We start from the raw sequence: 123,710 nt of genomic DNA, 5'->3' as shown, positions 1-123,710 counted from the left end.
TGTTGATTAATCCTTCCCCAATAAGTATAAAAATCCCCAGTAACCATCACGGACTGGCACTTTGAGCAGTGATGTCATGAGATATGATTTAGTCTTAAAGTCTAGAAACCTGGGCTCAAATCCTAGCCCTGAGACCTTAGCTGCGTGATCATGATCCCCACTCCCTCCCTCCACACAGACACAGTTGAGGGTAAGGACTATCTTATTTAAAAAGTTAAAGTTATTTTATTCCTATTACATGTAAAAACAATTTTTAAAATTTTTTCCTTAATTTTGAGTTCCAAATTTCCTCTTTCCTTATTGAGAAAGCAAGCAGTTTTACATAGGTTATACATGTGCAGACATACAAAACATTTCCATATTATTCCATCAGAAGACAAAGCTCCCCCCCACCAGAAAAAAAATAAAGTAAAAAAGGTATGCTTCAATCTACATTCAGACTCCATCAGTTCTTTCTCTGGAGATGGATAGCATTTTTTAATCAAAAGACTTTAGGAAATTATCTTGGATCATATTAAGAATAATTATGTCATTTACATCATCATTGTGCAACATTGTTACTATGTTCAATTTTCTCCTGGTTCTGCTCATTTAACTTAGCATCAGTTTGTGTAAGTTCAGATTTTTCAGAAATCATCCTGCTCATCATTTCTTATAACACAATAGTATTCCATCATAATCCTATACCTCAACATGTTCAGCCATTTCCCAGTTGATGGAAATCTTTTCAGTTTCCATGTGGAGACTGTCTTTTGCCTTTCTTTGTTTCCCCAGGACTTGTAAGGGATTGTTAAGAACCTCTGAAGTAATGATGGTCAGGTCTCCACATTTCCTACCACATCTAATACTTTCTAACTCAACCTCTTAATAATGTTTAAATAATGTTTTTATAGTTAGGAACTGTTTTGTATGCATTTCTATGCATGATTTCCTTTGATCTCCTGGTAAAGTCAGTACTGCAAATGACATCTACATTTTATAGGGGAAAATATCCATTCTTTATTTTAGAGAAATGAGGTAATTTGCCCAAACAACACTGTATTGTTCCTGCTAACGCCATTCTGTCCACATCCTTGGTCAGCTCATAGCCCTTAACCTTCAAAACCCAACTCAAAATACTTCCAAGGAAACACCTGACATAATTTCTTTACCTATGGTGTGGCCTCTTAATTGTACCACATTATTTTTCAGATAGGCAGTTAGATGTCACAGTGGACTTGGAGTGAGGAAGACCTGAGATCAAAACGTGCCTCAAACCTTTAGTAACTGGGCGACCCTGGGCAAGTCACAACCTCTCTCAGAGTCAATTCCCATATATGTAAAACTTCACAGATTTAAGAAATTTTAAATATGCGTAAAGTTCTTTGCAAACCTTAAAATGCTGTTTAAATGTTACTCATTTTTGCAAAGATGTTTTCCCAAAGACATTAAGCTGGGAGATAGTTTCTTCTTTTCTATGTCATCCCAGTGCCCTAATCCCTTGCCAAATGCCTAAAAGAGATTCTTTCTTACACAGTCTCATGATTTTCTCCAGCTTTATTCAGCAACACATAAATAGGAATGAAGGAGGCAGATGATGGGAGTAATCCAAAGTTAGGATTTAGCAAGGCATAAGGGGGCAAGAGTCTTTGGGTGTAGAAGATAACATAGAGGAATATCAACAAGGAGAATGTTAGTCGTTGCAGGGGTGATAGCCTGGGGGAAAAAATTGAGAGGTCAGGGGAGTAGAATGAGAATGAGGAGCAGGATTAGGTATAATAAGGTATAGGGGAAATGGCTTGATAAAAGGTTATTATCAGATAAAAGAAAGAGTTCAAGAAAGCTAAAGTAGAACACTCTTGGTAGTGAAATCACCATCTCTGTGTATAGCTGAGAGAAAGTGTAGGAGTATACCAGTCATGGGAATTATGTGGATTAAGGGACGGGAAGTTAGGGTATTTGAGGAAGCATCAGATATGTATGTTGAAGTCCTCTAATAGCAGGGCAAGAGTTTGGGTGGGAAGAAAGACTGAAGCCAGGCACTGAACTCATTGAGGAAGGAAGGAGTATGTCCTGGGTGGTCAATAGAAAATGACCATCAGGATCTAGATTGGGTGACACATTTGAATAGCTCAAACCCTAAAAGAGAGATTGCTGAATGCTGCTGGTAGAGGAAGAGTCTGGAAACTTCACTGCAGTGCAAGGAGTATTCTGATTCCCCCTGACCTCCATGGCCAGCAAGTTGGGAGCATGAGTTAAAAATGCGACGGGTGCATCAGGAGGGAGCCAGGTCCCAGTGAAAGATGGAGGGAACAAGAAAAAAGGTTCAGGATGAAAGCTGGCATATTTGTTATATAATAAGCATTCCAGAGAGCACAAAGGAAAGGACAGATCTGGAAAGGGTAGGGGAATATATGTGTGGAGGGAGTGAGGGGGAAATGGGTAAGGTTGAAGAGGATGGAATTAAGGGATTGAGTAGCTGGAATGAAAAATGAGAAATATAGTGAAAGCTATGGCTACTTTACCCAAGGGGAGTGGGAAGAAGGATTGGTTGGTTGGTGGTTGTCCTTCATTCTCGAAGAGGACCAAAATGACATCATTATGCTAGAGTTAAGTTACATTGTGTCTGACTATGGCCGATCAAACCAATGTGAGCTTGGAATGTTCTACCACAGGTCAGACACAAATGGTTAATGTGAACATTTGGGGTGGATACTTTAAATTTGTGCATCTCTGGTTTCTTTTGAGGTACTTCAGTTCTGCTTTGCTCATAGAGCACAGTATCTTCTCTGGTGAGGGTACACTGTGCTGGGTGGTCCTGTTCCAGTGTCTTCCAAGTCACACAGTCAATTCCAAAGTTCTTAAGAAAGATCTTGAAAGTGTCCTTGTATCACTTTTTCTGACCACCATGTGAGTGCTTGCCCTACATGAGTTCTTCATAAAATAGTCTTTTTGGCAAAAGTACATTTTGCATTTGAACAACATGGCTAGCCCATGCACTGCACTCTCTGAAGCAGAGTTTGAATGCTTCGCAGTTTAGTTCAAGAAAGAAATAGGAATATTGAAGGAATATTGGACTTTGAAGTTAGACCTGGGTTTTAATCTCAGCAGAGAACATGAGTCTTAGTTTCCTCATCAATGAAATGGAGTTAGTAATGCTTGTATTATTTATCTCACAGGGTTGCTGTGAAAAATAGCGTTTTGTAAAACAAAACAAAAAACTGTAGAAATGTGAGTTGTGATGAGAAAAGCATGGTGGGTGGGGAACCTGTGGCCTTGAAGCCTCATGTGGCCCTCTAGGTCCTCAAGTGGAGCCCTTTGACGGAATCCAAACTTCACAGAACAAATCCCCTTCATAAAAAGATTTGTTCTGTCAAATTTGGACCGCACCCAAGGACCTGCATAGCCTTGAGGTTCTAGGAAGGTATTGGTTTGAGAGTCTGAAGACTTGGATGCCTGCTAATAATAGCTAACGGCTCTGCAGTTTATAAAGTATTTTATACGTGCTTTCTCAATTGAGTCTCCCAACAGCTCTCTGAGTTAGGTTGCTGTCATTATCTCCACTTTACAGATGAGGAATCTGAGACTGAATCCGAAGCAATATTTGAATTCAGGTCTTCTGGACTCCCAGATTAAGCACTATGGCACCACCTAGTGGCAAGACTTGGAGTGCACATCACTTAACCTCTGAGTCCCAGTTTCTTCACCTATAAAATGGGGATAATAAAGCATGTATCATCTACCACATAGGGAAAGCTATATAAATTCCAAGTCAGTCCAGATTACAGATGAATTGTTGGAGGGTCTTGAGAGGCTTCTAATTTATCTTTCTGTGTTCTGGCCAAGATACAGTTAAAATATTTCTGACAGATGTGAACTGAACACCCCCCGCCCCTTTTTTATAAAGAGGATGTTTCCCTTCTACATATTGTTTGAGATAGTCATTTCTAATGTTTCCTGGTCCTCCCTGTCAGGTCCTATCTGAAAGATGCCTTAAAGGTCTTGGAAGAACACTGGACTGGTAATTGGCTTCTAATGCTCCTAATCCTTGCTTTACCATGAATTTAGATCATAGTTAAGGGGGCTTAGACATAGATGGTCCAGTTGGTATTCAGTTGTATGTTGCTTCTCTTTCCCTTCTGCCATTAGACTGGGAGTTTCTTGAGAACAGGGGCTGGTTTTTTGTTTTTGCCTTTTATTGTATCTTTAGCTTTTAGCTTAATGCCTGGCCTTTAATAAATCCTTGTCTACTTGATCAGATGAACTTTGAAGATCTCCTGTCTCCCTTGATGGTCTCATCAGCTTTTGTGGGTTTGATTATCATATCTCCAAATGCTTCCTAGATCCATATATCCAGCCCTAACCTCTCTCCTGCACTTCACTACCTTTTGGATGTCTAAATTGATGATCATGTCCAACATATCCAAAATAGAATTCATTCTTTCCTCATCACTTTAACCCTTTCCCTTTCCAAACATCCCAGCTTCTTTTATTGTTTGTTTGATTTGAAGGCGTTGGAGTTTAAGTGACTTGCCCAGGGTCACACAGCTAGTAAGTATCTGAGGTTGGCTTTGAACTCAGGTCCTCTTGACTCCAGGGCTAACTCTCTATCTACTGCACCTAGCTGCCCTCCCATTCATGATCATTTCCTCACTCTTACATACCCCACACAGTCTGATCAGTTGCCAAATGTTATCATTTTTACCTTTGCAACATTTCTTGTATGTATCCCCTTCTCCCTACTCTACCTCTGACCTTCATCACCTCTAGCCTGGACTATTGAAATAGCCTCCTATCTTGTCTCCCTACCTCCAGTCTCTCCCCACTACCATCTGGCTTCCACTCAGTGGCCAAAGTATAGGTCTAAGTCTGTCAATCTTCCTTCCTCCTTCCCTCAATAAACTCCAATCTCTCCCTATGACCTCTAGGATCAAATACAAAATCCTCTGTTTGGCATTTGAAGTTCTTTATAACCTGGCACCTTCCTACTTGTCCAGTCTTCATATTTCCATCCATGAACCCTGCCATCTGGAGACACTGGGCCATTCCTCGTACCTGCAAGGCTCTCCACCAATCCTAACCTTCATCTCTTAGATCTCTAGTTTCCTTTGAGACTCCTGCCTTTTGCCAAAGTCTCCTCCAGCTGGTAGAGCCTTTTTCATCTTTGTGGATATCTTGTATATACCCAGCTATTTTCATGCTGTGTCCCTTAAATAGACCATGAGCTCCCTGAGGGTAAAGACTTTTTTTTGCCATTCTCTACTCTTGCCTTAATAAATGCTTTTTGATTGACTGATTGATGGACTGATTCCAACCTTAAAACTTAGGATGTTTCACTTTGTTTTTGTAAACAAGGGTGAGATAATCTCTTCCCATTCCCATAAAGGAGCCTTTGAAGTATCCATTCTTTGCTACATTTGGAAGTATGCATTCCTGGCATTGATCAGGAACAAATCTTTTAAGTCACAAGGGCCATCAACCCACACTGGAAAAAAACAACTTGCCTGGTTAAAGAACTATTTAAAGCTTGGCTTCCAAAGGCAAACTGAGTGCTAAACTTGGATTATTATAAGCATCTTAATTTTGTGTTTTGGGAAGACTTCAACAATTTCCCACTGTGTGTGTGTGTATGTGTGTGTGTGTGTGTGTGTGTGTGTGTGTGTGTGTGCTTTTTGTGAGCAGTAGTTAATTTTGAAATACGGCTGCTGCTTTGGTAGAACTGTGAGCAGCCTGTGGTATGTTACATCTGTCCTTGATATTTCAAATATTTGGCCCAGCTTAATGGAGAACTCTTTTTTTCCCCACAAACTTTGAGTCATGTATTAAATGCTAGCCTGGGATTAAGCTCTGGAATATGTGGGAAAACAAATATGCCTTCAACTATATTTAAACTTCACCAGTAGATACAAATAAGAGTCCAGAGGCAGTTACAGAATCCCTGAATGTCCCAGCGGTAAATTTAGAATCTGGGTTCAGATCCAATCTCTGCCACGTACTACCTATGTGACCTTGGAAAAGTCATATTCGCTGGGCCTCTGTTTCCTCATCTGTAAAATGAAGGGGTTGGCCTCCATGGTCCTTTCAGCTTTAGATTTACCAGCCTAGAATGTGATTGTTTCAGGGAACCTCAAATACATTTAGTTCTCTGCATATTTAGGGGGGCTTTGTTTCCTTTCTTTTTTTTTAATGGAAGAGAAAACTAAGATCCAAGAGACCAGATTGCCCAAGGTCACACCTCTAATAAACTGTGGAACTGGAACCCACATCCTATTACTTTAAGTACAATGCTTTCAGATTCCCAGAATAGTAAGAAAACCCAGAATTCATCTAGTCCAATTTGCCTGCACCGGAACACCAATCTCCTCTAGTCATCTTTTGCAAATGATAGTCATCCAGCATCTGGCCCCTTAGGGATGGGGAATCCACCATCTCTGGAAGCAACTCATTCTACTTTGGACTCTATCTAATTATTAGGAAGTTATTGGGTTTTCCTTACATGGAGTCAGATCTGACTGTTATGTTCATTCACTGCTGCTCTATCTACCCTCAGAAAACATGCTGAATACGTCTGATTTTTCTCCATGGTAGCCCTTCAGTTATTTGAAGGGGATAGCTATTCTCCTTCTTCCCCACCAAGTCTCTTCTTCAGACTAAATATCTCTTACCTGCTCCTCAAATGGCATGTTCTCCATCACCTTCACTACCTTGGCTACCCACTTAGACAAACTCCGGTGTATCAGCTCATCCCTCCTCAGATGTAGCATCCTAAACAAAGGGCCACACTCCCAATACCTTGACAGACAATCAAAACCATCTCTTCTCTTGTTTTGGACCTTACACTTCTCTTAATGCAAGTTAGGACACGGTATCAGAGGATGGAGCTGGAAGGGACTTTGGAGACCATCTAGTCTAATCCCAGAGTGTTGGAACTAGAGCCACTATAATCCTGAGTTCAAATCCAGTCTCAGATACTTAATAGCTGTGTGACCCTGGGGAAGACATTTAACCTCTCCTTATCATCAGTTTCTTCATCTGTCAAATGGGTATAATAATAGCCCCTACTTCCCGGACTTGTTGTGAAGATCAAATGAAGTAATATTTCTTAAAGCACTTTGCAAATCTTAAGATATTGATTAAATGTGAGCTCTCATTGTCTCCCCATTTACTTAGGAGAAAGCTGAGATCCAAGGGCATTACCCAGGTAGTCATCCCAGGCAGCACTTGAACCTCAGTCCTCTCATTTCAGAGTCAGTTCTCATCATAACACATCCCTTAACAAGTTAGCTTCTTTCTCTACCATGTCAATTTTAACTTCTTTGCAGCTAGGGGCTTACTAAAACTTCCAGATCTGTTTGATTTTCACTTCACATTCAGTCTCCCCATATTGAAACCTTCCTTGTAGCAAAGAAAAATAGCTAATCAAAGACAATTGATGTGAATGCACGATTCTCCATCCTGTAGTTCCCCTGACCCCCTACCTTTACCAAGTGGAAGGATATGTATTTCATTACCCGTTCCCTTGAACCAAATTTAGTCATTATAATTAACCAAAGTTCAGCTGCACTTTAACTTTGGTTTTGCTTACATCCTTTAATTACTCTATATATTGTATTCCTGGGTCTCCTTACTTTCCTCTACATTGATTCATATCATCAGATTTTACCTGTGTTTCTCTAAATTCTTCATATTCTTCCTTTCTCACACAGTAGCCAGCAGCATCTCATTTCATTCTATTTATTCAACCCTTTCCAATCAATGGACACATATTTTGCTTCTGAATTTTTTCTACTTCAGAAAATTGCTGCTATGCCTATTTTGGTATATATGGGGGATTTCTGTCTGTGGTACCTTCCAGGTCTCTTTCATGTGAACTATTATCTAGATGTGCTTCTAAAATCCTATATTTACTAATGTTATTTTTTAAAATTCAGTCATCTTATTAGCCCCATTATGCTAGCCTTCTAAGATCTTTTAAAAACCTGTCTTCCCTACATGTTAGCCATGTCTCTCACTGGAACATTTGCAAATATTATAAGTATGTATTTATTTTTCTAATTTTATTTTTATTCTGAATTTCATGAATGACCAAAAAGAGAACATTTCCAAATTCAAAGTAGAAGAGGAGGATTATATGCAAAATAATTAATTCATTATATTCATTTCAAAGCTCTCCTGTTTATCGGTGTTTCCTTCTGAAATTCCTTCAGTTGTCTTCTGTGCATTTTTTAAAAAAATATGTATTTATGCCTTCAAGTCATTGATAGTAATGTTAAAGAGCAAAGGACCAAGGATGTGCTAACCTAGGGATCTCCCTTCAAAGTAATATTAATTACTTCCTAGAATGATTCGCTTTTGAGTCTAATCCTTCAACATCTGTGAATTCATCTAATTGTGCAATCACTTGGCCCAGATCTCTATCTTGTCTGCTAGGATATTATGAGAAACTTTTATCAAATACCTTGCTGTCAGATCCCATGTCTTCCTGACTTTTAAAGTTTATTTCTCTATCCGCTACCCCAACATTGTCTCTTTATTCCACCCCTCTCATGTTACAGATGAGGAAATGGAAAGCATCAACGAATCAATCAATAAACATTTATTAAGCACCAGTACTATGTGCCAGGCATTGTGTTAAGTGTGAGGGATAAAAAATGAGGCAAAAGACAGTCCCTACACTCAAGGAGCTTGAAATCTAACGGAGCGAAGATGAATTGCCAAAGATTACAGAGTCAGTGAGCGCTAAGACAAACCCAGAGCCCCTGACTTCTAGTCCCAATGACTTTTATTAAAAATTTTGTTGCTACTTTAAAAAAATACCATGATAATTTCTGGATGCACTATTCCCCTTTCTTGGCTCTTCCATCATCCTTTATGATTCCCCTATAGCAAATAACAAAACTAACAGTTAAGCAAAGCCACCCAGCACTGACCCTTTGTGACCGTAGACTCTATACCAATTGTCTACCTTAAGCCAGCCCCATCTCCTCCCTTGCAGGACTCACTTAAGGAAGAGGGTGTGTTTCCTTGTCTCTTATTATAATGAGTCAGAATTCAGCGTCCTTTCACTGTTCTTTCCATCTGCTTTATTATAGTCATCGTATTATTTCCTGGTTCTGCTTTATTTCACTCTTTTTATGTTCACATAATAGCATTTTTTAGAAAACCATTCCCAAGTGGATCAGCACCCACCTTGCTGCTACCACAAAAAGTACCCCTATGCATATGCTGATTTATATGAGATCCTTCTTTCAATCTTTGGCCTACATGCCCAATATATATGCATATGTATACTGAGCTAAAGTCAGTACTTTTAATACTGTACTATACTGTCAGAAAAGTAACATCATGTATGGGAATGCTGAAAAGTTATTTTGGGATTGGGAATCAGGATTCCTGAGTTCACATTTTGGCTCCAGGGTGATTACCTTTCTTTGATCTTAGGCAACTAACAACCTATTTGGCCGATGTCTCTGAGCTTATCTCCTCATTTATTTGTAACTGGGGATTGTGCAAAGCTGAGCTTCTGGATTCCTGATGACTAGATATGCTAGCTCAGCATTTAGGTACTCTAGGAATGATGAAGCCCCTACCTGCTGTCAGCCACACAATCCCTTTATTAGCCACTGAGCAGGAAGAACCAACGACTAAGAGGAATTTTAAAGGCAGTGACCAGCCATTCTCTTCCTCCTGGCTACAGAGTACATGAATATCCACTGAGTGTCTCGCTATTGGGATGAGTGTCCTTTCCCTATCCCATTAACATTTTTTAAAAACTTCAATTCACAGAATAAAACAAGCATTTCCAAAGCATAGTTCAATAAAAAAGATGATTGATTGCATGAAACTGCAAATCTGCTATGTGGAACTTACTAGCCCCTCCAAATACACAGAAAAGTTATTACATAAATCTCTTTTTTTCCTTTTTTCTTCCCTTCCCTCCTCCTTGCCCTAGAGATGACTACTATCACACACAAATAGGTATATGTGTGTGTGTATGTGTGTGTGTGTATATATATATACACACACACACATACACACACATATATGTGTATATAGGTAAATGTATATATATGTATTGCGTAAGCATATGTATATATGTATGTATGTATATGTAAAATTTTTCTATACACACTTCTATTCTTCAGTTCTTTCTCCAAATGCAAATAGCATCTTTCTTCATAAGACCTTTATTTTTAATTTGTATACTTGCAATAGTCAAAATGACTTAGTCACTCCAAGTCACTCTTAAGACAATGTTGCTGTTACTGTATATAGTGTTTTCTTGGCTCTGCTCGCTTTGCTCTTCAGCGTTTCATGCAAGTCCATCCATGTCTTTCTAAGATCGTTGAACTCATCGTTTTCTCAAAGCACACTAGTATTCTATCACAACCATACACCACCACTTGTTCAGCCATTCTCCAGTTGAGGAGGCCTGCAATTTCCACTTCTTTGCCATCACAAAGAGAGCTGCTATAAACATCTCATTCACATTCAAAGTTATAATTACTGTTTGTGAATTTCCTTCCAATTCTCTATCCCAACATCATGACTATTGCTCCCAAAAGGCAACCAAAGCAGAGAACCTCCACTATGCAAATGTAAGCCTGGGCCTCGGGCTACCTTTTCAACTCTGTGCTTCCTTTCCTGAATAGGTGACTGAATACTGATCTCAAGATGGATGTGTACAGGTTTGGAGATGACCTTCTGAATTTGAGAGGTCCAGTGCATCAGGGGAAGTGACTGGTAGCATCAGAGAAGACAGCTACCACAAGAGGAAGGCCCTAAGCCCTGATACGGTTGACTTGAAGAAATGGACTTTGAAGGAACAGTGTCAAGCTGAGGGGAAACATAAGTTCAACAGTCCTACAATGAGCATTGTGCGTTATTGATGTCTAAGTCTCAGCCTCTTTGGAGAGTTTGACAGTAGTTATAAGTTAAGTTCCTGAATCCTCTTTTTAAATCTTTTTGTCAGTAAGCAATTGTAAGTGTTTCTTGTTTAGCATTTCTTTGATATGTAAGAAATAAATACCTGTCATACTTGATTCATACTGAACCTCCATTTTGTCTCACTTTGGGGAGACTCTAAATGTGAACTAAAACCTAAGCCTTGAGCAGTTTTCCTCCAGAGAGACAAATGGTGTGGGGAAAAGGGTGTGATTCTTCTCACCAGCAACTGGGTCCAGAATAGATGGACCTCTCAGAGGAGAGGAAAACGATAGAGTACCATTAGACCCAGCAGTGGGTTCTTATTGTTAGATGCTAAACAGGGACGAGAATATATGCAATACATATCTGACAGTTAGTGTGAAGAAACTCCCTATAAATGCAAATTTTATCATAGATCATCATAAGTACTGCCTTTTTTATTTTGTTCTCCCTTTCATACACCATATTCACATGTTCAAGGATTTTGTAAAGGGTTTCAACTGATTTTTATAGATAGGATACAATGGTAGGCAAAACATTGCGATCTTAAAATTCTATAAATCACTTGGACACCCCAACTAGATTTTAAACTCCTTGAGGGCAGGGACTGAGCTTTGGAATTCTTTTCAATCTCCCACAGCACCTAATATAGTGCTAGGCATTTAGGAGGTGCTAATTTATTGGCTGATGACTCTGAAGCATTATTGAAAGCATGAACCTTCAGCCTAACACCAGATCTACAACTATATCTGATAGTCTATTAAGCCTGAAATAAAGGGAAGCCTCAAACTACTGATGTATCTTCTTAATACATTCTTGTTGATGCATTGGCTTGTAAATTCTCAGGGACCTTTTTTTTTTGGCCTCTCAGGTATGCAATATGCCAGTTTGATCCTATTTGTTTTAGAAACTTGGCAGAGAATCAGCAGACAAATTGATTACATAGAGGCTTCAATGGGATCTTGTGATTAAAGATGGTTCAGGATATCAGACCTAGAAGGAATTTTATTGATCATTTACTCCAGAACCCTATGATAATGAAGCAGTAGAAGTGCCTTGTTCAAATTCACTGAGAAAATTAATGGAAGAACTGGAAGGAGAACCAAAGGTTATTTCTTCCCAGAGTTTTTGTTTAAGAAGAAGATGTTTAGAGAGTCCATGACTTCAGCCCAATGCCCACATGTAAAATGATAGAATTTTAGGTCCAGTCAGCTGGATGGAGAAGTTATTTTGGGGAAAAGAAACTGCTCAACTTTCCTCCAATCTCATTAATTCAATTAACAAACACATTCAAAATTTACTTCAAGGCATCTTGATATAGTGGAAAGTTCCACTGGAACTTTCTATTGTCAAGAGAATACTAGACTAGAGTCAAGAGAAAAATGTGCTCAAATCACTCCTCTGCCATTAGCTAGTTTGTGACCTTGGACAAGTAATTGGACAACCTCTCTCTACTATGATGAATGTAAACCTCAAGAGACAGAGTTTCTGGGTAATTAATAATCAATTTATTAATTAATCTAACTAGTCATTAATAAATTGATAGTTAGTGGTTTCTTTCTGTAACCAAAGCCACCAAGGCAGATCGTGAAACGCCTTAAACCCCTTCTGAAAGGGAAACTCCCCAGACAAGTAAAACTTGACCCAGTGAGGAAGTGGGCTAAAAGTCTTCAGCATCGCCTGGTGAGAAGTGACTTGATCATCAGACTCAACAGCCTTCAGGCATCTGGGCAAGGGGAAATCATCTCCATTTGGACTTCTCTAGCTAGTTTTTTCCTTCATAAGCTGAATTGCCTTAAATTCTAATGAAGGGAACCAAGGACAGAGGGTTGCTCTTCCAGCAAAGGCTTGCCAGACTGGATTCTATTTATACTCCCAGCAGAAATTTGGTCTTCCAGTTGGATGGGGTCTTGCCCAACTAACAAGCATGTTCCTTGAGGGCTAGAAACAGATCTTATCACTCAGCCAAGCCCTTCAGAGGCACGGACCTTTTCAGGAGATAGGTTTTTAACAGAAATAAGAGGGGAAAGGGTGGATCACAAATTAATTATTAGTTATTACTCTCACAACGTCAGTTTTCTTTTCTGTAAAGTAGAGAAAATAATGTCCATAATACTTATTTCACAGGGTTCAGATGAAGTATTATAGGTAAATTGTTTTGTATCCCTGTCACTTAGCACAGTGCCATACATGTAAATCCTTGTTGAGTTGCTGCTAGAAACAGAATAGAAAAATAGACATGACATAGACCCTGACCTCTAGGAGTTCTCAACTAATAGGGAGGATGACAAGGGAACAAATAACTGTTGACCAAGGAGAAGTGAGAAAACACAAAGGAGAGAAACAAAGTGCTCCGAGAAACTTGAGAAGGAAAAGGTCATTTTCACCCTGGGGGAGAAAATGGTGAAAGAAGGATTCTTAGAGGAGGTGACATCCCCACTCCCAGCTGCCTCATTTCCTGTTATCGTTAGCTCTTAGTTATCCAGGCCAGTAGAGAAGAGCTTGGATAAGTTATCCTTTAAGTCTGAATTTTAAAACTGACCTTCTAACTGATCTTCCTCTTGCTAAAACACCATATCATGAACGCCACTCCCTTCATTGGCTTCCCCAGTGGCTACAAAATCCAAGCTTCTTAGTCTGGAATTCCAGACCCTCAACTGTCTACTCCCAACATGTTTTTTTCAGGTTTATCTCTTTTATTGTCCTATACAAATTCTCCCTCCAGCGAAACTGAACTATTCACTGTCCTGTGAGCTCCACAAATATTCCCATTTCTACCTCTGTTCCCCCAGGATGAAGATACTCTTAATTGGACATTGAGTTGTAACAAACATTTATTAAATCCAAGGTGTTGGAGATACAAAAATAAAAAAACTCAGTTCCTGCCCTCAAGGTGCTTCCATTCTCTTAGGGTAAAGAAGGGATATCAGTGGAGGACGGAAATACAACATCCATACAGGTAAGTACAATATAAGGCACAGAGAGACAGGCACAAAAAGAACCAGTGAATGTGTCCTAGGACAATAATGAGGGATACAAATTAAAGCCATTCTGAGGCTGTACCTTATTATACCCATTAGATTGTGAAAGATGATCAAAAGAAAAGAAAGGAAAACTACAGCTGTTGGACAGGCTGAGGAAAGACAAGCATTGTTGATGCAACTGTAAACTGACCCAACCACTCTGGAAGACCATTTGGAACTACACCCCAAAAGTCACTAACCTGAGCACACTGCATTGTTGTGATACTGCTACCAGGAGTATACCCCCAAGGAGGTCAAAGGTAGAGAAAAAGGACCCCTCTTTTCAAAAACATGCAAAATAGCATTTTTTTTTTATAATAGCAAAGAACCAGAAATAAAAGGTTATTCCAGTCCAGTATATGAATGTAATGGAATGATTAATTATGAAATGACAAAAGGAATGGATTCAAAGAAAAGTGAGAAGACTTGTTTGAATGGATGTTGAATGAACTGAACTGAACAGAACCAGACAATCAAATTATCCCATGAGTACAGGAATGTAAAGGAAAGCAACTTTGAAGGACTTGGGAACCCTGATGGATGCAATGTCTGATCACAATCCCAGAAAGCCAGTGATGAGCATGCTTTCCACCCCTTGGCAGAGAGATAGTGGACTAGAGATAGAGAACGGAGACATCCATTTTTCAGAAATGATCGAGATATGGATTTGTTTTGCTTGATCACGCTTTCTTGTTACAACAGAGGGCTTTTATATGAGGGGAGGGGAAGCAAAATTGTCAGGAGGGAAGTGGATAGGTAATGACAGTGATGCAAAAAAAAGAAGAGCATCAATGAAACAAAAAATAGGAGAGCAAAAGGAAGTTCAGAAGAGGACATAGAAAAGCAGGGCAAGGTTGGGCTGTCATTTAAATTTAATATATACTTTTTAAAAAGCTGTCCATAAAAAAAATTTGTGGTTTCATATACAGTCCCCTTCTGTTTTTTGTATATAAAATATTCATGTTCATTGATGTTAAGTTCACAATTTTAAAATAGTTAAATGGTCTAGGACCATTTAATATACTATAATATAGTAGGACCATTTAATATAGGACTCATTTAATATGAGGAGTGGAAGAACATTTTCAGGTTATTAAGGAAGGTGTTGTGCTTTATAGGATATAAGGACCTGAGCTAAGCCTTGAAGGAAGAAAAAATACTTTAAATACTTAAAAACAGATGAAGAGAGAGGGCACGCCAGCACAGAGTCTCCAGGTTAGTAGCTTGGTTTGGTTGGAGCATAGCCTTCATGAGGGGAATCATACTGGGGTCCACTTCTCTGATTATCTGAGTCACATTCATTCTTTAGTGTCCAGCTCAAGTCTCCTATCTTCCTAGGAAGCTTCTCTGGATCATTCTAGCCCACCATGAGCTTTCTTTCTTCTAAACTTCTGCAGGTCACTCATTGGTCACTCCACATATGCCACCTAGATTTCCTATTTTTACTCACAAAGTCATAGGACTCCTCCAGAGTGTCTATAGTACAAAGTACTATAGTACAAAAGCAGATTGGCTGGTTTTGTTCTAAGTCATAAGAAAGTGATAGAATGTCAAACTGGGAAATCTCAGCAAATTATTTTAGTGACAGTTTCCAGGGTATATTCAAGTGAAGAGATTATAGTGAATTTATCACTATATACTCTGTATATACACACACTTATGTATATATGTGTGTGTATACATAGTATATAAGTATGACTATATTAAATGTTTTACTTAACATTTAGATAGCATTTTGAAGCAATGTCCTTCTTCGGTCCTGGGAGTCAGGGAAGGAATATATTGTCCCCATTTTAAAGAAAGATGAACTGAGATTCAAAGAAAACAAGAACTTGTCCCTGATCACATGTATAGTCAATAGAAGAGCTGGGCCTCAAACCTAGGCTACCTTACTCTATCTGTATTCCATGAGATTATAAGGTCCTTGAGAGCAAAGACAGTTCTTTGTATCCCAGGACCTTAGGCATAATAATTTTCACATGTTCTTTTGTTGTGCAGTTGCTTTTCAGTTGTGTCTGAATCTTTGTGACCCATTTAGGTTTTCTTGGCAAAGGTCCTGGAGTGCTTCACTATTTCCTTCTCCAGCTCATTTTATAGAGGAGGAAACTGAGGCAGACAGGGTGAAGTGACTTGCCCAGGGTCACACAGCTGATAAGTATCTGAGGCCTGATTTGAACTCAGGAAAATGAGTCTTCCTGACTCCAGGTCCAGTGCTCTATGCACTGTAACACCTAACTGGCCCTATTTGCACATAGTAGATCCTCAGTATGAGAGGTTAAGAATGTTGAAGAAGATAGAAAATGGTTCTGGAGTTAGAGTTTCACCCCTGACCCTCATAGCTATGTGACCATGAACATGTCATGAAACTACCTTCTGCCTCAGTTTCCTTTTTCCTAAAATGAGGATAAGAATCTCAGTACAAGCAGTGTGGGATAGTGGACAGAGAGTCAGCCTCAAAGTCAGGGTTCAAGTTCTGCCTCTGACATAGTAACTGTATGACCCTGGTCAATAGTATAGGCCAATGCCAAGCTCAAATAGAAGAATAAGCCACAAAGTGAACACAAGGATCACTGTGGACCATATATTGACTTAGAAAATAGCATGTTACATTATATATGTCTTATTGTATCTTATTTAGTTAGTTAAATATTTCCCAGTTATAGTTTAATCTGGTTCAGACTAGATGTTAATCACTGTTTGACACCTCTGATCCAGGCAGCTTTCTAAGACTTTTTGAGAGAAGGTGTCAACCTGCATCAATAGAGAGAATTTCATCACCTTTGTGTGCTTTGCATTTTAGGCTAGAGCTGGCCAGAAACAATTTTATCCATTTAAATTAAACTAATCCAAAACATGGGCAGTTAGGTGATGCAGTGGATAGAACTCTGGGCCTGGAGCCAGGAAAATCCAAGTTCAAATCTGTCCTCAAATTACCTGGATGACTCTGGACATGTCACTTAACTCTATTTGCCTCAGTTTCCTCATCTGTAAAATGAGCTAGAGAAGGAAATGGCAAACTGCTCCAGTATCTCTGCCAAGAAAACCTCAAAGGGGGTCACAAAGGGTTGGACACAATTGAAAAATGACTGAACAATAACAAATTCTGTACATTTCAAAAGAGAGAGAGGGAGGGAGAGTGGAAATGAAAGAGAGAGAGGGAGGGAAGAAGGGGGGAGAGAAAGAGAGGGAAAGAGAGAGAGGGAGAGAGGGGAGAGAGACAGAGAGGGGGGGGAAGAGAGAGGGAAAGAGAGATAGAGAAGGGGAAAAGAGGGAGGAGAGGGAGGAAGGCAAAAGAGTTTGAGGGAGAGACAGAGAGGGCACAGTTTCCATAGGCCTTTGAAAAAGTCATTTTGGAATGGCAGCTTATAATATTCCTAAACAATAGACAAAAGTCCCCAGTCAAGATTAGCAAGAGATCAGAATTCCCAGAACAACAGTAACTCAAAATGTCAGTGTGCCCTGAAGTGCATTGCCTTATACCAAAAGCTCTGTCTTTCCTTTTGACCGCTACTTCTAAGGACTCTGCCTTATGCCTGATCAAAGGTAAGTTCAATAGATACTTGCATTCACTGAAGGAATCAAAGCTTTATTCTTTCTAAGGGGAAGACTAGGCAGCTAGACAACGTGGAGAGAGCGCTGTCTTTGTCAAGAAAACCCCAAATGGGCTCATGAAGAGTCGGACGCAGCAGAAACAACTGAACATCATCAAAATTATTTTAGAATATGAAGCCTAAAGGGGTAAAGGGTGGTGTGTGTGTGTGTGTGTGTGTGTGTGTGTGTGTGTGTTTGTGTGTGCAGGGGTCCCTGATGCTCCACACTTGGGAATTCCCTCTATCCATGAAATCACAAGTCCAGGCCCTAATCCCAAATGCCTGTAGTACCTGCCTTATAGATTTGCTATGAAGCTCAACTGAAATACTATCTATAGTGCTTTTTGTAAACTTGGAAGTGCTTTATAAAAACCAGCTAAATGTACATATGTGTAATAACCCAAGTCCCAAAGTCCATTGATATGGGACTCCGTCCACACTAGAAACTTTGGATTTTTCCCCAAGTGAGGTCTAGGAGCTCTTCCATTGGGAGTGAGGTAATAGCTCAACCACGAGAGAGTCCCATATCTTACCCAAGGGGAAAATTCCTTGAAATGTCTAGTGTATAGCAAGTTGTGGACAGGGATATAATGGAGACTGCCAGTTCCTCTTATGTCAACTTCTTTCCAGGGTCTTATTCTCCTCTCGGCAGCATCCTAAGTGGGTTTTGGCATCTTCCATCTTCTCTTCCAAAGCTGGAAGCCAGAAGCACCCAAAGTGCAGATCTTGAAGAGATTCAAGAGACTGGAGCTTCTTTTCTTTGACTCTCATCAGCTCCTAATATTGGCACCAACAACTAATGATGCCACAAAGCATTGATCTCTACCAAAAGAGAATCCCATACTAATGAGCTTTGGAGCTCAGTTTACCTATGTTTGCTGCTGCTGATAGCTCCAGTTTATCTAGCATTTTTTAATTAAATCTGTTGCCTGCACAAGCTCATTTTACAGATGAGAAAACAGAGTCAGAAAAATTTTCACTTGCCCAAGGTCATACAGCCAGTAATTGTAATGTTTAAATACTTCAAGGATATGTGGGTCCTCCTCCCACTGAGACAGATTACAACTGCTCTATGACTTGGAAGATCATCCTTAAGAGCTGCTGCAGCCAAAACTTTCATCACCCAACGGCCAGACTGATGACGACCCTTTCTGAACTTCACTAGCTTGGTCCTGGGACAACAAAATGTGCAGTCCAGATCTGGGTCAATTCAAAGCCTTCCAAATAAAATACAACCATGTCCCTAACTAATCATTGATTAAGTGTTTGTTGTTGTTCAGTCATATCCAACTCTTCAAGACCCTGTGGACCATAGCACACCATATTGTCCCTGGAGTTTTCTTGGCAAAGACACCAGTTTGCCATTTCCTTCTGCAGTAGATTAAAGCAAATAGAGGTTAAGAAACTTGTCCAGGGTCACCCAACTATAGTAAGCGTTTGAAGCCAGATTTGAACTCAGTTTTTCTTGACTCCAGGTCCAACATTCTATCCAGTGAACCACCTAGCTACACTATTAAGGGTTTACTATGTGCCAAATATTTGTACTTGTATCCCTAGCTTGGCATTGTGCTAAGCACAGGGAATACATATAAGGAAAAAGAAAGATGATCCCAGCCCTCAAGGAGCTAATGTTCTAATGGGGAAAGACAATACACAAAAGGGAACCAAAAAGCCAGAAGGTGGGGAAAAGGCATTCAAGGTGGGGCATGTGATCAAAGAATGGAAAGGCCAAAGTAGGGCTGGGATGGGAATGAAGATTGTCTGGTCTGGGCACTTCCCCCAAAGGAGACCCCAGGGGCAGCTCACTATTGGGAGAAAAGGGCAGGCATGGCAGAGAAATGTTCCAGGGTGGGACAGCAGCAAAAAGGCCATGATGTCAAAGACTGGAAAGTCAGAAGCAGACCCTAGAGTGGAATGAAGGTTGTTTGGTCTGTGTGTCTCCCCAAAATGAAAGCCCCAGGAAGAACTCACCCAGGAGAGAAGAAAACTGCTATGGTACATGGATACTGTCTTGGAAGTAGTGTCCGGTCACTCACTATGTGTCAGGCATTGGGGATAAAAGTATGAAACAAGCCCCCACAAGGAGCTTATACTCTAATGGCAGGAGACAAGTACCTGTGAAAATTCAGAGAGCATAAATGTAAAGATACTAAGTAAAAATAGACAAAGTAGTTAAATACAAAATGAAAAGGAGGGCATTAGCAGATGGGAGGACCTGGAAAGGTATTTGCCAACGATCTTACAGGAAGATCCTCAGCTGCATCTTCAAGGTGTGGAGGGAAGGGGAGGAGTCAGTTCTAGGGATGTGGGAAGGCCACTGCAAAGAGTATGTATTTCATCCTAAACCAATAAGAAGCCACTAGAGTTGATTGAGTAGGGGAGTCAGATGGTTGGATCTCTATTTAAGGCAGCCATGTGGAGGATGGACTGGAGAGGGGAAAGACTTGAAGCAGAGACACCAATTAGAAGGCTGTTACAGTGATCTAGAAAAGAAATTATGAGGGCCTGGACCAAGGTGTTGGCTGTTTAAGGAGGAACAGGTAGGTTGTGAGGGATGCCGTGAAGGTAGAAATAGCAAGATCTGGTAACTAACTGGATATATTGGGTGAGGGAGAGTGAAGATTCCAGGATAATGACAAGGTTGTAGACCTGGGTGACTGCCAAGATAGTGGTGCTGTCAACAGAGACAGGAACATTGAGAAGAACATTTAGCACAGTGTCTTCCACATAGTTGTGAATGGAATTTGTTGAATTTCTAGCTTAAATCTGCCCAAGGTGACGTAGCCTTCAAGAACCCAGGTGAGATTCTACATCACCATAAAGAATGAGAGGATGTATTTCAGTGGGGAAATAATGACTCACATTTCTTTTGTGCTTTAGGGCTTACAAAAGACTTTCCTTGTAATAACCCTGTAAGGTAAGTCATCCAAACCACATAATATAGGCAGAGTGTTTTACAAAACTTAATGGGACTATATAAATGCAGGGTAGGAAACTCTCCCTAACAGTACAAGCTCTGGCACCTGTCTACCAGTCCTAGAATATTCATTTCATTAATAAGAGAACTGAGACTCAAGTTAGGTGACACAGCTCCAGCGTTAGAGAACCTGAGTTCAAATCTCATTTCTCATGTTTGTGACCTGTGTGACCTTGGGTAAATTACTTAATTCTGTGAACCTCAGTTTCCTCATCTGTAAAATTAAGAGATCAGCTTTGAGGGCCCTTCCAGCTCCACATCTGTGCTCCTGTGACTACATGTTCAGTTTTCTTTCCACTCCACCATGTCTGGCAGAGGTCTCCTGGCTCCAGATATAATGAATATTCTCTGTACCACAGGCAATTAGGTGGTGCAGCTTAGAGCACTGGGCCTGGAGTCAGGAGGATCTGAATTCAAATCTGGTCTCAGACACTTATTGGCTGTGTGACCCTGGGCAAGTTACTTACCCCTGTTTGCCTCAGTTTCCTCATCTGTAAAATGAGCTCGAAAAGGAAATGGCAAATTACTTCAGTATCTTTGCCAAGAAAACCCCAAATGGCATCATGAAGAATCTGAAACTGAACAACAGCTACTCTCTCCTACATCCCCATGACTAGTATGAGCACAACTATGAATGAAACCTACTGAAAATCCCCAAATTTCATCATGACCAAACTTTTAATCAGTTTTCCCTATAATTCTTTGGATGATGAGAGCATTTACATAGCACTTTGAGATTTGCAAAGCACTTCACAAATATGATCTTGTTTCATCCTCAAATCCACTCTGGAAGATAGGTGCTATTCTTACTATGATCATTGTACAGATAAGGAATCTGAGACAGACAGAAGTTAAATTACTTGTCTAGGATCACATGGCTAATAAATGTTTCTGAGGCTGGAACTGAACTCATTTTTAGCTAATTCCAGTATTTTATCCATATCCTTTTCCTTTTCTTTGTAAGTAAAAAAAAGTCCAAAGGTAGTCTACCAGATATGGTGAAGAAAAACGGAACCTGAATTAAAGAGATAATCAGAGCTTGAATCATCAAGAGCTGGCTCTAACCCAAGTGAGCAAGAGACTATGAATTTAACACAGAATGGCGGGATTCCCATAGGGATGGCTGTGGTAAAAAAAAAAGTCTGTTGAATATGTCCTTAGTCATAAGAAAGTGAAAGAAAGTCCAACTGGAAAATCCCAACTGATGAGTTGGGTTTTTTTTTGGTGGCAATTTCCAGCGTATTTCCAAGGGAGGAGATGGAAAGGGCACATTCTTTCTTAAGGTACAACTAGCTATAATCACTGTTCAGCTTTGCCTTGGAATTTGACCGAGAACCAGAGGCCCTTCTCCTCAGTAGGTCATGTGGAAACACCGGGAGAGGAAGTCAGGCCAGGCATTTTTGTTAAGTGGCAGCTCTTTCAAACCCTGAAGTGGATTTGTATTTATTCCAGCCTGATTGCCTTGGCTTTTGTTTGGTATCCTTACAAGAGGGATATTTTTGAAATACAAGTTGTTAGAAATCAAGGTTTTCAGTATCTGAACATTAACATCAATAGGAATGTTCATTTTCCGAGTTTCCTTGTTGTAGTTATTTGTCACTTGTGCTTAAAGTCCCTATTAAATTACTCTAAATTGTACTTCAGTGTTTCAGCACAGCCATCTTTTGCATGAGTGCTCGGCAGTCGTCAATAAACATATGCCAGGATCTGTGCCAAGGGCTAGAGATACAAATGTGGCCCCAATCCTAGTGTAGGCTTATTGACGGTGTTATTGTTACACCTAGCTGACTTTGCTTTGATCCTCATTCTTATTATTTTTGATTGATTACTGTGTAGTGTAGATGTGCATGGACTTCTGAAATGTGCATGCATTATGTATCTTGTTTATAGTTGGGCATGCTGTCACTGTGGTATTCTCCCAGGCCATGTTCTGTATGATGCTACATCTATGGCATGTATTTGTTTTTGTGTTATTTTTTAATTTTAAAAGTTTTTATTGATATTTTCTGTTTCTTATCTCACTATAGTATAGCATGTATCCTCTCCTTCCTGGAAAGTCATCCCATGTGACAAATAGTATTTTTTAGAGAGGAAAAAGAAAAAAAAGTCAGCATATCTGATAGATATGTTGAAAAAGTATAAAAATGTGTGCAGTATGTAATACCTGTAGATCTCCCACTTCCACAAAGGGATAGATGGGAATGTCTTCTCATATGTCTTCATTTGAGTTTCACTTGATTTTTATAATATGTATACAAATTTACTTTTGATTTTTTTGGTGTGCTGTTTTTTGATTTGCATTGCTGTCGTTGGTATATACTATTTTCTTTGCTCTGCTTACTTTACTCTGCACCTGTTCACATAAATCTTCCTGTGATTCTCTGTTATTCATTACACCCATCATTTCTTATAGCACAGTAATATTCCATTATATTCACGTACCACAATTTCTTTAGCCATTCTTCAACTGATGGGCATCTATTTTGTTTCCAATCTTTGATTATCACAAAAAGTGCTGCTACAAATATTTTAGAGTATATGGAGAGTTTTTCTTATTAGTGACTTCCTTGGGGTATAAGCTCAGTAATGGAGTTTCTGGTAAAAGGGTATGGACATTTTAATCACTTTATTTGCAGATTTCCAAAATGGTTGTGCTACTTCATTCTTCCGACAGTGTACAGTGTCTATCTTCCAATAACCCCTCTAACATCGACTGTTTCCATTTTTGTATTTTTTTTTTGCCCATTTGTAGGGCATGAGGTGAAACATGAGAGTTGTTTTGATTTACATTTCTTTTATTATTAATGATTTGGAACATTTAAAAAATGTGATTACAAATACTTTTTAGTTCTTTTGAGTACTGTTTATTCATATTCATTGACCATTTATCTATTGGGGAATGGCTATTAGTTTTACACACACACATACACACTCACACACACACATGACTTATTTAGTTTGGATACCAAGCCCTTATCAGAGAAATATGATACAAGATTCTATTGCATTTGACTACTTCCCTTTTTATCCTAGATGCATTAATATTGTTTGTACAGAAGCTTTCCAGTTTCAGGTTCCCTCTTCTGCTATAGACAAAGTATTAAGTTTCTTCAGTTACATTAATCTTTTTTGAGGTGGACCTATTCCCACTCATCATGGGGAGTGGAGAAAATGTCTAGTCTGCCATCTTGTTGCTCATGTGAGCTGGTACTGTACTGTCAGTATGCATTTGTTTTATTTCAGTTTCAATAGTAGCAAAGATTGGTTATTTGGGATGCCAGAAAATCATCCTTGTTGTTTTTAATTGATGCTTATGTTTATACCATATATTTACAGGTTTGAGACTTGCTCCATCTGATCTTTGCAAGGGACTATGAAGAGTTTCAGCCCAGGAGAATTGTAACCCCAGTCCCAAAGCCTATTGGTATGAGACTGCTTATTGGTGGAGAAAAGTGTTCTGCACCCGCATGAGAGGTGGTACAGAATTAGCAAGAGTGAGAGAGAAGGGACCTTTTCACTTTTTTTTTCAAACTTCTAATCTCTTCAGGTCTCTCAAAGTCTCTTTGGGTTCTGTAGTCACTTTGAGTACTTCTGACTTCCAACTTCAAAAGAGAATATGAATGATGCCAACCCCACTTCAGGTTGCTGAAAGGAAAAGACTCTGGGAAGAAACTGACAAGATTCTCTGTCATGTCCCTATCCCCAACTTGCTACACTAGGGACTTTGAGGACTCCTCTCTGTCTCTGTCTCTGTCTGTGTGTGTGTCTCTCTCTCAGCTCTCAATGGGAGAGCTCCTTCATTCTGTATCATCTGGTATACATTCTCTGATTTATGTTTTACTATCAAATTGGATAAATGGGTTTCTTTGCTAAGGGTTATGTGTATTCATTGTTGAATTGGTATTTGGTGTGAAGGGAGTCAAGTCTTGAATGTAAAGCTTAGGGTCCTGCTTTTCCTAATAATGAAACAGTGATCAGAATTTAGCTTAAACCTGAAAATCATATTCCCTGGACTAACAATATTTAAGGTATCAGATAGTTATAATTCTAGCCCTCTCTCTGAGGAGATCAGAGTCCAAGTCTGACCCCAACCTCCTGCTTTTCCACCTGACAGGAATGTAAAGTCTCCCTCAAACAAGGCGGGTAGGAGAGGGAAAGGAAAGGCTGAAGATGTCTCTTTTGCCTGCTTCTAAACCATATAATGACACTCTGATGCTATATGTGAGGAGATACCTCCTCAATACACAAATAAGAAAAAGTCCCCTGGGTGTTTACAATCTAATACTAGAGTCAACTAAAACTCCTCTATGCTTCTTGTCCATGTCCTTCTTTAAGACTTCTATAAATCCTTCAGGAAAGATTTTCCCAGCACAGTGGGGAACCTTCGTCTGGCTATTTTTCTATTTCATGGATATCGATGCATCACGCCAGCTGTCCATTACCCTTCCCTTACATGACTGGCCTGCCTCCTGATTCTTCTCTTACACCACTTCTCAAGCACCTGTAGGTCATTGCTGATAATGAGTGGGCTCCAGCCTTCTGATTGCAGCTACGGTCTACTCATTGCCCTTTGCTACCCTGATTCTTCTGTCACCATAATGTTGTGTGTTTTTCAGCCATATAGAAAAAATGTTGTTAAGGCAAGTAGATGGAGGTTGGTGGCACAGTGGATGGAGTGGTAGAGCTGGAGTCAAGGAGACTTAAGTTCAAATCCAGCCTCATACTAGCTGCATGATCCTAAGCAAGTTACTTGACTTTTGTCTGTCTCAGTTTCCTCAGCTGAAAATAGGAATAATAATAGTACCTCCCAGGGTTGTTATGAGAATCAAATGAGACAGCATTTGTAAAGTGCTTAGCCCCGTACATGTAGCAGACATTTAATAAATGCTTGTTTCCTTTTTTCCCCAAGGAGATGGGATCTTTCAACTTTATATTGAAAAATATTCCTGCTACTTATTTCATACCTTAAATTTTCTGTTCATCATTATCTATATTTATTTAGAGAATAATAATTTTAATTTATATTTTCTGTAACACTAAAATTTATATTTTAAAAACTCTTTTTTTACTACCACCTTGTGACTTGGATAGCACAAGTATTATAATTCCTATTTCACAAATAAGGAAAATGAAACTCCAAGGATTAAGGAACTTGCCCAAAGACACCCTTACAGATAAGAATAGAACTGGGCTTTGAATCCAGCTCCAAGTACGATGCTCCTTTTCTGAGTGGCCATGCTACCCATACTACTTCTCAAGCAGGAATAACTGACTTGTCCTCCCTGCCGTTTCCCAGAATAGTAGGATTGTCAGAGCTAGAGCTAGAAATTAATTTAAACTTTATCCCAACCCTCTTATTTTACAGATAAAGAAACTGAAACCCAAAGAAGGAAAGGTTGAAAAAGAGCAATAGCATAGATGAGATTGGAACTCAGGTTCTTTTGACTCCAAATCCACTTCCTCTTATACCACACCATCTTCAGAGAAGTTAAATCCATTGACTGAATTTTTATGGTTGTTGTTGCTCAGTCATTTTTGATCATGTATGACTTTGTGACTCCATTTGGACTTTTCTTAGCAAAGATCCTGGAATGATTTGCCATGTTCTTCCCTAGCTCATTTTACAATTGAGGAAACTGAGGCAAACAGGATGAAGTGACTTGCCAATGACTTGTCACACAGCTAGTAAGTGTCAAAGGCCAGATCTGAACTCATAAAGATGAGTCTTCCTGATTCCAAGCCCATTGCTCTATCCTTTGTGCCACCAAACTCTCCTTTGACTGAATTAGTAATATATGAGAAGTTTCAATATAGGAACATAGTTTTAAGAGCCTTTTTTATATAAATTAATTTATTTTTAGTTTTCAACATTCACTTCCATAAATTTTAAATTTTCTTTCCCTCACCAAGACAGAATGTAATCCTACATAGGCTCTACATACGGTTGGTAGTTGTTCTTGGTTCTCGAAGAGGACCAAAATGACATCACCATGATGAAGTGAAGTTTCAGTGTGTCTAACTATGGCTGATCAGACTAACACGAGCTTGGAATGCTCTACCACAGATTGGGCACAGATCGTCTGTGTGAATATTTGGGGTAGATACTCCAAATTTGTACATCCTATGTTTCCTTTGTGCTGTCTCAATTCTGCTTTACTCATAGAGCACAGCACCTTTTCTAATGTGGGCACACCATGCTGAGTGGCCCTGTGCCAATGTCTCCCATGTCCCACAATCAAACCCAAAGTTCTTGAGAGACACCTTGACACTGTCCTTGTATCACTTCTTTTGACTACCATGTGATCGCCTGCTCCATGTGAGTCCTCCAAAAAATAGTCTTTTTGGCAAACATACATTTTGCATTCAAACAATGTGTCCATCCCATTGGAGTTGTGCTTTCTGAAGCATAGTCTGAATGCTTGACAGTTTAGTTCGAGCAAGGACTTCAGTGTCTGGTACCTTATCCTGCCAGGTGATCCTCAGAATCTTCCTAAGACAGTGAAAATGGAAATGATTCAGTTTCCTGGCACAGCATTGGTAGACTGTCCATGTTTCACAAGCAGACAGCATTGAGGTCAGCACAGCAGCTCTGTAGACTTCAGTTTGGTAGTCAGTCTAATACCTCTTCTCTCCCAAACTTTTCTTTGGAGCCTCCCAAAGACTGAACCAGCTCTGGCAATGCGTGTGTCAACCTCATTATCAATGTGTACAGCCCTGGAAAGTACACTATCAAAGTAAGTGAACTTATCCACAGCATTCAAAACTTCTCCATTTGCTGTAACTGTTGATTCCATGTATGGATGGTGTAGTGGTGGCTGATGAAGCATCTATGTTTTCTTGATGTTAATTGTTAGGCCAAAATTAGCACAGGCAGCAGAGAATTGATCCATACTTTGTGGCATCTCAGCTTCAGAGGCTGCATTGAGTGCACAATCATCTGCAAACAGAAATCATGCACCAATACTCTCTCCACTTTGGTCTTGGCCTGCAGCCTTTTCAAACTGAAGAATTTACCATAAGTACAGCAGTTGACCATGATGCCGTATTCATCCTCATTGGAAACATTTGACAACATGGCCGAAAACATCATGCTAAAAAGCTTGGGAGCAAGCATACAGCCCTGTTTCAGTTCATTGGTGACTGGGAAGGCATGAGAGCATTGTCCACTATCCAGAACACAAGCAAACATGCCATCATGAAACTGACAAACTTCTCTGGGCAACCAAATTTTGACATAATTTTCCACAAACCATCATGACTAACATTGTTAAAGGCTTTGGTCAGATCTACAAATATTGTATACAGACCTCTGTTCTGCTCCTGGCATTTCTCCTGAAGTTGTTGGGCACCAAACACCATATCGACTGTCCTCAGCCCTTTCTGAAGCCACACTGGCTCTCAGGTAGATGATCATCTTCCAGGTGAAAGATGATCCTATTAAAGAGGACTCTAGCAAGAATTTTGCCAGCAATGACTAAAAGAGAGACCCCCCTGTGATTGTCACAGGACAATCTATTCCCTTTACCTTTATAGAGATGGACAATGGAGGCAGCCTTGTATTCCTGAGGGATAACCACCTCTTGCCATATAACTTGCCATATTCAGTCAACTTTTATATGAGCAATGGCCCCCCTACCTTGTAAATCTCAGCTGAAATAGAATCAGCACCAGGTGCTTTGCCACTTGAAAGAAGCCTAATGGCCCTCAAAACCTCTTCTTCAGTTGAAAGTTCTGCTAAGGAGGGATTGATTTCAACCTGACGTAAATGGTCAATGGCCTCAGCATTGACTGATGATGGTCTTGGAACCTGTGGAGAACACTATGGAAGTGTTCGGCCCATCTCTCCAGGATCATGTCCTTATCACCAATCAATGTGGCTCCATCAGCACTGAGTAGTTGTGATGCACCATAGCTTTTTGACCTATAGATAGCTTTTAGGGAATCATAAAAATACTTTAGATTATTAATATCAGCATAAAACTGAATTTCATCTGCCTTCTTACTGAGCCAGGAATCCTGCATCTCTCTAAGCTTTCCTTGTACTTTGCTTTTGATGGAATTAAATGCTGCCTTCTTAGAGGTGGATGGACTATCCTGCTGGTAAATCCTGTGAAGTTCTCATTTTTTATTTAGCAGCTTCTGAATTTCCCCATCATTTTCATCAAACCAGTGTTGGTTTTTGCAAGTGTTCTGACCCAGATGAGCAAATGCAGTGCTGTACACCATATCTCTGAATGCTGCCCATTCCTTTTCTGCTCTACTGTTGCCAAATGTGTGTTGGCTCATCTTTCCCTCCAAGTCAACAACAAACTGCTTGTGCTCAGAGAAGAGCTCTAATTTGTTGACATGAATTCTTCTGGTAGTCATTTTGCCTTGGGGGCAGCGCTTTTGATGAATGCAAATATTTAGCTTGGAAAGGATAAGTCTGTGATCAGTCCAGCACTCTGCACCACACATTCCCTTTGTTACTCTCAGATCTTGTCTTTCTCTTCTCCTTACAATCACATAGTCTGTTAGATGCTTTACATATACATTTTTATTAAACATATTTTCACATTAGTCATATTGTATAGAAGAATTAGAAGAAATGGAAGGAACCATGAACAAAACAAAAAAAGAGAGCAAATAGTATGCCTTCATCTGCATTCAGACTCCATATTCTTTTCTCTGGATGTGGATGGCATTTTCCATCATGAGTCTTTTGAAATTGTTTTAGGTCCTTGCATTACTAAGAAGAGCTAAATCTATCAAAGCCAGTTATTACACATTGTGGCTGCTACTTTGTACAATGTTCTCCTGGTTCTGCTCATTTCACTGAGCATCAGTTCATATAAGTTTTTCCAGGTTTTTCTGAAGTCCACCTGTTCATCATTTCTTATAACACAATAGTATTCCATTACATTCATATACAACAACTTGTTCAGCTATTCCCCAATTGATTGGCATCCCCTTGATTTCCAGTTTTTGACCACCACAAAGAGAGCTGCTATAAATATTTTTGTACATGTGGGACCCTTTCCCATTTTTATGATCTCTTTGGGATATAGTCCTAGAAGTGATATTGCTGGGTCAAAGGGTATGCACATTTTTGTAGCCCTTTGGGCATAGTTCCAAATTGTTCTCCATAATAGTTGGATTAGCTCACAGCTCCACTAACAATGAATTAGTATTCCAATTCTCCCACATCTTCCCCAACATTTATCATCTTCCTGTTTTGTCATGTTAGACAATCTCATAGGTGTGATGGGGTACCTCAGAGTTGTTTTGATTTGCATTTCTCTAATCAATAGTGATTCAGAGCATTTTTTCATATGACCATAGATAGCTTTAATTTCTTCCTCTGAAAACTGCCTGTTCATATCCTTTGACCATTTATCAGTTGGGGAATGACTTCTATTCTTATAAATTTGACTCATTTCTCTATTTATTTTAGAAGTAAGGCCTTTATCAGAAACACTTTATAAAAATTCTTTCCCAGTTTTCTGCTTCCCTCTTAATCTTGGCTGCATTGGCTTTGTTTGTGCAAAACCTTTTCAATTTAACATAATCAAAATGATCCATTTTACATTTCATAATGTTCTCTGTCTCTTATTTGGTCATAAATTTCTCCATTCTCCATAAATCTGACAGATAAACTATTCTTTGCTCTCCCAATTTGCTTATGGTATCAGCTTTTATGTCTAAATTGTGTACCCATTTGGACTTTATTTTGGTATACAGTATAAGATGTTGGTCTATGCCCAGTTTCCATCATACTATTTTTCAATTTGCCCTGCAGTTTTTGTCAAATAGTGAGTTCCAGAAACTAGGGTCTTTGGGTTTATCAAACAATAGATTACTATAGTCATTGCCTATGGTGTCTTGTATACTTAACATATTCCACTGATCCATTGCTTTATTTCTTAGCCAGTACCAAGTAGTTTTGACGATTGATGCTTTATAATACAATTTAGTATCTGGTATGGCTAGGCCACTTTCCCTAGCATTTCTTTTCATTAATTTGCTTCACATTCTGAAACTTTTGCTCTTCCAGATGAATTTTGTTATTCTTTTTTCTAGCTCTATAAAATAATTCTTGGTAGTTTCATTAGTATAGCACTGAATAAGTAAATTAATTTAGGTGGAATTGTCATTTTTATTATATTAGCTTGGCCTACCCACAAGTAACTGATGTTTTTCCAATTATTTAAATCTGATTTTATTTGTGTGAAAGGTGTTTTGTAATTGTATTCATATAGTTCCTGGGTTTGTTTTGACAGGTAGATTCCCAAATATTTTATAATGTCTACAGTAGTTTTAAATGGAATTTCTCTTTCTATCTCTTGCTGTTGAGTTTTGTTAGTAATACACAGAAATGCTAATGATTTATGTGGGTCCAAAAGCCTCTTAATAGAACAGTCTACTAAGATATTTTCTCCCTCAAATAATTGATCATTCACTCCTTCAACAACGGCATGGTAGAGTGTGTAGATGGCTTTGTCACTGTAAAGAACTCTAGAGTTATAAAACACTTGCAATGTTAAGTCTCTGAAAGCTGGATGCATAGATAGAATAAAATTATTTTAGAGGCAGTATGGTAGAGTAGTGGAAATCACACTGGATTTGGAGTTGGGGGATATTTGGGTTCTAGGGCAAGCCTGAATCAAAAAATGAATCAAGGAGTTTAGATTAAAGGTGAAAAATCCTTGAATGAACTGGATTGGATGAGAAAACTTAGTCACCTGCCATAGGCCATTTACAAAGTAGGATACCACCACAGAAACAAAATTATTTAAACATCAAACACTTATAAGCTGTGTGACAAGGCAAGACATCTCAACTCTCTAAATCTTCTATTTTTTCATCTTCAAAATGGGGCTAGTAATCTGCGCATTAGGTACCTTGCAAGAGTATTGTGAAAAAGCATAAAGAGGTATTTAGAACTAGAAAGGATCTTTGAAACCTTGCATAACCTTTTCATTTTACACAGATAACAAGTGAGGCACGATATTTGCCTAAGATCCCAGAGCACTTTAGCGGCAGAGCAGAAACTTTAAGCCAAACTCCAGATTGTCCTTTATGTTGTGCCACATTGGTACTCACTCTCTCAAGTTATAGAGATACTTAATAAATATTCCAGGTCTGAGTCTTTCACCATAGGCTAATTCACACCTATCAAGACTATGGACTTACTCTCCCAACCCATGTGTGTACTAGCAATTTAGTTTCCCACAGCTAGGCTAATTACATATCCTTCTCAGGGTGCCAGGGGTACCTCTTGGAGGTCAGGGAGTATCTTTCTAATGCTGTAGCTCAGAAGCCCCTACCATTATACTCTTCCCACCATGATTATCAGTTGACCATCATTTAGTCAGTCAAACTTGAGTAGTTTTTAGAAAGGGGTATGCGCTAAGTAGTATAGTAAGAACGTTTGGTACAAAGAATCACCCTCCCCTCCACAGTGGGTTCAAGTTTAGAGTTGTAAGGCCTTTTCTCCCCTTTATGGAGTACTCAAGAAGAAATAGGACTCCTTGTAGAGTTGTGACTGTATCTACTCTGTCCTTGGTTCCTAACACAAATCCTGCTGCCTGCCTATTAGGGAGAAGGAGCAGGCATAGTAATAGGCTGATGATGGGAATAGAGGAAAGCCAAAATCCACCAGTCTTCAAAGCTTGCAAAAGTCTCCTCTGGCCAAGGGGTGGAGGTAGAAGATTAAGGCCAAGATTGATATTTTTCCCTTTCCTCCAAGGGAATCCTTCTTAGGGCATATGAGTGGAATGTCCTCTCCTCATTCCCCTCTGAATCACATCTGAATAATACTAGATGCTTAAATCATTTCAGTTCTGAATTGATATTCTATTTTATATATGATCTCCCGCTTCCTCTAAGCATGCTTATGTTTCCCCAACCAATCTAGTTAATTCAAGGACTTTTCACAAAATCTAGTCTTTGATTGGTTGAGACTTGTTGATTGAATGAAATAATATTTGTAAAGTACTTAGGACAGTGGCTGGAACAAAACAGTCACTATATAAATGTTTATTCCCTCTGCCCTCTTGTCCTCACATTGTTAAGATAACAGGGCATCTTATTCCTTTGAGTGAGTGGGGTGACTTTATTGACTTATTCATTCAACTCCACCCTAACATATCAATTACAATTTAACATGAAAGGTATGTACTATTTCAGCTCAGGATATTGCCTGCGGTTGGGGACCTGCCTAGAAAATACAGCCATTTAAAATCTGAAAGATTGTGGATTTCTGTGAGTTAAAAAAAAGGATTCATGAGTCTCCTCTCTCTGCCCCCAGAAATAGACTTGTTAAAGGTAAAGATGGAAAGGACCCATGAGTCCTGAGTTACTTTTTTTTTTAAACCAATTCTTGTATATGCCTCCTTATCTCCTCTGATACTGCCAACCCCTTCTGCAGAACCTCATCACCTCAAACCTGGATTATTGTAATAGCTCTGATTGGTCTCCCTGCCATAGCCAACCCATCCTCTAATTAGCTGTCAGAGTGATCTCCCCAAAGCCCAGGTTTGACTGCATCACCTCCTTACTCAGTAAATTCCACTGGTTCCCTTTCACCTCCAGGAACAAATATAAAACCTTCTATTTGGCATTCAAAGCCCTTTATTACATGCCTCTCCCTCTTTACCTCTCCAGTCTTCTAGTTTTTTTCACCGCTCCCTCCTCCCATATTTATCTATCCCATGTTCTCTGCAGTCTGGCCTCCTTACCATTCCTTGCTCTAGACACTTTGTCCCCAGTTTCCAGGCTTTCCAGCCTTCACTGACGTCTCAGCTAAAGTCCCTCCTTCTGCAAGAAGCATTTCCAAATCCCCCTTAATTCTAGTGCCTTCTCCCTGTTGATTATTTTCAATTTATCCTGTACATACTGTATGTTTGTACATAGTTGTTTGCATGTTGGGTTATTTGAATGTTCTTTGTTTCTGTATTTTTTATGGGGTCTTGTGAGGACTTTGCATCTTAATATATTTCCTCTATTGGTTGGTTGAAACAAAAGTTGTCCCATTACCTGATATTCATATTGTATATTGAGTACCTTTCTGGGAAAAAGAAATTAGCTCTTTTTGATTACTTTGATTTATTTTTAGTTTGATTATAGGATTAGGCTCTCTTCTCTAGGAACAGGTAGCCCTAAACTAAACCAGACTAACATAGATAATCTCTAAAGTCTAGGTTGCCTATAGATTTAGATTGAGAAGACATCATTTGGTAGCAGATAATTTAGAAGAATAAAATAATCATAAGATTATAAGGTTTTTCAAAAGGCTAAGTTGCCCTTTCTAGCAGAAAGGGGTGTTGACTAAAGGTTGAGCAGAAGGTGGGGTTGACCAGCGGCCAAGTTCCTCTTTCTGGCAGCTAGAGAAAGGTTAGCCAGAAGTTAAGACCCTTTTTATTTTTCTTTAGCTAGAATCTAAGTTGAGTCATGGATTCTGCTAAGGAAGATGGGGGTGACTGCTAATCACTGACTACAAATTCCTCTTTCCCAGTATACTTTCTGGTTACCTGGAGGAAAGAATTTCTGGCATAGGATTCACAAAGTCTGGGAGAATCTAACTAGTCAGGTGACCTGCCTTATCCAACTGAATTATGTTCAAAACAAGTTTCTATAATTTTTTCCAATCCCTCTTTCTTGTTGTAAAAATCATATCTGTAAATCACTCCTAGTCTCTGACCTCTGAGGAGTCAGGTGACCTGGTTTGATATGCAAGATTAAATTTGATATGCTGATTAAATCATAAGTAGCTTGGTAATTTTGTCCTCTGTTTCCTTTTTTTTTTTCAGATAATTTTAACATATGGAGCTTTGGAATGGTGGTGGTGGATAGAGCCCTTTTACTCACCTTTGAGGAAATCTAACTACAAGTTATACCTAAGCTTTGTTCAGATAAACCTGATATTTTACTCTTGAATGGGGTCATTTAAACAAAAATAGAACCAGACACTCTTGAGATCAGTCCCCAGAATTGGAATGGGGTCTGTGCAAGTCCAGAGTCCTTTGAATCACACTAATGTACAAGTTAATATATAAGCATCTATCACAACAGAATTACAAATAAGACCCTGATTAATGTTCTTAATTAGCCTTGACTGAATGTTTAGGGAGAGATGACAAAACAATTTCAGATCTTCTGGGGAGTTTCTGTACCTGGAATTTGCCTGTAATAAATTCTCCATGGAGTTTTTAAAAAAAATCAATAAACATTTATTGAGCACCAATCTAACAGCACTATATCAGCCATCTCCCCAAATTCAGTTCAATCCAACAAACACGTATTAGGTACCTTCTGTGTGCAAAAGCACTCTGTTTACTAGGCACTGGGGAGAACAGGACCCAAAGGAAACATGTAACTGTTTTTTAAAAAATATTAATTTTATTTATTTTCAGTGTTCTACAATCACTACCATATAACTTAGATTATTTTTTCCCTTCCCTCCCCCTCCCAACTCTCTCCCTCCCCAAGACGGCATACAATTTTATATAAGTTCTATACATACATTCCTATTAAATACATTTTCACTACAGTCATGTTGTGTAGAAGAAATGTTCTTGCTTTTAAGGAACATATAGTATATCTGGGTGGGGATGAGAGGAAGAGGTAGAAAGTTGACTATATATACAAATAGGTGTATACAAGAAACCTTGAGGAAGAAGAGGATACTAACAATTGGGGTGATCACAGAAGGCTTCATGGAGGTGTTGCCTGAGCTGAGCCCTGAGAAGACAAGGCTTCTGGAAGGAGTGCATTCAGAGCATGGAGGACAGCTTATGCTAATGCATGGAGGTGGAAGATGGAATGATGATGTCTGGGAAAAGTCCATTGTTTAGGGGAGGATTGTGAAATAAGGCAGGAAAGGTAGGTATCAGTCAGGTTTTGCATGGGCTTTATGGTTTATGTCTTTGGCAATGAGGGGACAGAGGAGATTTTATTTTATTTTTTTAGCAGGTGACACATCTTAGAAAGATTATTTTTGGCAGCTGTTTGGAGGTTGAATTGGCAAACAGAGAGACTGGAAACTAGAATATCAGTTAGAAGTCTATTGCAATTGCAGAGGTGAGAGGCAATGAGGCCCTAAATTAGGATAGTGGCAGAAATTGGGAATTTTATAGGAGTGACAAGTTTAGTGGGCAGAAGATCATGTTTTGGACACATTGAGTTTGAGGTGCCTATGTGATTTCCAGGAGGAAAAAAGTAACAGGCAATTGCTTTTGCATGACTAGAGTTAGATTTGTAGCTCTGGGAATTATCCATGTACAGGCAAGACTTGAACTTGTGGGAGCTAATGAGATCTATGAGGAAAAGTGCTTAAAGAAAGAAGAGAGAAGGAACAGGGACAGAACCTTGGCAGGCACCCATAGTCAGGGGGTCTCGGAGATGGATGAAGATCCTGTGAAAGAAAAACAAGAAGGAACAAGTTGACCTTCAAAAACCTGGGTTACTCTCATGAATATTTTCCTGAAGAGTTTGAGTATAGCGTCATTTGTTTCATAGTAATACTAGCTGTGCCATAAGAAATAATGAATATGAGAAATTCAGAGTGTTGGGGGAAAATATGAAGAATATACTCTGGGTTTTAGGCATAGGTAAGTCACAAACAATTTTTTAAACTGATTATTCTTCTAAATTGAAGCAATCCAAGAATTTCTGAAACACATACATACATACATACATACATATATATATTATATATATATATGTGTATGAAGAGAGACAGAGAGAGAAAGATGCCTAAACCAGTGGTCTCCTCATCTCCTCAGATGCCTCTAACATTAAACATTTTTTAGTAGGATCAAATGAGATAATATCTGTGAAGCACTTACCATGGTGCCTGGCACATAACAGACACTATATATATATATATATGTTAGCTATTATTATTGTTATTAATATGAACATTTATAAGAATAAAGAAAAAATGCCACAATATGATAAAAAAACATCAGCTTTGGGTTAAGACTCTGCTTCATCTAACTGAACAATAGTCATTAGATGTTTTTCAAGAATCACCTTCTAAAATCACATATCCATCTTCAGAATGAGAAAAGAGGGTCCTGCCCTTGGGTGGAACCCAATTCTCATCCTTTCAGGGGATGGGGAGGGCAAAGATCTTAACTAAACAAGAATTTCTTGTTTGACGTTTGCTTACCACCCTTAACCCCATTTCCCAGGGCCTTAGCTTTCATTCTTGACCTTTTACATTCTTTCCTAACAGAAGACTTAGGCCTAAGGGAAAGCAGGAATAGTCCAGAAAAGGACTTTAGACTTGAGAAATATTTATTTCTTAATATTTTCATTTGAATTGAAAGGGAGATTTTGAATAAGCTTTCATAAGAGAATCATGAGAAGACTTCTATGAATAGAAGCAGAGTGAGAAAAGTAAGTAGAACCAGAAATAAAAATATGTAATCACGACAATAACAAGAAGGAAAACAGTGCTAAGAGACAATCAAGCTAATTAACCCTAATGATGAAGCTCAGTTGCAGAGAACTGATGAAATACACCTCTCTTTTCTCAGGGGACAGGGTAGAGAACTAACAGATGTAAAATGTTGTATAGAACATGCTGAGTTGTGTCCCCAGGTTTTTCTTAAATATTTTTCCTTCTTAGAAGAAGGCAGGGCTAATGGAAGAAATAGTTCAAAGGGAAATTACTATGAAAGAAAAACAAAAAGCATCAGAAAAAAAGGAAAATATTAATGGCTCACCTCCATGCAATACTTTTTAAAAGCACTTTCCTCACAACAAACCTGTGAGATGATATTGGGGATTAATCTAAAATCTTGCACTTGGGCTCAAATATCAGCTTGCATTAGAACAAGATAGGGAAGACATTCAGTACAATTCAACAAGCACTTACTATATTCTAGGCACTGGGGGCACAAAAATAAAAATGAAAGCATCCTTCTCCTCAGAGAGCTTACATTAAAATTGACTGATTAGCCACACGTTTGAAAAAGATCTGGGACTGAGATGGAGCTAATAAGAAGAGGTACAGGGAGCTACCTCACCTCACCAAACTCCTTTGAACATATCTAGAAAACACATCAGAGCAAATCCTTATAACAAAATCCAAGAAAAAAGTCACAGTGAGCCATTTTTCCAGCCCAAGTCAGCACAGGGAGACAGAAAGAGGGGTTTATTGACACTGGGTCAGGATCTCTCCAGAAGCATTCCAGGGAAGGGAGAGGCTGTGTACTGGGGCAAGAGAGGTACCTGACCCAGCACAAAGGGGCTTAATCTTGTGTACAGTTCAGGACCAGAGAGAAATGACAATTAGTCTCCTACTTCCCAGTTCTGAGTCACAGATCCAGGGTGGAATGAGGAGGGGACCTGAGCCTAGGGGTGATGATCCAGGGTAAAGTGTGGTTTCCAGTTGTAGGCTGGGTACCAGGCAAGTAGGAAGTTTAGATGTAAACAGTAGTTCCAGTCTGCAGGCCAGTTTGAAGCCTGCAGCTAAATAACCAGAGTCAAAACCCAGAGCAAAGGGAAGCCTACAGTTCTGACACTGAACCAGCGAGCTTTCCAGCTGGCTGAGAGTTGGGGAGTCCAGAAGCAATAGTGTACTGAAACTCCAAAGAGAGTGAGCCAACAATCTTGTTGCTTAGACCCAAACCCACAAAACTTTCAGAGCTCAGACCAGAAGGGCCAGTGATCTGTCCTGCATCAGACCACTTTGAAAGCACTGAAAACTTATGGATCCATACATTAGATTCTGGATTAACACAAAACTTCAAGAAGGCAAAATCAGGACCAGATCAGACATTTCCTCAAGAAGTGCTGAGACTGGTCTTAACCAAAAAACCAAAACAAATAAATAACAACAAAAAATGACGTCAGGGAGTAGGGTGGAAGAATGATTCAACCTCCCCTCCAAAAAAAAATCTCACCATAAAAAACTATGAGATGTTCAAGACCCACACCACCAAGAGTATGACTGTAAGCAAAGTCTTAAAGAAAAACGAAGCTTGGGCACAAGCTCAGCTAGAATTCCTAGAAGAACTAAAGCCCAGAGAGGCTGTGACTTGCCCCAAGTCAAACAGCTGCTATAAACCAACCCAGGTTTTTCCATCTCCAGTCGTCCTGATGCATATCGGGCCACTGGATCCAGATGGCTCAGGAGATGAAAGTGAGGTTGGTGACCTTGTACAGCCCCCCCTCACTGCAAGTCAAAGTCAACTGCAAGTCATGTCATCATCTTGACGTCATGGTCCTCTTCCAGAACGAAGGACAAACACAACAACAGCAACTGTTGCCACTAATCTCCTGAACCAATTATGAATTCTCCTACTTGCACCTCTCCTACCACCCCAAAAGGAGATGATTTATTCTCAGGGAGGAAGTTCTGTAATTCCTCAAGTCAAATTCCCTCAAACCATGGCAAGCTGCCTTTGCTCTCAGGGGGCAGACCCTGACTCAGTCCACAAATATTACTTTAGCAAGAATTTAATAGTTATACAGTGCTCTAAGGTTTGCAAAGCACTTTATAAAAATGATCAGATTTTATCCTCACAACAACCCTGCAAGGTAGGTACCTTTACAATCCAAGTTCTACAGAGGACGAAACTGAGGGAGAGAGAACTGAAGTGACTTGTCCAAGGTCACACGGAGGATGAGATGGATACAGTGTCACGGAAACCAGGACCATGAAGTTGGACAGGCTTGGAATGGTGCAGGACAGAAGGCTATGGTCCATGGGGCAGGGGAGCAGGAGGCAGACACGACGGAACACTGGTCCCCCCGGGGGGCGGGGGGCTTTTCCTCAGCTCCCTCCCCTTTTGTCCCCTCTACCCCGGGCTATCCTCGGCTTCTGCCGCGAGCTTCAGCCCCTTCCCCTCTCCGGCTGAACTGGGGCTCAGGCCGCCTTCATCCCCTCCTCTCTAGGTAGGGCTCCGCCCCTTCTGCTCCCCGCAGTCCCCTGCCCTCCCGTGCCCTCGGCGTAGGGCGGGGAAGGGTCCGGGCGCCCCCTCGCTTTCCCCTCACCCCCGCCCCCGGGCTCGCGCTCGGGGTGGGCGGGGCCCAGGTCTGGCGGTGGGGGCGGGGCGGCCGCGGCAGGTGAGCGGGCGGGGGAGGGAGGGGCCCAGCGGCGGCCGCGGAGCAGCGGACGCCCCCTCCCCCTTCCCGCCCGCCCCTCCCTCCTCCTCCCGCCCCGCCCGCCCCTCCCTCCCTTTCCGCCGCCGAGAGGAGGCGGCGCCCGAGCGCCAGGAGCCCCGGGAGCCCGAGGAGGCGGCAACGGCGGCTGCGGCCTCGCGGCATCGGCTCCGGCTCCCTCCGCCCAGGCCGGGCCGGGCCGGGCCCGCGATGCAGCCGGCGCGGGCCCGCTGAGGGAGGCCCGCCGCCCGGGGAGCCAGCATGCGGAGCGGCGAGGAGCTGGACGGCTTCGAGGGCGAGGCCTCGAGCACCTCCATGATCTCGGGGGCCAGCAGCCCCTACCAGCCCACCACGGAGCCCGTGAGCCAGCGCCGCGGGCTGGGCGGCCTCCGCTGCCACCCCGACTACCTGCGCCGCGCCCCGGGTCGCCTCAAGCTGGCCCAAGTGGTAGGTGCCGCGCCGGGGGGGCCGGGAGACCCTCGCAGCCATCCCCACCCCGGGAGACCCCCCCCCCGCCATCCCCACCCCCGGGAGACACCCCCCCCGCCATCCCCACCCCGGGAGACCCCCCCCCCCCGCCATCCCCACCCCCGGGAGACCCCCCCCCCGCCATCCCCACCCCCGGGAGACCCCCCCCCCCGCCATCCCCACCCCGGGAGACCCCCCCCCCGCCATCCCCACCCCCGGGAGACCCCCCCCCCGCCATCCCCACCCCCGGGAGACCCCCCCCCCGCCATCCCCACCCCCGGGAGACCCCCCCCGCCATCCCCACCCCCGGGAGACCCCCCCCCCCGCCATCCCCACCCCGGGAGACCCCCCCCCCGCCATCCCCACCCCGGGAGATCCCCCCCCCGCCATCCCCACCCCGGGAGACCCCCCCCTGCCATCCCCACCCCGGGAGACCCCCCCCCCCGCCATCCCCATCCCGGGACCCCCAGAGCCAGCTCTGCGCTGGGACCCCCGAGACCCCCCCACCACAGCCTGCACTGCTCCAGGTACTCTCCCCCACCCAAGAGGATCCCCCAGCCAGCCCTTCCCCCAAGCCAAGGGATTCCCCTCCCCCAGCCCTGCACAAGTCAAGGGGTCCCCTCAACCCTGAAGATATCCCTGCCTGAGGCGAAGGGTCCCCCTCCCAGCGCTGTCCGGGCCAAAGTTCCCCTCCCCTGCTCCCTCAGCCAGCCAGGGGTTCTCCCCACGCGAGGGTATCACCCCCTTGCCCCTGCTAGGGCTCCCCATTCTGGTCAAACGGTGTTCTCTCCCTCTAGTTTCTCTTCCTCTCCTCGGCAGACCCCTAGAGTAGGGTCTCCCCTCTTCGCCGCAGACTAGGGCTCCTTGGCTTGTGGTCTTCCCCTCCAAAGCCACTGGGTCTTCTTTCTTCAGGTTACTTCCCGAGCTGCTGTGCTGTACTTGGCTCTCCCCTTTCCAACCCCGCCCCTCCCCAGCCCCCATGGGCCCCATTTTCCTTCCATTCTCCCTCAGGTACTGGTTCCTGCCTCTTGCCCATTCCCAGTGCCCATCCCCTGGTGTCACAAATAAGGAAATGGAGACTCAGCCCGGTAAAGTGACCGGTCCAAAGCCACCCTGTGACTCGTTGGGGGTCCTGACTTTTCCGTGTTGTGGTATCTTCTTTAGTCCTAGTACCTGTGAATTTTCGTTTGGGCAAGCCCCTGAGAAGACTGCTGGTGGTGCCTTTTGTACTTTCTTCTTCACATCTGGGTCCATGCAGGGCACACCCAGTCCTCTTCGTCCTCCTCCTCCCAGTGGGCACCAGTCCCACCCTGCCTTCTTTAGGCCTGTTCTGTTCTTTTCTTTTTCACAAGGAGTTTCAAAACAACCTGAAGTGGAGTAGCTAGCTACAAAGCCCCAGTGGAGTGCACCCTTCTCCTCTCCGCTTGGTTGGCAGGTCTGTTCTGCCTCATGGTCCCACCACTGATACTGCTCTTACTGACAGGAGGGATCAGTTTTCAGCTGCGTTTTAAGCCCTCTTCCTTCCCACTCATTAACAGTCTCCAGGGTCAGACTCCAAGTCAGTCTGTGAAGTAAACACCCAGTAAAGGAAGCTTATTTTTCTTCAAGTCTCCTCCTAGGCACAAACATATCTTTCTTTGCTGCCTTGTTTCTTCCTCAGTTCTGTTTTTTCTTCCATTTCCCTGTATCCCAAGCCCTGCCTGTTTTCCTTTCCCAGGGCCAGTTTCTAACTGGCTCATGGACTGTCCAAATCCTATACTTGATCAAGTTCTACCTTCTATTCCTGGAAGCCTTTCCAACCCATAACAACACTTCTCTTACCTTGAATTTCTATACCCTTGAATTGTTCAGTTGTTCTGTGCATTTACTAGAAAGGTAGCTGTGGTGTAATGGAAAGAGCCCTGAATTTGGCATCTAGTGTGAATCCTGGTTCTGTTGCTTACCTGTGTAGCCTTAGTCTAGACATGCCCTTCTCTGTGCCTCAGTTTCCTCATCTGTAAAACGAGAGGACTAGGGATCTCTAAAATTCTCTTCCCCCCCAATCTTGTGACAGTAATGGCTGTTTGTGGTAGTAACAAAGAATCTGTTTTCAGTATAGGATACTTAACGATATACCTAGCATTTTGGTTTTTCTAAGTGTTGAGAGCTCCTTGTGCTTTAGAGACGACACAGACATCCCTTGGGAATAATACAATTTGTCAACACCTTTAAATAAAGATCTCAGGATTCTAGATAGCACACTTACAGAGTAAGGGTTATCTCCTCTGTGTGAAAAAAATGCATTCTCCTGAGTCCTGCAGAAATGTTTGAAAGGTTTTAAAAGAAAGAAAATGGGGCTGCCTTTGAATTTAGGATAGACTTTATCTGGGAAAGGTTAAAATGTTTACCAAGATATATTAGGTCTCTTTGCTGGGTATCATTGATGAGCTTGGATTGGGAAGAGGGAAGGACAATAGAGATGCGTTTTTTTTTTTTTAAAGACTTAAATTAGTATTGGTTGTGTGAGTACAAGTTAATAAAGTAACCCAGCACTTGGGTCACTTAGACAGTTGGAATACAGGACCAACGTTAAATGACTTGAATTATTTGCCCCATGAATTTTTGCAAATAAATAAGACTGCAACTGGAAAACTTGAATTGGCCATCTTAAATAACTTTTAAAATGATGCTTATCATCACCTTATTCCTGAGTTCTTTAGCAGTAATAAATTTTTAAAATTTACCAGGAATTGAAGCTAATAGTATTTATTATTTCCTTTTGATAAAGTAATATTGGATCATGTCAGTAGGTATGTCAGAGACGTATTTTATTTGGGCCCCAGAGAATCACACCCTTTGACTGTAACTTTATAGTTATTTGTTTCATCTCTGGAGTGGGGACACAGGGAAGTATGGGTGATAGGATGAAAGGGACAAATTAGGTTTAGAGAACTCAGATTTCACTCGACAAATTCAGTTTAGCAAACAACTGTTGTATAGTGACAACATAGACTTTGGAGTAAGAAAACCTGGGTTTGAATCTTGGCTCTGTCTGACTTTTGTCATGTTACTCTCCTTTTCTGGGCCTAACCTCTCTCCTACCTACAAAGAAGAGACTGAACTAGATACTGCCCCTAGTTCCTTCTGTCTCTAAGTCCTGTGCCTGCCATGGATACTGAAATGCTTATTCTCTGCAAGATACTTTGCTGTGCCCTGGGCATCCTACCTGGTTTGCTTTTTACTTTGGACAATTCAATTAACTGCTCTGGGACCTCAGTTTTATCTTTTGTTAGTTGCGAGGGACTGGATTAGATAACCTCTAAATGTTTGATCCTATGAATATAAAGAAGGAAAACAGTTCTTTTACGCCAGCAGTTTATCTTCTTGGGGGCATAAAAGGATAGGGTTTTAGGTTCCCCCACCCCGCAAAGATTACTCATAGGTTCTAAAAAGAAAAGGTAACATTGTTGGTTAAAGTTAGGGTAAGCAATGGTTAAGTGGCACTATAGACAGAGTGCTGGACCTGTAGTAGGAGGGCCTACGTACAAATCCAGCTTTAGATATTCACTTCTGTGACGAAAGGCAAGTCATTTAACCTCTGCCAGCCTCTGGTTCCTTATCTGGAAAATGGAAATAATTGTAGCATCTACATCCTGGGGTTGTTTAATAAGCTAATTTGTAAAGCACTCTACAACCCTTAAGCAATATAGAAAGGCTGTTATTGTTATGTATTTATAATAAAGATTAAAATCTAAGTTAAAAAGAAAGTTCTAGAAAAAACTGTGAGGCCAGATAGAAGAAAGATGACTTGAAGCTGAGTGATATGGGAAGACTTTATGGAGGAGGTGGTATTCAAGCTAGACCTGGAGGAGACTAAATTGGGTGGGGAGTCAATGGCAGATGTAGGAGATGGGATAGTTGGGAGAGGCAGAAGAGGACAGAGTGGAGAAAATTATTAATAGGTTTGCTGGGGATGAAAGTGTGAAGGGGAATAGTTAGTGATGAGGCTGAAAAGGAAAGTGAGGTGGAAGCCAAATTGTGGAGAACCTTGAATGCTTTTGGAAAAACAAACCCCACATAAAAATAGTTAAAACTCCATCCCGTTATCCCCAAAGAGTAATGATAACTCTTCTTTGTATAGTTTTCTGACTTTTTTAGAGAAGTCTTATAAATTGGTGAAAACAAGCCATTCACTCTCTTCACATCATATTTTTCATATTGGTAGCCTCATCAGTCCTTCTTAGCTGCTGAAGAAAACTGATCTGTGATGTTGGTATCTAACAGTCACATTGCCAAAATACCAACAAACACACATTTGAGGGTTAAGGGCAAAACCAAGAAACCAAGAAGTGCATTTTGGACCGAAGAGGACTGGAAGGAAAGAGGAAACAGATTTATTTTGTGGACCCCCAGAAACTAGGGAGAAAACTATAAAGGATAGCAAGATTTGGCTGAATGAGAGAGAGAAAGAGAGATATTGATTGATTGATTGATTTCTATCAGTTGGTGGTCTGTGCACTTGGAGTGTACTGGCTTCTTCAGCCGAGAGAGAGAACCTTGCCATCAATTCCTATTCCAGGTTCCTCACTGGAAGGTGTGGATGACCCCTGGTGGGGGAATGTCCTAGAGGGGAGATGCATTGCAGTCAAAGGTTAGATTAGATGCCCTTTGAGGTCCCTTACAAATCTAAGGCTGTTGCACTGCCAAGCTTGATGGTAGGCAGGATGCGCCTCAGCCCCCCAGCTTTGGAAAGGGTTTTAGAATGCTCTACTGTTGGGAATCTTTCCATTTTAGCTCTATAAGAGACAGTGAAACAATTCTTATCCCCATTTACCCAGGTACTGGGGTTACAAGCAAATACAGTTGTACTGTAGAGATACAACATGGCCACAGCTAAGTAAAGGTAGAGTAATTGGAAAACAAAAGCAAAAGAGATAGTTATTGGTATGTGTGAGGGGGGGGAATCCTTGCACAACTGTTACTGAAAGTTGCTATGAAGAGGGAAATATTTTAGGCATGGGGGAGGGGCTGCCCATGCACAGGTTTGGATGCCTGACTGGAGCATAGGATGTAATGTGTAATGTCAGCTCGAGCAAACAGGCATTGGTTAAGGGCCCACTATGTGTCAGGCACTGTGCTAAACACTGGGAATATGAAGAAAGGCAAAAACCAGTCTCCTGCCAAGGAACTCACAGTCTAAGGGGGGGGGGGGGCGTAATATACAGGGTGTCCCAAAAGTCATAGTACGGTTTTAAGTTATTACAAATATGAGATTCCTGCAAAGACACATAAGATAATTTCAGAGTGACAGCACTAGAATAAAGGGGCATAGGGAGAAGCTTCTTGCAGAAGGTGATTTAAGCTGAGACTTGACCGAGTCCAGGGAAGCCAGGCTTGCTAGCATGGGGGCCCTGCCAGTGAAAGTAGAGTCTTGATATGTATGAGGGACCTCCAGGGAGGCCAGGGGAGTGAGGAGTAAGAAGACTGGAAAGGTAGGAGGGGCAGGTTTTGAGGTCCAGAGCCAAAAAGATTTTCTGTTTGATCCTTGAGGCAATGGGGAGCCACAAGAGTTTATTGCATGAGGATGTGGGTGGTGACAAGGTCACACTTGCCCTTTAGAAAGATAACCTTGCTAGCTGAATAAGGGAGGGACTGGAAGAGGAAGAGCCTTGAAGATAGTGATGTATTGTTAGCTGGATTGTGCCTAATGAGGAGCTGGCATTTGGTATTTTAACTGAGGGCCACCAAGAGGAAGCCAGGGAGGCTTTTGAAGCAGAGGAGGGAGATTGAGGATGTACTTGATGGTATTAAGCATTTAAGTTTGGATTTTGGTATTCATGTACTTTCCAGTGTTAGATCTGCACAAGTTGCCCTAGATGACTTGCTTAGGAGGCATCTTTTTATGTTTGGAGGGGGAGAGAGATTACTGGCTTCGCCTGGCATTATACACAGTAAATATTGGATAAAAAATGGGGAATGTGGTCATTGAAATTGTGCAGTGACTAGTTTGCAAAGAGATTGTCACACTCATCTCTAGGCGATCTCTTCTGTTAAATTTATTGAGATGAATGTGTGTTGAGTTCTGTACATCAAAGGGGCAGAATGCATGAAATCAGGAAGATCTGAGTTCAAATTCAGCCTTGGACACTTAATAGCCATATGGCTGGGCAAGATACTTAACTGCTATCTGCTTCAGAGTCTTCATCTGTTGGGAGGATAAAATACTTTAAAGCATTTTGTACATGCAACTTAAAACTATAGAAATGCTGGCTACTATAACTACACTGTACTAGAAAATAAAATAATTAGCATTTGTATAGCATTTTAACATTTGGAAGGAACTTATAAGAACTTTTTGAATATAGTTATACTATTTGTATTTATCCTCACTTTACAGATTAGGAAACTGAGGCTCAGTGAAATTAAATGCTTGCCCAGGGTTGCACAATGAATAAATGTCAGACTCATAGCTAAACTAGATCTTGCTGACTACCAAGTCCAGAGATTTTTCCAGTATAGTGTTTTGCTTCTCTGAAAAAAAGATAGTCATTCACCTCAAGGATATTAGTAGATATGCCCACAAATAATTACAATGCAAGTCTAAATGCATAGGCAAGGCTCAGCCAGAGTGGCCCAAAGTGGGTGAGGATGACAGTGGGCATGTGCAAGGGTGAGAAGGCATGGCTTCATGGGGAAGGTGGCCCCTGAATTGAACCTTGAAGGATGGAGAAGGATTTCAGCAAGCTGAGATTGGGGTTTGGGAGGAGGTTGGTTGTGTGTGTGGAATTCCTTCCAGCCAAGGAACACACAGAGGGAGGAAAGGGCAGGATAAGACTGAGAGACAGGCAGAGAGAGTGTGATGTGGGAGAAGTAAATGTAGTTTGGAATTGGATGAAGACTCTAAATCGAGGCTTAGGGGTTTGGACTGTTGTGTAGACTGGGGGAGCCATGGAAAGTTTCTGAGCAGGACATGGTGGAAACAGAACTGTTGCATTAGATAGATTGCTCGGTGAGGCTCCAAAGAATGGATTGGAAAGCCCAGGAGCAGAGACTGTAAAGCTGCATTTCTGGCTATTTCAGTTTCCTCTTCTGATATCCGAGGACCCTCTCAGCTCTATGTTTTATTAAGTAGGTAGGGCAGTGATCATTCTCTTCATTTTGCAAAGGAAGAAACTAAGGGAAAGAACTGGTGCAAGTTATCCAGATCACATAATCAATCGAGCAGTGTAACTCCACTGAGAGCATCATGGTGCCACAGAATGGAGGTGGAATTCAAGGATCTGGCTTCAGATCCTGACTTTGCCCCAACTGGACCTTTGATAACTTACTTGGCCTCTTTAGACCTCAGTTTCCTCATTTGTAAAATGAAGAGGTTGGGTTAGATGGTGTTGAAGGTCAATTCCAACTCTGAATTTGTTGTTGTTCAGTCATTTTCAGTCATGTCCAGCTCTTTGGGCCCCATTTGGAGTTTTCTTGGCAAAGATATGGGAGTGGTTTGCCATTTCCTTCTTCAGCTAATTTTACAGATGAGGAAACTGAGGCAAACAGGAAGTGACTTGTCCAGGGTCACACAGCTAGTAAGTGTCTGAGGCCAGATTTGAACTCAGGAAGGTAAGTCTTCATGACTCCAGGTCCAGCATTCTATCCACTGCACCTCCTTACTGCTCCACTCTAAATTTATGATCCTATACCAATCAATCAGTGAGTAAACCAGTCATTTATTAAAAACCCTGCTTTGTGCTAGACACCTAGGGAACTGTCTCAAGTAAATTTAATAAAGGTAGACTGAGTGCAGACTCCAAGCAAGATCAGTTTATGAGTAGTGACATGTATAACTGTTGACAAAATGGGTCAGACTGGCAGCCTCAGTAAAGTCAGAGATCTCAGTGAGAAGGGAGAAATGACTTTGGCATATAGGAAACGAGTTGGTCTTGGTAGTCATGGAAAACTACAATTGGCTAAACTAAGAAAAGTGAGCTGGCATTCAGGTGAAGCTAATCACATCCCTCTCTGACAAGTAAGGAATGTTAATTGTTTTTTGGGATTCATCTACATCTTAGAATCTTTGCTAGGAAATCAGTATTGTCAGACTTTCTGTCCCCTTGGAAGAGATATCCTCCCCATTGTAAAAATACAGATGACATATCTTTTGGGATAGCACCAGGTTAACTTGTTGGCACTTAAAGATAACAAGCAGATGTCCCAGAGATTACCAGTATAAGAGATGACAACTTTTAAAAAATTATTATACTTTTAAACTAATTCAGAGGGAAAGCTGAATTCTTGAGTTTAACTCAAAGACATAGATAGGTGACATTAGTCAGATACTAACTTAGTTATAAAAATTTATACAGCATAAAATAAATTAAATTGTAAAATCAATATAGTAAAAACTAGAGGTAATATGAATTTTGATCTTTTCAGAATCCAGATACTAAAGTGGGACAGTCCTTGCCCCAGGGAGTTTATATTTTAATAGGGGTGTACAGAATGTCCACCTGTAAGTACAGGTTGTTTACACACACACACACACACACACACACACACACACACACACACACACACCTCTCTCTAGGAGTAGAAGGAAGGGGACAGATTTGAGAAATGTTGAGGAGGTGAGATTAACAAGACTTCGCAATTTTTCCAAATGGAACTAAAGGAGCATGAAGAGTTGAGGATGGTTTCTAGATTGTGGACTTCAGTGACACTAGAAGAATAGTGGTGACCTTGACAGAAATAGGGATATTAAAAGAAGGGATGAGTGTAGGAGGATATGTGATGAGTTCTGTTTTGGACATGTTTAGTTTAAGATGCCTAGGAAACACTTACATGGAAATGTCCAGAGACAATTGGAACCCAGGAGAGAGAAAAGGGCTGTATCTGGAGTCTGAGGAGTCCTGTACATAGAGATGATAGTTAAATCCATAGGAATTGATGAGATCAGCAAGAAAGAAGGTGTAAAAGGAGCAGAAGAGAAGGACCCAGGTGAGAGTTCTGGGGCAAATCCACATAGAGGGACAGAATATGGATGATAAACTCACAGGGGAAACGCTGTCTCCATTTTTGAGAAGTTTATAATTGGGTGAGGCAAACTATAGACAGATGGAACAGTTAGAAAACAGCATATGTATAAGTACAAAAGAATTTGGTGTCATTCAGGGAATAATACCTTGGAGGAGGTTAGATTTGTGCTGAATCTTAAATGAAAGTAGTAGAAGTGAGTAGATGGAAAGTTAGGGGGTGGACACTTCAGATAGAAACAGCGTATGTTGAGGCACTGAGGTAGGAATTAAAATATTCTCTGTGAGGAGCACAGTACTGCGGTTGGGGGTGGGGAAGAATACTCAGGGATTTGGGTCTAGACTTATGTCTTGCCATTGGACTGAGGACTGTGGAGAAGAGAGTGAGACTGGTGACTTGGCACAGGTTGGCCTTACTTAAAATCAATTCATAATATCATTGGTCCTCTTGAATAATGAAAAAGCATTTATTATTCCTTATTATTTCACTGAACTGTTTTTTCCAAAATACTGATGTCTTAATTGCTCAATCCAGTGACCTTTTCTCAATCTTTCCTCCTTGACCTCTTTGCAGTCTTTGGCATGGTTGATCACTCATCCTTGATACTCTCTTCTTTTTATGTTTTGGGGATACCACTCTTTCCTGATTGTCCTTCTTATCTCTCCAATCACTCCTCAGTCACCTTTGCTGGATCCTTCTCTAGATCATGCCCTCTAAACATAGGTGTCCCTCAGGGTTCTGTCCTGGACCCTCTTTTCTCCCTCTATACTCCTTCAATTGGTTATCTTATGGATTTAATTACCATCTCTATGCTGTTGTTTCTCAAATCTATCTTTCCTGCCCCAAATTATGTGCTGACTTCACTCTCACATCTCTAGTTGTCTTTCAGACATCTGGAATTGGATGTCCAGTAGACATCTTAAACTCAATGTGACCAAAATGGAGCTCATCTTTCCTTCACCCCCTACCTTCCCTAACACTGTAGGGGAGAACAGCATCCTTCCAGTCCCTCAGACTCACAACGTAGGAGGCATCCTCTATTCCTCTCTATCTCTCACACCCCTCCTGCAACATTTCTCACTCCCCCTTCTCTCCTCTGACACTGCCACCTCTCTAGTGCGCCATTCTATCACCTCTGCCTGCCTCAAGTCTCTCCCCCATTCTAAAACCTTCTCCTTTCAGCCACTAAAGTGATTTTTGTAAAACACCTGTCTGATCATGTCACCACCACCCTGCCCTTCCCCCTACTCAATAAACTCCAGTGGCTTCCTATTGCTGCCAGGAACAAATACAAATTTCCCTGTTTGGTATTCAAAGCTCTTCATAACCTAGCTGCTTCCTACCTTTCCAGTCTTCTTAGACCTTACTCCCCAACACATGCTCTTTGATGCAGTGACATTGGCCCTCCCACCTCCCCTCTCCCCCCCTCTCCCCTGCCCTGGCTGTTCCATGAACATCCTTTGTTCCATTTCATCCTTTGACTCTGGGAATTTACTCTGGCTGTCTCCCATACCTGAAACATTCTCCTTCCTCTAATCTCAACCACTGGCCTTCTTGGCTTCCTTTAAGTCCCAACTGAAATCCAACTTTTACAGGAAGTTTTCTTCAAACTCAGTCACAGTGCCTTCCCTCTTTTAATTATTTCCTACTTGTCCCATGTATAGCCAGATTTGTGTGTGTTTTGTGTACATGTTGTCTCCTCACTTAGATTGTAAACTCCTTGAGGTCAGGAACTGCCTTGTGCCTCTTTTTGTATTCCCAGCACTTATCATAGGGTCTGGCACATAGTAGGCCATTAATAAATATTTATTGAAGTTATTAAGCTCTTATTATGTGCCAAGGTCTATGCTGCATATAAACAGAAAATTGAGACAATCTCTGCTTTCTTATATTCCAATAGGGAGAATTCATTCATATAGGAGGGTTCAGCTTCAGGGCCGATGACAAGGTTTGTTGGTCCTTAGGGGGAGCAAGATTGGGGATCAGGGATGGCCTGGGGCCTTGAAGGAAGAGTAGAGCTGTCCCAAACTGCCTTGGGAGGCAGTGAGTTTCTCATTGTAGCTAAGTGATCTCTTGTCATTGATGTTGAAGCAGAGACTGGATAATCACTTGTTAGGGATGTTATAGATGCAATTTTGTAGTTTTTTCCAACTCTGATATCCGCATGTCTTAGAAATGCATCATTTTGGGGGGATATGATACACAGTCATGAAGTGGATAAATAAAAAAATAAGGCAATAGTGATTAAGTGCCAAAAACAGTGGTACAGACAGTAAATTCAGTAAAGAATTAGTGAGACGTGTGTGGGATGACAAACAGATTGGTCTGCTTGAAACAGGGGCTGTCTTGTGGGAGTGAGAGCTGAGTTTGGAAAGGGAGGAGAAAGCAGTTGATTGAGTGTCTTGAATGTAAAGCCAAGGGTACTGTATTTGATATGACGGTGGCGAATAGGCAGTCTGGGGGGGAAGGGAAAAACCAAGTTATTACTGAAGAGTAACTTTCTCAGACTCTTCCTATGGACCCTAGTTACGTTTATGGTCCTGACGCTTAATTCATTAAGTGCCTACTATGTGCAAGGCACCGCACTAGGCATATGAAAATAAAATCCCTCAAGGAATTTGCATTCTCTTGGGGGAAGACAGTATGTAAACAAGTAAGCAAAACCCAAAGGGACTTTGGGAGGGAAATCTCTAGGCTGAGTGTGGGAAGGTGCTCCAGACCAGCTGAGCCTTGAGGGAAGCTGGGGGATTCTAAGAAATAGAGAGTCCTTTAGGGGGAGAGAGAGACAACCATTAGAGGGACAACTGGTTAGCCAAGATAACTTTTTATAACTTTCTAAATGAGATGGTGAAGCCACTTCTTGAGACTTGGGCTCCAGCTTTACCATTCTTCCTTGTTACTCATTCCCTTCCCACTCCTGTCCTGTGCCTCTCCCCCACCTCCCTAATCCTGCTATGTGAAACGTACTTTTAGTTGTTTTAAGATGAAAACTTGAAACCTTTTGTTCTAAGACTTTCTAATTGTTGGTGAGAAATTCATGATGTCTGTGAAGAAATGGCTGGATCATTACTGATTATCCAGGAACATTTCTAGTGACTCCAATTGGGGTACAGTGGATAATCAAGAAATACTACTTTTGGATGAGAAGATTCATTTAATATTTAATCTAAAAATATGTCTTTGAAAGGGTCACTGATCATGATTCATAGCATCGATGAAGGGATACTTCATGGCTTCTCCATGTTAACACTTCTGATTGTGGAATGCTTCTTCCCTTTCTCACATGCCTTGGTGTCTTCTCTTCTGCATTGTTAGTTCTCTGCATTGGTCTCTGCCTCCATCTGACACTAGTTCTTCCCCTCCTGGGCTTAGAGGCATCTATATGTATGCACAGGGCTCTCAGGAGATTTGAAGTTGTGCCTTCATGGAGCCTTTCTGCTTTCTATATCAGATCTCTTGGAATGGTTGTGGCTCATTTTAAAGGCTCAGCCTAAAGGGACAGCACCAGTGTTTGAACTTCATCAGCTACGTATTATCAACTCATTGGTCTTCGTTGCTTCTGAGAAACTCTGAAATTGGGAATTTAAGTCAATACCACAGCAAAGAACCAGGTGGACTCAGTAACAGCGATACAAGCGTGTTCATCCTTTGTCAGAGAATTCACACTTGGTCATACTTTGAGCTCAAAGAGGACCTTTCCTAGCTCCTAGGACATGCATAGGCATGTCTGCTGGACCCAGTGAGCCAATCTTGGCAGTAACACAGAGTTTACTTTCCCCACCTTGTTTGTCTCAATTACTTGAGTTACCTATGATTTTGGTTCTTTGTAAACTCGAAAGAATTTTCCTCACAACCAGGAACAAATATAAAGCCCTTTATAACCTAGTCTCCAATCCCCCCTTCCCCTCCCCCTGTTTCCAATCTTCTTAACATTCCCCCCCCAACCCCCACACCTCTATCCAGTGATGCTGGCCTCCTTGCTGACCCTCCATCTCCAGACTCTGGGTATTTTCACTGGCTGTCCCCATTCCTGGAATGCTTTCACTTCCCAGCCCTGTCTCCCCTGATTTCCTTGGCTTCCTTCAAGTCCCATCTAAAATTCCACATCAGGAAGCTGATCCCCTTAAATCCTAGTGTCTTCCCTCTGTTGATTGTTTCCACTTAGCCTGTCTATTGTTTCTTTGTAAACAGTTGTTTGCATGTTGTCTTCCTTCAGACTGTGATCTACTTGAGAGGAGAGACTGTTTAGCTTTTTTCTGTTTGTATCCCTGTAATGTAGCACATATAGTAACCACATAATAAATGTTTTTTATTCACTTACTCACTCATTCATTTATCTTGCCATGCTACTTTTCCTTGATTTTCATTTGGAGGAAAACAGGCCATTCTTGGACAGTAATGTCATAAGGTACAGCTGACAGAGCCTGAGTGAATCCTTAGGTCCAGGTGAGGCTGCCCCAGTAAGACAGACTGGGGCCCAGTCTTCAGGCTACCTTCTATAGGCTTAGAGGGCAACACTAGTTATTTGACTTATTATGCAAGGACCAACCCCAACCCCTCCCTCCTCTCTGCTGCTAGCTGGGGCTGGAGGGCTCTGCCATGCAGAGCCTTTTCCTCTCATTCTCCCAAACTATAAACCCTGTCTGTGGAGCTGCAGGACACTCCTCCTTTACACCACCCAGCACGGCCTTTACTTACACCAGGGTCTTGGTTTTTGGTGCTGTTTCCCAGTTCTCCAGCAGCTTTGGGTTCCCCAGCAACTGACCCAGCTTGCATAATGATGAGCTGGCCTCCTTGCCTTTCTGCTTAACCCACTGTGACCGGAATCACTGATGTTGATTGGATAGCTTTCTGTGAACTCCTTTTGGTCACCTGAAACAATGCTCAGTAGTTACAAACCTCTTTGTGCACTTGTCAGTGATGTTTTGGAGGAGAAAACTTACTGAGTCCAGAGTCATAAACCCTGGGTTCCAGTTCCATCTCCCATATTTATGAGCCATCATGTAACTTCTCCATTTTCTTCTCAGAGGAAGATTATCTTACTTCCTAATACCTGTTTCATAGGTCCTGTGTGAAGAAAGCACTTTAAACATCATGAGCTGTTATTATGCCTCAGAAGGAATAGTTTTGTGTATTTTAAATGTATTTTAAATTAATGTATTTAATTTAATTTAAAACGTATTTTAAATTAAATTTATAATTGACCAAAGGTTCTTAGAGATTAAAATGAAAGAGTGCCTTTTGTTTGTATGCCCTTTACAATACCAGGCTTCTTAAAATACTGGGCACTCCAGTGGGCAGTATAAAACTGAAATTATTATTGGCCACATGATTTCAGTTTTGATGCAACAACTTTCCAGATCACTGAATAGAGAGTCTCAGACTACCTATTATAAATTTCTTATTTCTTGTTTGTTTTGGCACTAGAAATTTATTTTATAACTTTATCATGGCTGTAATCATTTTAGGCTGGGAGTGGTAATATATTTTAGACCAAGGCATTCCTAATACAAACCAGAACAACAAACTGAAAACAATTTCTTAATTTTAGTTTCTAAAAATAATTTTGCCCATTTTGAAGTAGGGAACCTTGTAATGAATTTGTGGCCAAAGAACTCTAGGACTTTGTAAACATTTCCTTGGTGATATGCAGCAAGTAAACAGTCATGTTTTTATAGACAGATACAGTTAAACTGCTACAGATCTGTTGGAGTTGCACAGGCTTAAATTAAAAGCTTTTCATCCTATTAAGTTTAATTTAGTTTTTGTCATTAAATCACTTATCAAGCAATTTATTGTATGGGATCTGCCATGGCACAGTGCAGAAAATTAGATTTCTTTTCTTTGAGGAGTTCACAATCATGGAATGAAATAACCATGGTGGAGGTGGGGGTGGGGAAGGAATATGACTTAGAGCCAGGAGGGTCCTTAGAGATCTTCTAGCCTAATGAGGAGGAAACTGTACCAGAGAGGGGAGTAATTTACTTAAGCTCTGCAGGAATTTCACCAGTTTTTTTCTACCCAGCATATTTCTTCTCTAGTCAAGCCCACTCACTTCTTCAAAGCCCCTTATTTCATGCCTTCCCTCACCCTCCTCAATACCCTGGTTACTTTGCTATTCTGTAGATCTAGGCAAAGAGGCTTATTTTTTCTTACACCTTCCCTCTTGCCTCTTCTTCCTAAGTTTGTCTTCGCCAAATTCCATGCACTTTGTTCTATCACAGTAAACCATCATAGATCAAGGGTTATAGAACTTCAGAACTGGACGGGCCGTAGACATGATCATATCCAACCTCTTGTGGGCATCCTAGAGAAAGGGGATTTATTTACTAATAAGTGGTAAAGCTAGGCCTGGTCTCCTGACTCCTGGTCCTCTGTACTGGCCCCTTCCAGCTCTCTCTGGACACTCCAATTTATCAAAATTATCCCTAAACTGTGATACCTAGACCTGAACACAATACTGCAGATGAGGTCTGACTGGGATATGATCCAGAAGGACCATTACCTCCATCCATGTTCCTGTGGGAGCCAGACCTCTTAAAGCAACCCAAGATCCCATGAGATTTTTTGGGTATCCAGATCACACTGTGGCACACATTCTTAACTGTGCTTGCAGTCCACTAAACTCTGTTCCTATTGAACAAGTCTTCCCCTATCCAGTCCTTGTGACACTGGGTTTTGAACACAGTTGTAAGCCTTCAAATTCATCCCTGTTCAATTGCATCTTATTAGATTTAGCCCTGTGCTCTAGTGAAGGTCATTTTAGATCCTGATTACCATCCCACTGTATTAGCTGTCCCTCCCAGGCTTGTGTCATCCTCAGACTTGATGAACATAACATCTATGCCTTTTTCCCAGTCATTGATAACAAAGTTAATTATTGGCACAGAGCCAAGCAAAATCTTAAGTACGCTCCATGGGAACCCTCCTTCAGGGTTTATTTTGAACTATTAACAACTACTTCTTGATTTGGGCCATTCAACTAGTTCCAGATCCATCTAACTACATTACTTTCTAGTCTGAATCTGGTTATCTTCTCTTTAAGAATGATATACTTCATTAAATGTAGGTAAACTGTATTTGCTACATTCTTCTAATCTACTAGTTTAATTAGCCCTGCATAAGACTAGTTTGGCATGACCCTATTCTCTTTATTTTTAATTTTTTTTTTGTTATTCAGTACTTTACATACATCCTTAAGTTTCCATACACATAGAAGAACAGATAGAGAGGATTGTAGAAGAAACCAGGAATCTCTATTATATACAGTTTGCGTTTAAAAAAAGTTCACCATGTTAATTTCAAAGTTGCACACATCTTCCTCAAATAAGAAACAAACAAAAATTCTCACCATGAACAGAGGTAAGTGAATCTATACATTGGTCTTTGAAAATGTATATCTCAGCTGACCTGAATCCCTCACACTTCTGTTAGATGATGAGTGACATGCTTAACCATTGGTCCGTTAAAGGAGTGGCTGGTCATTGCACTGGTCAGAGTTTTCCTAAGTATTTCAAAGTTGTTTTCCTTTACAGCAGTGAAATTATTGTGGAAATTGTTCTTCTGGTTCTATGCACTTCACTTTGCATCAGTTCATATGAATCTTCTCAGATTCCTCTGATCTCTCTCTCATTGTTTCTTATGGAGCAGTGATAGTCAGTTACGTTCATATGCCATAATTTGCTCAGCCATTGCTCAATTGATAGATGACATGGAAAAAATATTATTATGAATATTTTTGTGCATAAAGGTCCTGCCCTATAAGCATAATAATGATATTACTGAATGGAAAGCTACACACAGTTTAATAACTTTTTGCATACTAGACCAATTTGCAACTCCACTGTCAGTATATTTATGTGTCTTTCAACCTACAGCCCTTCTTAGGATTTTAATCATCCTTTTCAATTTTGTGAGTATCAACCTCAGAGTACTTTTAGTTAATTAGAACATTTTTTCATATGGCTGTTGATAGTTTAGATTTCTTACTTTGAGAACTACCTGTTATAGCCTCTAGTCATTTATCTATGGGGGAATGGCCATAATTCATAGATAAATGTATACATACAGCCTTATATATTGACTGTCAGATCTCAGAGAAACTTAATATAAAAATTTTTTCCTTAGTTAACTGTTTCCCTTCTAATTTTAAGTGCATTAATTTTGTTTGTGAAAAAGCTTTTCCATTTTAGATAATAAAATTTTTATCTTTTATCTTCTTTAATCTTCTGTATCTCTTCTTTGATCACAAGTTCTTCTCCTGTCAATAGCTGCAAAAACTACCTTCTTCTTTGCTCTTCTAATTTATTTATATCATTTACAGCAACATCATATATCCATTTGAAGCTCTTGGGGGCCATATTGTATGATATGTTAGTATAAACTGATTTCTTTTGCCAGACTGTTTCCCAATATTTCTAGTAATGTGTCTTTGCTCTAGTAGTTGTCTTTATGTTTATCAAATATTATGCTATTTTTAAAAATTAAATTTTATTTTATTTTTGGATATTCTCCTTCCTTTCCCCCATTGAGAAAATGAAAAACAAAACTCCTGTCACAAACAGGTGTGGTCAAATAAAACAAATTCCTGCATTGGCTATATTGAAAAAAAAACAATAAAACCTCAAACTGTACTGGGTTCACCTCTTCTTTATCAGGAGGTCAGTAGCATGTTCCATCTTGTGTTCTCTGGCATTGTGGTGGGTTATAGTGATGATCGGAGTTCCTGTCTTTTCTAAGTCTGTCTTTATGGTATTAAAGTTATTGTATAGATTGTTCTCCTGGTTCTGCTCATTTTAATCATCAAATCCTACAACTCTTTCCATGTTTTAGGCTACTATAGTAATTTCTTCCTATATGTTGTTTATCTTATCCATGAGACAGCTGGCACAGTGAACAGAAGTCTAGGCTCAGAGTCCAGAAGGTTGGCATTCTCTCAGATTCTTAGCTATATGACCTAGGCAAGTCATTTGACTTTTCAGTTGTAGTGTCCTCATCTGTAAAATGAGATATCTAGAGTCATTTCCATCTCCAAATCTATCTGTAAACTTATAATCTGTTCTGCTGATTATTCTGCTTTTCTATCTTGTAACTAGCTCCAAATGGTTTTGAGGATTACTGCTTTGTAATATAGTTTGAGATCTGGTACTACTAGGCTCCCTTCCCTCTTTTTTCTTCCCACTGTTTCCGTTGAGATTCTTGATCCTTATTTTCTTCTGATTTTATTTTTCTCTAGTGTTTTAAAGTAATCCTCTGTTAGTTTGATTGATGTGGCACTGACTAAATTAATTTAGGTGTTATTGTGATTTTCATTTTATTGTTATAGGACAATCATGAGAAATTACTATATTTCCATTTATTAGGTCTGTATATTTCTGTAATGAGTGCTTTGTAGTTGTATTCATATAATTACTGTGTCAGCTCCCCAATATTTTATATATTCTTAGTTATTTTGAATAGAATTTCTCTATCTCTTCTTGCTGAGTTTTGTTGGCAATAAAGAGGAAAAATTGCTGATTTATTTAATATCCTATTACTTTGCTGAAGTTGTTTCAACTAATTTATTTAAATATCTAATGTTCTCCATTTAATTTGCAAAAAGTGATAATTTTGTTTCTTCTTTGCCTATGCATATTTTCCCAATTCCTTTTTTCTTATTTCTCTAGCTAGCATTTCTAAAACTGGATCAAATATTAGTGATGATAATGGACACCCTTACTTTACCCTTGATTTTATTAGGAGGATCTTTTCTAGCACTTCTCCATTACACATAATATTGGCTTTAGGTTTTAGCTAGATGGCATTTAACATGCTAAGGAAAGGTCAATTTGTAACTATTTTTTCAGTGTTTTTAATAGAAATGGGTTGTATCTTGTTGGAAGATTTTTCAGCATCTATTGGTAGATTCATGTGATTTTTATTATTAATATAGTCATATAAATGTTTGTAGTTGGTGATTATTTTGTTAAATATGTTTGAGGTTTCACCGTTTCTTGATTGATTCATGCTGATTCTTTGTAATTGTAGCTTCCTTTTTAAGATTTTCACTTCATGGCACTTCAGTGATCTGTCTAAAATTTTGCCTGGATTACTGGCTTCTAGTTTGTAGACTGTTTTCTTGCCTCTTTTGAAAATCAGGACAACATTTACTCTTTCCCATCCTTTGATATTTCCGTTGTCCACATCTTTTGAGTTATCACTGACAGTGTTTTTTACCAATCACATCTGCCAGTTCTTAAGAGCATACAAGGCTGTGTGTGCATTTAATCCAGGTGATAGGAGCTCATCTAGGGCAAATAAGTTCTCTTACTGTGCCCTGTCTTATCCTGGTTACCAGTCCCATGCGTAGCCATTTTTCTTCTGACATTTTTAGTGCAAAGGTCGTTATCTACGGAAGAAAAAACAAAAGCAGCCTAGGGATTGTATAACATCTCTGTGTTCTCAGGGATCATAGTCCTCTCCCTGCTAAGCGGCTGTCCTTTCCCTTCTTTGTTCCTTCTCTTTTTTCAGATGTAGTTTTAAAAAACTTTTTGCCCTTCCTTTCTCTTGCCAGCCTTAAATCATTCTTAGCCCTGCTTGGCTTAAGATTCTGATGCTTTTTACAATGTCCTGTGACACTCATAGTCATCTTCTCTTACTTCCCTATGCTTCCATTGTCCATACATATCTTTTACAAATCCAAGTTGGTTGATGGGTTTCCTGTGCATCCACATCGATCTCTTTAGACAAATCCTTTATTATTTTTTCCCTAGAACTATTTTCTTTTGTGTCTTCAGAATTTCTTCCTTTGTTTCCTATCTTTCCTGTGCTGACTTTCCTTTAAGAATTTGAGAACATGGTATCCTGACTATCTTCGTTCCAAACCCTTTGAAATATCTGCTTTCCCCCAGTCTAGGATTCATGCCAGACCATGTGCAGCTTTCTAGTTCTCATCACAAACTCTAGGAGGGAATGGCGATCATTGCCTGCCAGCAACCTGTGCCGATTACCTAGTCAGGTAGAATTCAGATGCAGTAGAGGATTTCCCCTTGTTGGCTCCTCTGCTTTTTGAAGGATGAAGTTATTATTAAGTAAGGATGTTGTTACTTTCTCTGTTTCCAGATTCCTCATTTAGTTCTTCTTTTTAGAAATCCAGGGAGTCCATTGTATAATGTTGGCAAGATCATTTCTCTTTCGGTTGATTTCCACACAAATGCTTCCCATCATGCTGCCCACCTCTGCTTTCTGGATTTGTTCACATAAATATACTTTTAAAATAAACAGTCCTACTCCACCTACACCCTTTTACCCATTGTATTTCTTTCTAACGAATTATACCCATCTAAAGCTATATTTCAGTCATGAGTTTCGTCGCACAAAGGCAAAGCCTCAATGCTACTTAAATTTGCTTCCATACTTAGACCTTTAGTTCCTCTTGCCTAAACTTTGGGCATTTGTGGGGAAACATTTGAAGCCATGGGTTTTGCTATTGGCTCCTTTCTTAGATACTGTCTCCTGTAAACTTGTGGGTATCTCTCTCAACTGTTATAATTCTTCTCACTTAGGGGGAGGTAACATCCATTCAGTGAATAGGCATGTTTCAAAAGTAGTCAGGGGATGGCCCCTTTAATGAGGCAAAGAAAAATAATTAAATCAAGCTGGGAGGGAAACAGCAACAGTTACCATTGAAAATCACTCTTAAGCCAGGAGGGTCCAGAAAACAGTCTTTAAGTGGAGCTTGGACGGGGGCCTAGAGCTGTATAATCTATTGGCTTCAGAGTGCAGTAGGTTTAAGGTTTTGGGAATGGAATGGAAAGGGAAGGGAAGGAAAGGAATCTCTCCAATAAACCCCAAGTTGACTAGGCATCCTCTGGCCATCCAAAGTTACCTTCCTTTGGATAGGAGAAGGAAGGGGAGGGGGAGAGAGACAGGAAAGGAGGAGCTGAGTTACCCAACCAGCTGGGTTCCCATTCAGGCAGCTACGTCTACTCACATATTGTTGTGTTCATCCTTTGTTCCCGAAGAAGACCATGCCATCAGAGAAACGATGAAGCATGAAGTGTTACCTCACCTGAGGACCTGAATAGGCATTGTCCCTAAAGGGGCCAACGTCTCTCATTGCATCCTGGGCCATCTCCAGTCATCCTGATGAATATCTGGTCACTGGATCCAGATGGCCCAGAGGAGAAAGTGAGGCTGGTGACCTGCACAGCCCTCCCTCACTCAAAACAAAGTCAAGTGCAAGTCTTGTCATCATTTCACTGATGGCATGGTCTTCTTTGGCAATGAAGGATGAACACCACCACCACCACCACCACAACAATATTTCTTCTACTTCTCTGGTGTTTAGCTTGATGGACAATTTTCTCCCTGCTCCTTCATTTAAAAATTTATAACATTTGATTGGATTGGCAAAATGCCTAGTAAGTAAGTACAGTCTTACCAGCTTTTGTTAGGTGTACCCCACCCTGTGGCTGGGAATCTGCCCCCTTATGTTTCATGCCATAGTCCAGAAGTCCAAATCCCATTCTCAGACATCCTCTTGTTAGGTGTTCACTTTCCATATTAATTTTTCTCCTCTACATACTTTGCTTTCAGTGGTCATTAGGAAACACAATCTGTGCCCCTTTGGTTTAATTTTTTTTTTTTGACCAAGGCTTTATATAACATTTGACAAGTTTTTTAGGTTCCTTCTGGCTTTCTCATTTTTGCCCACATGATTCACCAAAAGTGTATAGTACTCATTGGTTTTGATATGTCTTGGGAGGTTTTCCGTTATGTCTTGACTTTTTACTCCTGGAAGACAATAAACAGCCTCTTTATTTATTTGAGATAAACAATTGCCTGCTTCTCTTTTCACATATCTTCTATTCAAATATCTTTTAAATATATCCTCTTTCAAGAAATCTTCTTGTTTCCCTTTAGTTCAGGAATTCTTAACTTTTCTGTGCATCTTTTGTGTGCACTTTGGCAATCTGGTGAAGCCTGTGAATCCCTTCTCAGAATAATGTTTTTACTACACAAAATAAAATACACAGGATTACCAAGGATACAATTAAATTGAAATACAGTTGCTGAAATATACACATGTGTGCATGTGTGTGTTTTTCAAGTCCTTGGACCCCTGTTTAAGAAACTGTGATAGAATGTAAGCTCTGTAAGGGTATGGACTATTCTACTTTCATATTTTATATTTTTATATTTTATACTTAATATTATATATTTTATATTTTACTTTTATATTTAAATCCCGAACATCATATGTGGTATATTGTAGGCACTTAATACTTGTTGTTTGATTAATTCTTGCCTATATGGAAGTAACTTCTAATCCCAAGTTTGACAAAGAAGCCTCTTGTTTCAAGTTTCTGCCCTCAGGGAACTTTTATTATAACAGTAATTTACATCTGGCATTTTAAGGTTTTAGAAGTGCTTTCTTTAAAACACCCTTTTAAGATTGATAATTTTAATATTATTAACCTTTTTTTTTTTTTTAAAATAGATGAGGGAACAGGCTTACATGGTAGAATGACTTTCAGCAAGCAGGTGACATAGCTGGTAAGCATCAGAGTCAGGATTCAGACCTGGGTTTTCTGAGTCTTAAAAGTCCAATGATCTTTCTATTAATATCTAAAATCCACTGCCTTTTAAACCTTTTATGACCTGGCCATTTATGATCCAGGATCACTAGCCTTGCTGTTCCTTGCATACAACACTCCATTTGGACTCTGAGAAGTTTTTCTGACTCCTCCCCATGCTTGAAACACTGGCTCTCAACTGTACCTGCTTGCTTTCCTCAAGCCTTAGCTAAAGTCCTTTCTGCAAGAAACCTTTCCCTATCTGCTTTAACCTTAGTGCCTACCCCAAATTTACTTACATTGTCTTATAGTTCTTTGCATATTGTCTTCCCCATTAGACTATGAGCTCCTTGAGAACAGGGACTGTTTTTTTGCCTTTCTTAGTATCTCCAGTGCTTAGTACTGTGTCTGGCATAGGGTAGATGTTTAATAACTGCTAGTTGACTGATAATCTTGCCTATAGTATTTTAGTTTTAAATATCCCTTTATATTTATTATCCTATATAGTTGCTTTTTCCATATTGGCTTAGAGAATCACAGAATTTCAGCTGAAAGGGACTTCAGAAACTATCTAGTCCTACTGACACCTGAAAAGAAATCTCCACTTTAAAACACTTGGTAAAAGGTCAGTCATCTGACTTCTGCTGGAAGACCAAAGTGAAGAGAGCCTTTGGAGGCAGGCTGTTCTACCTTTGGAGAGCTCTGATTATAAACAAGTTTTTTCTGACATGCAGCTTTAATTTGCCTCTTTCCAACTTCCTTCCATTGCTCCTACCTAGTTCTGTCTTCTGGGGCTGAGTAGAACAGGTCTAACCCCTCTTGACTATGACAGCCTTTCAGAAACTTGAAGACAGCAGCATATTCCCCTTGAGCATCCCAGAGCTCCCAACTGATCCTCCTAAAACATAGACTCAAATTCCTTCACAATCCTTCTTACCTTCCTCTGGACATTCTCCCACTTATGTTATTGTTAAACTGTGGAGACCAGAGCTAAATAAACACAGGATTCCAGATAGGGTCTGACCAGGTCTGACGTGCGGTGGGACCATCTTTTTCTTTGTCCTAGACATGATGACTCTTAATGCAACCCAAGTTTTCATGAGCTTTTTTGTCCATTATCAGAGTAAATCCATTGAGCTTGTGGTCCATAAAAAACCCCCAGATCTATTCCTGACAGCTGCCTAATCATGCCTTCCCTATCTTACCCTTGGGAAGTCGAATTTTTGAACCTAAAGGTATTCCTGTTGAATTACATATTATTCAGTTCAGACCAATATTCTTGACTAATCTTGGTGAAGCCATGATGGCTCTCTGTGGTCACTGCCTTTTCTAAGTGTTCAGACACCCCTTTCATTCTACCATTTCTATAACAATTCTAAAATTTCAGCAAGATTCTAACATCTAGCTCATTGGCTTTTCGTTTGTAGGCTATATTCTTTCCTCCTGTTTTGAAAATAGGTTCATTTGCCTTTCTCCTTTCTTCTTCTTTTTTTTGTCTTGAGCTTTCTTTCTCATTTCACAGAGTTTTTCAGATCTGACTGATAATGATTTGGCAGTTACATTCAAGAGTTCTTTCAGTGTTGGAGGAATTCTTTTGGGCCTAGTGACTTGAATTCATCAAGAACAGCTGGATACTTTCTTACTGTCCTTATTTGTGATGAGCCTCAACTTCCTTTTAGCCATTTTTATTCTATCGTTTCCAACCCATTCTCTTCAGAAGAAAAGACAGAATCAAAATCTAAGTCTAACATTTCTGCCTTTCCTCTGCTATTACTTATCATTATCCTGTCTGTTCTGAGCAGTGATCCTGTCATTTTCATCCTTTTCTCTTATATAGATGAAAAGAAACAACTCCTGTAACCTCTTTCCTTCTTTTTTTCTTTTCTTTCCAGCCTTAGCTCATTCTGAACTTTAAGACCTTTTACAATTCATCTTTTTCCTGCCTTTCTTTACTTCCATCTTCCATAGATAGCTTAAAAACAATCAAAGTTGGTCATCCAGCTTTCTGTATCCACATAGGTCTATTCAGATAGCTGCCATTATTCTGCATTGAAATCCTAAGCAATTTTGAAATTGTAGTCCTCGGTAGTGATGAGTCATTCAAAATTTTTCTCAACCTTCTCCCCCTCAATTTTTTAAAAGACTTTGGATATATTTAAAGGAGTATGTGGAATGGGCAGAAGGATTTTGTGTATTTTGGAGGAGACAGAAAGCTGTACTCTGCAAGTTTCAGTATATCCTGGCTCTGAAAAAATCCAGCATTGCATGAGCTGCCTTCACATACTTAACTTGGTTGTTTTTTACTGGAATATATTTTGCTTTTAGAATCTCAGTTATAGATGGCCAGAACCTTGGAATACCTTAGAACATAGAATTTAAACCATAGAATCATGAAATATTAGAACTGGAGGAAACCTAAAAGATTACCTGGTTCCAGCCTCCTTTTTATAGAGATGAGGAAATTGAGGCCTACAAAAGTGAAGTGACCGTACTGTCCAAAGTAACACAGAGTCAGGACTAGAAACTAGACCTCTACCCAGCCATTGTTCTTTTTACATCATCTTGCCATCTCCCCTTCCCCTGCAACTCTCTTTGTAAATTCCCTATTATGTTGGAGGTTCCTGCCCTCCCAGTCACGAGATGGAAGCAGTGGCAAGTAAAAGAAGATGAAACCCAGTTGGCATCCTGAATCCCTCATTCTATCTCATCCTCCACATCTAACGAGTAATCAGGGCTGTCCTTTCTTCCTTTGTCACATCTCCCATGTGTCCCCTTCTCTCCTGACATTGCAGTTGTCCTGGAGCAGGCCCTTAGCACCTTATACTTCGACATTGTAATGGCTGCTAGTTGGTCTCCCTGCCTCAAGTTTCTCTCCATTCTAACCCAACCCCCACTCAGCTGTCAGATTAATCTTCCTAAAAGGTGATCTCTTTTCTCTTATTCAGTGAACTCCAGTGACATCCTAGTACCTCCATGATCAATATACAGTCTTCTGGCTTTCAAAGCCCTTCATAAGCTGACTCTTTCCTACCTTTCCAGTCTTCTCCACATGCTTAGTGATCCACTGGCCTCCTAACTGTTTCTTGAACAGAGCACTCCATATCTGAACTACAAGGATTTTTGCGATTATTCCCCATATTCATAGCACTGATCCTTTTCATGTCTACCCCTCACTTTTCTTGCTTCCTTTAAGTCTCAGCTAAAGTCCACCTTCTACAAGAAGCCTGTCCAAATCCTCCTTAATCTTGGTGCCTTCCCTCTGAGATTACCCCCCAATTTAAGCTGTACATACCTTGTTTGTATATAGTTAATTGCTTATTGTCTCCTCCATTAGACTGTGAGCTCCTTTAGAGCAGGGACTATTTTTCCACCTTTTTTATGTCTGCGCAGTGTCTGGCAATAATAAGAACTTAATACGTAGTAGTTGACTCTTTAGGGAAGTTATGCTATAGCATTAAGACAAGAATAAACATTGGCAAAGAGGAAGCAGAATCATCACCTTTTGCCGATAACATGGTGTGATGGTTTACATAGAAAAGCCTAGAGTCAACTAAAAACGCATTCAAACAGTTAACAACTCCAGCAAAGCTGTAGGATATAAGATAAATTCATATAAATCATTAGCATTTCTGTATATAACAAAAAATATCCAAGAAGAGATAGAGAAATTGCATGTAAGGGTTCCTACAGAAAGCATAGAACATTTAGTAGTCTGCCTGCTCACACACACACGCGCAAGAGCTACATGAACAACAATTACAAAACGCTGTTCGCACCAATATGACAGATCTGAACTATTGGATATGTAGTGATTGCTCATGGTTAAGTCAGATCAGGGCAGCGGCATGAGTGCCAGGCCTACGTGTGACCCTGAGCAAGTCACTTTGCCCTGTTTGCCTCAGTTTTCTTATCTATAAAATTACTTGGAGAAGGAAATGTCAAATCACTGTAGTATCTTTGCCAAGAAAACCCCAAATGGGGTCATAGAGTCAGACACAGCTAAAAAATGGACCGAATAATAAGTCAGGCCAATGTAATAAAGATGATAATATTACCTAAGTTAATTTACTTATTTAGTTCTATACTAATCAAACTTACAAAGGATTACTTTATAGAACTAGAATAAAAATAAGAAAATTCATCTGGAGGAACAAGAGATCAAGAATCTCAAGGAAATAAATGAAAAAAGTGGAAAAGAAGGAGGCCTCGAAGTATTAGATTTCAAACTATACTACAAGGCAATAGTCATGAAAGAGGGTATTGGTTAAGAAACAGAGGTTAATCAGTGCAGCAGATTAGATTAGGCGTGCTATACACAGAAGCAAGTGAGCACAGAAGCCAAGTGTATGGTAAACCCCCAAGTCCCAGCTACTGAGGCAAGAACTCACTATTTGACAAAAATGGTTGGGAAAATTGTAAAGCATCCTGTCAGAAACAAGGTATAAACCAATATCTCATACTGTAGATGAGACAAGGCCCAACTGGGTACATGACACAAATTAGAGGAGCAAATAAGAAAATCCCTGTCAGATCTGTGGGAGAGAAGAGATTAGAACCAAATACGACGTTGAGAGGAGCATAGAAGGTAAAATGGATAATTTTGATTATCAGCATTAAAACAGTTTTGTTAAAATAAAACCATTGCAGCTAAAATTAGAAAAGAAGCAGGTAGATGGAAAACCCTTTGCAGCAAGTTTCTCTGATAAAGGTCTCATTTCTAATACACATTGAAAACTGTTGCAAATTTATAAGAATAAGAGTAATTTCCCAATTGATAAATGGTGAAATGATATGAGTAAGCAGTCTTCAGAAGAAGAAATCTAAGCTATCAATAGCCATATGAATAACAATGCTCTAAGTCACTAATAATTAGAGGAATACAAATTAAAACAACTTTGAGATGCCAATTCACACCCATCAGATTGGCAAAGTTGACAAAAAAGACGGAAAATGACAAATACTGGAACATCTGTGGGGAGACAGGTACAATAATGCATCATTGGTAGAATTTTGAAGTAGTAGAACCATTCTGAATAGTATTTGGAACAATGACCAAAAAAAACCATATTGATCTGAATATCCTTTGATGCAGCAATACCATTACTGTGTATATACCCCAGAGAGATAAAATAAGAAAAGGAGCTATCTGTACAAAAATATTTATAGCAGGGGTATGTCTGTGTGGGGGGAGGGGCAAAGAATTAGAAATGGAGAGAGTTCCCATCAATTGGGAAATGGCTGAACAAATTATGATATATAAATAAGATAGAATACAATTATGCTGTAAGAAATGATGAAGAAGATGACCTGGGATAACTTACTTGAACACATGTCTAGTGAAATGAGCAGAGCCAGAAGAACAATTCATACTGTTACAGCAATATATTATAAAGTCAAACAACCTTGAAAGACTGAGGAACTTTGGTTAGTGAACCAACTATGATTCTAGATACCTCAAATGGAAATATGCTACCCACCTCTTTATAGAGAAGAGGTGATGATTTCAGAGGAGAGATTGAGACATATTTTTTTTGGAAATGGCTAATGCAGGCATTTATTTTATGTGACTATATCTGTAACAGGAGGTTTGGTTTTTGGTTTGTTTTTTTTGCTTTCTTAGTTGGGGGCTGGTAGTGATGGGAGAGAGAGAATGTGGATCTGAAAATAAAATTTAATTACAAAAAACCTTAAATATTAGCTGCTATTATTATTTAGTGTTCATAGAACCAGAAAATTCAATGAAAATGTTTTCTCTGTACTGTTTTATGTTTATAATGCTGATCCCAAGGGCATACTGTATGAAAATGCTTTCCTTATTGTCTTTTTTGTTAACATAATATAACCTCTCTTGAGCTTATATAATGTTTCATTGATTATGTTCCATGAAGAAAAGTTAGATAATGTAAGACTAATAAAAAAGACTGATTTAGAGAATGTGGTGTTAGTAGAAAGTTCCTAGCTTAGAGGAAAGAGACCTGAATATAAATTCTGACTTTGGCACTTACAAGTTATGTGACTGACTGCACATCATTCCGCCTCTGTGAGCCTAACTTTTTCTCATTTGTGAAACAGGTACAATAACTTTTGAACTATAGTAGGTAGTTGTAAAGTGTTATGTAAACTTTAAAATACTATGGAAATGTGAATTATATTCAGTTTGGTTTTAATGATGAAAAGTATTTTATTTTAGTCTGCTTTTTAAAAAAAATAGTATTCTTGGTGTTATGTGATAAATTTTAGCTAACTCAGATGTCCTGTTAGAGTATCATATTCCCCTCTACTATTCTTTTGAAAAATTTAATATGATTTTGTTTCTGCTAACACAAATCCCTGTTCTTTTCCTCCCTTCCCACTCCTGTAATGCAGGACCTTTCTTTCCCCTTTGCTCCCCCAAATCCTTGTAGCCAATATCCTTCGTCAAGCAAAATCATAACCATATTGGCCCTGTCCAAAAAGTGCATATCCCAGTGTGTACCCTAAGTCTGTTCATGTTTCTGATAGGAGATTGGTTACATATTTCATCATCAGTTATCTGGGACTGTGATTTGTTACTGTGTTTTTAAGGGTTCTTAAATCTTTCAGAGTTGATTGTTTTTACAACATTATTGTTGTCCTAGTTCTTCTGATTCTGTTTACTTCACTCTGCATGAGTTCATTCAAGTCTTCCTAGGTTTTTCTGAAACCATCTTTCATCTTTTCTTACAGAACAACAGTGTTCTCTTACAAGCATCAGTCATAATTTATTCAACCATTGCTCAATTGATAGGCAAACCCCTAATTTCCATTTCTTTACCACCACAAGAAAGAATTTCTATGAATATTTTTCTACAAATGGGTTATTTTAATCTTTCTTTGATCTCTTTGAGACGTAGGCCTAATAGTACCATTGCTGAGTCAAGGGGTAGGCACAGTTTAGTAGCTTTTGGGCATAGTTCTGTTTGGGATGGCTCAGGTCCCTACATAAATCAATTACTCAGAGGCCTCTCAAAGTGATGACAGAAAAGAGATTTATTTGATTCTCGAGAAGCGGGGCTAACCTGTAGGAATAGGAAAGCCGAAGACGAAGAAAGGGGCAGTGATTTATATATAGACCCTAACGCAAGTTCCCCGCCCCCCCCGACCATTATTCTCATTAGCTGAGAATATGATCTTACATTCTAGACAACGAAATCTAACCAATCCCTTTTGAAATGAAGACATTGAAGAATTAGGTAAACTTTATCCAGTCATTGAGACCCTAATGTACTACACAGTTTTATATTCTTATATGGAATTATTCTGTTCTAAAAATGTAGTAACCTTGAGCCTTTAGGCCTTACCTCGCCCCGGGGAGAATTACAATCTGAGAAGTCTTCACTAAACCTATCCCACTCAGTTCCAAATAGTTTCCAGCATCATTTGGCCAGTTCACAGCTTTCTCACCAGCCCATAAGTATACCTGTTTTCCTGTAATCCCCTCAACTAAATTACTGGAGAAATTTCTGTTAATGTGTAATATTATTTTCACTTTGCTTTCTTTATCTCATTGTTAATGAGTTATTCTAAGCACAGCTGGCTTGTGGGCACCTTCCTTTTGAAGCTGGTACAACAGCTTCTTTACAACTTGGGTTAGAGTTTTAAGTCTCATAAAAGATATGTTAAACAGCTATTGAACCAACTTCAAAAGAAAGTTAAAAATAAAAGCTATTGGCCCTCTCCTTCCTGAAAGCCTGTCTCCTTACTTCAGTGGTACTGTTCCATTTTGGGGCCCTAAGCAAAAATGTCCCCAAGTGCCTTTTTACCCTTGGTTAATTACAGAATAAACAGAAGGAACCACCCATTAGCTGGGTAATTGTAGAGGCATCTGGAGCGGTAGTTGAGCTTACTTTCATCAGAACTAACATAGCTTTCAGAAAATAAGAGTCTTTTTGTTCAGCATAAGAAGCATATTCTTAATTTTTTTTCATTTATGATAAAAACTCATAGTAATAAGAGTGTTAAGGTTTGTAAAGTGCTTACAAGTATTATCTCATTTGATCCTCACAACAACCTTGGGAGATAGGTGCTATTATACTCAGTTTACAAATGAGGAAACTGAGGGAGGCAGGTTAAATGGCTTGTTCAGTGTCACATAGCTAGTATCTGAGGCTAAATTTGAATTCAGGTCCTTCTGACTCCAGGCCCAGTGTTCTATCAGTAACAGCTAAGTATTGTAGCATTAGTATAGTAGTTCTTGTTTCAAGTGTTATAATGAAGAGAGTTGTATTTTCTTTTAATTAACATAGACCTCTCACTGATACATTTATTGTGTATTAATAGTTATCCATATTTCACTGCCTAAAGAGCACTGGAAAGATTCATGTTAGGTATAAGTAGGCTACATTTAATTACTGATGATGACTTTTGGGAGAAGTAGTATAAAAGGTAGCCCCAAGGGTATATATGGCTGGAGATGGAGATAGGCTGGTCATGTAGTAAAATGAGGATAATGTATTCTGCCCTACTACTTGATTCAAGAATTAGAAGGCTGGATCCTCTGCGGTGGATTTTCAGAAAGACATGGACAAAACTGAATAGGATGAGAAGGTGTGTGTGAAAAGGGGTTGTTAATTATATCAATTAAAGTATAGTTTGAAAAGGTATCTTTAATTCCAACTAGACTATAAGCTCTGTGAGAGCAGGAACTATCTTGTCAGAACCTAGCCTAGTAGAGTTCAGAAAAGTGTTGTCCATACAGTGAATACTTAATGATTATTTACCTGTTTGAATTCTTGAACAACTGGACAGTGTGGACTTTAAAGGAGAAAATCATTGTGCAATGCAAAGACCTCTGAGATTAAGTATGCTTGATTTGAATGTCAAGGGATTGTCTTACATTTTATTTCAGCAATTCAGTTCAATAGCTATATATTAAGTTTTATCTATGTTACAAAGCACAGCGCCAGGTGCTAGGGATACCAAGACAAGGATGAAACATCTATCATCATGGAGCTTACATTCTACCGAGGGAGATGCAAAATGTGTGCAAGAAGTAAATAGAAAGGAATGTCAAACCAGAGAAGATGTTACCAACTCGGAGAGAGGAGTGGAGGTGACGTTACCAGAACTTCATCAATGTTGTGATAAGGCATTAGTAGGAAAAAACTGTTGGCCCTGGCAAAGACAGGATAGTGTATGAGTTTAAGGGGTTCTTTTTATACGTGGTTTATATTTATTAGCCAATTACATTTTAAGTTATTCTGCTCAAAATCCAGGGAGAGCAGCTTTCTAGTCGTAACTAACACTCTCTCTCTGTGTCTCGGTGTCTCTGTGTCTCTCTCCTTTATTCTGCCAATGAAGTAATTGAGATCTAGACGTAAACAACAATTGAGAGTCTCACAATAAGTTTTTTGAGAGTTGCTTTGGGCTTTGTTACGGGCTTGTATGCCTATTCTTGAGGAACCACTCTCTTGAATCTTTGAACCTATTTTTCAATTCAAAATATATTGTGAAAGGGAATTGTGATTTTCATATTAATCAATATAATAGGTATAATATTAACAATGCTGCGAACATTGTTTAGAAGAAAAACTTATTTCATGTATCTGAGACATAATATATACATATATATTTAAAGAAGGAAAGAAAAGAAATATATTGCAAGTAATTTTATATACTTTGCAGGATCTGAACTCAAGTTGTATTTTTATTGTGATAGAAGAATCAGTTTTGGAGGATGAAGGGGGAAGAAATTTGATATGATTTTTCTTTGGCTCCATTAAAATGTATTTTTTGTCTCTGACAATTTGAAAAGAAGTTTAGAGAAAATCCAGTAGTTGATGTTTCCATAGCTCTTTAGATGTTATTTATATGGCTTTCCAAAGAACTTTCCTTACAAATTTTATTGTTGTTCAGTTGTTTTTCAGTCATGTCAGACTCTTTGTGATCCTGTTTAGGGTTTTCTTGGCAAAAAATATTGGAGTGGTTTGCCACTTCTCTGGCTTATTTTACAGATGAGGAAACTGAGGCAAATAAGGCTAAATGACTTGCCCAAGGTCACCCAGCTAGTAAGTGTCTGAGGCTGGATTAGAACTCATGAAGATGAGTCTTCCTGATTCCAGGCCCAGCACTTTATCTGCTGCACTACTTTGCTGTCCCCCTTCTTCATACTAACCCCCTGATTTAGAGAGTCTGGTTCCTGGCTTTCAAAGAAGTAAACTGAGGCTTAGGGAAGTTACATGTCTAGAATCACACAGCTATCAAGTGTGGGGCTTGAAGTTGTGAACCCAGATTCCTGACTGCAAGGGATTCAAGTCCAGATTTTGCCATCAAGACTAGGGGTCACATCCTTGTTCTGAACTTGCTATGTGACCCTGGGCAAATCATTTCACTTCTCAGCCTGTTTACTGATAGGTGAAATGGAGAGAACACTTAGCTAACAATATTCCTGTAACATGGTAAATGCTTTATAAACTCTTGTACATATGTATTATTCACAGTAGTAATAATTATCATTATTACATCTGACTTGAACATCTATTAATTGAAGCTGGGAATTTAACTTGAGTCTTCTGACTTTGAATTCAGTGTTCTTTTTCCTAAAAATATGCACATCTACCTTACTTTCCAATATATTGACTTTTTTATCTATACTTTTCCTTCTTGTAGAAATCTCTTTTCCCATGATCTCTTTTCTCTCTCAGCTATTAGCTTCTCTGGCACTTTCCCCCCAGTTCAGTCCAGTTTTACCCCCTCCTCACAACCCTGTTTTCTCAAAATTGTAACCTGTAACTGCTTTCCTTTCACCATGTCCTAGAGTGGTCTGGCTTCTTTATAGACAAATTCTCTTTTCAAACTTTTCCTTGAGCTTCTTCTACTTCCTTGACTTACCAGAAAGCTGATTTTCCACAGAGGACATCCCATTCCCTGAACAGGCCTTCTACTCCCCTTGATTCAGGGAGTAAAAGGTTAGTTAGCTTTAGTGTTCTGTAGGGCCTCTTGTAGACCTTTGAATTGTCATCATTATTGTTACTTTGTTTGCTTTTTAAAAACTTTTATTTATAATTTTTCACATAGTAGCCACCAAACAAACACCCAAAGAAACCCTTCTACAATGTCTTTTTCTGTGTGTGTGAGTGAATTGGGGTTAAGTGATTTTCTGTAAGATAGATAAACAGAGCACTCAGGAAGCCTGCTAGCACAGGTTCACTCTTGATCTGGTTAGACGGGAAAGACACTAAGAAGTGGTTAATAATCTCACTTTATTCTAGTCTAGTTTTCTCATAAGAGGATTGCTGATAATGAGAGCACAAACTCCTACAGCATTCCCTAATCACCCTTCTGTAAGGGGAACAGCTACTCCTAAGTCTCGATGGGGTTAATTGAGACAGAAACAACTTGTGCTTCCTCTAAATCTCCTCCAACCTCAGTGGGGGCTAATTGAGGCAAACACAGATTCCCTGCCCCTCAGCCTTGATGGGGCCCCATCAAGGCACGCACAGCATTCCAGCTTGTGCATTCATCCATAAGGTTCCCCCCAAGCCTCAATGGGGGCCAGTTGAGGCACACACAGCATCTGTGCATTCAACCCTAAGGTTCCCCATTCACTGACTAGTAACCACCTGCCTTTTAGGACGTCAGACAAAGAAGGCACACTGCCAGCAATAACCTCACAACTTTACATCACCCATCCCTGTGTCTCACTGTGCAGTTGCAGTGGATGTCTATGTTATTTACCATTATATAATGCTGTTAAGTGTGGTGGAGACATTTTGAACCATAATTGTAGGAACTCATATCTAATACCTGGGAACAGGAGATTGCTATGGCTATGGATCCTGGGAAACTAAACTGTAAGAAATAATAACAAAAATTCACTTTATACACACTAAAATCCACCTTACTTACCCTGAAATTCACCTTACATACACTTGCCCAGGGTCAAACAGCTAGTAAGTGTGTGAGGCTGTATTTGAACTCAGGTTCCCTTGACTTCAGGGCCAGTAAGTCTTAAAATTTTTTTTTCATAACGTAGTCGTCCTTGTCTATATTGTTCTGGTTCTGCATCTCTAACCGTGGCTTCTTGAAGGCTGTGCCAGTGGAGCCCATATTCTGCTTCCAGAGATCATTCCTCCTTTAGAAGGAAATAATTACTTCTTGAAATTCTACTCTGTTTCATTCCAATTAAGCAGGAAGACAGAAGTGACCTCTAGTTATAGAAATGCTGTCATTGGGAAACTACAAAACATATTTTAGAGTAACAACTTCATAAATGTTAGAGCTGTGAGGACCCTAAATGAACTCTTATTTTTTCCAGCCCCCTTCATTTTACAGATGTGAAAATAGAGGGGGGGGTAGGAATAAGTTGCTAAGATAAACAGTATTAGAACCCAGGACTCCTGGTCTCAAGCTCTTTCCACTTCCCCACACTAATCAATCATTTATATTAATATTTCATTAAAAATAAGCTACAAATCAAACTGAAAAGACCTTGTGAATAGGCTCAGGGATCGACTGTACAGTAATCATTGGAGGACCCCCTAATTTAATTTGGAAAAAATCAACTGTATATGGGCCACTTTGTTTTTGTTCAGTCTTTTCAGTCACAGTTCGATTCTTTGTGACCCCATTTGGGATTTTTTTGGCAAACATACTGGAGTAGTTTGCTATTTCCTTCTCTAGCTCATTTTACAGATGGAGGACCTGAATGAGGCAGTTTTAAATGACTTGCCCAGTCACCCAGCTAAATCTGAGGTCAGATTTGAACTCAGGAAGATGAGTCTTCCTGCCTTTAGGCCAGGCGCTCTATCCAACTGCGCCACCTAGCTGCCCATGTTGGTCACTGGGGGGAATATTTTTCAGCCATAGCAACTCACAAAGACCATCTCTATCAGTGGAAGGCAATGCCCATAGCGTTGAAATCGGGGCTATTTAGAGTACTTGGAAAATGTATACTTTGCAAGGAGTGAAAAATACTAAGGAAGTTTTATTTATGGAGATTGAACCCTGCAAAATGAAAAGGGTTGGGGGCAGCAATACCAGAATATCAACAGTATGGCTAAATGTCTTCAGATGGATGTGGTTGAAGGCAGCTGGTTTCCTGTATGTTCTATGCATGTATTGTTTGTTCTTTAGGACTAATTTAAACAGTCTGGGTATGCAGCCATTTGGGGAGGGTGGCATTTATACTCAGATTCTGTGGGCATTCTTCCTGGCAGGGAAAATGCTGACCACTTTGTGGTTTTCATAGGATCTTAGGACTTAGAGCTGCAAAGCTCTCATTTTACACATGAGGAAACAGCAGCCCTGAGAGGGGATGACTTTGCAGAGGTCACAAAGGTGGTGGACCTCAAATCCACCTCCTTTCCCTTCCAATCCATTGTTCTGTCCCTACATATAGAAATCAGCTACAATTCTCTCATTAAATTACATGAAGAACATTTTCTGTAGGGCTTCTTATTAAAAAAATAAAAAAGCTTTTTTACTGCAATCTTTTGTTCTTATGTTGTCTTCATTGATAACTGTATCTTCTCCCCACCTCCTAGAATTCTAGTCTCTTTCAAAATTTAGTTCCTGTGCCACCTTATAGCAGGGGAGACTCTGGATTCACCCAGTTGCTAGTGCCCTTTCCTCAAATTACTTTATATTTATTTTGTTACCCTTATGGCAGAGAAGTTTTAAAAAATAACAGTTCGGCAAAACTAACATATCAACCAAATTTTATATTATATACAATGTTTCACATCCAAAGCCTATCACTCATGCAAAGAAAGATGTATTTTCTCATTTTCTCTTTGATACCAAACTTGCTCATGATGGTTATAGTGTTCTTTTTTTTTTTTGTAGTGCTTTTAAGTCTTTCTCTCTCTCCTTCTCAATTTTACTGTTTCTGTTGAGGGTGGCACCATCCTCCCAGCCACCAAGATTTGCAGCTTTGGTGACATCCTTGACTGTCCTTAACATCCTCCCTTCTCACTTCTGATAAGTAGGTTTTGTCAACTCTACTTCCACAATATCTTGCATCCTTCCCCTCACACAGGCTCTCTTCACTTTTTCCCTGGACTATTTCAGGAACCTTCTAATTGGTCTCTGCTTCCAGTCTCTCTGCTCTCTCAGCCATATTCTATCATGCTCTGTTTAAGAAACTTCTTACCTCCAGATAAAACTCAGTCTCCTTTGTTTAGCTTTTAGAAAAACCTTTGCAATATGGCCTGTCTTCTTTTCCAGGATTTTTGCACATTAGTCTGTTTCACATGCTCTATATTTCATCCAAAGTGCCCTATTTTCTGTTCCCCATACACAACCTTCCACTTCCATGCCTTTGCATAGGCTGTCCTCCATGCCTGGAATTTGCTTCCTCCTTAGCAGTGCTTGACTCTTTCACAGCTTAACTCTAACAAGTGCCACCTTCTACAAAGGGACTATCCTGATTCTTCCAGCTGGTAGTACATTTCTCCTCCCTGATATTATTTCATATACATATACACACAATATGTATATTTAGTATTTAATTTTCTATGTACATGCTATTCTCCCCCAATAGAATGTAATATCTTTGAGGATAGGGACTTATTTCATTTTTGTTTTTGAATTGGTACCTAGCACAGTGTCTGGAACACAGTAGGCACTTACTAAATGTTTATTGAATTGTTTTGAATGGATAGGGAATTCTTTTTTAAAAAATTTAATTTAAAATTTTCAATAAGCAAATATTTGCCTTCTTTCCCTCTCCCCGTTCCCCCACTGAGAATGAAAGAACAAAATCCATGTAACCAGCATGTGTAATCAAAAAACCCCAAATTTCACATTGTCCTTGTCCATGAAAAATCTGATGCATGTGTACACGTGCATGTGTGTGTGTGTATTCTCTCATTTTGTACTTGAGTCTTTCATCTTTCTATCAGGAATGTAGGTAGCATGTTTATTCATTGTCTTCTGAAATCATGGTTGGTAATTTAACAGGGTTCCTAAGTCTTTCCGAGTAGTTTGTATCATGTTATTGTCATTGCACAATTTGTTTTCATAGTATAATTAATTCTCCTGGTTCTGTTTACTTCACTTCAGATCAATTCATGCAGATTTTTCTCTGAAACCATCCTCTTTATCATTTCTTGCAGCATAATAGTATTCCATCAGATACTTACATACCATTAACTTGTTTAGCCATTCCCCAGTGGTTGGGTACCTCCCTCACTCCATTCCTATTCTTTGCCACCTTAAAAAGAACTTTAAATATTTTTGTATATCCTTACTTTGAGTTTGTTTTTGTTAGGACTCATCCCTTATCTACCCTTCCTTTAATCTCCCTTTCTCTCTTATTTACTTCTTGAGTGAAGTAGGATTTATTTTCCACTTTATCTATTGAATGACCACATATCTATGTGTGTGTATATGCATGCTTGTTCAAGTTCTTGGATATCAAAAAATGATCCTGTTTTCTCTGATTGTTAAGGCATCATGTCTAGCCTTTGGAAAGTAACTTCTGAGTTACTGAGAGCAGAATTTATGGTAAAGATGCAAGTGTTGCCAAGACAGAATTGAAATTTAAGTCATTTGCATAGCCATAGGGCAGATCCCAGCTCCACTAAGTACTACTTTTACTTATTTTGGGGTTTAGGGAATTCTGAAATAGAAAAAAATATTTACAGGATCAAAAGTAGCTTGAAAAATCTGATGGAATCACAGCTGGGCCATGGCACAAGCAAACCTAAGACCAAGAAAGGCTGACAGCTGTATAACGTGGCAGTGACCAGAGCCGTCCTCAACCAAAAACAAGGGTTTGCTTAGAAAATTCTTGAACAAAATATTAGAAGTCTAAATGATTAAAGCTAGAAGAAACCATAGAGATTATCTGATCTGCTCTTCTCATTTTGCATCTGGGGATACTGAGGCCCCATGGGAATTGATAGACCCAGAGTCATAATGACTAGTTAGTTAGCTCTCATGGGCTCAGTTATCATCTCTGAGCAGGTGTCTCTAATACATATAATACACCCCACATCCTAATCTAATCTCTTGTGAACTTTAGTCTCATATTACCAATTGCCTACTAGATCTCTCCACCTAAATGTTCCATTGTAATTAGGGCACCTTGGTGGTGCAGTAGATAGAGCAGGAGTCAGGAGGACCTGAGTTCAAATGTCACCTCAGACACTTGGCACTCACTAGCTGTGTGACCTTGGGCAAGTCACTTAACCCCAATTGCCTCATCCTGGGTCATCTCCAGTCATCCTGATGAATATCTGGTCACTGGATTCAGATGGCTCTGGAGGAGAAGTGAGGCTGGTGACCTGCACAGCCCTCCCTCACTCAAAAAAGACAAAGGCAAGTGCAAGTCATGTCATCATTTTCCTGATGGCATGGTCTTCTTCCTCAACGAAGGACGAACACACACACACACACACGCGCGCACACACACACACACACACACACACACCTCCATTGTAATTGCAAACCGTTCACAACCAAAAATAGAAATTATATTTTCCCCTAAACCCATGCCTTCTCCAAATTTCCTTCTTTCTTTCTTTCCTTTTGTACCATCATCTTTGTAGTCTCTCAAGCTGGCAGTTTTGGAGGCTCTTGATTCTTCTTTCTCCCTCAGTACTATATCCAACTTATGCCTAAGTACATTGTGAACTCTACTAATTCTATGTACATGACATCTTTGGCATCCATTCTCTTTTCCTCCTCTTGCACCACTCCTACCTCTTAGTTCACACCATCATCACACATACCATCACTGGACTATTGAAATGGTCTTCTCTTTGGTCCCCTTTTTCCAGTCATTTCCCTCTCTCCAATCCATTGTCCACATAGCACAGAACAGTCCATCCCTCTTCCCACTCTGCCCCTTTTTGCTGGCTGTTTCTCATGTCTGGAATGCCCTTGTTCCCTGTCTCCACTTCCTGCCTTCATCGGCTTTCTTAAACACAGCTCAGATCCTACCTTCTGCAGGAGACTTTTACTGTTTTCTCTTTCTCTGCAGCACATTTCATTTACACTGTCTGTCTCTTAGATGTCTAGTTGTTTGCATGTTGTCTCCTGCAATATGAGCTCCTTAAGGTTGGGGGCCATATTTTTACCCTTCTTTGGAATCCCTAGCACTTAGCCTCAGCACTGGCACATAGTAAGCATGTAATAAATGCTTGTTGGCTCAGTGACGGTTGCTAAATTGATATTTAAAACACAGGTCTCACCATTCCTCTACTATCATTCCACCCCACCCTACCCCTGTTGCCTTTAGGATAAAATATAAAACCTGAATCAGCCTTGGATTTAAAGTTCTCTAAAATCTGCCACCCACCTACCTTTCTGGTCTTATTTCATCTCACTTCCCTAGATACACTTCCATTTTTTTCAAACTGACCAGCTAGTTGTTACTTGAATTTGACATTCCATCTCCTACCTCTGCATCTCTGTGGAGAGCATTGGTTTTCCATGTATAGAGTGCAGTGCTTTCCTTATCTCTGCCTTATAAAAATCCCTCTCTGTCTTTGCAGTACAGCTCAGGGGCCACCTCCTACTTAGAAAGCCTTTTCTGATGCCCCTGGTTGTTCTTTCTAGCCTCCTCTTGAAAGTACTTTGTATTTAATTTATTTCTACTCATCTAGATTCATAGATGTAGCATGACATAGTATAAAGGAAACTGAACTTGGAATCAAGAACACCGGGGTTCACATCCCCCTCTCCCCCCACATTTTGCCTGTATGTATGACCTTGAGGTTGTCACTTACACTTTCTGGCCTCAGTTTCCTTATCTGTAGGATAAGACTTCATGACCTCTGGGGTCCCTGGTAGCTCTAAGTCTATGACCTTTTATTGTATTTCTGCAGTAGAATATAAGATTCCTGAGGGCAGGGGCTATTTCATTTTGCCTTTGTATAGTGCTTTACATGTAAATTTATATGGCAAAATCAGGACTAGAGCCCGGGTCTTCTGATTCCTGGGTGTCAGTATGGTGGGGAAAATGGGACACATCAGGGTGTAGTGGTGGAAGAGAACACAGGTGTCAACTTGTGTGACTCTTGGGAAATTCTCCTCTGATGCTCCCATGGTACTGGGGCCACAGGAGCAGCTGGGTGGAGTCATAGACAGATTGCAACAGCACATCTGACAGGCTATCTCAGGCAGTCAGTCTGTAAGAAAGGGACTGTCAGACCATCCTGTAAGTGGTTTGGAGTTAGAGTGAGTGGTGTCATTGCTAGGCAGAGGGTCTGGTTGAGGCTGGAGAAGCAATGCAGCAAGACAGCCTGCAGGACTGAGGCCTGGGCCTTTCTCCCCTGGTATCTTTATTGTGAGGATTGAACACATTCTTTGATGTCTTTGGTTAATAGTTGACTTTTCTGTCTTTCCAGAGTCTGATCCCCTTCATGCTAGAATTGTAGATTTAATGGACAATGAAGCTATGTACAGATCCAGCCTAGTGCTGCTTATCTGAAGTATACTGGCTTCCTATCCTCAGAGGACTGCCCAGGAGCAGGCAGCAGGAAGTAACATTAGGCTTCTGTTCTGTCCATTATATGAGCCTACTTGGGTCCCCCTCAGAATGAGGGTGGCAGAGTACTGAAAAGAGGGACACAATGTTTAACATTTCCAGGTACTGTTGATAAATGTGGAAATTGCTCAGGATTCCTTTATTTCTGCTTCTTGGCCCTTATTCCTTCCTTTTTTTGAGTGTTTCAGTGCTATTGACTCCCAAACTGTTGAATTTAATTATATCTACCCTTTTTTCCTTTTCCTTGCCAGGTTTTATCTCAGTCTCAACTCTCTTAGACCTTAACGTGATCTGCTTTCAGGAATAGGACATTTTTCTTTTAACTCTGTGGCAGTAGTTACATTTCTAGCCCTACCCCTATTTGGCAAAAAGAAAACAAAGAAAAGATTACATAGGAAACCATTGACTACTGGTAAATAATTTACCTGTACAATCTTCTCTGTAAGCACAGGAATAAAAAGGTAACTAATCACACTGTTTAAGTGGAAGAGGCTAATTTCTAGCTTCAGCAGAAAGTAGTAGTTTGAATTGACCTCCTCTACCCAATATCCTCTTTAGAAAGAGACTTCATGTTACGGGAATTATAAATAGCGCAATGAATTCATAATTGACAATTCTTTTAAGTATCATAGGAGCTTCACTGGAGTCCTTGCCATGGTATAGAAATGATGATGATTTTCGAAGACTTTGTCCACAGAGGGCAAGGTCCAGCTGGAACAGCTTCACCGTCAGGACTAGGGGCACATTGTTTGACTTTGATCCAAGGATCACTTTATTACCAATGATGGTGGCTAGAGGGTGATGATGTTTTCCCCTCAGACAGTCATTAAGGCCATCTGCTGAACTGAAGAACTGTTATAGGGATTTGACAGTTTACAGTGTTGTACTTATAGTAACCTTGTCAGGTCTGGAGTACAAATAGCTCCTTGTTATAGAGAAGGAAATGGAGGTTGAAATGAAGGAAATGATTTGTCCAAGAGCACCCAGCTAACAAATAGTAAAATTTGGAATTAATCCTTGGGTTTCCAACTCGAGTCCAGCATGTTGTCCATAACACCAGTTATGGGTCAGAAGTCATGTAGTAAGATTGAGTTATTTGGGTTCACATGGTCTGTCAGATGCTTTGTAGATCACATTTCCCTGATCTTTAGGAATTTACCTTTGGTAAATTACCTATGGTACAACATACATAGAATAGACATAAACAGGTCACAGATATGAACTTTCCTAGTCTACGCAATTTAGGAAAGGTCTTATACAATAGGAGCATGTATATATCTATGTTGATATAGATATAAGTATGTGAATATTTTATCTTCTAGCTCCTAGCTTTCAGCAGTTCAAAAGCCTCTAATAAAACATGGTACTAAATTGGCATTGCTTTTCACTTAGGAAAGCATCTAAACTCTACACTTTTTTCCAAATCCATGAATTTGTTGGGGTGAGTACTCCCTTTGCCAGTGCAGCTCTTAATTCCTTTTTGTGTGTGTGTGTGTGTGTGTTTGTGTGTGTATGCTTGTATATAAATATGTATTCACACATCTCATTGATACCCCAGGTTCTTGGAGCTATTTTAGTTACTATATAATATGGTGTAATAAAAGGAACTTTGACTTTGTAATCAGAAGACATAGAGTTGAATGTCACTGTGTGACCTTGACTTTTGAGTCTCTTTGCTTGTATTGTAATAACTACTGTTTACCCCTACAGCCTTCTATGTCAGTCAAAAAACATTTATTTTTTAAAATAAAATTTCATTGACATCTTTTGGTTTTTTGCATCACAAAAATTTCTCCTAGCATCTCTCCTTCCCTTGCCCTTCCTAGTGGGTCATCCCATATAACAAAGAACATTTTTTAAGGAAAAGCAGGGAGGGAAAAGACCCAGCAATATCAATCAGTACATGGGAAAAATATTGATTGGTATTGCTGATTTTTGATTGAAAATTTATGCAGTGTTCCCATGGACTTCCCACGTTTGTAAAGAGATGAGGTGGAAATATCTTCTAGCATCTCTTCTTTGGGACTATGGTTTTGATGGGCATTAATTTCAAGCATTTATGAAGCACTCACTGTGCTAAGACCACTGTGTCACTGTAGCATTGGGGATACAAAGAAAAGCAAATATTTATGGATATTTCCCCTCCCCAGCCATAAAACCTTTTCTGGTAACAGAACTATCAATGAAATCTAACCAACAAATAGTGTTTCTGACAGTATATTAAGCATTTGGCATCCTCGAGTCTCCCCCATATTGATTATTGTATTTAATTGGCATGTAACTGCCTTTTACCATCATTTTCATTTATGTTATTTGAGTCATTGTATATATTGTTCCCTTGGTTTTGTTTTCTTCACTCTGTGTCAGTTCAGGTGTTTTCCCCCAAGTCCATTAATTGAAGGATAAGGAAACTGTCCACAGAGCCTAATTTATCCAAAATCAAACAAATAGTAACTGACAAAGTTAAGATTCAAACCTATATCTTCTGGGTCCAGATTTAATTTTCTTTCTTCTGTAGTTTCCAAGGCTTGGGTTTGAATATTGGCTCTGCTCCTTCTACTTTAGGTGACGTTGGGCAAGTCCCGGCTCCACTTTGGGAACCAGTTTTTTCTTTTGTGAAGGGGCTGGGGGTGGGGTGGAGTTTGAACTTTATGATTTCTGATGTCTGTTCCTGCTTTTAGTTCTATTAAGCGCAGACTTCATCGGTCATATTAATCCTACCTGTATCTGAGCAAGAATTCCCTCCACAGCAGCCCTGTTATGGTGTGCTTAAAGATTCCCCATGGCAGAGATGAGGGATCTACTACCTCCTAAGTCAGCTCATCCTAGTTTTAGACAGCTCTCATTGTTAGGAAATGGATGTTAATGATGGATGAAGATTGCTGCTTTTATCGAAAAACCCTGGACTGTCATCATCATCTCCCTCCCACTGGTGCTTGAGGAGCCTGCCCTGGGGTTTCAGAGGCTCCGATTTCCTACTGCCTTCTCTTGTAGCTTCAGTGCCCTCTTAACTCTGGCCTCCCTTTCCAGCCTCTTCATAGGTTGTCTTCCCACACTGGAATGTAAGCATCTTCAACAAACTAATCAACAAGTACTTATTAAATGCTGGGCACTGTTTTGGGTACTGGGGATGTAAGAAGCATTGGTGAAACAAACCCTACTCTTGACATTCTTATGTGCCAGTGGAGGAGCCAACACATGCATATGAAAATGCATACAGTACAAGCATACAATTAATATAAATATATACTAAGTAGTTAAATACAAGATAGTTAGGGAAGGAGGGCACTAGCATTTGGGAGAAAAAGGAAAGGTTTCATGCAGAAGATGGTCCCTGGCTAGTATTTTTAAAGGAAAAGAGGGACTCTGTGTGTCAGAGGTCAGGATGTTTTATTGAAGATTGTGGGAGGGAAAGGAATACCCATCCAGTGATTCTGGAAAGATGAGTTGGAGCTGAATTGTTGTAGGGCTTTAAAAACTAAGCAGAGGAATTTGTATTTTGTTTTAGAGAAGATAGGAGGCCACGGGAAGTGAGTAGAGGAGTTACGTGACCACATCTGTGATCTAGGAAAATTACTTTGGCAGTTTGGTGGTTGGACTGGAGCGAGAAGAGACAAAGTAGAGAAACAAATTAGGAGGCTGTTGCAGTAATCTAGGCAAGAAGTAATGAGAGCCCGAACGAAGGCAGTGGCTGTATGAGTGGAGAGGAGGGGTGAGATAGGAGATGTGGCAAAGAAATTGCAAGATTTGGCAACTGATTGGATATGGAGGATGATGAGGAAAAGTGAGGAGTTCAGGATGATGCCAAGGTTAGGGATTTGGAAGATTGGAAGAATGGTGGTGCCTTCAGTAGAGATAGGAATATTGGAAGAGAGGAGGGTTTAGGGGGAAAGATAATGGGTGAGTTGGAGATGTCTCTCAGACATCCAGTTTGAAATGTTTGAGAGAGTCTTGATTTTGTAGGATTGATGTTCTGGTGAAATTGGGGACTGATATTGTGATCTATAAAAAGTTTGAGATACATAGTTTCTGGGTAATTAATCATTTTATTAATTATGCTAGTGTATAATTAACAAAAGGTTAGTCTTTTGACTGTTTGTCCTTCACTAAAGATCCCTCATGGAACCCACTTATGCTTATATGCCCTTGGAAGAGTGGGTGTTCCTGAGGGTGGAAATCAACTCTGATTGGTTAACGAGTAATGAGAGAATGAATATGAATGAGAGGTGGGCTTATTCTAATGAGGGTCTAGTGGGTGAGGCCACAGGACTGATCACTCAGTCTTGGACAAAGAGACTTACCTATACCTGCACCACCCATCTAAGGTAATCTAGACAAAAGGGGACTACTAAACTAGTACTAAGCTACTAAACTAGTTTAGAACTACTAAAATATTATGGGCTGGAATCTACTAATTCACTTAAACTAGAATTTGTTTACCTTTTGATCAGATCTAAGTTTTCTGGGTTGCCCAAGATTTGATCTCGTTATCAGCCCTGCACTTCACAGGCCAGCTGGATAAACTACAAGGGCTGATTTCTGAACGTGGAAATAGCAAAGAGGAAAAACCTTAGTCCTAATTCAGTAATTAGGTATTACTATAAGAGAGAAATAGTCATTTCTCTCAATATATAGATCTGAGAGTCATTTACTTAGAGCTGATGATTAGGTGGGGGGAGAAGGGAAGGAAGAGAGGAGGGGAGAGAGAGAGAAAGAGAGAAAATAGAGACATAAAAAGAGAACCCAGCATAAATTTTCGGGAGCATCTGTGTTTAGGGAGAATGATGTGGAAGATGAGCAAATAAAAGAGACTGAGGAAGATAGGAGGTGAGATGAGAGAAAATTGTAAAAAAGAAAAAACACCAACCTAAAGAAGAGATATTCAGGAGGGAGAGGGTGGTCAATAGTGAGATGCAGCAAATGGGTCAAAAAGAACAAATTAGTCAATTAAGAGATCATTGATAACTTTAGAGAGAGCAGTTTCATTTGAATGATAAAGTTGAAAGACACCTTACAAAGGGTGGAGGAATCAGTGAGAAGATAGGAAGTGGAGACAGCCAGTGTCTCTTTGCTGGCAGGAACTGTCTTGCTTGCTAGTATTTGTATCTGCAACACTTAATATTGGGTCTGGTGCATAACAAAGCAGGAGTTTGATTCTTTCTTTCCCCCTTCTCCTCCCTCTCGCTCTCCCCCTCTCTCCCTTCTCTTCCCCCCTCCCCCCCCATATCATAACACTGTGAGCAACTTTTTCTATGAGGGAAAAATTTCCCATTATTAAACTTCTGCCTTTCAAGTCACTCTCCTAAAATAACTTTTTGGTGTTGAAAATCCTACAAAATGATTAGAAAAATCCAATTTTTATTTTTTATGCTGCGTTAGGTTGCTTGTTAACATGTGTTTGTGATTTCCATTTTAGCTTTGGTTGTACAATGTGGCCTTCAGATATGGTCTTCAGAGGTGGGTGGGTCTGCCTGTTCTAGGAATATCATGCTGGAATTTGATAAAGCCTACGAATTACTTAGTACTTACATTGATTCATTCCACTCAAATAATGGAATGTTTGAAGGTCTCATAAATTAGTACTAAATTTGGACTAGTCACCAAATATTTATTTAGAGTCTGATGAATTTAAGTAATTCTTGTGAATAAAATTTATTATGCTGTATAACATGGGATCAGATTTAGATTTGGAAGGGACCTTGAAGGCAAGGATCCATAATTTCATTCATAAGAACACTGACAACCCATTTTTTTTGCTCCCTTTTAAATGCCTCTTTACTTTAAATATTTTTTTAAGAGTTGTGGCAGGTTAAAAAAAAGTCAGTGATGAGTTTCTCCCAGCTTAACTAAACTTTGTACTCAAAGTCCTGATTGAACTTGCCAGAGCCTGTGCTGCACTTATATAGCCTTCTAGAAGCCAGATTTTTTTCTGGGGTACAGTGAATGATAATGATAAGGTGCTCTTAAATTTTAAGCTCAACTCCCATCTTCTGCCAGAAGCCTTTTCCAGTCCTCCTTAATCTTTATGGCCTTCCTCTAAGATTACTACCATTTTATGCTGTTTATATCTTATTTGTACATAATTGTTTGCATGCTCTCTTTGCCAGTAGTCTGAGGTCCTTGAGGACAGGGACTTTTAGCCTTTCTTTGTATCTCTAGTACTTAGCAGAGGTTAGGCACTTAGCAAAATAGTAGGCATGTAAGAAATGCTTATTGACTGTTTATTTGAAAAATACTTTGGGACAAAGTGAGGAAAGCCTCTAGCTGCTTTAGTTGGGCCGACTTCCTGTGGTGGACTTTTGGGAGTACATAGGTTAGAGTTGCAGTGGATGATTGGACATGGCTGGGTTGTTATCTCAATTACTGGAGGTCTTGAATGGATGAGATCATAGACCCATTTGAATATGTGTACTGCCCTGTCCTGGGGACTGAAATGTAACATAATTTTGTTCTGTTAGATTCTTCAACATCATGGCAACCAATTGTCAATACTGTATTTATCATTCTTTGTCTTCAAAGTTCATACATACTCCTAAGGGATTTTATTGGCCTCCAAAAGACTCCATCATTAGTACATATTAGACTTGCTGTATATTGCTTGTGGTTAATAATATTCACCAATATTATTTTGATATTGTGGCCATCATAAGGAAAAACATTTGCATTATGCTTGAAGCCTTTAAGGATTATGAACTCTTCAAAGAAATGCATCATTTAAAAAAAACAAACAAACAAGTGCTTGTTAGGTGCCTACTCCTGTGCTAAACCAGTGGGGATATAAATAGAAAAGCAAGAGTGTTTCTGCTCTTGAAGAGCTTCTGTTAGAACAGAAAACAGTTGAGCTGTAGGGCAGATGGTAATGTGGAGGGCGCAATGGGAAGGTAGACTGTAAGGCTTCCAGCTTCTCCCTTTGCTTACTAGGACGTGTATGTCACTAGAACAGCAACAATAATAATGATGTACGGGGCTTTGCAAAGTGCTAAGCTCTTTGCACAGAGCTAAGCTCTTTACAAATATTGTCTCCTTTGATCCTCATAACAATCCTGGGAGGATTAAGGAAACAGGCAGACAGAGATCAAATGATTTACAACTACTAAGTGTCTGAGCCAGGATTTGAATTCAGGCCTTCCTGACTTCAGGTCTCCACCCTTAACACTTCTTTGTTGGTTACAAACTTCCTTTCTTTCCTTCCTCATGGTGAGGGCATCAAGCTGTGCCACAAGCTGGAGGAAAGAAATGGCTCCCACCTTGGTAGAGTGGTTTTAGTTTTCCACTAAGTTTTTAGTTTCATCTTAAAATATTCATGAATTAGTTTCAAAATGGAATGAAAGTTTGTTCTTAGTCCCAACTATTTAATTCATGATAAGCCAGGATACTTGAAAGCATTTTGAATACTGTCTGATTTTTAGTTCATTAGATTAATGTTTCCATTTAGTTCTGCATAATAAACTGAAAAGTTTTCTCTGAGTAATAAAGTATGATGCTTCATCTCTTCCAAACAAAGCTTCTCCAACAAGCTTATTCCTATTTTGTTAAAAAAAAAAATAGGAAACCTAAGTTAAACAGAAGATGCTTGCAGCTCTCCAGTCCAGATGTTAGGCTGTGTGGATATCATGGCAGTGTTACATAGGACCTCCTCTCAAGTTGTGCTGGTGCGTCATTGTGCTGGGGAGGTTCTCTGGGGGAGCTTCCTAGGGGCTGTGCCATTTGTACCAAAGTTGTAAGACCTCAAGAATGGCACAATCCCAGTAGTGGCGTTTCCTCCCTGTTTTCAGGTTTATGCTGATAACTCTCATGTCCGCATCACTTTAAATATATGATATACCTTCTTAAAACAAGTGTCTAAGGCAGGCAGCACAAATGTTATTATTTTCCTTTTGCAGATGAGGCAGTGGAGGCTTAGAGAGATGATTTGTTCCTAGTCGTCCAAGACAGTTAAATGCCAGAGTGAGAATTCAGCCCACTGTGCTGCGTGGTTTTTCACTGATTTGTCCTCAGAAGTTCAGTAGGTTGTTCACTTGTGTTAGTCATGTCCCATGTAGGGGTTTTCTTGGTAAAGATACTGCAGTGGTTTGCCATTTCCTTCTCCAGCTCATTTTAAAGATGAGGAAACTGAGGCCTTATCTGAGGGTTAAGTGACTTGCGCAGGGTCACACAGCCAGCACGCATCTGTGGCCAGATTTGAATTCAGGAAGATCAGTTTTCCTGACTTTAGGCTCAGCCCTCTATCCACCATTCCACCTCAGAAGTTCACTTACTAGGGGGTAATGTTTTTCAGGTGCAGCCAATGTGTTATCGATGGAAAGAGTGTTAGATTTGGAGTCAAAGGACATATGTTAAAATCCTGGCTTCTGCCTCTTCTTACTTGTGTGAGTTTGGCAACATACTCAGTCTTTTTAGACCTTCTATCCTTAAATCTCTAAGATTGATCTTCAAGATATGTAATCTTGAAGATAGTCTGCTGAGGCATAGAAAGGTTATGATCTTATGTTGGTGGAAGGAATACCCACACTAATTAAATAAAGAATCCTTGAAGTAGCGATTTATTTGCAAGAATCTACTAATGCCAGGATGATAATTTAGGTGACACACCCATCTGGCCCTTTCTTCCCCTTCGTACTCATTGGGTAGCTCTGACTAGTATTGCTACTTTTGGGCTGCTACTACTGTTCCTACCATTCAGAAGCAGCTTTCAGTGAAAGGGCCTGGGAGCAGAAGCCCAAACTGCTTTATGATCAGCTGGGCAGCCAGAACCTGGAATGTTTTGTGTACCAAGAGCATTTGCAGGGGGAAACTTCAAGTGTTCTACTACCTTTATTCTCCATTTTTAATCCTTCTTCCTTGAGTCTGTATCATAACCCTTTGTCCATCCCAGTTATATTGTGAGTTCCTTACAGGTGGAGATTGTGTGACTTCCCCTTCCCCCACTCCTGTCCTCGGTGTCTTGTGTATGCACAAATATATAAATACTCAATGAGTTCAGACTTGGTCAGCCCCTTCTCAATGAGGAAGCTTCCCCCGCAGATTAGCGTTCTGGGGCTCATCCTAGTAATCAAATCTGAGGTACATGGAGATTAAGTGATTTGCCCAGGGTTACATTGCTAGTGTCAGAGGCTTTGGTTGAACTCAGTGCTTACTGATTCCAAATGTGGTTTTCTCTCCAATCCACTATAAATGCTACACATGCCTTGCACATGCTTAATATTTTTGAGTTTGTTAAAGAAATGGTTGACTTTAGTCAAGGGATAATCTTTAGTGCTGATTTTGGGAGTTTGCATTAACAAAAAACTAATCTAGAAAGCTATTTTGTATGCTGTATTCCAAGTAAAGTGAGTGGTTTTAACTTTGCGTTTTTTAACTTGATTCCTGACTTAAAATTTTTTCTGCCTCAGTTTTGGTAAGGTCAGGGAAATGAAAGTAAGAATGACTCTTTTGTTCTCATTTGTTGTGGATTCTAGTGATTTGCAAGTTATTCTTGAGATTTTCATTTGATTACCATAAACTAGTACTTTAAAAACAGATGAGAAATAATGGGGGCAATTTAAGCCATACTTAAAGTGGTGGAGAGTTGTGTTCTTTCACATCCAAATATTGTCACTTTTTTGGTAGCCAGTCCAAGTGTCATTGCTGGTATTCTGGTAAATTTAGTGTGGCTAGAATATCATTCCACAGTCCAATTCACATTGCTGATTCAGCAAAATTTTAGAATGGAAAACTGGTATTTTACAAAGAATTTCTGTAGATCGCTGTTTACTTGTATCCTTTTTTGTGTTGTTGAGGTAAGCACATTGTATCCACAGAATCCATACTATCTAGTTGTCAGTGTCTTGGAGCAGACGGGCTATAATAGAAGAACAAGACTATGTGGGTCATACTTCCTTTTAAGGATCAGTCTGATGGGCTTTTACATTTTTCATAGAATGTCCTGCTGTTTCTTTGTCTTATTGGGATGTACAGGTGACTAGCGTTTCCAGGGCTATTCCAGAGAATGCAAACTGATAAATTCTACCAAGCTGGAAAGGATCTTGAGTACATGCTTTGTGACAACTTGTGTGTTTGTCTCAGAACCTGCCTCTCAGTGAATCTTTAGTGTGAACGGGCTTGAATCTACATTGGTTCAGGGAGGGGAGAACCCGTACTGTTGAAATTGCAGGTCCTTGATGTATTAAAATAAGCTGGAGTACCAGCTTGAAACTAGCATACCAGAGGCATTTGCAACTCATCAGTACAATATGTTATTTCTCACTGAAGATTACTAGATCTTGTTACAGAAAATATATATAAAAAAGCAAAACTTGAGGAGTTTTCCATATGTGGGCCCTTCTTAGCTGACTTGTAGGCCTGTTGTCATTCAGCTGGGGAACTTATGGAGCTTTATGGATAGTGACTTTGGGAAGAACATCTAGAGAAACATGGATGAGTTTTTGGACATAGGAGATGAAACCTGAATCAGTATTAGGTTGGGATAGAAATGTGAAATAAAGTATTCATTGCTCTTGGTGTACAAATGACTTTTAGGAGTTTCATATAGAATTATTTACAGTTAGAATGTTGTAAGCATGTGCAGAAATAGAAAAGTCAGGATGAGGAGCTTATTTGGACTGTAGGGGCTGGAGAGGAAGAGTTTCATTTTAGATACCATACTAAGGTATTGGCAGGTACCTTTGAACTCTTCATGGTCGTAAGTGGGTGTCTAATTCTGGAAGATTTACTAATGACACTTCCCAATGAACAACCCAGAGTCCAGTTGGGCTCTTATGACTTGGAATGCTCTTTGCTATTGCAAGGTGAGGCTCAGTGTTTTACACGACATCCCCCCCCCATCTCCTGACCTCTGCCTTCTATGAACCTCTTTGTCTTTCTTCAAAGCATAGTACGTGCCATTTCCTACACAGGGCCTTTCCTAGGTGTTTGCACTTTCTTCCTCTTGGAATGACTTTGTATTTGCTTGTTTTGTTTTTCCCAGTAGAAGGTAAGCCTTTTGAAGACAGGTGCTATTTTGTTTTTTCTTTCTATGGTGCCAAACAATGTCTTCTTCCACATAATGGGTACTTAACAAATGTTGACTTGAATTGACCAGAGGGTTAAGAGCTGGAACAGTGTTTGGCAGCCATCTAATCCTACCCCTCATTTTACAGATTAGAATAGAGGGGAAATGATAGGCTTATGGCCCCATGGAAGTAAGGAGCAGAGCTGAAATTGGAACCTAGATCCTATGGCATGCTTCCTCTACTCTCCATGGATGTGCTAAAGGATCTCTTGTTATGTTTCAGTATAGGGAGCAAACATGCAGATATATGCTTATATCCTGTGGATCTTTTTGTTTATTTTTTAGGTTTTGGCACTGATTGCATTCATTTGCATAGAGACCATCATGGAATGTTCCCCATGTGAAGGGCTCTATTTCTTTGAATTTGTGAGCTGTAGTGCATTTGTAATTACTGGAGTTCTGCTGCTTATGTTCAGTCTCAATCTTCACACAAGGATACCACAGATCAACTGGAATATTACAGTAAGTATAAGTATTATCTGCAAAAATGCTCTCTTTAAATAACACCTGAAATTTTCATTAGCAGTCTGAACTCTGATTTTGGGTGATTTTTAGTATTCTAAATGCTGTTCCTGTAATCCTGCTTTTTATTTATTTATTTAGCTCATTAGAGATTATAGAATTTCAGAACTAGAGAGAACCTTGGAGACCTTCTAGTCCTGTCCCCTCATTTGATGTAGAAGATACTGAGATCCAGAGAGGGAAAGTCACCCTCCCAAATCACTGGCACAGTCAGTCAGCAAGCATGTAGGGAGCACCTACTGTGTGCCATGGGCTGTGCTGAGAGTTGGCAATACAAAGAGCCTAGAATAGTGCTTGCCTTCTAATGGAGGAGATGACATGGGAGCCAGGTACTGAGTGAGTTGTTTCAGAGCCAGGGCGAGGATGTGGGTCAGGGCTTCTCTTCTCTGATCTCAGCATTCTTAGTTGCTTCATTCCTTGCTTCCCAAATCTATGGCACAGGCATACTTCGGAGCATAGGGCAGGTCCCAGAAGAGGTTGTCAAGGTGTCGTTGCCATTGCTGGTCTCATGACAAAGGCACCTTTGCCAGACCTTTTTGAGTTTGTTTTTTTGCCAAAGACCTTGGGCAGTGTGTAGGACAACCTAATGCACAAAATTTCCTCATTGTCTCACGAAAAACAAAGGCGCACAGACACTGGGAAAGCCGTGCGAATAAACAGCATGCCCACAGATGCTGTGTGTGCCATGGAATGACCTCATCTACAGCAGGGTGGCTCAGCTGCCCCAGCAGCTCTGAGTCCAGGGCTCTGCTTACTTTCGTTGGCTGTCTGCCGGTAACCTCAGAGTACGAGGGGAGTTGGTGCCCTCTTTAGGTCATTAGCAGCAAATCAGCTTCCGAGCTTCCCTAGCTGTAGCAGCTGATGGCATCTTAATCCCCTTTCTTTGAATGAATGGCACTGTTAGCTCTTGTCCTACTGTTATCAATGAAGCCTAATATTCCAAAGCATGCTGATGTCTCAATGAAAACTCAGGCCCTAAGATTTCCAGGCATTTTTCATGTGGACTGCTTCTTAATTTTTATCTTCTCCATCTTATTAGACTAGTACAGCAGATTTTTTTTAACCTTAGTGCAATACTTTAAGTTTATCTCTATTCAATTTAATCTCTATCTTCCCTATGTAGAGACTATTGCCTTTAAGGAAGTGATAAGAAAAGAAGTAAATTGCTGAATTAATTAGAACAGTTGAAATTTTTTTTTTCTGATTGTCTTGGCTTTAGTTCAACATTTAGAAGAATAAATGTGTGCCTGGTGCTTTTTATTTAAGTTTTGCAACTTCGAGACGCTTGTACTATTTTTCCTGTGACTTTGTGACAGATCATAGATTATATGTTTCAGATACTTCCTAAGATAAAATAGTGTAGTCCTATGGTTTTTTGTAATAGACCTATTTCAGGAAATCTTTTTTTCCTGTAATTTTTTCATCAAATATTGCTCTACAATAAAATCTCATGTATTTATCATTGAATCAAAAGATTTAGAAGTTGAAGTGATCTTATAAATCACTTAGGCTTGAAATCATGTCACAGAAATCTGTAGTGGACTCAGTTGTCATAGGTTTGTAATTTTTTCCTTCAGTTTCATTCAGTAGCATGTTAATAGAAAGGAAGGTAACAAGTGGTGGGAGTAAAATATACCATGTTGCCTCCCCCCAGGTTGACCAACTACCAGTCAGTCTTCTGCTGAATGAAATCAATTTAGTTCAGACTGACTTCCCTCCTTATTCTTTCAGTTATAATAGGCTTTTTTAAAAATAAAGGCTTGCTGTTAGTTTTTCTAGTTTCTCTTAACACCTTTGATACCTGCTACTGGCAGTGCCCTGGTCAAGTCACTCAGTGTCTGTAATACTCCTTTGTGTGGCCTGAACCAGATTAAAATGTCATTAAGAAATATTGCACAAAAAATACAATGAAACATGGCTAATACGATGTTTTAAAACTATGTCATCATGCAGCCCACAGGGATCCTTATGTATGTTTGAATGGCTCTCATTTCCAGTCAGGTTTGACACTACTACTTTTGACAACTCTGTGAGACATAATTTGTGGGAGAGGCCCTGGCTTGCATTGGTAGCAGGGGTTTCCTCACCTGGGAGTTACCCATACCAATGAAATTTCAGGTCCAGTCCCTATCCCGATTCTCTGTGTAATACACTTTTTTTCTCTCCCATGGGTCACTATTCCATGAAATTAATTTGCTCCTATCTCCTGCCTACTCCCTTCTCACTCTGGAATAATTATTTAAAAAAACAAAGCCACGACTCACATTTCTGTAGTGCTTTGTGATGCATAGTGTGCTTTCCTCAAAATAACCCTGTGAGAATTATTATCCCCATGTAGGAAATAAGCAAACTAAAGCCCAGAGAGGTGGTTACTTGTTAGTAAATAGCAGAATTATAATTCAGACCTAGGCTTTGACTCTAAGTACATAACCCTCTTTCACCTGGGCAACTAGGTGGCCCAGCAAGTAAGAACACTGGACTTGGAGTCAGGAACATGTGAGTTCAAATCCCATCTCAGACAATTACTAGTTGTGTAATCTGACTGAATCATATAAACTCTCTGCCTCAGTTTCCTTGTCTATAAATTAAGGATAATAATACTATGTTCCTCAAAGGATTGTTGTGAGGATCAAATGAGGTATTTATAGTGCTTTACAATCCTTTAAAGTGTTACTTATTTATTGTATGCCCTGTTTTTAACCTTCCTCTATTCCTGAATTGTCTTTTTTCCTTTGAATTGCAACCCAAATAATAGCATATTTATACCTTATTGTGCTCCCCTTAAAGGTACAGCCCCTTAATAAAGCTGCTTAATTTAATGAAAATCAGTGTAATTTGTTTTATAGTTGACTAGGAGAGAATGGATCTCCAGAGCTTCCTCCTAGCACAGCAGTTTATTGTGGTGATATTTATTCTACTCAGGCCTTAGTTCTTTGAAAAGATTGCATGGGGCCAGGTCTCTGGGCTATAGCTTGGATGGAAAACCTCACAAGAGGTGAATTGAAGAGATCTGAAAACAGTGGTTTGCTGCATTTGGAGTCTGAAGTATTGACTTCAGTACTAGCTCCCTTGGTTGACTTTACTTTTGGGTCTCGGTTTCCTTATAATATGAGGACACTGAGTAGATTTCTAAGGCCTTCCCAGCATTCATGTTTGATTTGTCAGTGTCCACTCAAAAAGATAGTTGCTGGAACTAGACCCATTTCTTCAAATGTGTTCTGATCATGGTAGAGGTCAGTAGAACCATCATCTACCATTGTTCCCTCCTCCATATAATCTATAGCCTGACTGACGTCCTTTTTTTCTGTATTTCTTCCTCTCATTCTGGGCAAACTATTCATTACTTCCCCTGGTTTGCTCAGAAATTGTTTGCTATAAGATTGTCATATTAGTCCTCGATCTGAGATTGAATTTACATAGCCCTTGGAATAATGTTCTCTTTAACTTCTTCAAGTTACAAATAGATGTCCATGCCAAGTGAGTATCAGATCCATGAAAACTAAGCATCCATGAAGAGTTTGGATATTGTGAGGAATTAAAATGTGGAACAGAGCTAACCTAACATGGTGGATGATAATTGTTACTGTGCTTGTGGTAACTAGTCATAAATGGTAAGCATACAACATGTCAAAGTTCTGTAGTTTTATCATTGTGGATACTCCATACATGTAGATTAGATCCTTTTTTTAAAAACCTTTCTTATTATTTATTTGTTTTCAGATTTCTACATTCACTTCCACAGGTCTTAGATTTTCTCCTCCTCCCTCCCCTCTGTCTCCCTGAGATGGCATGCAATCTTATATGGGTTCTACAAATACATTTTTTATTAAACACTTTTTCACATTAGTCATGTTGCATGGAAGAATTAAAATGAATGGGAAAAACCCAAACAAAACAACATAATGTAAGAGAAAATATTCTGCTTCATTCTGCATTCTAATTTCATAGTTCTTTCTGTGAATGTGGATGGCATTTTGCCTCGAGTCCTTTGGGGATGTTTTAGGTCCTTGCTTTGCTACAAAGGGCTAAGTCCATCAGAAAAATTCCTTGCGCACTGTGGTTGTTACTATATATAATGATCTCTTGGTTCTGCTCCTTTCACCCAGTACAAGTTCATCATTTCTTATAGTACAACAGTATTCCATTACATTCATATACCACAACTTGTTTAGCCATTCCCCAACTGATGGGCATCCCCTTGATTTCCAGTTCTTGGCCACCACAAAGAGAGCTGCTACAAATATTTTTGTACTTGTGGGACTCTTTCCCATGTTTATGTTCTCTTTGAGATACAGTCCTAGAATCAATATTGCTGGGTCAAAGGGTATGCACATTTTTGTAGCCCTTTGGACATAACTTCCAAATTGCTCTCCAGAATGATTGGATCAGCTCACAGCTCAACCAACAATGAATTAGTTTTCCAACTCTCCCACATCTTTTCCAGCACTTATTGTCTTCCTGTTTTGTCATGTTACCCATCTGATAGGTGTGATGTGGTATCTCAGAGTTGTTTTGATTTGCATCTCTAATCAATAGAGATTTACAGCATTTTTTCATGTGACTGTAGATAGCTTTAATTTCTTCCTCTGAAAATTGCCTGTTCATATCCTTTGACCATTTATCAGTTGGGGAATGACTTGTATTCTTGTACATTTGACTCAGTTCTCTATAAAATGAGGCCTTTATCACAGGCACTAGTTGCAAGAATTCTTTCCCAGTTTACTGCTTCCCTCCTAATCTTGGTTTGCATTGGATTTGTTTGTGCAAAAACTTTTCAATTTAATGTAATCAAAATTATCCATTTTGTACTTTATAATGTTCTCTCTCTCTTGTTTGGTCATAAATTTCTGCATTCTCCATAAATCTGACAAATACACTATTCCTTGCTCCCCTCATTTGTTTATAGTATCAGTCTTTATATATAGATCAGGTATCCATTTGGACTTTATTCTTGTATATGGTGTCAGGCATTGGTCTATGCCCAGTTTCTGCCACACTGTTATCTAGTTTTCCCAGCATTTTTTGTCAGACAGTGAGTTCTTAACCCAAAAGTTGGGGTGCTTGGGTTTATCAAACAGTAGATTGCTATATTCATTGACTACTGTGTCTTGAGTACCTAACCCATTCCACTGGTCTACCTCTCTGTTTCATAGCCAGTACCAAGTGGTTTGATGATTACTGCTTTATAATACAATTTGAGATCTAGTAGGGCTAGGCCACTTTCCCTAGCATTTCTTTTCATTAATTCCGTTGATATTCTGGACCCTTTGTTCTTCAAGATGAATTTTGATAGTATTTTTTCTAGCTGTAGAAAATAATTATCTGGTAGTTTAATTGGTATGGCACTGAATAAGTAAATTAATTTAGGTGACACGACCCTTTCTTTAACGTGGAAGGTGGTCTTACTGATGAGCTTCTTCCAATTTAAACTGATCTTTGGGTGGCAGTTTTATGGTGTTAGGCTAGCAGAGCCTTTGAAGATCACTTTATTCGATTGAATATTATTGGATATTATACTTAATACAGATATTCTTAACCTTTTATGGGGCACAGACATAGGAAACCTATGTACCCTTTCTCTGAATAACATTTTTAAATGTACAAAAAGAAAATATATGGAATTACAAAGTTAAGCCAATTATATTTTAATATATGTTATAATATTAAAAAAAATTTATGGACCTTGGGTCAAGAAACTCATGTTTTAGTTAAAGTTCTTCTAAATATCTTAGGTTTATATTACTTTTGTATAATGAGATCAAACCTTTTTGAGATTAACTTAAGAAGATAGAATAGGCAGAATGTTTGGAGTCCCATTCTGAAGATCCTTAGGTCCAGACAACTAGATTTTGTCATATTTCTGATAGAAAGTACCCATGGTCAGGGTATTCTCAGAGCTGTAGACTGAAAACCTAGGTTAACCTGGTCTTTGTTGTTTGGAAGTGGAACAAGTCAGGAGGGATGGTGTAACCTTTGGCTTTGGAGAATGATGGATTTTTAGGTCTAGGTTAGCACAGTCCTTTACTTTGTGACTTTTGAGTTCTTCCCCTTTATTGTTAAAGATTGGATGTGGACATCGCATATCTTAGACTAGATTGGAGCCTCTCAAAAGACATGGAATCAGTATATTTCGTTATAATTGGGGAAAGAAATAAACAGGAAGAATTTGTCGACTTCCATTCAGAAAAAAAAAGATGTAGAGGACACATTGTTTTCTTTCTCCTCCCCCACCTCAGGATTGACTCATTTAGAGGAATAGCTAGATTAGTAGGATTTAAGGACCAGCCATCTGCCCCTAAGTGACTCTTTGCACTCTGTCTGAACTGTTGCTAATGAGAGATTCATTCAGGTTAATAAACACCTCAAAAGATGGAGAGGCCAAACTATCAGTCACCATCATCACTTGGTGAGAATTATCTCATCTCGTCTGCCTATCAGTTAGGCAGATGGATAAAATAATAGTTTTGGTGAAGTGGAATAAAGAAGAAAGGACAGGATTTGGGTGGGATACTACAGTGGAGAGTTTTAGATGTCCAAACCACATTAGAATCCTCGGCCAATACAAAAAGCAACAGCAGGGAAAAGCGTTCATAGAAAGTGAGGTGGGAGAATGCCCCAAGTCAAACTTAGCCTGTTGTGAAATTTTGCCTAGAATGGGCCCGGTACCTCTGTGGTTCACAGAAAAGAGCAGATCCAATCCTGTAATTTACTGTTGGCCCTCTATCCCTCTACTCCCCAAAGCTTAGCTATAATTATCTTTTATCAAATTTCTGCCTCCCCAATCCTTTGCCAGGAGTGGTGAAGCAAGGAGGTAGAGAAAAAAGGGAGAGCCAGGTTTCTAGAGTTTACTGCTATATTTCACCTTAGGCATAGCAGCTCTCTACCCTCCAGTGGTACTGGCTATTTTTTTGTTCATTGTTTCACATTTATGTAGCAAACATGTATTGGTGGAGGTGATGAGGGTCAAGAAAGATGCAGGAACAACTAGAGATCCCTGTCAACCTAGTCTGGAAAGAATTCACTGGACTCAAGCAATTTTAAGTCAGGTAGGCAAAAAAGTTTATTATTACACTTTTCAGCAGGCAAGAGTTCTTAGGGAACCTGCAATTGAAAAAAGTTATAGATAAAGTTTATATAAATTATTCTATAGTAAGATGTGTGCCAAATATGCTAACTAGGTGTTTTGGGGTATGATTAGGGAGTGGTTAAGGAGTGGTCAGTTCTTAAAGGAACATGCACTTTTGATATCCGCTGTGCAGGTATTTTACCCAAAATTCATCAGAAAATAGCCTAAGGGGGAACTACTTGAAGGTGTGGTTTTATTCCTGAAACGTCACTAAGTCAAGCAATGGTCAGGGTTGACCAGAAAAAATCGGGCTTCTCTCATCAATGTCTTGTTAGACAAGATTAATGTAAGGGAGTAGAGGTAAGTCCAAGTCTAGGATACATATGACTGGTCAATGAGTAGCAAATGTCTCTATGACCCAGAGCACAGCCAGTTCAGTCAGTGTGCATCTGGCTCGAAGTGATAAATTCTATAGGTGCAGCTGGCTACTGCGGCAGGAAGGGAGATAACGGTGCCTGCTGGGGCAGCCTGTCCCAAGCTGGAGGGAGACTGCCTGACATAGTGTTCTGAGGTTAGAGGGAAATGTGATTTTTAAGAGAAATGTGATTTTAGAATTGGGGTCCAAGCACATGCACTCAAGCTCTGCATCAGAGGGAATCTCTGCACCAGTGAAATCACTCATTCTTGAATTGAATTGTATTGAAAGTATTTATTATAGTTGGAATTGTTAAGGTATCCCATCATATGTGACTAAATCTATGTTATTTGGCTTGACTTGCCCTTGTTGCTGGTAGAAATTGCTAGAGTAGGAAGGTCAGAACTCTCCCCTACCACGAATTTTTCTCTCTTGAAGCTGGATCAGGGCAGTGGAATGGCCAGTTGGCTAAATTAAGCAAAAATACCTGGCAAAGTAGCCAGAAGACCTTTCTGAACTCCAATAAGATAAAGCTTTATTGAGGCCATCAACCAAAGGATCTACCACAAATTATTAATGGCTAAGAAACTAATTTTGTCATTTGGTGATTCTGTATACTCTGCACAACAATAGAACCAAATGGAATGGAATGGGAGGCACCATGTACTTAATGTGATCATTTGTCTCTTATCTTGGCTCAGTAAGTGTGCCCTACCAGTGTGGTACATGAAACCTACAAAGAGCCGTTGTTTTTTTTTTTCTTAAAAAATTGAGTTCTAAGTTTTCTCCCTCCCGCTACCCCTTCTTCCACCCACTGAGAAGGCAAAGTAGTATGATACCCATTATGCGTATGAAGTTAAGCAAAGCATATTTCTATAGTACTGGCAGAATTGGTCTTAAGTTCAGCAGACAACTTACTTTGAAGGGCAGTGTTTGATGAATGAATGTCTGTGTGCCAAGATTATTATGACTCTTAACCTTTTCCTGTATCAGCCTGGTTTAGTGTTGTTCCTCACGTTTCTTAGAGGAAGCATTGCAATCCAGAGAGTTGCATGAGTTTGTGGCTTCTTTTCTTGGTCTTTAACTTTTCACTTCTTGGAGAATAGATGATCACCTTGTCAGGGAATCCCAGGCAGATCACTGATGTTGGTTGGCTTTTTTGTGGTGCATTAAGGAGAGAGACACTGTGAGTGATGTAAAAAATGTCCTTTAAAACTTTAAAAAAAAAAATGTGTTAGACTTTGAGAATATAACAGTCCCTGTCCCATCTTCGAGAAACTTGTAGTCTAATTAGGTGGAAGATGGGGAAGGACTATGACACTTACACAGATCAGTGTGATACAATAAAGAATATGTTGAGAGCAAAAGAGCCAGGCATGAAAACATGGAAAGTTTGAAGAGTGGGAGATGACTTGTACTTGAAGTAGGGGGAGAGGCAGGTTAAAGGAGGTCTTTATGGAGAAGGTAGCATTTGAGTTGGGACTTGAAGGAATGGAAAAGCTTCAACAGATGAAAATAAGTGAAATTCCAGTCTTGGGAGATAGGGTCAACCGAGACAGACACAAGGGAGTATAGCCAGTAGTGAGGGAAGTAAGAATAGTGGGATGTGGCTGAAATGTAGGGAATGTGAAAGGGAAGAGAGCCAATTTATGAGAGGCCCCAAATGTCAGGATTAGGAAATCAGCTTGTATTCAAAAGGCTAATGGAGAGCCACTGAAGGTTTTTCCCATTATATGGCCTTATTTTGTCTTTTTAGCCTTATCTCCAACTTCTCCCCAAATCAAACCTTTTATTCCAGATTCGCAAATGTCCTCACTATCTTCTGCTTATGTCACACTTGTTCCCCTCATCTCTACCGTGCCTCCTGCTGCTCTTACTTTCTTGTCCACTGTTTGAGCTGAGTTAGCAAATTATCTTAGGAAAATGCAACACCTGTCTCACTTGAATTTTTATTAAAATAGCGGCAGCTCCCATTTATATAGTTATATAGTTACAGGACACTTTATTCAGAGTCCTTCAAGGTAAGTAGCAGAAATATTGCCTTCATTTTACAGATGAGGAAACTGATTATCAGAGAAGTCTAGTGCCCTGTCCACAGTTATATAGTTTTTGAACTCCAATTATAGTGTCCTGATGTTGCAATTAAATAATTTCTTATAGAAATAGTAAATAAAATCATGAACCTGTCCGTTTATAGTAACCTGTTACTATTCATTAGCATTCTCTTGTTCAGCTTGAACACTTTTCCAAAGCAGCTGGCATGGCCCCAGTTTCAGATCCCCTGTCCCTTTGTCCACTCCTCAAGTGACTGCTCCCAACCCACTTATATTGTACTTAGATTCTATACCCTATAATTTGGCTCCTAATTATATGTTAACTAAATGCTTCCTATGTGTCAGTCTTGTCTTTATTGATCCCTGAGGGCATAGACCTTGGCTTATATTCATGTAGAATAGGGGTGGGCCAATTAGCCCAGCCAAATGGCCAAATCTAATTTACCACCTGTTTTTATACAGCTGAGCTAAGAATGATTTTTATGTTTTTAAATTCAATAAGACTTTATTTAGAAATTTAAAAACTATTCTTAGTTCACAGTGGGTACCAAAACAGGCAGCACTGCAGGTTGCCAACTTCTGTTGAAGAGGCATGTGTACTTGTTTCCATGGGGGCTCTGTTCAACTGTTTGTACTGACAATTTCATTAAGAATCAGTTTCTCTAGGACCTGAGTTAGTGCTCGGAATGTAGTAGGCTTCCAATAAATGATTGCTGATTGATTTTTTCCTCTGTGGGTGTCCCTTAGGTAGCGTACGCGTTCGTGGCGGTATTAGTTTCCCTTGCCTTCGTGTTTATATAGTTTCAGAAACCTAGATGTTCATTTGATGAAGTACCTTGTTTTGCTGTGGTTTTCATTTCTGTATTACTTCCTTCTAGGAGTAGTTCAGTTGTCATTTCTCAGAGTATGGGGTATTTTTTATGTTGCAGTGAACATTTCATTCATTTAATTAATTTATTGAGTACTTAATGTATCAGGTACCATGGCAGGTGCTGTAGATACAGAGACAAAAGTGAAAGAGGCTCCTTGTCTTCATGGAATTTGTAATCTTTGGGGAGGTGAGGTAAATAGCATGAACCCAGATTAGTCAATATAAGTTATATATAAAATCAGGACACATAATTTTGCCATGGAGGGGATCAGTGTGGACCTTATCCACTTGAGCTGAGCTTTGAAGGAAGTTTGGGATTCTGAGAGATGGAGGTGAAGACCACTGCTACAAAAATGTTCAGGTCGGAAATGGAGCATCATGTGTGAGGAACAGGGAGAAGGCTGGTTTGGCTGGAATGCAGTATGTGAAGGAGAGTAATAAGTAGTAAGTCTGGGGCAGGGCTCATCTCAAGCTAGCTTCCGAAGGGCATTGAATACTAAATAAAAGAGTCTGGAGCCACTGCAGCTGGCAGTTGTGGGATGTATGAATTGTAAATGGCAAAGACTGGAGGCAGGGAGAACAGGTATGCAGGAAGATGACAGGTGATTAGGCCCTGAATTAGGACTTCACATATATGCTTTTTTCTTTTCTTTTATCAAAAGTCCAGGGGTGGGGACTTTTGGCCTTGAGGCCACATGTGGCCTTCTAGGTCCTCAAGTGTAACCTTTTGACTGAGTCCAAGTTTTACAGAACAAATCTTTTTATTAAAGGGATTTGTTTTGTGAAGTTTGGATTCAGTCAAAGGGCCACACCACACTTAAGGACTGAGAGGCCACAGGTTCCCCATCCCTGCTGAGTAATCACTTTCTTTGAGAAAACTGGATAAGCAGCTGAGGTTGGTGCTCTGTTTTCTCTTTTCATAGAATTAAGGCAGTATCTAGTGACTGGGCTGGTCCATCTAGAGCAGGGCCTCTTTCCTAGGCCTTAATCAGATTAGAGTCATAATTTGCCCAAGAGAAGGAAAAAAGTCTTTGATTACTTCAGTTAATGGAATCATCTCTTGAGTTTATGTCTGACCATTTAGAAAAGAGACTTCATCAAGGGGGAGTAGTCTTAGGGATATAAATCTCCAAGCTGTGCTGAAAGTTTAATAATTGTTTGGTTTGAACTTGAACCTTTGCTCTTTCTTGACTCTGAAATGTTTTCTAGGATGCTGTAACTCCACAGTAGCTTGTGTTAGAGAAATTCCTAAAGGCATAATGAGGTTCTGCCAGTTTGGAGTTTTTATCTTTCTGAAAAGAGAAATGCTTAAATTAGAAAAATCTAAGTTAATAAAAAAAGTATGCAGTAGACTTGTGCTTAAAAGCAGGGTACTGAACTTTTCATATATGTTGTGAAACAGTGAAGACTAGAGAAAGACAAAGGGAGCTCAGAAGATTAGAAGAGTGGTGGTCTTCTTCAAGATACAGGGTTTAGGAAGGGGAAGGTAATGAGCTCTGCTGTAGACATGGTGACTTTGGGACTCCTATGGGAAATGTAACTGGAAATATCTGATAGGTACATGGGTAGAGAGGTCTGCAGTTTGTCTTGTTCAGCCCCCTGCCCCCCATCCTGAAGGCTGAGGACCTTGTACAAATGTAAGCTTCTTGGTTTGTTGTTTTTTCTTGTGTCTCCAGGTCTTAACAGGATGCATCGCTCATGATCAGTCCTTGATAACTAGAGATGCTGTAGTGGAAAGGTCAGGTGAGGACTTGGAGATTTTCCGATTCTACTTTCATTCTTAGTTTTGTGGCCATGGGCAGTGACTTTACCTTTGAGTTTCTTCATCTATGAAGTAGTAATCTCTGTAGCATCTTCCTTCAAGGTTGTTGTAAGGGCTAAATGAGAGGTCTATAAAGTTCTTTTGAAAACCTTAAAGCAGAATATTAATGTCACCTTTTATTGCTTCTGTATGTGTGACCTTGGAAAAGCACTAACTCTCTGAGCCTCAGTTTTCTCATTTGTAAAATGAGAATAATGCACAATGGACCTCATTGGGTTGTTGTGGGTCAAGTACTTCAGAAATGCTGCTAATAATAATAACAATTTTGCAATTTAGTAACATCACCAGAAAAATATTAGTATTGAAAGGTGGGTTTTTATGTCAGGGAACATCTTGAGATCACTGAAAGAAGTGTGCAGTTTCCCCAAATAGAATCCTATTCTTCCCCTGTTTTATTCTGGGCCTACTTCACTGTCAGTTTGTAGTGCAGGAGCACACCATGTGTTCTGTCTTCTCTCTAATGGACCAACTCATGTATTGTTCATCCTACTGCCTGTCCTACACTACCCTGAAATCTCCAGTGTCCGAGTCTAAGGTTATCCACTCCTTCTTGTTTTCTCTGGAATTCTTGATCCATAAACAACAAACTTACTTTTATGTTAAATCTTTTCCTTTTCTATTCCTTTCATCCTCACACTCCCATTGAGACCTGGCTCCCCTCAGGGCACAAAGCCTCTCTTTCCACCTTTGGCTGTACTTTTGCTTGCTCTCTCTGACTTTCTGCTTGCGGTAGGAGAGTTGGAATACTCCTTGCTCCCCATTTCCACTTCCAGGTTCACCCTGTACCACCATCACTCAGTGCCCTCTTTTCCTTTGAGGTTTGTGCAGTTCACATCTACCATTCAATCAAAATCATGGTAGCTATTGTCTGCAGACCTCCTGGACACTCCCCTTTTTTTCAGTGGGTTCAGCACCTGGCTCACAGTTTGCTGTCCTCTTCTGCCTTCATACTAGAGGATTTTAAAACACGTAATGGATTCTCCCTTCCACACCCTGATCTCCCAGTTACTCAATTTAATCATTTCCCATGTCCTGTTCCACCCCACCTCAGCCAAATACAAAGATGCCCTCAATCATACTGTCCCTAGCAAACATACTTCTGTATTCATGAACTCTGAAATTCATTTAGCTGATCACAGTCTATTACTGTCCCACCTTTTCCTCTACCTTGTAACCTCAGATTCTTTTGTTCATCTACACTGACCTCCAGTCGCTTGACCCTTCATTTCTTTTCCAGGCTATTATCACTGCACAGACTACCCTCTTTTATCTTCCTCATCTTGACAACCAGGTTAAATCTACACTGTCTTCTTGTCTTAGGTCCCTTTTCCCCAATACCCCCTTCTGTCCTCTGATGGTATCATCACTCTGGCATGAGCTCTCATTGCATCCTACCTGGACTGCTGCAGGAGCTTGCTGCTCGGTCTCCCCTGCCAGAGGCCCCTTTCCATCTTGCACTCACCTGTCAAAGGGATCTTCTTAAAGGACAGGATTGACCACGTCACACTCCCCAACGCAGTAGACTCCAGTGACTCCCTATCATCTCCAGGAGCAAATACAAAATCATCTCTTTGGTGTTTGAAGCCTCGTGTTCACAGCTTGTCACCATGCCTGTCACCTTTCCATTCTTCTTACACCTTAACCATGTTGCCCCGCTCCAGCACTCTGTCTTCTATTGACACTGAGATGAAGGGGGTATTTTCACTGACTGCCCCATCCCATGCTTCTAGTCTTTGCTTCCTGGCAGTACTTCCTTCAGATCTCTGTTGAACCCTACCTGCTGCAGGGAGTCCTTTCTCAGTCTTCCTTTGGCGGATTATTTCCCATTTATCCTGGACATAGCACGTTTGCATGTTGTCTCCTCCGTTAGGCTGTGAACTCCTTGGAAGCAGGGACTGGCTTTTACCGTTTTTGTGTCCCTAGCAGTGCTTCGCAGAGTCCCTGGCACACCTTAAGAATGCTTAGTGAGCGATTTGCTGACGCCGTGATCTGGACAGTAGTCATTCTAAAAATTGTTTCTTTAAAAGTTTTTTTTGACATTTTTATTTAAAGTTTGGAGTTCTAAATTCTGTCCTTCCCTTTCTCCCTTCCTGAGACAGTGAGCAGATAGAGATTAATCATGTGCAGTTGTGTATAACGTTTTCATATCAGTCATTTTGTACAAGAAGACTTGAATAAACAAAAGAAATGAAAGAAAGTGGAAAGCAGCATGCTTCAGTCTGCATTCAAACATATCACTTCTTTCTCCGGAGACAGATCATTGGATCGTTATGTTGCTGAGAATAGCTAAGTCATGCACAATTCTTCATAGAGCAACATTGCTCTTCTATTCGCTTCACTGTGTGTTAGTTCGTGTCAGTCTTTCCAGGTGTTGCTGAAATCATCCTGTTTGTCATTTTTTATAGCACAATAATACCATTACAGTCATATACCGTAGCTTATTTAGCAACATTCCGCAATTGATGGGCATCCCTTTGATTTCCATTTCTTAGACTCCACAGAAAGAGCAGCTATAAATATTTTTGTACATGGAATCCTTTTCCTTTTTTTGGATATCTTTGGGATATAGACCTACAGTTTTATAGCACTTTGGGCATAGTTCCAAATTGCTCTTCACAGTGGTTGAACCAGTTTACAACTCCACCGGTAGGGCATTAGTATCCCACTTTTCCCACTTCCCCTCCAGCATCCAATATTTTTGTTTTTTGTCATATTAGGCAATCTGATAGATATGAGGTGGTACCTCAGAGTTGTTTTAATTTGTACTTCTCTAATCAGTAGTTATTATTTCCTTTGAAAACTGCCTGTTCATATCCTTTGACCACTTATCAGTTGGGAAATGACTTGTATTTTTATAAATTTGACTCAGTTCTCTATATTTGAGAGATGAGACCATTATTAGAGAAACTTGTTGTAAAATTTCCCCCCAATTTTTCTACTTTCCTTATAATTTGGATTGCATTGGTTTTCTTTGTGCAAAAATGTTTTAATTTTATGTAATCACAATTATCTATTTTATATTTCATAATACTCTCTAAATCTTTTATGGTCCTAAATTCTTCCCTTATCCATAAATCTGACAGATAAACTATTCCATGCTCACTTAATTTGCTTTTGTAAAATGTGCAAATCATGTGCCCATTTTGACCATATCTTGGTATATGGTCTGAAATGTTCTATATCTAGTTTCTGCTATACTGTTTTCCCAGAATTTTTGGTCAAATGATGAGTTTTTGTTCCAAAAATTTGAATCTTTGGGTTTATAATATACTAGATTGCTACGGTCATATACTATAATGTAATTTGTACATAATCTATTCCACTGATCCTCCACTTTATTTTTTAGCCGGTACCAGATTGTTTTGATAATTACCACTTTATAATATAGCTTGAGATCTGATACGTCTAGGCTACCTTCTTCCGCATCATTTTCCCTTTGATTCCCTTGATGTCCTTGAGCTTTTGAGCTTTTAGTTTGCAAAAGCTGTGAGCACTATGCTCCTATTTTAAATCTGGGAGTTTAGATGACAAATGTAATTTGCTTGAATGATTTAGCAGAATTGGATAATAAAGGAGTATACTCTTTAATTCTTCTCATTACTAGCTTTATTCTCTCCCCCTTTTTTTTGACTACAGAATGCTTTTTCCTCCCATTTGTATACAATTTCTGAACCACTGGGTAGCTGTCTATAATAAAATTTAGCTTCTGTGAGTTTGGGTAATGTATGCCTCAGTTTCCTTATCTGTAAAATGAGCTGGAAGAGGAAATGGCAAAACCGCTCCAGTGCCTCTGCCCAGAAAGCCCCAAATGGGGTCACAAAGAGTTGGGCACAATGAAATGACTGAACCAGCAACAGCAACAGCCCGGTTAGGACTTAGGTGCCATTGGCAAGGCAGTTGTTAAATATCCAGAGTACTGGGTCTGTGGTCTGATCTGGTATTCAGGAATCAAAAAGAAAATCTGTATACATTAAGTGAAAGCATTGCCGATTTAAATTTTTCTTGTTTTATATTAAAACCAAGTTATCTTTCATTATGGGGAATGAGCTTGGGAGGAGGGGGTCTTCTAAGTTTTTGAAAGTGTGCCACCTTTGCTCATGCAAATTTTAGGCTTATGTTGAGAGTGTGGGCACTGGGCTATCTGTGAAGAGTGCTGAAGTTGGGTCCAGGCCACACTGGGTTGGGTCAAGTGTTTGAGTTTTATAATAGAATTTTATTAAGGGCTGTTGGTTGGGATGCCATCGAGAGATTTGCTGTCAATTGCTATTTCTGCAAGAGAAATCACTTGAAAGTTCCAGTACCACTTAGTGAACTGGTAAAATGTATTTGCACTGTGCTGTGGCATCCTCAGTTTGTATGTCTCTGATTTCCTCTGTTCTCACCCTTACCTCTGTTGTATAAAGTACAAAATATATAGAAAATGGGATATTGTGGTTCTTACTTTGAATGTTCTCTGTTTACTTTAAGAGCAAAAACTAGGACAGTCGTTGTTAAATAACACCACCACTTTTCCCCCTTTTAGGATTTGGTCAACACTGGACTCAGCACCTTCTTCTTCTTTATCGCCTCCATAGTACTTGCTGCTTTGAACCATAAAGCTGGAGCAGAAATTACTGCTGTGGTAAGAGAACAAAGTAGTTCAAACAGAGTGATGCATCCTGGTTTGCATCCCCACCCCAGGGTATTTTGTTCAAATTTTCCTTTAACTGACTAAAAAAAAATAATACTTTCATTTGAATTGTAGAGATCCCAACTGGTATTGAGGAATAGCTACCACCAGCATTTATTATATGCCTACTGTATTCAGAGTCCTGAATTATGTACTAAGGGAGATAAAAAGTTTAAATATAGTAAAGTTCTAGTTCTTAGGAAATTTGTGTTTTAGTAAGACACATGGAAAGCTTTGTACACAATATTGCATGAGAGATGCCATGTGAGTACCACGTGAGATCTCATGGACATGTTGGTTGTTACTACTGAGGGGAGATATTTATGAACGAGGTAGCTTTTGAGTTGAGCTTTTAAAAAAAATGGATTAATAAGAATTCAAGAAGTATAGAGATGGGGATAGAGTTTTCCCTTCCTGATGAGTTTTGGGGTCTGGTAGGGCATCATGGAGTAGTTTCCAAATTCAAAGCTCCAGAAGGAAAGGTTTTTTAGAGTCTAGTAAGCGAACAGTCACAAGTTTATAACTGAAAATCAATTACCTAGAATCCTGAGCTAGACTTGTCACTGCTTCCTTCCTCTGAATAGATTCCAGTTATAGGGGTGTAAATCCAATCTCCCCTTTGTGTGTGGGGATAGATATATACTCACTTGCTTAACTGCAGTTGGAATGAAAGAATATAGCACATATACGAATGTGAAATGTACATATTCACATGTCATGAAGAATGAAATATATATCATATGTACATATGTACATTAATGTTGGGACAGCTAGGTGGTATGATGGATAGAGCATTGGGCCTGGTGTCAGGAAGACTCACCTTTGTGAGTTCAGATTTGGTCTCAGACACTTATACCCTGTGTGACTCTGGTCAAGTCACTTAACCCTCATCCATAAAATGAGCTGGAAAAGGAAATGGCAAACTGCTCCAGTATCTTGGTCAAGAAAACGCCAAATGGGGTCATGGAGAGTCAGACACATCTGAAACAGCAGAACAAGTCAAAAAATGTATTTATACACACACACTATATTTCACATTCTTTAATTTCAGCTGTGATTAAGCAAATGGGTTACTGTGGGCTCAGTTCCATTGTGATGGAGTTCATGCTGATCTAGAATTCTCGAGCTTGAGTTTGCTCCCCTTCCTTCCACGATATTATCAGTCCAGCAGGAGAGAAAGGCCAGGGTTTGCCTAGTAACATTAGAGAAAAGTCCAGAAATTTAACATGGATAGGTAGGAGTTGGGTACCTTAAGGGCATCTTTGTGTGAACTTGGTAGTAGCAGTTTACCTTTATGTAACATTTTCTTCACAACCAGCTATGACATGAGTAGTTACTCATTTACTCATGAAGAGCCTGAGAGCCAGCGGTGTTAATGACTTCCCCAAAGAGCGGGTAATGGAGCTGGGTCAGTGCCTCTTTCTGGTTTAAAATCCAGAAAGTCTTCCTCTCTATTGTGTAGCGTGGCTTCTGTCCATCTTCCACACATTATGGAAACCGTACCAAAACAGGGAAGGTCTAAGTTGATAATCAAAGGCATTATTAAATCTAAGGATTTTCCATCACATCCTGTTTGTTGTGTACTTTAGTTGTGATTTTTCCCCATTGAGTTCACGTTAGATCATAAAATGCTGGCACTTGGAGAGACGTCAGAATTTCAGAAAAGAGGTGGAAGGAGCCCTAGAAATCCTGTCTCTGGACTAACTCAGCCATTTCAAAGATAAGGAATTTCAGGCCCAAAGAAAGTTCATGGAGCAATCGAGTGGTAGAATTAGTGCTAGAACCCCAGCTGTCTGTCTTTTTCACATACCGTAAGGTTTCCCTGAGTGACGGTGCTGTAGTAACACTGAAACAAATATCTCTGTTACCTTTTTCTTTGAAAGATACCATAGAAAGAAATCCTTACGTGGCATTTGATCTGGTAGAAATAAAGTACCTTTATTGACTCTAAGAATGGGCTCTAATGGATTCTTGGAGCCAGAAAGATCTGGGTTCAAGGACCACTTCTAGCACGTACTAGCTTTATGACCCAAGGTGAATCATTGAACCTCTTTGAGGCAATAGAACTATGTGCATTGGCTGATGGAGTTTCCCCACGAGGATTTTCCTACACCATTGAAGTCACATATTTGGACCAAAGTATAAAGTAGATCCCAAGTTCCTATATATATATATATATATATATATATATATATATATATATATATATATATATATATATATATATATACTGCTCATTATAGTAAACTAGCTCACATTTATTAAGCACCTACTATGTGCCAGGCACTACCCAAAAGGGCAGAAGGCAAGTCTGTTCACAGTCTAATCAAAGCTGCAACTTCCTTGTACTCTGAGACTTCTAAAAGCAATAATGTCATTGACAACAAGCATATTGACAGGTAACAGCATGAATTGTTGAGCTGGGTCATTAGGAGAGCCCACATAAAATCCGTTTGTATAGTGCCTTGCACTTTGTGGCTCATCCATGGCAGATGTGCTCTGGAGAACTTACAATAGGTGTCTTTTTTAGGTTTTTGGCTTCTTGGCGACAGCAGTGTATGCTGCAAATACCTTCTTAGCTGTGCAGAAATGGAGAATGAACATTCGACAGCAGAGCACCAACGAATACATTCGTGCACGGACAGAATCACGAGAAGTGGATAGCCGTCCTGAGATACAGCACTTAGACACTTGAGAAGGAGCTTCTGAGTAGGACTGTGGACTGAGAGAGAAGTCACCAACAAAGAAAACTTTCTTCTCTCTCCTCCCTGTCTTGATTTTCCCCCTGAGTTCCCACCATCATTTCTCATTATTTCATCATATCAAACTTTCGTACAATTTTTAATTTTATCCTTCTTAAGAAAACAGCTGGCTTTGGCAAAGAGTATTCACAACATCATTAGGAGCTTCACTTACTCCATCAGATGTCCTGGCTGCAAACTCAGAAATCTCAACAACTCTGAAGGTGGAAGTGCTCTGGAGTGGCCACACTATTACAGTGGCTCTTTTTTCAACTTTTAACGTTAACTCTGCGTACAGGCTGCATATGGTTTCATTATAAACTAGCATTCAGTCAGGTGTCTTCATGACAGGGTTAGAAGTTTGAGGGCAGATGAAAAATGTAACTCAAGTTTAGATTAAATGTGATTACCTAGAAAATAAGGGGTGAATGGCACCAGTTTAGGTCAGTCAGCAGCCTTCATGGGTGACCACTGTGAACAGAGAATGCTTGTAGTTACTCACAGCCCATGCTTATGTTTGACTTCCAACATAACCCCTTAGGTCTTGTCTATTTTGGGGGCCTGTGGACAGCTGAGACAAATTGTGAAGCAAATTATGGAATTGAAAACTTTGGTAGCATGGACAGAAGTCAGCTTTGGACTTTACAGATATGAAACGCTGGGGATAGAAAGCATCTAGCAATTCCTAACTAACTAACAATGAACTCTGTATTGGGAAGGCTACATTTTATTTCTGGTCATTACAGAGTCACATGACATTTCCCACAAACAACTTCTTGAGTGTGAGTGGGCTACAAAATTCCCACATTCCTACCTAACCTGAATGCTGTGAGGCTGAATTTGGAGAATTTTCCCCTAGCCAAAACACATCACCACTGTGTTCCATTAACCAGAGATGGGATGTTTGGGTATTTCTTTGTATGTGTGTATATTACAAATATGTGTGTGTATACACACACATACCATATACATATATATGTCAATCTCTCCACCATACCAGAATCAATTCTTTGCCTGTGTGTTATACCCAAAAAGGTCTTTCAGGTCATAGGAGTATATGATGGTACTAGAACAAACTTCTATATATGATAAAGTACATTTTCTTTTGATCACAAGTATTGTGTGTGACCGATCAACCAAATATAATTGAAAAAAGCTCCCATTTATCCAGAAAAACTTGAGAGTATCCCAGTTAATTTAATGTTCAGATTTAAATGGGGATTTCTTTTACATACCATACCTTTTCAACAGTGCAGGGATTCATGATTTTTCATCTGTGTGGGTCCTGCTTTCATTGATTGCAAATTGCAACCTGTCCTATGCCTTAATCTAAGTCTTCATGAGTTTCTGTGACTGAAAAAAGTTCATTTCCTTGTGGTCTTCCTTCTGGTAATGAGTCTTCCTCTCTCTGCTTCATTTGACTGGTTCTCAGACAGCAGATATGGAGCATGACTCTGAGTCTGCAATCAAAATCAAAGAGATTTTGAATTGCTATGGAACCTACCACATTGGGCTCTGCTTGCTTAGATTTGAGGAGCCCGCGTTTGCCTCCATGCCATGAGGAGTCATTAGACAGTTCCCAAAGAGCTGAGTACAGTAAGACAACTCACTAAGACTATATTAACCATAATATATTCACTCTTTCATTCATCAAATATTTGTTAATTTTACTGCACTGTGCTTTGCACTTGGGGAGATAACAGACACATTCTTTGCTTTAAAGGATATTCTATCTTTGATTTGAAAGTCACTACAGTTTATCACAGGCCTCAGATTCTTTGTTAGGAAGAGAAGTTACTATCATACAATATTGTCAGTATACTCTATTTAAGGTTTCTTTTTTGTTTAGATTCTGGAATTTATAGAGAGAAGTTTCTCTTGAAGATTATATCTATGGAGTGTGTGTGTATATGTGGGGGAAACACCATTTAGTTTGCTGGATTGTCATAGTTTGGATTGATTTAAATGTTTACAAATCTCTCTCCAGCTTGACAGTTGGTATTTGCCAAGGAAAAGAACATTCACTGCTGGCCAGAGAATCTGAATTTTTCACTAAAATGTAGGTATCCCTGGCATTTATTTACTGAAAGATTTAGTGCACAGCTTCGACTGTATACTATGTGTTAGCAGGTGTGTGGGTGCATACACACCTGTGTACCTGCATGATTTAAATGCATTTCCTTCATTGCATATTTTACTTAGTATGACTTTATTGTGTGAGACTGATAAAATTACCCATTTTGGGCATATGAAGTACCAAGTCTAGTTTTCCTGTATTTAAAAGTATGTTAACTTAATGTTAACTTTGAGAGCCTCATATGACATTTAACTTCAGTTGTGATGTTCCATTATTAAATAAGCATTTATTGTTCATTTTCTGCTTAGGTGGCCCATACAGTATCTCCAAATCATTGCATCTAACTTTGGGGAGAATTGTGTTGTCTTCTACACCTGAAAGCATCCTTGGTGTTTCCACTCTTCTTTGAACACACCTCACTAGTATTAGTGTTTTCTTGACAACTTTTGATTTAATTTTCTTAGCAATGATTGCAGGAAGAGTGTGACATCTGGATCTGATCTTTTAGTTCTACGCATTGCTTTAACCTTTGCAAACATGCATAGAATGCAACTAGTGACTAGACTCCCATGTGCTTAAGTGCTCTATCAGGTTATTTTGTTTTTAATTTTTAAAAGAACAGAATCATGCCTCTGATCCATTACTTAGCTTCAAAATCATATAAAAGAAGGACCATTCTAACCTGTTGTTTTTCATTAGTTATTATTTATTTTCAAGTTTTTCTACTATATATGTTCTTAGAAAGCTACCTTTGAAATCAAATATAGAGAGAATACCAGACAGGACAATTACTAAAGTTTTCTCAAGTGATCTGAAAATGTACAGTTTACCATTAGGAAAAACAGGATGATTGAGCTAATGCTCTTTTCTTATATTTGCGGAAGGAAGAGAGTTGATTATGAAGTAAATTGCAAAGAGAGTATAGTTACATGACAAATATGAATACAGTCCATGGAAAGTTTTGATCTTTTGATAGATCACAAAGTTAGAAATTATTACCTACATAATTGTATACCAGTGACAGAATTTTTAGAAGGATCTATTTTCTTACAATTATTTCTAAATTCTTTTTGCCACAGAAAATGGGTTTTTGCATATGTATTTCCTTGTAATTGACTAGTGAACAGAAAGAAAATAAAACACATTTCAAATACAGCATAATATGTAATCATACAATTTAAATATGGAGCATATGGTCAATAAAGTGGATCTAGTCTGGGGTGAAGGTAATACACTAGCATTGCTTCTATTATAATTCTTGTAAACAGACAATGAAGGCCATATGTAAATTTGAAACTGAAAAATGAATATTTTGCTGGTTAAAGTCCAGTATCTGAATAAATCTTAGTTTTAATAATCATACCTACTTAAATTTATTATTTCCCATAAGTCACAGTCTGAACATATTTTTGTTGTAGTTTAAGGTGTTAAAAAGTTGAAGGAAACGTTGCTCATGCCTTTTCTGTTTCATGATGTGGCCAATGTGTCATCAGAGGATAAACTGAATTTTAATAGACTGCAGTTTTTTTTAATAACTTAAGGCAGCTATTGCAGACTAAACAGTGTACTGGCATTCTGAATGTGGGACTTCTCTTAATTTGAAAAGTGACAAATTGTGCATTGAGCATTACATATGTCATTCATAAAAGTACTTTTATTTTCATGGCAAAAATGGAAAAGATACTTTTCCCTCATGGGAATGATATATTCTTCTAGTTCTTTCCTTTCTCCACATTACACCATTCAAATATGCATAACTTTGCCTTTTAGTATTTCTTTAGACTATTGCAGGATGAAAATAATGCCCCTCGTCTTTTTGGTCTAGAGACGTCATCGTCTCACAAACATGTTGGACTATTCCTGGTTCCAGGTAAAGATAGGAAAAGACGAATATTTTACAGATAAAGTTAATTGAATTGGGTACAATCCAAAATAAGCTAAATGAAATATATATTTTTTAGACAGAATAGGAAAGCCCCTGTTTTCTGAAAGAACTCTATGCGTACTGAGCTGTGGGATAGGTTGCCATTTGTGTTGGTCAGTGGCATATCTACACCCAAAAGATTTCTTGGGAAGAAGAGAAGAAGGAAGTAGTACCCATTCCCAAATACCAGCTCTGTGGATTTGTTCAGTTTAGATCTGCTTAACCTTGAAGAATTCTAGAAGAGACACAATCTAACCCTGCCAATGCCCTTGTGATGTTTTTCCTCCTCTAAACTGATGCTTGTTTGCCTGTGTTACACTCTGCATAGGATGCTTTGGGAATGACTTTTCTTGGTTTATTTAGGAACTGTTTTGTGGTCTCAAAGCCTGGGGTTTCATTCTGTCTTCCTGTGTGATTCAGACTTAGGTTGAACCACAGATGGTCTCTGTGGAGATGAAGCATGACGTGTTTTGTCTGCACAAATATGTGAAGTCTCATTTACAATGAATCAGCCGTAAAGGAAGGGAACTGTTTAGTTCTTCTTTTAAAAAAAATTGTTTTAATGAACCTTGAATAACTGCAAAGTCTTGCATGACTAGATTTTCTTTATACTTTGGTATGGTAGAGTCTACAGTTGTAGTTTTGTTGAAGAGTCCTCGGATCTCCACCTTTTCCACGAGGGTAGGTCAAAGTTGTTTATATCCCCTCTCTGGTTAAGGCAGAGTTTCCATTGTTATCTGTATGATTTGTCTCAGCAGCAGGATAGAAAAAGCATGTGACTTTGGATCTATTTTGATAGCTTCCCTCCTGGGAACCCCATTTGTGCCATTTCTCCTTCTCTTTTGTTAGAAACAAAAAGAAGCCTTGAAATGAAACTGTTGAGTTGTTGCAGTTGCTATAGCAGGATTGTCTAAAAGAAAATGACATGAAAAAGGCCAACTCAGTAGGTAAAAGAGGCGGTTAGTGACAGAAGCTGATTGTTAATCAGTACTCAGGAGCAGGATTGAATGGAATTCCTCCTGGACTCTTGGTAGTCCTGTTGGTCCATTTGTTCTAGATACATTGATTGCTAGCACTTCAGTAGAGTACCAGGACCTGGATGTCTCAGTGTGACTTTCTGCTCTCTGAAAACCTCCTTTCCCTTTAGTAATAACTAAAGGACCTAAAGAAAATGTATCTCTGCCTACTTAATATTAATAACTCATATTTCTATGCCACAGCTATATAATGTGGGGGATTTAAAATCAGATGAGCTGGGTTCCTGCCCTGACTTTGTCCCTTACTTTCTCTTACTTTGGGCAAATTACTTCCCTTCTGTGAACCCAAGTTTTTTCATCTATAAAGTGAGGGAGCAGGATTAGATGGCTTCAAAGGACCCTTCCAATGTTCCTAAGGTTTTACAAAGACCTTTCGTTAGGATGACCCAGCAAGAAAGGAGAGAGAAATTACTATTCCCATTTTATGTGATGAGGAAAAAGACCAAGAGAGCAGTGAAGCACCTTGCTCAAGGTCACAGTGCCTGGCACGTAATACATGCTTAATAAATGTTCTAGCTTTCTATTCACTATTAGATCCAGGACTTGAGACCAGATTTCTCACTACTCCAGCTCACTGCCTCTACTTCAAGTACTGTCCTTTTAGAAGGAAGCAGTCTACGTGGGTGCTCTTTTGAAGCTAGAACACGGAGACAGATAGGAAAGAAGTGCCTTGAATCTTTCCTTCTTATACGCTTGTCTGGAGGATCAGGTTCCAGGTAAGCTGTAACAACGGGGTCGAGTGTAGACATGCTTAACACTGCACTGCCTGAATCAGGATTTTGTGTCAATAAAAGGAACTCGTGGGAAATATTGCTACCAAATCCCATTGCAGCATCAGTAAACTCTACTGTGATTAAATGTCCTTGGCCAGTCTGCCATGCTCCTCTATGACATCATTCTGTTCAGACAGTGTGTTTTCTCTGAATCAATCAATGTTAAGTGGGGTAGTCCTATGCTAGACACTTACTGACAGACTACCACCATAACCAGATGGAGTACCCCTACATTTCATCATCAGAATTGATTTTGTGCCTTTTTTGAATGCTTTAAGGGCCACACCTAAGATGGAATTCTTCTAACCTTGTATACAACTTCTCAGTAAGGTTCAAATTGTTGGAATGATAAAAATTGCCTCACTGAGAGAATGTGACCAAAGGAACTAAGATATTTACATTTCTTAGAAACTGCCTTAGAAATAGTCACAGTACTTAGTTGTTCAGATATATGGGATAATATAATTTGTAGCAGCTATGAGTACTGTGCTCCTATTTAAAATCTGGGAGTTTGGAAAGATTTAGCAGGATTGGATAGTAAAGTGGTATACTCTGTTTAATTCTTTTCATTATTATCTTTCTTTTCCTTTTTTTATTTTGGACTGGAGAATGTGCCCCCCGCCCCAATTTGGATACAATTTCTGAAGTAGTGTTAGCTGTCTGTAATAAAGTTTAACTTATATAATAAGTTTGGATAGTGTATGGATTTTATGATATTATTTTGATTATTGTTTACACATCTTTGATGGGAAATATACCTTACGTTCATATCATTTGCTAGTGCAACATTCTCTGTTGGTACCATGTATAAATTGGCTAGGAGTTATAGACAAAGGTCAGGATATCTTGGAATATAGGTATAATCGCCCTATTTTCTGGATTCTGCTGAAAGAAAACAATGGATTATCAGAAATGTTAACATCCTTTTCATTGAGAATATGTCTAAAGTTAGAGGGCCTCATTTTTAATAGCTGTTTGTATATGTGTATTTTGGAATTAGGGCTGGTTCCCAAAGTTTCTCCTGATAATCTCACTCAAAATAAGAGGATAAATGAATATAGATTTTCTTTTTTTGGCGGTAGGGAGGAGGGCATGGGATTTTCTTAATATAGAAGTAGCGAAGTCTCATTAGTTCAGCCATGGGGGGTCTTAGTAATTGAAGATCCTCCTAGATGGTGGCCCTCATATCTTAAGCAACCTCAAAGACACGGTACTCTAATTGTATTTTAGAAAGTGGGAAGCTCAGATGAGGGGGACAAAGAGGTATTTTAATCCCAGTGTCTCTGTAAAGAACCCATTCTCTATGTCTACTTTCTTCCTCTTTCTGCCTTGATTTTGCCTCCCTTACCTTTGCGTAAATGTATTCCCAAAAAGACTTCATTCCTTTCTGCAGATATGATAACAGCAAATGATCAGTTCTTATAAATGTAAACTGGTCAATCCAAAGCCAGTGGTGGTAGCCATGCTTTGCCAGGGGGAAGGAGGATGGTTGTAGCAGCTTCCCCCCTCTAGGTCCCAACCCAACTTGAACATGGCCAGATAGAGACCCTGTGAATGCTGCTTCTCACTCCTGTGCTTTGTAAGCTTTGTCTAGTTCCAAAGAGACAGTTGTCTCTTGTTTCAGAATGTGACCCATTTTGAAATACATTTTCAAATTCTCCCCTTTGTGGAAAATAAATTCCTTTGTACACCATGGAGGGAATCAGGCCTGTTATCTAGATTATATCCATTTTGGGCCCAGTTTTTCCTCCGATTAAAATCGTAGGAAGTGAAACTATTTGTATATGTTGAGGTTTATAAGGGTTCAGGAACCCATGACAAAAATAATAAACTATTTATTACTCGTGTTTTGATTTGAAAATTTGATAACTGTTCTGTCTTTTCGTGTTTTTTTTTTTTAAACAAATATAAAGTAACTACTTCACCTTCGGTGCCTTCCAAGTTGTCGGATAAGCACTTGTTAATCATGAAGATGAAAAAGATGTAAATTTATTGTTAGTAAACACTATTTTTATAGCATGGTCCTATGATCTTGTCTTTTTTAATATTGCTTTTACTGATGCCAGTTGTAATATTTAACCAATTTTACTTTTGTGAACTAGTTAGCCCAGTTGCTTCTCTTTTTTTCCCCTTCATTGCTTCAGAAGGACTGACCCTTTTCCCTACTTCCTCTCAATCCCCTTTCCTCATTTTGGTTAAGCAAGACTGAGGATAAGTCCATTTTTATGTGAGATAATTGATTATCAGTTCATTTACTTTTCTTTTTTGCAACCATTTTGAATCCACACATAGAGCTATTCATTCTAATGTGTTTTTATAAAAGGACAAAAGTTGATTTCATGATAGAAGGAAAAGATCTAGTCAGTCACCCATGTCTTTATCTTCTTGGGGATTAAAGTTCTCACCCAAGTAAGTATACTGGGGAGTGGTGTTTTTTGAACTACTTGATTTTCAGAGTCAAATCTGGACCTTTTCATCTCCACTGCTTATTTAAAATTATAGTCTCATAGAATGTTAGATCTGAGGGAGAAGTATAGGGCCATCTAATCTAATGCCCTCATTTGATAGAGGAGGGGAAACCAAGCCCTAGAGGGCTGCTTCATGAGGGTAATGGAAAGAGCAAGACCCACAGAGGCTGCCTCCTTATCACTGGGAGGGGTGATGGTAGTGGTGTCTAATGAACACTAAATGTTTTCTAGTGTAGGTGATTCCAGCTTCAGGGAAGACTTGGTTTAGGTGACCTCTAGGACTTCTTCCAAACTCATGATTCCATAAAGTAACTTGCCCAAGGTCATACAGCAAGTTTGTAGCAGAGCTGGAATAAAAACCTAGCCTCCTCACCCCCAGTCCGTTGAATTTTCTACTTTATAGAGGTTTCTTCACCTGGTGAGAAAAGTAGAAGTCACCAGCTAGAGCTTCTCAATACCATCAGGAGTTAAACTCATGTTTTTAGATTGGTCTGTTTACGTCATGAAAGGGTTTTATGGCTTTCTTTAAGTTTCTAGGTAAAATAAATTGCTTGATTGTTTTTGTGTCTTCCGAAGAGGAGATGAATTACTGGAGAATCCTTTTTCCTGTGGGATCATTGAAATGTCTGTCCAAGGAAAAATCTTAGAGCTCTGGCTAAGCCATTGCAAAACAATGGTAATGATTTTTCAGAAATATCATAAACATATTTTAGAAACAGTTTTTTAATATTTCTTTTCTTGAGTCTCATTTTTTTTTCCTTTTGAAAGGGAATGAGAAAGGGGAGGGTCAAAGTTCGTTGTAGGTACTCTAAAGCAGGTGAGGCGTCAAGTCAAATGGCAAACAAATTACCATGGTTTTCCAACATCTTCTTACCCAGGTTTAAACCAGTGACATTTTTTTCCTCTGGAAATACTATTAACTGGATGCAAATTAATCTCGATGTAGTTTCTGTTTTCTGTAAGTGATATATATTTCTTTGATTCTCTCTCTGAACAGTTTAAAGGTACAAGCATCCTACATTTCCAAGACAATACTCATTTTATGAACTTGATTTTCTGAGTATAACCTTTTGTAGGTTGTATTTTTTTTCTGCTCTTACAGCTGAAGTTGAAGGATAATTTCATAATGGTATTATAAAAAGCAAATTCAAATTTACTTTTGATTCTGGTTGTTTTAAGTATGTGACATTCCAAAATAAAAATGACATATTTTGCTTGCTATGTATTTTTAAAAAGGGCACAATATGAAGGGTTTTTTTTTGTAATTTCCTGATTTAAAATGAAGTATTATGTTCATTGATTTTTTTCTCTCCCCATCCTCCCCCCATTTTTACTCCTTTCCTTTTGATATGCCAAGGTGCCGGACTTCACATGTTCTCATGGTCCTTGTCTTGATTGTTTTCATAGTGGTAAAATCTGTATTTTTCTATGTAGGGGGAGATAATTTTCTCAACACTAATCTCTGATAAATATTGTATGAAATTGTTGTGAAGGATTTCTTGTTGAATAAATAGATATGACTAAACAAATTGTGTTTTTCTTTCCTTTTAATCTACTTCTGTTCTGCACCTTCTTAAGGGAAATGCAAGCCCATTTCCTAAAACTGAAAGGCTGGAAGACTAACTTATGCAGAATACAGAAAAGGGAAGAAGGGCACCGTGCTTGCCTGCTGTGGCTGTTGCCTCAACTGACATTGTCCTTCAGGAAAAAAACCAGGCAAACTGGAATTTACACAGATGTATTTATTTTGAGTGGCAGCCACATCACCCATAGATAACCAGACTTTTTAGTTTCTTGGGACAGTTGCTTGATGTGGAGCGCTGTACTAGCAATCAGAAAACCTGCATCTAAATTCTGGCCTTCACTTTCTCTGTGTGTGAATATTGGAGGAGTTGGGCTCAATGGTTCTCTTGAGGCCTAGTTCAGAGATTCTTTGATTCTGAAGATATATATTGCAGATGGTACAATTCTTTTGAGGTTCCAACTAACCTATATTGGTTAAAGTCTAAGGCACTCACCATGGTTCACAAATCACATGAGTCTCTTGTAACAAACACATTTTTAATTTCTCTTTTGGAATAGCTTATTAGACACTACAAGGGATACGGTGGTCATGGCTCTTGGTTTATGGTGACAGCATTGATTAATGGGGCAAACACCGGTAGCATATGGTAAATTTGATTGCAAGTGTGACTGAGGAATTGTAGAGCTGTGAGGAACCCTGGGATATAAGATTCTGTGAATCATTTATTTATTGATTGACATAATATCACGTGGACTGATGAACAGAAATGAATTTGTAAGCTTTTTAATGTCAGTTGTCAGAATAGTGTGATGACTAGCATTTATTAAGTACTTCTTATGTGCCAGGCAATGTGCTAATGTACTAGGGATGCGAAACAGATGGGGAGCGGGGCAGAATAGTCCCTGCTTTCAAGGAATTCGGGGTCTAATGAGAGAAACAAGATGCAAAGAATGAGGCATAAATTAGACTCAGGATAAATTGGGGGTAGAAGACAGTAAAGAGTACTGGGAAAGGGAATTTAGTGAAGATGGAACTTCAGCTGCGTTTTGAGGAAACCAGGAAAGCTAGGAGTCAGAAAAGGGGTAAGGAGAGCATTCTAGGCATAAAGCACAGACAGTGAAAATTTCCAGTCAGGAGATGGAGGGTCTTGTCCAAGAAATATCTAGGAGACCAGTGTCACTGAATCTCACCAAGGAAGTGGAGGGCAGTAAGTACAAGGACACTGGAAAGGTAGGAAGGAGCAAATTTATGAAGGGCTTTGAAGGCCAAACCTGGAGATTTTTATACTGGATCTTGCTTGGAAGCTATAGGGAGCCACTAGAGTCTATTAAATGGAGGTGGGAGCAGGAACATCACTTTGACAAGAGAGTGAAAAATGGATTGGAGAGTGGAACAGCTACTGCCATAGTCCAACCTATGTTTAATTTGAAGTCCTTTCTAGCACTAAATCCTAAGATTTCAACATGATGAGCCATTGGCAGCAGCCCAAGGGGCCAAGGCAGGAAGCTGTACATCACACAGAATAGAGCTTACACTTCTTAGAACAGGACTGAGCTGGATGACATTGTATGAGCATATTCTTCAGAAAGTATGAATGACAGACATTTTGTATGTAACTGACTAATTTA

At 39.7% G+C, this 123,710-nt stretch overlaps 1 protein-coding gene and 1 long non-coding RNA gene across 5 annotated transcripts; one reads left to right on the top strand and one right to left on the bottom strand.

Moving 5' to 3' along the window:
* Positions 1–39,705: 39,705 nt before the first annotated feature.
* CMTM4 (CKLF like MARVEL transmembrane domain containing 4) lies at positions 39,706–122,086 on the top strand. 2 transcript variants are annotated; one of them, XM_072635928.1, is made up of 4 exons: positions 39,706–40,037; positions 92,404–92,580; positions 104,723–104,789; positions 109,391–109,477. In XM_072635928.1, exons 1-4 carry the CDS (start codon positions 39,852–39,854, stop codon positions 109,462–109,464), a joined length of 504 nt encoding a protein of 167 aa, XP_072492029.1. In that variant the 5' UTR covers positions 39,706–39,851; the 3' UTR covers positions 109,465–109,477. The 2 variants fall into 2 exon arrangements, with proteins under 2 accessions (XP_072492029.1, XP_072492028.1); XM_072635927.1 differs by lacking the exon at positions 104,723–104,789 and adding an exon at positions 112,068–122,086 and having other exon boundaries at positions 39,733–40,037; positions 109,391–109,489.
* LOC140521197 (uncharacterized) lies at positions 52,193–53,906 on the bottom strand. 3 transcript variants are annotated; one of them, XR_011972831.1, is made up of 3 exons: positions 53,757–53,906; positions 53,380–53,561; positions 52,193–52,627 (listed from the first exon to the last, which is right to left on the bottom strand). It is a non-coding gene; the product is annotated as an uncharacterized lncRNA (long non-coding RNA). The 3 variants fall into 3 exon arrangements; XR_011972830.1 differs by having other exon boundaries at positions 53,384–53,561; XR_011972829.1 differs by lacking the exon at positions 53,380–53,561.
* Positions 122,087–123,710: the final 1,624 nt, after the last annotated feature.

This window comes from Notamacropus eugenii, chromosome 1 (assembly GCF_028372415.1).
Source record: "Notamacropus eugenii isolate mMacEug1 chromosome 1, mMacEug1.pri_v2, whole genome shotgun sequence".
NCBI lineage: Eukaryota > Metazoa > Chordata > Mammalia > Diprotodontia > Macropodidae > Notamacropus > Notamacropus eugenii.
This window is presented reverse-complemented; position numbering and strand designations above follow the sequence as displayed.

Bases quoted from the DNA above. Each gene is read 5' to 3' on its own strand.
- CMTM4 (XM_072635927.1), top strand. From the start codon at position 39,852: ATGCGGAGCGGCGAGGAGCTGGACGGCTTCGAGGGCGAGGCCTCGAGC. The intron at 92,581-109,390 runs GTAAGTATAAGT...TCCCCCTTTTAG, and splicing joins AGATCAACTGGAATATTACA to GATTTGGTCAACACTGGACT. The intron at 109,490-112,067 runs GTAAGAGAACAA...TGTCTTTTTTAG, and splicing joins GAGCAGAAATTACTGCTGTG to GTTTTTGGCTTCTTGGCGAC.